Source organism: Macaca mulatta, chromosome 19 (assembly GCF_049350105.2).
Source record: "Macaca mulatta isolate MMU2019108-1 chromosome 19, T2T-MMU8v2.0, whole genome shotgun sequence".
In the NCBI taxonomy this organism is placed as follows: Eukaryota; Metazoa; Chordata; class Mammalia; order Primates; family Cercopithecidae; genus Macaca; species Macaca mulatta.
The window spans coordinates 20,426,602-20,569,463 of NC_133424.1; the positions used below are offsets into that span (position 1 = coordinate 20,426,602).

At 44.3% G+C, this 142,862-nt stretch overlaps 1 protein-coding gene, 4 long non-coding RNA genes and 1 pseudogene across 9 annotated transcripts; 4 read left to right on the top strand and 2 right to left on the bottom strand.

The window, feature by feature from the left end:
- The first annotated feature begins 37,073 nt into the window (after window positions 1-37,073).
- On the top strand, window positions 37,074-78,893 carry ZNF253 (zinc finger protein 253). Of its 4 annotated transcripts, none has more exons than XR_013409294.1 (6): window positions 37,074-37,221; window positions 57,360-57,486; window positions 57,987-58,076; window positions 73,996-75,215; window positions 77,126-77,611; window positions 77,961-78,893. XR_013409294.1 is itself a non-coding variant. In XM_015123417.3 (4 exons), exons 1-4 carry the CDS (start codon window positions 37,219-37,221, stop codon window positions 75,270-75,272), a joined length of 1,497 nt encoding a protein of 498 aa, XP_014978903.3. In that variant the 5' UTR covers window positions 37,074-37,218; the 3' UTR covers window positions 75,273-75,498. The 4 variants fall into 4 exon arrangements, 2 of the variants coding, with proteins under 2 accessions (XP_014978903.3, XP_077834683.1); XR_013409295.1 differs by having other exon boundaries at window positions 77,968-78,893; XM_015123417.3 differs by lacking the exons at window positions 77,126-77,611; window positions 77,961-78,893 and having other exon boundaries at window positions 73,996-75,498.
- Window positions 46,337-51,697, top strand: LOC144336888 (uncharacterized). The gene is made up of 3 exons (XR_013409310.1): window positions 46,337-47,373; window positions 47,699-48,811; window positions 49,124-51,697. It is a non-coding gene; the product is annotated as an uncharacterized LOC144336888 (long non-coding RNA).
- Window positions 65,295-67,617, top strand: LOC719895 (transcriptional repressor p66-alpha-like; annotated as a pseudogene). Its single transcript, XR_013409292.1, has 2 exons — window positions 65,295-67,091; window positions 67,167-67,617. The product of XR_013409292.1 is annotated as a transcriptional repressor p66-alpha-like (transcript).
- Window positions 68,637-73,995, top strand: LOC144336904 (uncharacterized). The gene is made up of 2 exons (XR_013409326.1): window positions 68,637-69,200; window positions 71,537-73,995. It is a non-coding gene; the product is annotated as an uncharacterized LOC144336904 (long non-coding RNA).
- LOC144336896 (uncharacterized) lies at window positions 75,354-77,215 on the bottom strand. Its single transcript, XR_013409318.1, has 2 exons — window positions 76,939-77,215; window positions 75,354-75,746 (listed from the first exon to the last, which is right to left on the bottom strand). It is a non-coding gene; the product is annotated as an uncharacterized LOC144336896 (long non-coding RNA).
- A 30,928-nt stretch (window positions 78,894-109,821) lies between the features above and the next one.
- On the bottom strand, window positions 109,822-121,926 carry LOC144336884 (uncharacterized). Its single transcript, XR_013409305.1, has 4 exons — window positions 120,981-121,926; window positions 118,112-118,153; window positions 110,652-111,026; window positions 109,822-110,331 (listed from the first exon to the last, which is right to left on the bottom strand). It is a non-coding gene; the product is annotated as an uncharacterized LOC144336884 (long non-coding RNA).
- Window positions 121,927-142,862: the final 20,936 nt, after the last annotated feature.

Below are 142,862 nucleotides of genomic sequence, written 5' to 3' on the forward strand. Positions count from 1 at the left end.
TCTACTGAAAAATACAAAAATTAGCCAGGTGTGGTGGTGCATGACTGTAGTGCCAGTTACTCGGGAGTCTGAGACATGAGAATCACTTGAACCCGGGAGGAGGAGTTGCAGTGAGTCGAGATCATGCCACTGCACTCTAGCCTGGGTAACAGAGCAAGACTCAGTCTAAAAAAACAAAAACAGGCCGGGCGCAGTGGCTCAAGCCTGTAATCCCAGCACTTTGGGAGGCCGAGACGGGCGGATCATGAGGTCAGGAGATCGAGACCATCCTGGGTAACACAGTGAAACCCCGTCTCTACTAAAAATACAAAAACAGCCGGGCGAGGTGGCAGGCGCCTGTAGTCCCAGCTACTCGGGAGGCTGAGGCAGGAGAATGGCGTGAACCCGGGAGGCGGAGCTTGCAGTGAGCTGAGATCCGGCCACTGCACTCCAGCCTGGGTGACAGAGCGAGACTCCGTCTCAAACAAAAACAAAAACAAAAACAAAAACAAAACAAAACAAAAAAATCATCCAAGGGTCAGCAGCCTCAAAGATAGAAACTAAACTCATGAAGATGAGAAAGAATCAACCAAAAAATGCTGAAAGGCCACAGTGCCTCTTCTCCTCCAAATGATCAAAATGTCTCTTCAGCAAGGTGCAGAACTGGGCAGAGGATGAGATGGATGAATTGACAGATGTAGGCTTCAGAAGATGGGAAAAAACGAACTCTGCTGAGCTAAAGGAACATGTTCTAACCCAATTCAAAGAAGCTAAGAACCTTGATAAAAGGTTAGAGGAACTGCTAACTAGAATAACCAGTTTGGAGAAGAATGTAAATGACCTGATGGAGCTGAAAAACACAGCACAAGAACTTCCTGAAGCATACAAAAGTATCAATAGCCGAATTGACCAAGCAGAAGAAAGGATATCAGAGTTTGAAGACTTTTTTATTATGGCGTCCTGTGTGGGAAATGCACAAGGGGAGAAGAAAAGACACACACACGATACCTTTAAGGGTAAACAAGCTTTATCCCACGTAAATGGCAATGCAGATATAATAAGCAAATTGATATCATAAGCAAATTGCAATGGGAGAAGGGAAAACAGATATGTATGTGTAAATATATATATATTTATATATATATATATCAGACACCACACTCACCAGACTATGGAGGATTAACGCCACGCTGGGAAGCAGCAGCCTGGGCTCTAGAGTCAGCCACCCATTCATGCACACACGAGCAGAGGAATCTTAAAGCTTTGGGGTCCAGGACCCTAGCTCTTTTTGTAATAAGTTGTTTGGCATGAAACCCAGTCATGAGGGCCCTTCACGACTGGGTTCAAGGAACACAAAAATGTCAACTTGTTTTTGCGATTGTCTATTAATATTTTTCAATAACTAACGTATAGAATACATCGAAATAGAGATTTCTCTGAAACAGCTCTGGATGAACACTTCAAGGGGCTCACACAACCTGTTCTGGGACTTTGTGGGGAAAAGAAAGAGAGATCAGCCTGTTACTGTGTCTATATAGAAAGAAGTAGACATAAGAGACTCCATTTTGTCCTGTATTTGAGATGCTGTTAATCTGTGACCCTACCCCAACCTTGTCCTTGCAAGAGACATGTGCTGCGGTGACTCAAGGTTTAATGGATTTTGGGCTGTGCAGGATGTGTCTTTGTTAAACAAGTGCCTGAAGGCAGCTTGCTGGTTAAAAGTCATCACCATTCTCTTAATTTCAACTACCCAGGGACACATACACGGCCAAAGGTCGCAGGGACCTCTGCCTAGGAAAGCTAGGTATTGTCTAAGGTTTCTCCCCATGTGATAGGCTGAAACAATGCTGCTAAAAGGTTTATGGAGATGTTTGCATATGCATCTCAAGGCACAGCATTTTCCTTTAAACTTATTCATGTCACAGAGGTTTTTGTTCATATGTCTTACTGCCGATTTCTTCCCTACAATGATCCTATTGTCCTGCCACTCCCTTATCTTTAAGATGGTAAAGATAATTATCAATAAATACTAAGGGAACTCAGAGACCGGTGCCGGCGTGGGTCCTCTGTAAGCTGAGTGCCGGTCCCCTGGGCCCCCACTTTTCTTTCTCTATACTTTGTCTCTGTGTCTTATTTCTTTTCTCAAGTCTCTCGTTCCACCTAACGAGAAACACCCACAGGTGTGGAGGGGCAGGCCACCCCTTCATCTGGTGCCCAACGTGGAAGCTTTTCTCTAAGGTGAAGGTACGCTGGAGCGTGGTCATTGAGGACAAGTCGACGAGAGACTCCCGAGTACGTCTACAGTCAGCCTTGCGGTAAGCATGTGCGCTTGGAAGAACCTAGGGTAACAATGGGACAAACTAAAAGTAAATATGCCTCTTATCGCAGCTTTATTAAAATTCTCTTAAAAAGAGGGGGAGTTAAAGTCTCTACCAAAAATCTAATTACGCTATTTCAAACAATAGAGCAGTTTTGTCCATGGTTTCCGGAACAGGGAACTTTAGATCTAAAAGACTGGGAAAAAATTGGCAAAGAATTAAAACAAGGAAGCAGGGAAGGTAAAATCATTCCGCTCACAGTATGGAATGATTGGGTCATTATTAAAGTAGCTTTAGAACCGTTGCAAACAGAAGAAGATAGCGTTCCAATTTCTGATATCCCTAAAAGCTGTGCAGTAGATTGTGAAAAAGAGGCAGGGATAGAACCCCGGAAAGGAAAGTTCACACTGTAAATGTGTATCAGAGCCGGTAATGGCTCGGTCAACGCAAAATGTTGACAATAATCAATTACAGGAGGTAGTATATGCTGAAACGTTAAAATTAGAAGGAAAAAATCCAGAATTAGCAGAGCCATCAGAGTCTAAACCACGATGGCCAACTGCTCTTCCAGCAGCTCAGATGCCTGTAACCTTACAACCTCAAATGCAGGTTAAACAAGTACAAACTCCAAAAGAAGATCAAATAGAAAAAGATAGAGTCTCTTTCATGGCAATGCCAATCCAAATGCAGTGTCCACAATATCAGCCGGTAGAAGATAAGACCCAGCCACCAGTAGCCTATCAATACTGGCCGCCAGCCAAACTGCAGTATCGGCTGCCCCCAGAAAATCTGTATGGACAGCCAAGAACATTTCCAGCACCACAGGGCAGGGTGCCATTGAAAGGACACAAAGATAGATGTGTACCCACCCCCCACCCGCTACACCCTCGTTCTGCTCTCTAATCTTTGCACATACCAGAGATTTCGTAAGTTCTGTGAGTACCTGGTTTTCTGCACGTACCAGAGATTTTGTTTTGCACATACCAGAGATTTTGTAAGTTCTGAGGCAAGGTCACAAGACGTGTTTAAGTAAGATAAACTCTTGCTGCCATAAACCTGCTCTCCCGCCTCAAAGTTTGAACCAAAATATCAGAAATGGCAGGAACCAATCATAGTTAGCCAAATCGCCTTGTTCAAACACTAGCCAATCATATATCTGATTTGTATAATAACTCTATGCCCACTTTTCTTAGACTATATAACATTGTTCAGAGCTGAGTGGGGGGGGCTCTCCTGCCCGTCTCATTTCACGAGCGAGGGAGAGTTCCAAGTTCGAACCTGTAATAAAGCTCCTTGCTGCATAGCTTTGACTCTGGACTCTGGTGGTCTTCTTCGGGGAATAAACGGTCTGGGCATAACAAATGGGGGCTCGTCTGGGATTTCCCCCAAGCCCACCAGACCCCCAAGTCAACGGATCTTAATCTGTAGGTAAGCCGGCTTTGTCACTGTCTCTGTCTTTGTCTCTGTCTGTCTCCCTGAAATTTCGCGAAATCCGTAATCTGTAATCTGTATTGGTCTGTTCTGTAAGTGGCACGGTCTTGGCGGACGCGCTAGAAGACAGCCACTCGGGACTGGTGGGAGACGTTCCCCAGTGCCCATCTGGGGGCCTCCATCCTTGGTTGCCCCGTCTGACTCAGGTTGGAAGTCCGACATGCGCTCGCGAATGCTCATCGTTATTACTGTCTGTCCGTTATTGTTAAGTGTTAAGTGTAAGCCCAAAACGAAACATAAAACCTTTTCTTCCCCTTCCAGGACCGGACCTGTCGGATACTCCCCTCTGCTTCACACTCATTTTCGTCCCCCCTTCTCTTTGTAGGAGCAGTCCAAAGATGGGCAACAACCAGAGCACGCCGCTCTCACTCCTTGTTATCAATTTTAAGGATGTGAAGGCTCGGGGGCATAACTTAAGCGTAGAACTAAAGAAGGGAAAGCTAGTTACTTTCTGCCATTCGGAGTGGCCCTCTTTCAGCATAGGGTGGCCCTCCGAAGGAACTTTCTGTCTCTCTATTATTACTAAGGTAAAAACTAAGATTTTCCTGCCAGGGCAGTCAGGACATCCTGATCAAATTCCTTATATTCTAGTGTGGCAGGATCTTGTGGAAAACCCACCACCCTGGATAACTCCATTCATCCCTGAGCCCTGCAAAGTCCTAGTAACACGACCTACAAGACAAAAGACTCCCTCTGCTCCCTCGGCCCCTGTGCTGCCGGACAGCCAGGACCCCCTAACGTTAGAACCCACATTTCCCCCACCATATCCGCACCTTATCCCGCAGGACCCAGTCCCCCAGGGTGGTGCTTCCGTAGAGGGAAACTGAGAAGCGGAAGCAGCCGAGAGTGAAAGTAACCTGGGGGGGCCGGCCGGCCGAACACGAGGCCGCGTACAGCGGGACCAAGCTTCCCGACTCCCTGACTCCACTGTAGCCCTGCCTCTCAGAGAAATAGGATCGCTCGATGATCCCGGGCTCTCCCGTCTCATGTATTGGCCTTTTTCCACCAGTGATTTATACAATTGGAAGTCCCAAAATGCTCGGTTCTCAGATAATCCCAAAGATCTAACCTCGTTGTTAGACAGTGTCATGTTTACTCACCAGCCGACCTGGGATGACTGTCAACAGCTCCTCCGAATCCTGTTCACAACGGAGGAGCAGGAAAGAATCCAAGTTGAGGCCAGAAAACTGGTTCCAGGAGATGACGGCCAGCCAACTGCAAATCCTGACCTCATTAATGCGGCTTTCCCTTTGACCCGGCCCAGATGGGACTACAACATGGCAGAAGGTAGGGGACGACTGCTCATTTATCACCAGACTCTAATGGCGGGTCTCCGGGCTGCAGCTCACAAGCCCACCAATTTGGCTAAAGTATATTCTGTGTTACAAGGTAAGACAGAAAGCCCCGCTGTGTATTTAGAGAGATTAATGGAAGCCTTCAGACAGTTTACCCCTATGGACCCGGAAGCACCAGAAAATCAGGCAGCGGTAGTAATGTCCTTTGTAAACCAGGCAACACCTGGTTTCTGATATTAAAAGAAAACTCCAGAAATTAGAAGGTTTAGAGGGAAAGCAGATTCAGGACCTCCTTCAGATGGCCCAGCGAGTTTATAATAATAGGGATACTCCAGAAGAAAAACAGTTCAAGGCAACCAAAGAAATGACCAAAGTCTTAGTAGCAGCTTTCCCCCAGGCAGGAAATGGCCAAAACAGAAAGCAGAAAAAGCAAGGCCCTAGGCAAGGATTAGAAAAAGATCAGTGTGCTTATTGCAAGGAACGTGGCCACTGGATTAAAGACTGCCCAAAGAAACGGAGACCAGCTAACCCTACCTCCGTACTCGTTACCCAGGACTCTGACTAGGGAGGACGGGGTTCGGACCCCCTCCCCGAACCCAGGGTAACTTTGCAAGTGGAGGGGTCCCCAGTTCGCTTTTTGGTCAATACTGGGGCGGAACGCTCAGTCCTAACCAAACCAATTGGAAAAATGTCTAAGAAAACATCCTGGGTGCACGGGGCCACAGGCATCAAAAAATACCCCTGGACAACCCAGAGGACTGTAGACTTAGGAACGGGAAAAGTCTCCCATTCCTTCCTAGTCATCCCAGAGAGCCCCTGCCCTCTACTAAGTAGGGACTTGCTGACAAAGATGGGGGCCCAAATCCACTTTGAGCCAGAAGGGCCCAAGATAACTGATTCCCAAAACAGGCCAATATCTATCCTGACTGTCACCTTAGAAGATGAGTACCGACTCCATCAAGAGCAAAAGCCCCCCGATCAGGGAATTGACTCTTGGCTCCAGCGTTTCCCTGAAGCGTAGGCAGAAACTGGGGGCTTGGGGCTAGCTAAACATCGACCTGCCATATTTGTGGAAGTTAAGCCAGGGACGGACCCGGTTCGGGTTCGGCAATATCCTATGCCCCTGGAGGCAAGAGAAGGAATTACGCCCCATATCCGCCGACTCCTAGACTAGGGAGTCCTACGGGCTTGCCACTCGTCCTGGAATACTCCACTGTTACCTGTTCGTAACCCCAACAGTACGGACTACAGGCCAGTACAGGATTTAAGAGAAGTTAATAAAAGGGTCATGGACATACATCCCACTGTGCCCAATCCGTACACCCTTCTGAGTGCCTTACATCCCAAAAAACAGTGGTATACCGTTCTTGATCTAAAAGACGCTTTCTTCAGCCTTCCTCTGGCTCCCAAAAGTCAAGAACTCTTTGCATTTCAATGGACGGATCCTGAGAGGGGCATCAACGGTCAGCTAACATGGACCAGACTGCCACAAGGGTTCAAGAACTCGCCAACCCTGTTCGATGAAGCCCTTCATGAAGATCTGGGTGAGTACCGGCGGCAACACCCTGAAATAACTCTTTTGCAATATGTTGATGATCTCTTAATAGCGGCCAGGTCCCCGGAAACTTGTGTTCGAGGGACTGAGGACCTCCTGAAGACTCTGGGGGAGCTAGGCTACCGAGCCTCAGCAACAAAGGCTCAGATCTGCAAGTCGGAGGTAACTTATCTGGGGTACCTATTAAAAGGGGGGCAACGCTGGCTAACTGAAGCCCAAAAGGAAACAGTCCTACGCATCCCTAGACCCCAGTCAACACGGCAAGTGAGAGAATTCCTGGGGTCGGCAGGGTTCTGTAGGTTATGGATACCCGGATTTGCTGAGTTAGCCAAGCCCCTATACCAGGCAACAAAGGAACGGCAGCCCTTCAGTTGGACGGAAGAGGCTGAGCTGGCCTTTCAGCAAATCAAAACTGCCTTGTTATCAGCCCCCGCGCTGGGGCTCCCTGATGTCTCCAAGCCCTTCCACTTATACGTGGATGAAAGTAAGGGTGTTGCAAAAGCCGTGTTAACACAGTACCTAGGCCCCTGGCAGAGGCCAGTTGCCTATTTGTCAAAAAAATTAGATTCAGTGGCTGCTGGCTGGCCACCCTGCCTCCGGATAATCGCGGCGACCGCCCTAATGGTCTGAGACGCTGATAAACTTATCATGGGGCAAGAGTTGCGCGTTATAACCCCGCATGCCATTGAAGGCGTCCTCCGGCAGCCGCCGGACCGATGGATGAGTAACGCCCGGCTCACCCACTATCAAGGACTGCTGTTAAACCCCCTCAGAATAACTTTTCTGCCCCCAACCTCTTTAAACCCTGCTTCACTGCTGCCAAATCCAGACTTGGACGCCCCGTCCCATGAGTGCACTGAGATACTGGCTCAGGTGCATGGGGTGCGGGAGGACCTGCAAGATCGTCCGCTCCCCGACACAGAACTCACCTGGTTCACTGATGGCAGCAGCTATGTCCACCAAGGCCAGCGGTATGCAGGAGCGGCTGTAACGTCAGAGACTGAGGTAATCTGGGCGGAACCCTTGCCTCCAGGGACATCGGCCCAAAGAGCCGAACTGATAGCCGTTACACAGACCCTCACCCTAGGGGCAGAGAAAAAACTAACAGTATACACGGATAGCCGCTATGCTTTCGCTACTGCGCACATACATGGGGCCATCTACAGAGAAAGGGGACTATTAACAGCCGAAGGCAAAGAAATAAAAAACAAGCAAGAGATCCTAGCTCTATTAACTGCTTTGTGGAAACCAAAGAAATTGGCTATCGTACATTGCCCTGGGCATCAGAAACCAACTACGCCAATTGCTCGAGGCAACTTCTTAGCCGACCAAACCGCAAGGAGCATAGCAAAAGCTCCCAGTCAGCTCCTCGCGCTCCAGCTCCCCGATCCTGGCCCGCGAAGTTTGCCATGTTTTCCCGACTATACCGAACAGGATCGCAAATGGATGAACACGCTTCCCCTAAAACAGGTTAAAAATGGGTGGTGGACTGATATAAATGACCAAATCATCCTACCAGAAAAATTAGGACGGCAGGTGTTGGAACACATCCACCGGACAACCCACCTGGGTGCCCGGCGAATGATGGACTTAATCAGGCACGCCAAGTTTAGAATCAGGCGCATAGCTGAACTGGCCAGCGATGTCACAACAAATTGCAAAGCCTGCCAACTAAACAACGCTTGCCCCCAAACCCAGACCACCGCAGGAATTAGGTGTAGAGGAACTAGGCCTGGTATCTATTGGGAAATAGACTTTACTGAGATAAAGCCTGGAAAATATGGGTATCAGTACTTACTTGTCTTTGTAGATACTTTTTCAGGATGGACAGAAGCATTCCCAACTAAGAGAGAAACTGCTCAGGTTGTAGCAAAGAAAATTTTGGAAGAAATCCTCCCCAGGTATGGCTTTCCCGTCCAAATAGGGTCAGACAACGGACCAGCCTTCGTTGCTAAGCCTTACAGAAAATTCACCAGGAAATTTGGCCCAGACTACGAGAACTGTACGAGGCAGGACCTCCGCCGACGCCTCATCCGTTCCAGCTGGGAGACTGGGTCCTAGTCAAGCGCCACCGGCAAGAAACTCTTCAACCCAGGTGGAAAGGACCACTGCAAGTACTCCTGACTACTCCCACCGCTCTCAAAGTAGAAGGCATAGCTTCGTGGATCCACTACACACACGTCAAACCAGTGGACCCAACATCCGACCTTCTCGAGCCGTCTGGAGCACCGGTTACATGGACTGTAGACAAAGCTAAGAACAATCCCTTAAAGCTAACCCTGTGCCGTCATCCCCATAGCCGTAACCATGTCTAGCTTACCTATGCTTTTATGCCTTATGCATCTGACTCTCCTCACTGCTGCGCCGTCTAATCCCTATGTCTGGAGGTTCTGGCTCTATGAGAACAAAACTCACCCCGGGGAAACCCCCCAAGCGGGTAAACTGCTAGCTAGCGCAGACTGCCCCCCCTCAGGGTGTAATACTATAGTTTACCTCAATTTCACTAGGTTCCAGATTGCCCAACCAGCAATACCCATGATCTGTTTTGAATATGATCAAACTGAATATAATTGTAAAAATTATTGGTGGCACCAGAGTGCAGGTTGCCCATATAGCTACTGTAAGACGCACTCTGTCCGATACTGGAGAGAACGACAAGGGTGGTATTTTTACAAAACTGAGTCTCCCGTCACTTACACTTGGATAATTAGAGACCCATGGGACTGTCGGTGGACAGCCCCACAACATGGGGGAGTATATTACTCATCAACTAGTACCTGGCCCAGTAGCCATTTATATCTGTGGAGAAGTCTAGTCCAGATTCAACCCTTAATCCACACACAAATCCACAACAAGAAACCAAGCTATCACAAGACTTGCAGCCCTTCTCCTGGCTAACTCTATTACGGGAAGGGCTAGCATTCGCCAACCTCACTGGTTTAGGCGACCTGTCCTCTTGCTTTATGTGTGCAACCCTAGGAAGACCACCATTAACGGCTGTTCCTCTATCCTCCCCTCCCACAAACTATACAGGTTTTAACTCATCGATAGTCACGATACCCGATGTAGCCCTGTACCGTGACCCATACCAAGAGAAATACCCCTATTGTTATTCGGCATTTAGCAACAGCCTCTGTAACCAATCGGCTACATACCCTAATAGTCCCATATATGCTCCCCCTGGTGTGTTCTTCTGGTGTAATATGACTCTGTTAAAAACTCTGTCCAAAAGCATCTCTGACGGACAGTTGTGTATCCCTGTTACCCTAGTTCCCCGACTGACACTCCTAACCCCGGCAGAGTTCATAGGCTGGGCAGGGACCGCCCCAACTAAAACTGTGCGACATAGACAAGCAGTTTTTCTACCACTAATTGCCGGAATATCCTTAACCACCTCTGTCGTCGCAGCGGGGTTAGCAGGAGGGGCCCTACAACACTCCATGATAGAAAACGACAAGCTGTTACAACAATTCTCTGTTGCTATGGAAGACTCCGCCTATTCCCTAGCCTCCCTTCAGCGGCAGCTCACCTCCCTAGCACAGGTCACCCTTCAAAACCGCAGAGCCTTAGACTTACTCACGGCTGAGAAAGGAGGTACCTGTATGTTCCTCAAAGAAGAATGCTGTTTCTATATAAATGAGTCAGGGTTAGTTGAGGAAAGAGTCCAACGCCTACACGAACTAAGCTTAGAAATGAAAAAGCAACAATTCACTACAGCCGCTAACAATTGGTGGAGCTCTTCAATGTTTTCCCTTCTGGCACCCCTTTTAGGCCCCCTAATGTCTTTACTACTTCTATTCACTATAGGCCCCTGTGTGGTAAATAAAATTTTACAATTTGTCAGAGAAAGGTTTGATACCATCCAACTAATGGTCCTCCATAGCCATCACCAGCCTCTCCTGCACCCAGAAAGTGAGGCTATATTATAAGACTCTGGAAATCCAAGATTGGACATCCAGTTACTTATGAGAAGGGAGAAATGAAAGGACACAAAGATAGATGTGTACCCGCCCCCCACCCGCTACACCCTTGTTCTGCTCTCTAATCTTTGCACATACCAGAGGTTTCGTAAGTTCTGTAAGTACATGTTTTTCTTTCTGAGGCCAGGTCACAAGGAATGTTTAAGTAAGATAGCCAGGTCACAAGATGTGTTTAAGCAAGATAGCCATAAACTGGTTGTGCAACCTGACGCAATATAATTAACTGCCTTTGTGTAAAACTACTCTTCCTCCTCAAGGGTTGTACTGAAATATCAGAAATGGCGGGAACCAATCATAGTTTGCCAAATCGCTTTGTTCAAACTCCAGCCAATCATACCTCTAATTTGTATAATGATTCTATGCCTACTTTCCTTAGACTATATAACATTGTTCGGAGCTGAGTGGGGGAGCTCTCCTGCCCGTCTCGTTTCACGAGCGAGGGAGAGTTCCAGGTTCGAACCTGTAATAAAGATCCTTGCTGCTTAGCTTTGACTCTGGACTCTGGTGGTCTTCTTCGGGGAATAAACGGTCTGGGCATAACAGTTTAGGACCAGATAATCAAGAAAGTACTGTTCAGCCAATGATTACTTCAATTCCTGTTAATCTATGGGGTTGAGATTTATTACAACAATGGGGTGCGGAAATCATTATGCCAGCTCCATTATACAGCCCCACGAGTCAAGAAATCATGACTAAGATGGGATATATACCAGGAAAGGGATTAGGAAAAAATGAAAATGGCATTAAAGTCCCAATTGAGACTGAGAAAAATCAAGAAAGAAAAGGAATAGGGTATCCTTTTTAGGGGTGGCCACTGTAGAGCCTCCTAAACCCATTCCATTAACTTGGAAAACAGAAAAACCGGTATGGGTAAATCAGTGGCTTCTACCGAAGCAAAAACTGGAGGCTTTACATTTATTAGCAAAGGAACAATTAAAAAAAGGACACATTGAGCCTTCATTCTCACCCTGGAATTCTCCTGTATTTGTAATTCAGAAAAAATCAGGCAAATGGCGTATGTTAATGGACTTAAGAGCCATAAATACTGTAATTCAACCCATGGGGCCTCTTCAACCCGGATTGCCCTCTCCGGCCATGATCCCAAAAGACTGGCCTTTAATTATAATTGATCTTAAGGATTGCTTTTTTTTTTACCATTCCTCTGGCAGAGCAAGATTGTGAAAAATTTGCCTTTACTATACCAGCCATAAATAATAAAGAACCAGCCACCAGGTTTCAGTGGAAAGTATTACCTCAGGGAATGCTTAATAGTCCAACTATTTGTCAAACTTTCGTAAGTCAAGTCCCTCAACCAGTTAGAGACAAATTTTCAGATTGTTATATCATTCACTATATTGATGATATTTTATGGGCTGCAGAAACAAGAGAAACATTAATTGACTGTTACACATTTCTGCAAGCAGAGGTTGCCAACGCAGGACTAACAATAGCATCTGATAAGATCCAAACCTCTGCTCCTTTTCATTATTTAGGGATGCAGATAGAAAATAGAAAAATTAAGCCACAAAAAAATAGAAATAAGAAAAGATACATTAAAAACATTAAATGACTTTCAAAAATTGCTAGGCGATATTAACTGGATTCGGCCAACTCTAGGCATTCCTACTTATGCCATGTCAAATTTGTTCTCTATCCTAAGAGGAGATCCACACTTAAATAGTAAAAGAATATTAACCCCAGAGGCAACAAAAGAAATTAAATTAGTGGAAGAAAAAATTCAGTCAGCGCAAATAAGTAGAATAGATCCTTTAGCCCCACTCCAACTTTTGATTTTTGCTACTGCACATTCTCCAACAGGCATCATTATTCAAAACACTGATCTTCTGGAGTGGTCATTCCTTCCTCACAGTACAATTAAGACTTTTACATTGTACTTGGATCAAATAGCTACATTAATTGGTCAGGCAAGATTACGAATAATAAAATTGTGTGGTAATGACCCAGACAAAATAGTTGTTCCTTTAACCAAGGAACAAGTTAGACAAGCCTTTATCAATTCTGGTGCATGGCAGATTGGTCTTGCTGATTTTGTGGGAATCATTGATAATCATTACCCAAAAACAAAAATCTTCCAGTTTTTAAAATTGACTACTTGGATTTTACCTAAAATTACCAGACATGAACCTTTAGAAAATGCTCTGACAGTATTTACTGATGGTTCCAGCAATGGAAAAGCGGCTTACACAGGATCAAAAGAGCGAGTAATCAAAACTCAATATCAATCAGCTCAAAGGGCAGAGTTGGTTGCGGTCATTACAGTGTTACAAGATTTTAATCAACCTGTTAATATTATATCAGATTCTGCATATGTAGTACAGACTACAAGGGATGTTGAGACAGCTCTAATTAAATATAGCATGAATGATCAGTTAAACCAGTTGTTCAATTTATTACAACAAACTGTAAGAAAAAGGAATTTCCCATTTTATATTACTCATATTAGAGCACACACACACTAATTTACCAGGACCTTTAACTATAGCAAATGAACGAGCTGACTTACTGGTATCCTCTGCATTCTTTTTTTTTTTTTTTTTTTTTTTTTGAGACGGAGTCTCGCTGTGTCACCCAGGCTGGAGTGCAGTGGCTGGATCTCAGCTCACTGCAAGCTCCGCCTCCCGGGTTCACGCCATTCTCCTGCCTCAGCCTCCCGAGTAGCTGGGACTACAGGCGCCTGCCACCTCGCCTGGCTAAGTTTTTGTATTTTTAGTAGAGACGGGGTTTCACTGTGTTACCCAGGATGGTCTCGATCTCCTGACCTCGTGATCCGCCCGTCTTGGCCTCCCAAAGTGCTGGGATTACAGGCTTGAGCCACCGCGCCTGGCCTATCCTCTGCATTCTTAAAAGCACAAGAACTTCATGCTTTGACTCATGTAAATGCAGCAGGGTTAAAAAACAAATTTGATGTCACATGGAAACAGGCAAAAGATATTGTACAACATTGCACCCAGCGTCAAGTATTACACCTGCCCACTCAAGAGGCAGGAGTTAATCCCAGAGGTCTGTGTCCTAATGCATTATGGCAAATGGATGTTACCCATGTACCTTCATTTGGAAAATTATCATATGTTCATGTAACAGTTGATACTTATTCACATTTCATATGGGCAACATGCCAGACAGGAGAAAGTACTTCCCATGTTAAAAAACATTTATTATCTTGTTTTGCTGTAATGGGAGTTCCAGAAAAAATTAAAACTGACAATGGACCAGGTTATTGTAGTAAAGCTTTCCAAAAATTCTTAAATCAGTGGAATATTACACATACAACAGGAATTCCTTATAATTCCCAAGGACAGGCCATAGTTGAAAGAACTAATAGAACACTCAAAACTCAGTTAGTTAAACAAAAAAAAGGGGGAGACATTAAGGAGTGTACCACTCCTCAGATGCAGCTTAATCTAGCACTCTATACTTTAAATTTTTTAAACATTTATAGAAATCAGACTACTACTTCTGCAGAACAACATCTTACTGGTAAAAAGAACAGTCCACATGAAGGAAAACTGATTTGGTGGAAAGACAACAAAAATAAGACATGGGAAATAGGGAAGGTGATAACCTGGGGAAGAGGTTTTGCTTGTGTTTCACCAGGAGAAAATCAGCTTCCTGTTTGGATACCCACTAGACATTTGAAGTTCTACAATGAACCCATCGGAGATGCAAAGAAAAGCACCTCCACGGAGACGGAAACACTGCAATCGAGCACCATTGACTCGCATGATGAACCAAGTGATGATATCAGAAGAACAGATGAAGTCACCACGCACCAAGAAGGCGGAGCTGCCGACCTGGGCACAGTTAAAGAAGCTGACACCGTTAGCTGGAAAAAACCTAGCTAGCACAAAGGTGACACAAACCCCAGAAAAAAATGCTGCTTACAGCTTTAATAATTGTATCAACGGTGGTAAGTCTCCCCATGCCTGCAGGAGCAGCTGCAGCTAATTATACCTACTGGGCCTATGTGCTTTTCCCGCCCTTAATTCGGGCAGTTACATGGATGGATAATCCTACTGAAGTATATGTTAATAATAGTGTGTGGGTACCTGGTCCCACAGATGATCGTTGCCCTGCCAAACCGGAGGAAGAAGGAATGATGATAAATATTTCCATTGGGTATCGTTATCCTCCTATTTGCCTAGGGAGAGCACCAGGATGTTTAATGCCTGCTATTCAAAATTGGTTGGTAGAAGTACCTACTGTCAGTCACACCAGTAGATTTACTTATCACATGGTAAGCGGAATGTCACTCAAACCACAGGTAAACTATTTACAAGACTTTTCTTATCAAAGATCATTAAAGCCGGGCGCGGTGGCTCAAGCCTGTAATCCCAGCACTTTGGGAGGCCGAGGCGGGCGGATCACAAGGTCAGGAGATCGAGACCACAGTGAAACCCCGTCTCTACTAAAAATACAAAAAAAAAATTAGCCGGGCGCGGTGGCGGGCGCCTGTAGTCCCAGCTACTCAGGAGGCTGAGGCAGGAGAATGGCGGGAACCCGGGAGGCGGAGCTTGCAGTGAGCCGAGATCGCGCCACTGCACTCCAGCCTGGGCAACAGCGTGAGACTCCGTCTCAAAAAAAAAAAAAAAAAAAAAGATCATTAAAATTTAGGCCAAAAGGGAAACCTTGCCCCAAGGAGATTTCCAAAGAATCAAAAGATTTAGTTTGGGAAGAATGTGTGGCCGATAGTGCGGTTATATTGCAAAACAATACATTCGGAACTGTTATAGATTGGGCACCTCGAGGTCAATTCTACCACAATTGCACAGGACAAACTCAATTCTGTCCCAGTGCACTAGTGAGTCCAACTGTTGATAGTGACTTAAGAGAAAATTTAGACAAACATAAGCACAAAAAATTACAGTCTTTCTACCCTTGGATATGGGGAGAAAAGGGAATCTCTACTCCAAGACCAAAAATGATAAGTCCTCTTTTTGGTCCTGAACATCCAGAATTATGGAGGCTTACTGTGGCTTCATACCGCCTTAGAATTTGGTCTGGAAATCAAACTATAGAAACAAGAGATTATAAGCCATTTTACTCTATCAACCTAAATTCCAGTCTAACAGTTCCTTTACAAAGTTGTGTAAAGCCCCCTTATATGTTAGTCATAGGAAATATAGATATTAAACCAGACTCCCAAACTATAACTTGTGAAAATTGCAGATTGTTTACTTGCATTGATTCGACTTTTGATTGGCAGCACCGTATTCTGCTGGTGAGAGCAAGAGAAGGCGTGTGGATCCCTGTGTCCATGGACCGACCATGGGAGGCCTCACCATCCATCCATATTTTGACTGAAGTATTAAAAGGCATTTTAAATAGATCCAAAAGATTCATTTTTACTTTAATTGCAGTGATTATGGGATTAATTGCAGTCACAGCTACAGCCACTGTGGCAGGAGTTGCATTGCACTCTTCTGTTCAGACAGTAAGCTTTGTTGACAATTGGCAAAAGAATTCCACAAGGTTGTGGAATTCACAATCTGGTATCGATCAAAAATTGGCAAATCAAATTAATGATCTTAAACAAACTGTCATTTGGATGGGAGATAGACTCATGAGCTTGGAACATTGTTTCCAGTTACAGTGTGACTGGAATACGTCAGATTTTTGTATTACACCCCAAGTTTATAATGAGTCTAAACATCACTGGGACAATGGTTAGACGCCATCTACAGGGAAGAGAAGATAATCTCACTTTAGACATTTCTAAATTAAAAGAACAAATTTTTGAAGCCTCCCAAAGTCACTTAAATATTGTGCCTGGAGCTGAGGCATTAGATCAAGTGGCAAAAAATCTTTATGGATTAAACCCCACGACTTGGATTAAGTCTATTGGGAACTCTACTGCAGTAAATTTTGGAATTATGTGTCTCTGTTTAATCGGCTTGTTTTTAGTGTGCCGGACCAGTCGAAGAATCCTGTGTCAAAATCGAGAGAACGAACAGCCTTCGTCGCCATGGCACATTTATATAGAGGAAAAGGGAGGGAAAACGTTGCGGGAAGTCAGGGACCTTGAACGCGGGGACTGGCTGAAGCCACGGCAGAAAAACATAAAATGTGAAGATTTCATGGACATTTATTAGTTCTCCAAAATTAATACTTTTGTAATTTCTTATGTCTGTCTTTAATCTCTTAATTCCATCAGCTTCTTTGTAAACTGAGGAGGATATATGTCACCTCAGGACCCTGTGATGATTGCCTTAACTGCACAAATTTTTTGTGGAGCATGTGTGTTTGAACAATATGAAATCTGGGCATCTTGAAGAAAGAATAAGATAACAGCAATGTTCAGGGAACAGGGAGGCAATCTTGAACTGGCCACCAGTGAGCCGGACGGAACAGAGCCATATTTCTTCTCTTTTCTTTTTTTTTTTTTTTTGAGACGGAGTCTCGCTCTGTCGCCCAGGCTGGAGTGCAGTGGCCAGATCTCACCTCACTGCAAGCTCCGCCTCCCGGGTTCCCGCCATTCTCCTGCCTCAGCCTCCCGAGTAGCTGGGACCACAGGCGCCGCCACCTCGCCCGGCTAATTTTTTGTGTTTTTAGTAGAGACGGGGTTTCGCCGTGTTAGCCAGGATGGTCTCGATCTCCTGACCTTGTGATCCGCCCGTCTCGGCCTCCCAAAGTGCTGGGATTACAGGCTTGAGCCACCACGCCCGGCCTCTTCTCTTTTCTTATGCAAATAGGAGAAATATCGCTGAATTCTTTTTCTCAGCAAGGAACATCCTTGAGAAAGAGAATGCGCTCTGAGGGTAGGCCTATAAACCACCCCCTTGGAGGCGTGCTGCCTTTTATGGTTGAAGCCGAAGGGATGAAATAAGCCCCGGCCTCCTGTAGCGCTCCCAGGCTTATTAGGACAAGGAAATTCCCACCTAATAAATTTTGGTCAGACAGGTTGTCTACTCTCAAACCCTGTTTTCTGACAAGATGTTATCAATGACTATGCATGCCCCAAAATTTTAATTTTAACACCATCCTGTGATCTCATCCTGCCTCCACTTGCTTTGTGATATTCTATTACTTTGTGAAGTATGTAATCTCGGTGTCATGATGACATTGGTGGTTTTGTTGAAAAGAAAAGGGGGAAATGTGGGGAAAAGAAAGAGAGATCAGCCTGTTACTGTGTCTATATAGAAAGAAGTAGACATAAGAGACTCCATTTTGTCCTGTATTTGAGATGCTGTTAATCTGTGACCCTACCCCCAACCTTGTCCTTGCAAGAGACATGTGCTGCGGTGACTCAAGGTTTAATGGATTCTGGGCTGTGCAGGATGTGTCTTTGTTAAACAAGTGCCTGAAGGCAGCTTGCTGGTTAAAAGTCATCATGATTCTCTTAATTTCAACTACCCAGGGACACGTACACGGCCAAAGGTCACAGGGACCTCTGCCTAGGAAAGCTAGATATTGTCCAAGGTTTCTCCCCATGTGATAGGCTGAAGTAATGCTAAGAGGTTTATGGAGATGTTTGCATATGCATCTCAAGGCACAGCATTTTCCTTTAAACTTATTCATGTCACAGAGGTTTTTGTTCATATGTCTTACTGCCGATTTCCTCCCTACAATGATCCTATTGTCCTGCCACTCCCTTATCTTTAAGATGGTAAAGATAATTATCAATAAATACTAAGGGAACTCTGTAAGCTGAGCGCCGGTCCCCTGGGCCCCCTCTTTTCTTTCTCTATACTTTGTCTCTGTGTCTCATTTCTTTTCTCAAGTCTCTCGATCCACCTAACGAGAAACACCCACAGGTGTGGAGGGGCAGGCCACCCCTTCATCTCGTTATTTACCCAATAGTCATTCAGGAGCAGGTTGTTCAGTTTCCATGTAGTTTTGTGGTTTTGAATGAATTTCTTTTTTTTTTTTTTTTTTTTTTGAGACGGAGTCTGGCTCTGTCACCCAGGCTGGAGTGCAGTGGCCGGATCTCAGCTCACTGCAAGCCCCGCCCCCTGGGTTCATGCCATTCTCCTGCCTCAGCCTCCCGAGTAGCTGGGAGTACAGGCGCCCGCCACCTCGCCCGGCTAATTTTTTTTTTGTATTTTAGTAGAGACGGGGTTTCACCGTGTTAGCCAGGATGGTCTCGACTCGATCTCCTGACCTCGTGATCCGCCCGTCTCGGCCTCCCAAAGTGCTGGGATTACAGGCTTGAGCCACCGCGCCCGGCCTGAATGAATTTCTTAATTTCTTAATCGTGATTTTTTTTTTTTTTTTTAGATGGAGTCTTTCTCTGTCACCCAGGCTGGAGTGCAGTGGTGCGATCTTGGCTCACTGCAAGCTCCACCTCCTGGGTTCATGCCATTCTCCTGCCTCAGCCTCCCAAGTAGCTGGGACTACAGGTGTCTGCCACCACGCCTGGCTAATTTTTTGTATTTTTTTAAGTAGAGACTCAGTTTCACCGTGTTAGCCAGGATGGTCTCGATCTCCTGACCTCATGATCCGCCCACCTCGGCCTCCCAAAGCATTGGGATTACAAGCTTGAGCCACCGCCCCTGCTTTCTTAATCCTGAATTCTAATTTAATTGCTCTGTGGTCTGAGAGACAGTTGTGATTTCTGTTCTTTTACATTTGCTGAGGAGTGCTTTACTTCCAGTTATGTGGTCAATTTTAGAATAAGTGTGATGTGGTGCTGAGGAGAATGTATATTCTGTTGATATGGGATGGAGAGTTCTGTAGATGTTTATTAGGTCCACTTGGTACAGAGTTGAGTTCCAGTCCTGGATATCCTTGTTAACCTTATGTCTCATTGATCTGTCTAATATTGACAGTGGGGTGTTAAAGTCTCCCATTATTATTGTGTGGGAGTCTAAGTCTCTTCATAGGTCTCGAAGGGCTTGCTTTATGAATCTGGATGTTCCTGTATTGGGTGCATATATATTTAGGATACTTAGCTCTTCTCGTTGAATTGATCCCTTTACCATTATGTAATGGCCTTCTTTGTCTCTTTTGATCTTTGTTGGTTTAAAGTCTGTTTTATCAGAGACTAGGATTGCAACCCCTGCTTTTGTTTGCTTTCCATTTGCTTGGTAGATCTTCCCCCATTCCTTTATTTTGAGCCTATGTGTGTCTCTGCATATGAGATGGGTCTCCTGAATACAGCACACTGATGGGTCTTGACTCGTTATCCAATTTGCCAGTCTGTGTCTTTCAATTGGAGCATTTAGCCCATTTACATTTAAAGTTAATATTGTTATGTGTGAATTTGATCCTGTCATTATCATGTTAGCTGGTTATTTTGTCCATTAATTGATGCAGTTCCTTCATAGCATTGATGATCTTCATGATTTGGCATGTGGTTTTTTTTTTGTTGTTGTTGTTGTTGTTTTGTTTGTTTGTTTGCAGTGACTGGTACTGGTTGTTCCTTTCCATGTTTAGTGCTTCCTTCATGAGCTTTTGTAAAGCAGGCCTGGTGGTGAAGAAATCTCTCAGCATTTGCTTGTCTGTAAAGGATTTTATTTCTCCTTCATTTATGAAGCTTAGTTTGACTGGATATTAAATTCTGGGTTGAAAATTCTTTTCTTTAAGGATGTTTAGTATTGGCCCCCAGTCTCTTCTGGCTTGTGAGGTTTCTGCTGAGAGATCTGCTGTTAGTCTGATGGGCTTCCCTTTGTGGGTAACCTGACCTTTCTCTCTGGCTGCCCTTAACATTTTTTCCTTCATTTTAACCTTGGTGAATCTGACAATTATATGTCTTGTGTTTGCTCTTCTCAAGGAGTATCTTTGTGGTGTTCTCTGTATTTCCTGAATTTGAACTGGCTTGCTTTGCTAGGTTGGGGATATTCTCCTGGATAATATCCTGAAGAGTGTTTTCCAACTTGGTTCCATTCTCCCCACCACTTCCAGGTGCACCAATCAAATGTAGATTTGGTCTTTTCACATAGTCCCATATTTCTTGCGGCTTTGTTCATTTCTTTTTACTCTTTTGTTTAAATTTGTCTTCTTGCTTTATTTCATTAATTTGATCTTCAATCACTGATATCCTTTCTTCCACTTGATTGAATTGGCTACTGAAGCTTGTGCATGTGTCATCAAGTTCTCGTGCCATGGTTTTGAGCTCCATCAGGTCATTTAAGGTCTTCTCTACGCTGTTTATTCTAGTCGTCTAACTTTTTTAAAGGTGTTTAGCTTCCTTGTGATGGGTTAGAACATGCTCCTTTAGCTCGAAGAAGTTTGTTATTACCGACCTTCTGAAGCCTACTTCTGTCAACTCATTAAAGTCATTCTCTGTCCAGCTTTGTTACATTGCTGGCGAGGAGCTGCAATCCTTTGGAGGAGAAGAGGTGCTCTGGCTTTTAGAATTTTCAGCTTTTCTACTCTGGTTTCTCCCCATCTTTGTGGTTTTATCTGCCTTTGGTCTTTGATGTTGGTGACCTACAGATGGGGTTTTGGTGTGGATGTCCTTTTTGTTGATGTTGATGCTCTTCTTTTCTGTTAGTTTTCCTTCTAACAGTCAGGTCCCTCAGCTGCAGGTCTGTTGGAGTTTTCTGGAGGTCCACTCCAGACCCTCTTTGCCTGGGTATCACCAGCAGATACTGCAGAACAGCAAATATTGCAGAACAGTAAATATTGCTGCCTGATCCTTCCTCAGGAAGCTTCATCCCAGAGGGGCACCCACCTGTATGAAGTGTCTGTCAGCCCCTACTGGGATGTGTTTCCTAGTTAGACTACACAGGGGTCAGGGATCCACTTGAGGAGGCAGTCTGTCCATTCTCAGAGCTCAAACACCATGCTAGGAGAACAACTGCTCTTTTCAGAGCTGTCAGACAGGGACATTTAAGTCTGCAGAAGTTTCTGCTACCTTTTGTTCAGGTATACACTGCCCACAGAGGTGGAGACTATCGAGGCAGTAGGCCTTGCTGAGCTGTGGTGGCCTCCTCCCAGTTTGAGTTTCTCGACTGCTTTGTTTACCTACTCAAGCCTCAGCAATGGCAGATGCCCCTCCCCCTATCAGGCTGCTGCCTTGCAGGTCAATCTCAGTCTGCTGCGCTAGCAGTGAGCAAGGCTCCGTGGGTGTGGGACCCACCAAGCCAGGCACGGGAGAGAATCTCCTGGTCTGCTGGTTGCTAAGACCATGGGAAAAGCACAGTATTTGGGTGGGAGTGTCCTGTTTTTCCAGGTACAGTCTATCATGGCTTCCCTTAGCTAGGAAAGGGAAATCCCCTGACTCCTTGCACTTCCTGGGTGAGGCGACAACCCATCCTGCTTTGGCTCACCATCTGTGGGCTGCACCCACTGTCCTACCAGTCCCAATGAGATGAACCAGGTACCTCGGTTGGAAATGCAGAAATCACTTGTCTTCCACATTGATCACACTGGGAGCTACAGACCAGAGCTGTTCCTATTCGGCTATCTTGGAATGTATCAGCATCTTCCTTTTATTTCTCATATTCCATGACAGCATTTTCTCTTCCCTGGCTCTGCTCTCATTTGGTAGAATGAGGTTGTGGGTTGCATCTGTGGTTTCTAACCCAGTGTGGCTGGGCTGCAGGATGGTAGTGGGGTCCCTGAGAAGTGCATGGCTTCATGTTAATATGATTTCCTCTGTTCTTGCAGAGAGCTATGTATGTCAGCCTTCATCATCCTGTCCTTGCTGGAGATAGGTCAACTCTGGAAATCAAATATTAGCACCCCCGCTTTTTCTTTTTCTGAGATGGAGTTTCCCTCTTGTCACCCAGGCTGGAGTGCAATGGCACCATATTGGCTCACTGCAACCTCCACCTCCCAGGTTCAAGTGATTCTCCTGCCTCAGCCTTTCCAGTATCTGGGATTCCAGGCATGCCCCACCATGCCCAGCTAATTTTTTTTTTTTTTTTGAGATAGAGTCTTGCTCAGTTGCCCAGGCTGGAGTGCGGTGGCGTGATCTCAGCTCACTGCAAGCTCCGCCTCCCAGGTTCATGCCATTCTCCTGCCTCAGCCTCCTGCTGGGGCTACAGGTGCCCGCCACTATGCCCAGCTAATTTTTTTGTATTTTTGGTAGAAATGGGGTTTCACCATGTTAGCCAGGATGGTCTCGATCTCCTGACCTCGTGATCTGCCCATCTCGGCCTCCCAAAGTGCTGGGATTCCAGGCGTGAGCCACCGTGCCTGGCCAGCTAATTTTTTTTTTTTTTTTTTTTTTTTTTTGAGATGGAGTCTTGCTCTGTCAACCAGGCTGGAGTGCAGTGGCGAGATCTCAGCTCACCTCAAGCTCTGCCTCCCGGGTTCACGCCATTCTCCTGCCTCAGCCTCCCGAGTAGCTGGGACTACAGGCGCCCGCCACCTCGCCCGGCTAGTTTTTTGTATTTTTTAGTAGAGACAGGGTTTCACCGGGTTACCCAGGATGGTCTCGATCTCCTGACCTCGTGATCCGCCCGTCTTGGCCTCCCAAAGTGCTGGGATTACAGGCTTGAGCCACCGCGCCCGGCCGATTTTTTTTTCTTTTGAGATGAAGTTTTGCTCTTGTTGCCCAGGCTGGAGTGCAATGGCTCGATCTTGGCTCGCCGCAATCTCCACCTCCAGGGTTCAAGTGATTCTCCAGCTTCAGCCTCCCGAGTAGCTGGAATTACAGGTGCCTGCCATCAGGCCCAGCTAATTTTTTTTGTATTTTTAGTAGAGATAGGGTTTCCACCATGTTGGCCAGGCTTGGTCCTGAACTCCCAACTTCAGGTGATAAATCTGCCTTGGTCTCCCAAAGTGCTGGGATTACAGGCCTGAGCCACCATGCCCAGCCTCGCAGTCTTTTTATACATATAGACATATATATAAGATAGGTGGTTAGATAAACATATACATGGAAAATGGGTAACATAAGTATGTCAATGTAGTTTCCCTTATTGTATATGTCCTGTGGAGAAGCCTCAGAATAAGTAGGTCGGAGGTCACTTTCCTTCCCAACTTCTGCAGCCCAGATGAGTTTAATGAGCCACTTAGACCATCTTAGATGGATATAAGTCAATTAGCTAAACTGGGAAAGTGAAGGCATCCAGGCAGGACCCAAATGGCAAATGTGAATCACATAGGCATACAGTGAGAAGGGAAGCAGGGCCCTGAAATGCTAATCTGGAACTACAGTCTTACATGGCTTTACCAAAAACATACTTCCCAGGCCATGCACCTAAACGTGAAGCTTTCTTGATATTTAAACATAACATTGTATGGTTGTGTTCCAATCTGAGATGGTATGGATCCATATAGGTGAGAGTAAGTTTATATCTGCATCCTCAGTGTAGGCTGGGAAATTTAAAATGTTTGTTGATTAATATCTTTTGTATACATAAATATCTACTTAGGCAAAGTCATATAATTCTATATGTATGCATTTATCTACCTATGTATATCTACATACAGATCTAGCTACCATTTTTTCCATATGCGTACAGAATAAAGATACAGGAGGTCAAAGGATATACAGGTATTTTTCTACTTACAGCAATGTAAAGAAAAACGTCAATAAATGCAAAAATCTTATTTGCCCTTTAAATTTTATCTATAAGAATACAAAAATGGAGGTATGCTCTGATCTGCATCTTGCTGCATTTAATGTTTTCAGAGAAAGAATTGGCTTTTATTGCTCACATCTGTTAGCAAAAATGCATTAAGGCCATGAGAGTCATTTATTGCCAAGTCAAAAATGGCCTTTTTTATTCTGGTGAACATGAAAACATGGATAAACTAGCCTCAGCTGGAAGGCCTTAACACAAATTTGCAAATGAGAAATAATTCTTTTTAAAGCTTCCCTCAATTTTAGAGCTCTTATTTTCAAACACGTGACATAGAAATAGAATCTTTTTTTCCTTTTTTTTTTTTTTTTTTTTTTTGAGACAGAGTTTCATTCTTGTTGCCCTGGCTGGAGTGCAACGGCATGATCTTGGCTCACTGGAAACTCTGCCTCCTGGGTTCAAGTGATTCTCCTGCCTCAGCCTCCTGAGTAGCTGGGATTACAGGCACATGCAACCATGCCCAGTTAATTTTGTATTTTTAGTAGAGTCAGGGTTTCTCCATATTGGTCAGGCTGGTCTGGAACTACTGACCTCAGGTGATCTGCCCACCTTGGCCTCACAAAGTGCTGGGATTACAGGCGTGAGCTAACATATCTGGCAGAAATAGAATCTTATCTTATTGTTTTGTTTGCTCAAGTAGTGACATTTTGGGTAAGAAAATTAAACACGAGGTATCTGACTTGAAGATAGACTGCTATACTGAAAGTGAATTTCTGGGTGTTTTCAGATGCTTTTTTCTGTAGATTTAGATACAGATATAAGATGTATAGATAAACATATACAGCCAGGTGTGGTGGCTCATGCCTGTAATTCCAGCATTTTGGTAGGTGGAGGCAGGTCAATCCCTTGAGGCCAGGAGTTCAAGACCAGTCACATCAACATGGCAAAACCCCGTGTCTACTAAAAATACAAACATTAGCTGGGCATGGTGGTGCACACCTGCAACCTCAGCTATTAGGAAGGCTGAGGCACAAGAATTGCTTGAACTTGGGAGGTGGAGGTTTCAGTGAACCATGATCATACCACTGCACTCTGGCCTGGGTGACAGAGTGAGACTGTCTCAAAAAACAAAAAGCAAAAAACAAAACTATATGCAAAGACACAAGAGCGAGACAGAGTCTCACTCTGTTGTCCAGGCTGGAGTGCAATGGTGCAATCTTGGCTCACTGCAACCTCCACCTCCCGGGTTCAAGCAATTCTCCTACCTCAGCCTCCCCAGTAGCTGGGATTATAGGCACCTGCCATCATGCCCAGCTAATTTTTGTGTTTTCATAGAGACAGGGTTTCACCATGTTCGCCAGGCTGGTCTCGAACTCCTTACCTCAGGTGATCCACCCACCTCGGCCTCCCAAAGTGCTAGGATTACAGGTGTGAGCCACCGCACCCAATCTAAAGTAGGGTCTTTATAGTAATGGGAAGAAAGTCTAGGTCTCTTTTTAGAAGACAGATTGTGATACTGAAAGCAAATATAGCAGTACATGGTGTCTGGCCACATTTCTTTTCTTTCCTTTTTTTTTTCTTTTTGAGATTCTCTGTAGCCAGGCTGGAGTGCAGTGGTGCAACATTGGCTCACTGCAACCTCTGCCTCCCGCATTCAAGCAATTCTCTAGCTTAGCCTCCCAAGTAGGTGGGATTACAGGTGCCTGCCACCACACCTGGCTAATTTTTTTTTTTTTTTTGTATTTTTAGTAGATGCAGGGTTTCACCATTTTGGCCAGGATGGTATTGATCTCCTGACCTTGTGATCCACCTGCCTCGGCCTCCCAAAGTGCTGGGATTACAGGTGTGAGCCACTGCACCTGGCCTAATTTTTGAATTTTTAGTAAAGATGGGGTTTCACCATCTTGGCCAGGCTGGTCTTGAACTCCTGACCTTGGTGATCCACCTGCCTCGGCCTTCCAAAGTGCTGGAATTACAGGCATGAGCCACCGCACCTGGCCAAATTGGGCATTTAATCCTAACTAGAATGTGATAAGCTGAGATCTACTGAGCTAAGAATTGCCTCTTAAACTTTAATGTGCAGAGAAATCATCTGGTAATTCAGGCCCCACTCTAATTTGATTCTACAGGTGTTTTTTTTTGTTTGTTTTGTTTTGAGACATAGTCTTTCTCTGTCACCCAGGCTGGAGTGCAGTGGTGCAATCTCAGTCCAACTTCTGCCTCCCAGTTTACAGGCATCCGCCTCCACACCCAGCTGGCTAATTTTTGTATTTTTAGTAGAGATGGGATTTCACAATATTGGTCAGGCTGATCTTGAACTCTTGACCTCAGGTGATCCGCCTGCCTCGGCTTCCCAAAGTGCTGGGATGACTGGCATGAGCCACTATACCCGGCTGATTCTGCAGGTTTGAAAGGGGTCCATTGTTTGGCTTCATTCACAGCTAATGCTGAGCTTGCTTGCCCTAGATCACTTATAGCAGCACTCACCTAGACAAAGCGCCACAGTACACAGTCTGAAAGGCCGAGGCGGGTGGATCACCTGGTCTAGAACTCCTGACCTCAAGTGTGATTCATCTGCCTTGGCCTCCCAAAGTGCTGGGATTACAGGCGTGAGCCACCACACAAGAGAAAAGCCTTGTATTGCCTTTCTCTGATTCTGTTTGAGGGTAATACTAGGTTCCTAAAATATACTGGGAAGTGTTCCTTCCTCTTATATTTTCTGAACAACATTGAGTAGAAATAGTGTTAATTCCTTTTTAAACACTGGAAAACTCAGTAAAACTATTTGGGTCTGAATTTACTTATTTATTTATTTTTAATTTAAAAATTATTATTACTTCAGTTTCTTTCTAGTGTAGGGCAATTCAAAAATACCAGTTTTTTAATTGAGTAATTGTGGTAGTCAGGAGTTTGAGACCAGCCTGGCCAACATGGAGAAACCCCGTCTCTACTGAAAATACAAAAATTAGCCGGGCATGGTGGCGGGAACGATAATCTCAGCTACTCGCCTGGCTGAGGCAGGAGAATCGCTTGAATCCGGGTGGCGGAGGTTGCAGTGAGCCGAGATCACTCCACTTCACTCCAGCCTGGGTGAAAGGGTGAAACTCCTTCTCAAAGTACAAAACAAAACCAAACCATGTGGCACCTATGCACGTGGCAAGATGAGGAAGTATAGGGAGACCACAGCACATTTCTAGGGCTCTTCTTTTGTTTTAAATAGTGCCTGTGGGGAAAGTCTGTGTGATCCAGTGCACACATCCCTTCCCTATCCCTCTGTTTTCATCCTACTCCTTTCTGTGCCCTCTTTAGGTGAAGGTGTCTGATTACCCTCGCCTACAAGTGTTGCTTGGGGATGTTGTAATGTAACCATATCCATCCTCTCAAAATGAGGATTAATAGAGAAGAGAGTCTTGGGACTTGTGTTCAGATGCACTGCTGTTTGGCGTGTGGCTGCTCTCATCAGTCCATAGCAGCTGTCTGAAAAGATTGGTCCTGATGTAGCCACAGCTGGTGTTCACAGGGCTGGGTGCTTCTTGTGGTTTGGTGTCTTTTGCTTAGATTTTGTGGCTCTGACTCTCTTCTGCTTATTCATTCCTGGCAGTATCTGCGGGGTTGCCTGGTTTGTTCCAGTTGTTTCCTGGAAGCTTGTTGTGTAACTGTATTTCCCAGGATCTTTGGGATTCTATTCTCACTAGACCAGTCATTGTCCACTGGCCCTGTCCTTATCTTGCTGGAGCCCCTATGTTCATCCTCTCCAGTGGAGCTGGGAAGAATTCTAGTTACTTAGAAATCTTCTAATTCTGATGCTGCTGGGTCATTTATGAAGCTGGAAATCTTGTCTTCAGGTTCATGGACGTTATTCTTTTTGCTTATTTTGATGTCTGATGCTATTTTATTAATAATGTGAACATGCAGTTGCAGGCACATTTAAATATTAGTGATTTTTTTTTTTTTTCAGACAGATCTCCTCCTGTCACCCAGGCTGGAGTACAGTGGTGTGATCTTGGCTCACTGCAACCTCCCCCTCCTGACTTCAAATGATTCTCCCACCTCAGCTGGGATTACAGGCACCCACCACCACACTTGGCAAAGTTTTGTATTTTTTTTTTTTTTTTTTTTGATACGGAGTATTGCTCTGTCACCCAAACTGGGCGATCTTGGCTCACTGGGCGATCTTGGCTCACTGCAACCCATGCCTGCTACGTTCAAGCAATTTTCCTGCCTCAGCCTCCCGAGTAACTGGGATTACAGGCATGCACCATCATAATCAGCTAATGTTTGTATTTTTGTAGAGATGGGGTTTTACCGTGTTGGCCAGGCTGGTCTGGAACTCCTGAACTCAGGTGATCCGCCCACCTCGGCCTCCCAAAGTGCTGGAATTACAGGCATGAGCCACCACACCTGGCAAATTTTTGCATTTTTCATAAAGATAGGTTTCCGCTATGTTGACCAGGCTGGTCTAGAACTGCTGACCCCAAGTGATTCATCTGCCTTGGCCTCCCAAAGTGCTGGGATTATAGGCATGATCCACTGCACAAGAGAAAGGCCTTGTATTGCCTTTCTCTGATCCTGTTTGAGGGTAATACTAGGTTCCTAAAATGTTTTGGGAAGTGTTCCTTCCTCTCATATTTTCTGAACAATATTGAGTAGAAATGGTGTTAATTCCTTTTTAAATACTGGAAAACTCAGTAAAACTATTCGGGTCTGAATTTATTTATTTATTTATTATTTTTTTTTTTTAATTTTTTTTTTTTTTGAGACGGAGTCTCGCTCTGTCCCCCAGGCTGGAGTGCAGTGGCCGGATCTCAGCTCACTGCAAGCTCCACCTCCCGGGTTCACGCCATTCTCCTGCCTCAGCCTCCCGAGTAGCTGGGACTACAGGTGCCTGCCACCGCTCCTGGCTAATTTTTGTATTTTTTTAGTAGAGACGGGGTTTCACGTTTTAGCCAGGATGGTCTCGATCTCCTGAACTCGTGATCCGCCCGACTCGGCCTCCCAAAGTGCTGGGATTACAGGCTTGAGCCACCGCGCCCGGCCTATTTATTTATTTTTAATTTAAAAATTATTATTTCAGGCTGGGCGTGGTGGCTCACGCCTATAATCCCAGCACTTTGGGAGACCGAGGCAGGTGGATCACGAGGTCAGCAGATCGAGACCATCCTGGCTAACACAGTGAAACCCCGTCTCTGCTAAAAATTCAAAAAATTAGCTGGGCGTGGTGGCAGGCGCCTGTGGTCCCAGCTGCTGGGGAGGCTGAGGCAGGAGAATGGCGTGAACCCGGGAGGCGGAGTTTGCAGGTAGATGAGATAGCGCCACTGCACTGCAGCCTGGGCAACAGAGCGAGACTCAGTCTCAAAGAAAAAAAAAATTATTATTTCAGTTTCTAGTGTAGGGCAATTCAAAAATATCAGTTTTTTAATTGGATAATTGTGGTAGTTTATGTTTTGAGGGATTAAATCACTTCATCTAAGCTGTTAAATTTTATGTGTATGGAGTTGTTCCTATTGAAGTTCCAACCCTCATTGGGACTGGGTGTGGAAATAGAGCTTTCTAAGAGGCAATTAAAGTTAAATAAGGTCATGAGAGTAAGGCCATAATCCAGTATGACTATCCTCATAAGAAGAGATAGAGGCTGGGCACTGTGGCTCACGCCTGTAATCCCAGCACTTTGGGAGGCCAAGGGAGGTGGATCACTTGAGGCCAGAAGTTTGAGACCAGCCTGGCCAACATGGTGAAAGCTTGCCTCTACTAAGAAAAAAAAAATTAGCTGGGGTTGGTGCTGCACACCTGTAATCCCACACCTGTACTCAGGTCACTGAGGCAAGAGAATCACTTGCACCTGGGAGGCGGAGGTTGCAGTGATCCAAGTTTGCACCACTGCACTCAAACCTGGGTGACAGAGCAAGACTGTCTCAAGAAGAAAAAAAGAGAAGGGACAAAGAGACATTAATTATAATATATTATTATATATAATAATGTATATTTATATAATTATATATTTAACACTGAAGATTATAAATGTAGTCTCAATTTAGAATAAATTAACAAAAGATTTGTTTTTGAAAAAAGCAAATGTATAAAATTAATGGGTAACAGATGCCATTAGCTGCTAAAAAATAGTATGACTAAATTCAGTAAATATCTAGCCATGCAAATAACAGCCCAATTAAATGAAGACCCGAATAGGTGCATGTGGAAAGCATTGCTGTGCAGTGTTTTCTCAGCATTTTCTTCTGCCTTTTTACAGAGATACCAATTTCCCCTGGGTGACTCAGGGTGCATACTGGGAACTGAGAATGCTGTGTTCTGAGTGATTACTGAAAACATGGTTAATAACTTCTTCCATATCATAATAAAATGTTAAAAATCTTACTCTGCCTCAGAAAAGCTTTCAGTAAAAGATTATCGGCCGGGCGCGGTGGCTCAAGCCTGTAATCCCAGCACTTTGGGAGGCCGAGACGGGCGGATCACGAGGTCAGGAGATCGAGACCATCCTGGCTAACACGGTGAAACCCCGTCTCTACTAAAAAATACAAAAAACTAGCCGGGCGCGGTGGCGGGCGCCTGTAGTCCCAACTACTCGGGAGGCTGAGGCAGGAGAATGGCGTGAACCCGGGAGGCGGAGCTTGCAGTGAGCTGAGATCCGGCCACTGCACTCCAGCCTGGGCGGCAGAGCGAGACTCCGTCTCAAAAAAAAAAAAAAAAAAAAAAAAAAAAAAAAAAAAAGATTATCTATAGTACTCAATTTGGGTTCATGGAAAATTTCAATATTCCAGAAAATGCAGGCACTTAAATGTCAATGAAATCCCATAAAACATATTTGAATAAGATAAAGTCTTCTTAGCTAATAATTTTATATTACCCATAAATTTAGAAAAAAATAGAAAACCGGCCAGGCGCGGTGGCTCAAGCCTGTAATCCCAGCACTTTGGGAGGCCGAGACGGGCGGATCACGAGGTCAGGAGATCGAGACCATCCTGGCTAACACGGTGAAACCCCGTCTCTACTAAAAAATACAAAAAACTAGCCGGGCGAGGTGGCGGGCGCCTGTAGTCCCAGCTACTCGGGAGGCTGAGGCAGGAGAATGGCGTAAACCTGGGAGGCGGAGCTTGCAGTGAGCTGAGATCCGGCCACTGCACCCCAGCCTGGGCGGCAGAGCAAGACTCCGTCTCAAAAAAAAAAAAAAAAAAAAAAAAAAAAAAAAAAAAAAAGAAAAAAATAGAAAACCAGGGCTTTAAGCCAAATAACAGCGTTGACACATGAGTAGCACCCAAACAAGTACTCTTCATGATCGATGTTAAAGTAGCAATAGCACCACGTGCTTTCCTGGGAGTTGCTGACCTGTTTTCCACTGATATAAAGTGGAGAAGCCATTAAAATAGCAAAGGAGAGTGATATAAATTAAATACTTATATGAAATAAAATCTTAAATAAAACATAGCATTTGATGTTGTACAACTATAGGTGAGACTATTAGTGTGATGTCATATTTTTACTTATATTGACAAAATGACAATTCGCAATATTCTTATTTAGAATAATTTTTTTTTAAATTTTATTTTAATTTTATTTATTTATTTATTTTTTTTGAGACGGAGTCTCACGCTGTTGCCCAGGCTGGAGTGCAGTGGCGCGATCTCGGCTCACTGCAAGCTCCGCCTCCTGGGTTCACGCCATTCTCCTGCCTCAGCCTCCTGAGTAGCTAGGACTACAGGCGCCCGGCACCGCGCCCGGCTAATTTTTTGTATTTTTAGTAGAGACGGGGTTTCACTGTGGTCTCGATCTCCTGACCTTGTGATCCGCCCGCCTCGGCCTCCCAAAGTGCTGGGATTACAGGCTTGAGCCACCGCGCCCGGCCTATTTTATTTTTTTTAAGACGGAGTCTCGCTCTGTCGCCCAGGCTGGGGTGCAGCGGCCGGATCTCAGCTCACTGCAAGCTCCACCTCCCGGGTTTATGCCATTCTCCTGCCTCAGCCTCCCGAGTAGCTGGGACTACAGGCGCCCACCACCTCGCCCGGCTAGTTTTTTGTATTTTTTAGTAGAGACGGGGTTTCACCGTGTTAGCCAGGATGGTCTCGATCTCCTGACCTCGTGATCCGCCCGTCTCGGCCTCCCAAAGTGCTGGGATTACAGGCTTGAGCCACCGCGCCCGGCCTAATTTTTTTTTTTTTTAGACAGAGTCTTGCTCTTGTTGCCCAGGCTGGTGAGCAGTGGCATGATCTCAGCTCACTGCAACCTCCGCCTCCTGGGTTCAAGTGATTCTCCTGCCTCAGCCTCCTGAGTAGCTGGGATTACAGGTGCCCACCACCACGCCTGGCTAATTTTTGTATTTTTAGTAAAGACGGGGTTTTGCCATGTTGGCCAGGCTAGCCTTGAACTCCTGACCTTGTGATCTACCCGCCCTGGCCTCCTAAAGTGCTGGGATTACAGGCGTGAGGCACCACACCCAGCCAGAATAAGATTTCTTTTCTGCTGTATATTTGCTACCCTTTGATCAAACATTATGGGAGCCCAATAGAAATCAACAAAATGAATATTTGACCACAAGCATTATTGATGCATATGCTTGTTTTTCTTAAAATCTATTAGTTTTTTATGAAAGATTTATACTTTTTTTCCAGTTTATTGTTTATTGCTGAGAAGTAGCTGTCCTTCCAGAAAACTGCTATCCTCAGCTGTACACATTGACTAATAGTCGATGGAAGTGAAGTGGATAAAAAGCAAATGTGTCCTCTCTGTATCTTTTTTCATCCATTGCCTGAAGAACAGGAGGATGCAGACAATGAAAGAAAATATAATCCCTGAAAGATCATGAAGAAGCTCTCTTAATCAGACAAAAAAACCTCATAGGGGATTCTTTTTTTCCATTATTGTACTCTCTGCTTCTATGAGTTTAAATTTTTTTTACACTTTACATAGAAATCAGATTATGTGGGCCAAATATGGTGGCTCACGCTTGTAATCCCAGCACTTTGAGAGACCGAGGTGGGTGGATCACTTGAGGTAAGGAGTTTGAGACCAGCCTGGCCAACATGGCTAAAACTTGTCTCCACTAAAAATATAAAAATTAGCGGGGTGTGGTGGCACGTGCCCATAATCCCAGGTACTGGGAAGGCTGAGGCAGGAGAATCACTTGAACTCTGGAGCGGAGGTTGCAGTGAGCCGAGATGATGCCACTGCACTCCAGCCTGGTCAACAAGAGCGAAACCCCATCTCAACAAAACAAAACAAAACAAAAAAGGATGATTTTTTAAATTTTTTTCTGTGCTGGGTTATTTTACTTAGCATAATATCTTTCAGGTTCATTAATGTTCTTGCAAATAACAAGACTTTCTTATTTTTAGGGGCTGAAAAGCAGTTCATTGTGTACATATACCACATCTTCTTTCTCCATTCACCTATTGATGGACACTGAGGTTGATTCCATACTTTAGCTATTGTGAGTAATCCACTTCCTTCCTTCTATTTGTGTTTTTTTTGTTTTGTTTTGTTTTTATTTTGTTTTGTTTGAGATGGAGTCTCATTCTGTCACCCAAGCTGGAGTATAGTGGCACTATCTTGGCTCACTGCAACCTTTGCCTCCCAGGTTCAAGAAATTCTCATGCCTCAGCCTCCCAAGTAGCCGAGATTACAGGTGTGTACCACCGCACCAGGCTAATTGTTGTATTTTTAGTAGAGGCAGGGTTTCACATGTTGGCCAGGCTGTCTTTCATTTGTTTGTATATTTCTTTCTTCCTTTCCTTCCTTATTTCTAGAAGAATTTTAATTTTGAAATACAAGTTATGACTGTTAAAATCCTTCATTTCTCTGTCTTTTTTTGAGATGGAGTCTTGCTCTGTAACCCAGGCTGGAGTGCAGTAATGTGATGTTGGCTCACTGCAACCTCCACCTCCTGCATCCCAGTTCAAGAAATCCTCCTGCCTCAGCTTCCCAAGTAGCTGGGATTACAGGCACATGCCACCATGCCCAGCTAATTTTTTAGTAGACGTGGGGTTTCACCATGTTGGCCAGGCTGGTCTTGAACTCCTGACCTCGTGATCTGCCTGCCTTGGACTCACAAAGTGCTGGGATTATAGGCATGAGCCTATAATGATTTTATTTTTTTTATTTTTATTTTTATTTTTTTTTGAGACGGAGTCTCGCTCTGTCGCCGGGGCTGGAGCGCAGTGGCCGGATCTCAGCTCACTGCAAGCTCCGCCTCCCGGGTTTACGCCATTCTCCTGCCTCAGCCTCCTGTGTAGCTGGGACTACAGGCGCCCGCCACCTCGCCCGGCTAGTTTTTTGTATTTTTTTAGTAGAGACGGGGTTTCACCGTGTTCGCCAGGATGGTCTCGATCTCCTGACCTCGTGATCCGCCCGTCTCGGCCTCCCAAAGTGCTGGGATTACAGGCTTGAGCCACCGCGCCCGGCCTATAATGTTTTTAAAAAAATTTGTAGTGGCCATTATAATGGGCATTAGGTTATTTGGTTTGTCATTGTGTTTTTTTTCTTTCTCCACAAATTAGTAATTTTGTGTGTCCTTTCAAATGCATTTTCCCATTTGTGTTTTTTTGATGAAAACTTTATCCATTTCTAAATTGAGTTGATTCAACTTTACTGTTTAAAGAGTTGTTTATATATTTTGAATATTAACTCCTTTAACATATAATATACAAATGTTTTCACCTATTTTCTAAGGGATGTTGTCACTCTTGAATTTTTTTTGATGTGCAGAAATTTTGAAGTCTCGTGTAGTTAAACTTTTATTTGTTGCTCATGCATTTAATGTCATATCTAAGAAAATAATGCCAAGACCGATGTCATGCCTTTTTCTTGTATTTTTCCTAAACAATGTGTTAGTTTTTTTTATGTCTTTGTATTTTATTTAAAATATGTTTTGTATCATTCAAGGAAATAATGCAACTTTATTTTATCGGTGTTGATACTGTAGCTTTTAACTGTTGGTTGTATTCACATCTTTGAACAATGAAATTTTTTACCCCTGAGCAAGAATATGATGAAGACTGTATTTTATATTCACATATTTTTGAATTTGCCAGTTTGACTTTTGCTTTTAATTCCTAGTTTTATTCAGTTTTTGTTAGAAAACACACAGCGTATAATTTTAGTCTTTTAAAATGATTTGTTGTTGTTTTGAGACAAGATCTTACCATCACCCAGGCTGGAGTGCAGTAGCATAATTTGGCTCACTGTAGCCTTGGCCTCCTGGGCTCAAGTGATCCTTTCACGTCAGTTTCCTGAGTAGCTAGAACTACAGACATGCACTACCATACAGCCTCCGCCTCCTGGGTTCAAGCGATTCTCCTGCCTCAGCCTCCGGAGTAGCTGGGACTACAGGTGTGCACCAGCACGTCCGGCTAATTTTTTGTATTTTTAGTAGAGATGGGGTTTCACCGTGCTGGCCAGGCTGGTCTTTAACTCCCGACCTCAAGTAGTCTGCCCACTTTGGCCTCCCAAAGTGCTGGGATTACAGGCGTAAGCCAACACACCTGTCCCTAAATGATTTCTTTCTATCTCCTATAACAGTTTGAAATTACTTAAATGTTGTTTCAAATTGAAAAATTAAGAAGAATATAGATATAAATAAAATATAAATAGTTTAAAAATTACAGGAGATTACAAATTAAAAATGTAAATCTCGAGAGGTCAGAAATGACAAATTTTGTTTATTTACAAGGTTTTATTTATTCATTTTTGGAGACTGCAGTCTCACTTCGTCTCCCAGGCTTGAGTGCAGTGGTGCCATCTCGGCTCACGGCAACCTCTGCCTCCCGGGTTCAAGCGATTCTCCTGCCTCAGCCTCCTGAGTAGCTGGGACCACAGGTGCATGCCACCACGCCCGGCTAATTTTTTGTATTTTTAGTAGAGACAGGGTTTGACGGTGTTAGCCAGGATGGTCTCGATCTCCTGACCCAGTGATCTGCCCGCCTCAGCCTCCCAAAGTACTGGGTTTACAGGCCTCAGTCACCGCACCCGGCTTTACAAGGTCTTATTAAAATTAGCTTTAGTATTGATAATACACTATTACCAAAGTAAAAGTTGATTTTCTCTTGAACAAACATTTCATGTATTATTAATATGACAGCAAAGTACTTCTATTCACCTTTTGAATACATTCAAAAAGAGAGAGAATACGAGATAGAATTTTCCCATGCTCTGGTATAGGATGCTCAGCTCAGGGAGGAAGCCCTGTTTGAAAAGGCTGCAGCTAGGCCGGGCTCGGTGGCTCACGCCTGTAATCCCAGCCCTTTGGGAGGCCGAGGCTGGCGGATCACCCGAGAACGGGAGCTCAAGACCAGCCCGACCAACATGGAGAAACCCCGTCTCTACCAAAAGTACAAAACATTAGACAGAGGTGGTGGCACATGCCTGTAATCCCAGCTACATGGGAGGCTGAGGAAGAATTGCTTGAACCCGGGAGGTGGAGGTTGCGGTGAGCCAACATCGTGCCATTGCACTCTAGCCTGGGCAATAAGAGCTAAACTCCGGCCGGGCGCGGTGGCTCAAGCCTGTAATCCCAGCACTTTGGGAGGCCGAGACGGGCGGATCACGAGGTCAGGAGATCGAGACCATCCTGGCTAACACCGTGAAACCCCGTCTCTACTAAAAATACAAAAAACTAGCCGGGCGAGGTGGCGGGCGCCTGTAGTCCCAGCTACTCCGGAGGCTGAGGCAGGAGAATGGCGTGAACCCGGGAGGCGGAGCTTGCAGTGAGCTGAGATCCGGCCACTGCACTCCAGCCCGGGCTACAGAGCAAGACTCCGTCTCAAAAAAAAAAAAAAAAAAAAAAAAAAAAAAAAGAGCTAAACTCCGTCTCAGGGGGGAAAAGAAAGAACGAAAGAAAGAAAAGGCTGCAGCCTAGGCTGCCACTCTTTCTTCACTCAGCCCAGTATGTGATCACATCTTCTGTCACTCAGCGACTGAGGGGGCGGGGCCTTAAGCATTATCCAATCAGGGACGCTGGGCTGGAAACCGTCCAATCAGGAACGCAGCTGGAACGAACAGAATGGTTTATGGGGGCCTTTGTTTCTCGCTGCAGCGGGAGCTCCAGGTTTATCTTGGGATGTGTGTCCTGTACTTATAGGACCCAGCCTCTGTGGCCGTGTAACCTGCAAGTATTGAGAGAGCCACAGCTAAACCCCGGGACCCCCTGGAAGCCTAGAAATGGTGAGTGCCGGGTCCAACCTCCGGAGAGAGGGGAGGGGCTGGTTGAAACCCGTGGGAAGTGGCTCTGGCGGGACTCTGCCTCCTCACAGTCAGCTCCACAATCTCCCGCCCGAGTTCTCCCTGCCCAGCTCGGCCTCAGTCTCCTTCAGCCATAAGATGGCGGCTGCGGTAACAGCCGGGGCCCTGTCTCTTCCCTGCACAGTGACTGCGTCCTGGCCTGGAGCCCTCTTTCAGCAGCTCTGCACCCGCAGCACCGCGTCTCTCCCAGATCGTGCAAGCACCACGGGAGGGTTGTCAGGGGAGAATCCTGACTCGGGGTGCGGGTTCATGAATGGGAAGAGTTTTGGTCCGTGGGGTTGTTAGAAACAAGCGCTCGGTGCCGCAAAACAAAACAAAACAAAAAACCACCCAGCACTTAGAAAATTTCACAAGAAGGCATATTTACTTCTGAAGAAGGGTGCTGCTCGCGTCTATCTTGATCGCAAGAGCACACTGAAGAAAGGAAGGTTTTTTTGTTTTTTGGTTTTCTTTTTTTTTTTTTTTTTTTTGAGACGGAGTCTCGCTCTGCCGCCCAGGCTGGAGTGCAGTGGCCGGATCTCAGCTCACTGCAAGCTCCGCCTCCCGGGTTCACACCATTCTCCTGCCTCAGCCTCCCGAGTAGCTGGGACTACAGGCGCCCGCCACCGCGCCCGGCTAGTTTTTTGTATTTTTAGTAGAGACGGGGTTTCACCGTGTTCGCCAGGATGGTCTCGATCTCCTGACCTCGTGATCCGCCCGTCTCGGCCTCCCAAAGTGCTGGGATTACAGGCTTGAGCCACCGCGCCCGGCCTGGTTTTCTTTTTTGAAACGGAGATTTGCTCTTGTTGCCCAGGCTGAAGTGCAATGGGGCGCAATCTCGGCTCACTGCAACCTCTGTCTCCCGGGTTCAAGTGAATCTCCTGCCTCAGCCTCCCGAGTTGCTGGAGTTACAGGCATGCGTCACCACGCCCGGCTGATTTTGTATTTTTAGTAGAGATGGGGTTTCACCATGTTGGTCAGGCTGGTTTTGAACTCCCGAACTCAGTTGATCCGCCCGCCTCGGCCTCCTAGTTAGAAAGGGGTTTTTAACCCTAACGCCGTTATTGTCTTTGTGTCTTTCCCCCGGTGGCCCGGGTCTGACCTCACAATCTAGGCTGACCTGATAGGCTACTTTCCAAATAAGGAAGGGGTGCGGGTCGCAGATTGGAACTGGCGGTTTGGGTTGCTTACAGAGCGGGTGTCTAGGTACAAGGAGGTACAAAAAAGTTGGTCCTAAGAACAAGGAACAAGAAAGGCCTTTGGAGAGGAGTCTATTATATCTGTCAGGGTTCACAGTTTCTCTTTTCTCCTATTAAAAATTGATGGGGCCGGGCGTGGTAGCTCACGCCTGTAATCACAGCACTTCAGGAGGTCGAGGCGGATGGATCGGCGGATGGATCACGTGAGGTCAGGAGTTGAAGACCAGCGTGGCCAAAATGGGGAAACCCCATCTCTACTAAAAGTACAAAAATTAGCTGGGTGTGATGGCGAATGTCTGTCGTCCCAGCTACTCGAAAGGCAGAGATGATGGAATCGCTTGAACCCGGGAGGCGGAGGTTGCAGTGAGCTCACATCACGCCACTGCACTCCAGCCTGGGCGACAGAGCAATTATGTCTGAAAAAAAAAAAAGTGTGAGAGTCACTGCAAAACTATGAAATAATTTAGTCAAAGAGTGATTCAAGAATTGTAGAGCACCCAGCTATAGTTTGTAGTTTGTGGTCCATGGAGGGGCTTGAAGAAAAGACATTTATAAAATGCTTGATGGCCGGGTGCATGGCTGGCCTTCCCAGCACTTTGGGAGGCTGAGGCGGGAGGATCACGAGGTCAGGAGTTCAAGACCAGCCTGACCAACATGGTGAAACCCTGTCTCTACTAAATATACAAAAATCAGCCGGTCTTGGTGACAACGCGCCTGTAATCCCAGCTACTGGCAAGGCTGAAGCAGGAGAATGGCTTGAACCTGGGAGGCGGAGGTTGCAGTGAGCCGAGATGGCGCCACTGCACTCCAGCCTGGGCAACAGAGACTCTGTCTCAGACAAAAAATAAAATAAAACAAAATGCATGATGAAGAAAACAAATTCAATAATTGCTTAGGTATAGTTACATAGTTCCTTAATTTGTACAATCAAGGTGGAAATTTCCTGGTTATGTAATCAGAGCTTAATTGGCAGTTTATAGTTGTTTAAGCCTGAAGTTTTTTCCCCTAATGTAGTAATTTACAAAAAAATGCACGTGAGTTTAGATTTTTGTTTTAGAAGTAGGAATCTGGGGACTAGAGCCTCCTCAGTCTAATTGCTTGCCACTTAGTTATTTTCACACCCCACAGGGGACTGATTGTCCCTGGCATTTTTCACATGTGTCCCAAGCAGGGCCTCAAGTGTACCCCATGTTCCTCAATCATTTTTTTAAAAAGCATTGCCTAACAATATTGAAAAGATTTTCTGTTAGTAAATATTTCCAATGTGAAGAGGGCACAGACTAATCCCCTGACACTGTATTGTAAAAAATATCTGTGCCTCTTTTTCTTTTATTTTTCCAGAGAACTTACCAGAATGTTTTTGGGTCAAGATTTCCCTTTTGAAGCCGGGCGCAGTGGCTCACGCCTGTAATCCCAGCACTTTGGGAGGCTGAGGTGGGCGGATCACGAGGTTAGAAGATGGAGACCACCTTGGATAACACAGTGTAATCTCGTCTCTAGTAAAAATACAAATACTTAACTGGGCGTGGTGGCACGCGCCTGTGGTCCCAGCTACTCAAGAGGCTAGAGTAGGAGAATCGCTTGAACCCGTGAGGTGGAGGAGGTTGCAGTGAGCCGAGATCGTGCCACTCCACTTAGGCTGTTTTAGTACTTTCTGGGGATAAACCAAGATACCCACCATGGCTATGTCTGCTAGAGTGTCTAGTGACTATTAGCTCTTTGGTCATTTTCTCCCATAGGACCACCTTAAGTATGGAGTGTAACCTCTCAAGGGAGCAGGTGGCAGCTTTGGGGCTGAAAGGCATCTCCCTGGATTCTCTTGGCGGGGACAGAAAAATAGTGAAAAAAAAAAATAGTGAAAAGTTCCTGAAAAAACACTCCAAAAGACAAAAAAATTGACCGCAGTGAGATGGTGTAAAAACTTACAAAGTAAAATGCACCTGGTGCACTCACTGGGGCATAGCGCAGTGTCTCCTGGGAGGGTGGTTATTCAGCATGTAACGGAGCAGGATGGGGTGGGTGATTGGATCTGTACCTTGAAAAGATTTCAATCCGTCCAATGAGGTACGCAGCTGGAGCGAACAGAATGCTGTCTGGAGGCCTTTGTTTCTCGCTGCAGCGGGAGCTCCAGGTTTATCTTCTGTGTTTTGTGTCCTTTGCTTATAGAGACCCAGCCTCTGTGGCCGTGTGACCTGCAAGTATTTTTTTTTTTTTTTTTTTTTGAGACGGAGTCTTGCTCTGTCACCCAGGCTGGAGTGCAGTGGCCGGATTTCAGCTCACTGCAAGCTCCTCCTCTCGGGTTCACGCCATTCTCCTGCCTCAGCCTCCGGAGTAGCTGGGACTACAGGTACCCGCCACTTCGCCCGGCTAGTTTTTTGTATTTTTTAGTAGAGACGGGGTTTCACGGTATTAGCCAGGATGGTCTCGATCTCCTGACCTCATGATCCGCCCGTCTCGGCCTCCCAAAGTGCTGGGATTACAGGCTTGAGCCACCGCGCCCGGCCGACCTGCAAGTATTGAGAGAGCCACAGCTAAACCTTATTTTGGCCTCACTATTTTTATTTTATTTTATTTTATTTTATTTATTTATTTTATTTTATTTTATTTTTATTTATTTATTTATTTTTTTTTTTGAGACAGTCTCACTGTGTTGCACAGGCTGGAATGCAGTGGCTTGATCCCAGCTCACTACAGCCTCCACCTCCTGGGTTCAGGTGATTCTCATGCCTCAGCCTCCCGAGTAGCTAGGACTACAGGTGCGCACCACTGCACCCGGCTAGTTTTTGTATTGTTAGTAGAGATGGACTAGACTGGTCTCCAACTTCTGGTCTTAAGTGATCTGCTGGCCTTGGCCTCCCAAAATGCTGGGATTACAGGTGTGAGCCACTGCACCCAGCTGACATCAGTTTTTAAGTGTAATTTGCATTTTATTATTAGGGCTTGGAAAGTAAGAAAATATTTATAAAGAACATAAAAGAGATGAGTTTCAAAAAATAAATATATTTTTTTTTTTTTTTTTTTTTGAGACGGAGTCTCGCTCTGCCGCCCAGGCTGGAGTGCAGTGGCCGGATCTCAGCTCACTGCAAGCTCCGCCTCCCGGGTTCACGCCATTCTCCTGCCTCAGCCTCCCCAGTAGTTGGGACTACAGGCGCCCGCCACTGCGCCCGGCTAGTTTTTTGTATTTTTTAGTAGAGACGGGGTTTCACCGTGTTAGCCAGGATGGTCTCGATCTCCTGACCTCGTGATCCGCCCGTCTTGGCCTCCCAAAGTGCTGGGATTACAGGCTTGAGCCACTGCGCCCGGCCTAAAAAATAAATATCTAATCACATATTCCATTTGTTAATAATTCTCATTTACCTTTTTATTTCTCAGAGTGAATTTGGGAATTTTCTCAGGTGTATATATATATATATATTTTTTTTTTTTTTTTTGAGACGGAGTCTTGCTCTGTCGCCCAGGCTGTAGTGCAGTGGCCGGATCTCAGCTCACTGCAAGCTCCGCCTCCCGGGTTCACGCCATTCTCCTGCCTCAGCCTCCCGAGGAGCTGGGACTACAGGCGCCCGCCACCTCGCCCGGCTAGTTTTTTGTATTTTTAGTAGAGACGGGGTTTCACCGTGTTAGCCAGGATGGTCTCGATCTCCTGACCTCGTGATCCGCCCGTCTCGGCCTCCCAAAGTGCTGGGATTACAGGCTTGAGCCACCGCGCCCGGCCCTCAGGTGTATTTTTTATGGCTGAGTGACTTCAAACAGAATTCCAAGCCTTAGCTTTAAGAATGCTAGCTACCAAGGAAAGAAATAGGGAAAATCTCTCTTCCATTTTGGCTGTAGACAATATATTTCCACAGGAAAATCTGGTAGATAATTGATGAGTTACATAGATTCATCAAAATATCAGTTTCTCCTTTTGCAGGGTAAATTTGTGACAGTGAATATCTCTGTTCTATATCCTGTTGTCTTGATTTCTGAGTTTAATGCTAAATTATATGTGATGAAATGTGGTACCTTTTTTTTTTTTTTTTTTTTTTTTAATGGACTCTTGCTCTGTCACCCACGATGGAGGGCAATGGTGCAATCTTGGCTCACTGCAACCTCTGCCTCCTGGGTTCAAGCCATTGTCCTGCCTTTGCCTCCCAAATAGCTGGTATTACAGGTGCATGCCCCCACACCTGGCTACTTTTTGTATTTTTAGTAGAGACGGGGTTTCACCATGTTGCCCAGACTGGTCTCGAGCTCCTGACCTCAGGTGATCTGTCTGAGTCAGCCTCCCAAAGTGCTGGGATTACAGGCGTAAGCCACCACGCCCGGCCGAAATGTGGTACCTTCTACAAGTGTTCCCATATGACTAATTTTTAATTACATTATTTTTTAATGGAAATAAAGAAGTAGATATATTTGCTTTTCTTATGAAAGTATAAAATGCAAGCACCTTAGGTGCAATGGCTCACGCCTATAATCCCAGCACTTTGGGGAGCTGAAGCGGCTGGATCAGTTGAGGTCAGGAGTTTGAGACCAGCCTGCCCAACATGGTGAAACCCCATCTCTACTAAAAATACAAAAATTAGCCCGTTTGGTGGCACATGCCAGCAGTCCCAGCTACTTGGGAGGCTGAGGCAGGAGAATCGCTTGAACTGGGGAGGTGGAGGTTGCAGTGAGCTGAGATCATGCCATAGCACTGCAGCCTGGGAGATAGAGCAAGACTCCATCTCAAAAAAAAAAAAAAAAAAAAAAAAAAAAAAGCACCTTAAAATTTCCTTCCTTTATGTAAACACTGTGAATGAGTAATTTCACTGGGTTTTTCAAACACTTAATTTTTGCAAGCCATTTTTCCAAGTGAATAACTCTGACATGGAAATTAAAGCTTGAACCTGGTGACTCCTAGGTTATAATTAGACTGCGACTGGCCTAATTATAAGATCTTTATGGCTTGCAAAAACCATATGGTATGCAGAAAAGGGCTTTCTTTCCTAGGGAGAAGCAAATAAGATTAGAAAGGAGGTGGGAGGGGAATGAGAGGGTGAAAAAGTCAAATTATAGAAAAGAGAAGGCCTTACCCTGAAATCAGCATGTTCTTAGGAGGGACATAAAATGCTTTTGTATGTTGACTCAGACTGAGGGTCAGGAGCCTAAACTTAAAGTTTGATATAAGAAATATTTTATTGGGCCGGGCGCGGTGGCTCAAGCCTGTAATCCCAGCACTTTGGGAGGCCGAGACAGGTGGATCACAAGGTCAGGAGATCGAGACCATCCTGGCTAACACAGTGAAACCCCGTCTCTACTAAAAAATACAAAAAACTAGCCGGGCGAGCTGGCGGGCGCCTGTGGTCCCAGCTACTCGGGAGGCTGAGGCAGGAGAATGGCGTGAACCCGGGAGGCGGAGCTTGCAGTGAGCTGAGATCAGGCCACTGCACTCCAGCCTGGGCGACAGAGCAAGACTCCGTCTCAAAAAAAAAAAAAAAAAAATATTTTATTTTAAGCTGGGTGCGGTGGCTCACGCCTGTAATCCCAACATTTTGAGAGGCCGAAGCAGGCAGATCACCCGAGGTCAGGAGCTCGAGACCAGCTTGGCCAACATGGTCAAAGTCTGTCTGCACTGAAAATACAAAAAGTATTGGGAGGATGAGGTGGGCGAATCACCTGAGGTTGGGAGTTCAAGACTAGCCTCACCAACATGGAGAAACTCTGTCTCTACTTAAAATCCAAAAAATTAGCCAGGCGTGGTAGGGCATGCCTGTAATCCCAGCTATGGGACGGTGAGGCAGGAGAATTGTTTGAACCTGGGAGGCAGAGGTTGCAGTGAGCCAAGTTCGTGTCATTGCACTTCAGCCTCGGCAACAAGAGCAAAACTCTGTCTCAAAAAAAACCCCAAAATAACAAAAATTAGCCTGGCATGGTGGTGGGCACCTGTAATCCTAGCTACTTAGGAGACTGAGGCAGGAGAATTGCTTGAACCCAGGAGGTGGAGGTTGCAGTAAGCCAAGATTGCACCACTGCACTCCAGCCTGGGCAACAGAGCGAGACTCTGGCTAAAATGAAAAAAAAAAAAGAAAAAGATTTTATTTTAACCACTGAAGACAAATTCAGCTGATTTTTTTTTAATGGGAAAAAGGAGAAAATGTGCAGAGTGTGTGTCTGGCTGTGTGATAGGAAAGAAAGACAGCACCATCTAAGTCATAATGGGAAGGGTGTTTCTTTCCATAAACTGTTCCTGGAGTACACAAAACTTGGAGAATTTTATTAATCATAAATGTTTTTCAGTATTATCTATGTGTTTTATCTTTCCCCATCTCTTTTCTTTGTTCTATGCATTTCTTCCATTTGGCTTTTCCTGGTCTGTATCTTATAGATGAAGCCAGTAAACATAACCACAGTGTTTTGCTGAGTTCTGTGAGTAGCTCTACCAAATTACTGAACTTCAGGGAGGTTATGGGAGTTCCCAGTTTTTAAATAGTAGCTCAGAAGCATAAATGGGCCCATGGGGTTTGTGACTGGCATCTGCAGTGAGGACAATGTTGTGGGACCCAGCCCTGAATCAGGGTCTGTGCTGACTCTGGGTGGTGTCAGAATTCAAATGTTAGACAATTGTTGTTGTTGGAGAATTGTTTGATGTTCAGCAAACTACAGATTTGGTGCCAGAAAAAATGTATCACTGAGGCCTGGCCTGGAATAAAACTCTGGGTGTCTGGGAAAGGGAGCCTCTGTACACAGGCTATCACACTGCCCATTGTCCTGTGATTCTAATTCTTCTCCCAGGGTGACAAAGACTGCAAACTTAGAGGAAAGGAGCTCTGATGACAGACCCACTTTTCCTGCAGCTGCCACCACAGGATTCCCACCCACTCACAAACACACACACTAGACATTGACGTGTCCACACTCCTCCCAGGACTAGGCACCACCCTCAGGAACTTCCCCACGGCATTTTTGATCCTGGTGTTTCTTACCAAGAACCCACAGTGTCTACAATTCTCCTGGTATTTCCCCACCCCCAGACACTGAATCTGCAGCAGCAACCGTTTTTCTCCACCAACCTAGGATTTGGACCACCTATTCATAATCTCATCTGTCTGTATGCACACAGAAATAAATCAGAGTACAGCCCCACCTGGGTCACTATCTGTAGCAAAGATCAGTCCTTTCACCTACATTGCACTGTCTCCCCCCCAGAGATTTTCTTTTTCTTTTAGCTTTTATTTTTGGTTCAGGATACACATGTGGGTTTGTTATACAGCAAAAATTATGTCATGGGGGTTTGGTGTGCAGATTATTTTGTCACTCAGATACTAAGCATAGCATCAAAGAGGTATGTTCTCTGATCCTCTTGGTCCTCCCACTGTCCACCCTCAACTAGGCCTTAGTGTCTGTTGTTCCCTTTTTTGTGTTTGTGTATTCATATTATTTAGCTCTTACTTGTAAATAATATGCATTTGGTTTTCTGTTTCTGCATTAGTTTTCTGAAATAATGGTCTGCAGCTTTATTGATGTTATTGCAAAGGACATGATCATTTATTTTTTAATGGCCACAGACTATTCCATGATGTTTATGTACCATATTTTGTTTTTACTAAATATTTTATTTTATTTTATTTTATTTTAATTTTTGGAGACAGGGTGTCACTGATTGCCCAGGCTAGAGTGCTGTCATGTGATATGGCCCTATTTAGCCTGAACCTCCCAGGCTCAAGCAATTCTTTCCTACCTCATCCTTTCAAGTAGCTGGATCTACACGCCTGCATTACCACGCCTGGCCAATTTTTCTCTTTGTATTTTCTGTGGAGAGGGGATTTTGCCATGTTGCCCAGGTTGGTCTTAAACTTCTAAGATCAGGCAAGCCACCTGTCTCATCCTCCCAAAGTGCTGGGATTACAGGCATGAGCCACCACATCTGACCAAAGCATATTTTCTTTATCCAGTCTCCCATTGATAGGGCCTGTCCATGTCTTTGCTATTGTGAATAGTGCTGCAATGAACATACATATGAATGTATCTTTATACTACAGTAATTTATATTTCTTTGGGTATATACCCAGTTACGAAGTAGAGTATAAGCATTCCCTTTTCTCTGCAACCTTGCCAGCATCTGTTATTTTTTGACTTTTTAAAAATAGCCATTCTGACTGGTGTGAGGTGGTATCTCATTGTGGTTTCTCTTTTAATTTCTCTAATCATTAGTGATGAGCATTTTTTTCCCATATGCTTGCTAGCCACATGTATATGTTCTTTTGAAAAGCATCTGTTCATGTTTTTTTTTGGCCTACTTTTTAATGAGTTTTTTTTTTTCTTGTAAACTTGTCTAAGTTCTTAATAAATTCTGGATATTAGATCTCTGTCAGAGGCAAAGTTTGCAGATTTTTTTTTTTTATTCTGTAGGTTGTCTGTTTACTCTGTTGATAGTTTCCTTTGCTGTGAAGAAGCTCTTTAGTTTAAATAGGTCCCGTTTGTCAATTTTTGCTTTCGGTACAATTGCTTTCGGTAGCTTCATTATGAAGTTTTTGCCAGTTTCTATGTCTAGACTGGTATTTCCTAGGTTATCTTGCAAGGTTTCTTACAATTTCAAGTTTTTCATTTAAGTCTTTAATTTATCTTGAGTTGATTTTTGTATATGGTGTAATGAAGGGGTCCAGTTTCAGTCTTCTACATAGTGCTAGAGAGTTATTCCAGCACCATTTATTAAATGGAGAAATCCTCCCACATTTCTCTTGTTAGCTTTGGCAAAAATCTGATGATGGTAGGAGGGTGGCATTATTTCTGGGCTCTCTAGTCTGTTGCACTGGTCTTGTGCACTCATGGATTTTTTAGAACATCTTTCTCTCTTCTGCTTTTTCCCCCATAAACATTTTTTCAAGTACATACAGTGTGCAAAATTCTGATGTCCAAGAGTTCAAAAACTCTTTAAAAAGTTCCAAAAAGGGCCGGGCGCGGTGGCTCAAGCCTGTAATCCCAGTACTTTGGGAGGCCGAGACGGGCGGATCACGAGGTCAGGAGATCGAGACCATCCTGGCTAACACGGTGAAACCCCGTCTCTACTACAAAATACAAAAAAAAAAACTAGCCGGGCGAGGTGGCGGGCGCCTGTAGTCCCAGCTACTCGGGAGGCTGAGGCAGGAGAATGGCGTGAACCCGGGAGGCGGAGCTTGCAGTGAGCTGAGATCCGGCCACTGCACTCCAGCCTGGGCGACAGAGCGAGACTCCGTCTCAAAAAAAAAAAAAAAAAAAAAAAAAAGTTCCAAAAAGGGGGTTGGGGGGCTAGGGAAGGGACAGCATTAGGAGAAATACCTAGTGTAAATGATGGGTTGATGGGTGCAGCAAATCTCCATGGCGCATATATACCCATGTAATAAACCTGTACGTTATGCACATGTACCCCAGAAATTAAAGTATAATAAATAATAAAGAGCTTCAAAAATATTTTGATATTCTTTCTTTTCTTAAGGAATTTAGGTTATATATAGATTTTTCTCTGCTTTTTTGAAATATATGTAAATCATATTAACATTTAAATAAACCTTTAGTCATTTTTTCAGGTCCAGATTATCTTTATGTAGTACTTCAGAATTATTGCTTTGTTTTTGTTTCTGAAGTTTATGTTTTTCATTTTTAGTCCTTTAAATTAGACACAGATTTATTTAGATAAAAGTCCATTTTAAGAGAACACAGAAGCTTAGCACAAAGATAGGATTAAATTTAGCAATACAGAATGATAAAGACTAAAAGATACTAAGTTTCTTTGACAGAAACCTGATTATCCAAGGTAATTATCTGATATTTGCAGGCTGAAGTACTTATACTGCACAAGCAAGAACAGTTCAGTGCATAAACTAAACAGTGGAGTCTGTAGTTGTATCTTGCTTTCTATTTATTACTTCAGAACAATTAGCATAGTTATGTATAGGGTTTGTAGGCAATATACATTACACTTTTTTTGTTTGTTTGTTTGTTTTTTGAGGCGGAGTTTTACTCTTGTTGTCCAGGATGGAGTGCAATGGTGTGATCTTGGCTCAGGCAAACTGCCTCCCAGGTCCAAGCAATTTTCCTGTCTCAGCCTCCCAAGTGGCTGGGATTACAGGGATGCGCCACCAGGCCCAGCTCATTTTGTATACAGACGTGAGCCACTATGCCTGGCCTTTTTTTTTTTTTTTTTTTTTTTAAAAACAGAGTCTCACTCTGTTGCCCAGGCTGGAGTGCAGTGGTGTAATCTCGGCTCACTGCAATCACTGCCTTCTGGGTTCAAGTAATTCTCTTGCCTCAGCCTCCTGAGTGACTGGGGTTACAGGCGTGCACCACTATGCCCAGCTACTTTTCTGTATTTTTAGTAGAGGCAGGATTTCGCCATGTTGGTCAGACTGGTCTCAAACTCCTGACCTCAGGTGATCCACCCACCTCAGCCTCCCAAAGTGCTGGTATTGCTGGCGTGACCCAAAAACAGTATTTTCTACAATAGTATGAATATAAAGCCACAATGCTTACTTTGAATGGTTCACTTAAATGGTTATTTTAATATTGTTATTTATACTTTTGAAATATAAAGTGTTTTAACTGAAGTATAGTTGCAGTTTTTAAAAATGCTACATAACTTGACAGGTGCAATGGCTCACGCCTGTAATTCCAACACTTTGAGATGAGAGGCTGAGGCAGGTTAATTACCTGAGGTCAGGAGTTCGACACCAGCCTGGCCAACATGGTGTAACCCCATCTCTACTAAAAATAAAAAAATTAGCTGGGTATGGTGGCATGCGCCTGTAATCCCAGCTACTCGGCAGGCCGAGGCAGGAGAATCACTCATTCCTGGGAGGTGGAGGTTGCAGTGAGCTGGGATCGCACCATTTCACTCCAGCCTGGGTAACGGAATGAGACTGTGTCTCCAAAAACAAAACAAAACAAAAAAGCTACATATATTATGTCTAGTTCATTAAAATTATTCATACTTAGATATTTATATCTAATATCCACAGAAAATTTACTACCAAATTGTTAAGAGTAGATAACAGTCTGATATGTTTATTACTTTACAGGAATAATTATGAGTAAACACAATTTTCTTATCTTTTATTTCACTAAATTGGAATGCTGCTATTACAGGAAAAATAAAGACAGGTGATATGGCCACCAAAAACCATAATAGCTCTTCAGTTAGCTATGTTGCAAGTTGCAATATATTCCACTATATGAACACAGTCAGATTCTATTTCTTTATCTTTAAGTGTTGTTTGAAGTTGTCAGATGTATTTCAATGTAGAACCCCCATTCAATGGCTAGGAGATGAGAGAGCAGCAGAGATGGAAAAAAACTTAATAAAATTATTCTGAAACTCTGCCCCCTTTCTTCATAATGCTTATGTTTCTCATGCTGGGAGTACCTGTGCACTTTGGGTGTTTATAGAGAAATTGCTTTTAGGGGAACATTTTCTGGCTCATTTGATCAATCTTAACCTGAGCTTTTTTTTTTAAAGATCTTTTTAACATTTTTCTCTCAAAATAATCTTGCTCAGATGGAGATCTGTTTTTCTCTCCAATACTTTGGGTGTCTGTTTCAGAAGCCCTATTAGCATCCCATGGTGTCTGAATTAGGTGGGCTGTCACAGTGAGAACTTTTGGAGCTATTTCTATCTGGGCTCATGCTGGAAATTCAGCAGTATTTTCTTCATGTCACCATTACAAGTAGAAACTGTGGCTGAAACACTGCTCACATTCTCATGATTGTGAAGGTGCAATTCTACCCACGCGGCCTGCAGGCTCTCCTCCTGCAGCTCAGGCCTCACTCTGTGATGTGACACTAGAGTTCTGGTTTGGCAAATGGGGTTCACATAAACTGTGAACTGTGCTCTGATCTGTGTCTCAGTGGCAGCTGGTAGAGGTCAAGAGAGGACACTAGCAACCAGGAGAATGCAAGCAGGAGTGTCGTAGCCCAGTGCCAGGGAGCACTGAGCCACTACTCTAAAATGTAAATAGCCAAAAAGATAGAATGCTAGCAGAGTGAAATCCTGCCTTCAGCAGGCACCTGGCTTCAAGCTGCTAAATACATCCTGTTGTGAAGATGGGAAAAGTTTATTTGTCATTGAATATAAGCAATTAGCATACACAGATGACCTCTTCAATCTCCAGGTGAATTTCCAGCACTATGTATGACATGGTGCTGGAAATTCTACTTGTGGACTAATTGTGGTGATCATCTTTCTGTCTTTGCAGCCTCTTAAGCAGATTGACAATGATGCATGTCACATTCACATTTAAATGTGTAATAAAAATGTTTTCTTTCTTTTGTCTTATTGTGAAGATTTTCTGGGGCTAGATAAAATTTTTCTTTTAATTATTGTTTGCAAACACTGTCTAGAATTACCAGACATGATACAAACACATAAAGTGCCAACCAGAATTTACTCTAGAGGGGACTTTCCCTCTCAGGCTTCCAGTCAACTCACAGTTGTGCAGCAAAGTGCATGCTGTCCCCCAAATAGGCAGAAAAAATTGTGTCTCTTCCTATTTGGCATCTATAGTCCTCTACAGTCACTTCAAGAGAGGCTAGACTACATTTCTATGAACTCTACTGGGCTGTGATCAATTGTTTTCTCTCTCTCAGAATGACTCTTGTATCTTCAGACCTGAAACTGATTCAGAGACCATGGAGCTCACAGACCAAATCAGAGTAACATGTGTGCATTGAGTAGACATGTAGACATGAGAATGTCCACTTTCCCCTTTCTCTTCTTGCTAAAATGCTTACAGATGTGCAGGTAACACCTGCTGCTACTGCAGCCATTCAGGTCCTACATCTGCAGCTCCACATTTTGAATCCAAGTTTTCGAGATTTGGGAAATAAAAAACTTTTATCTGACAAATGCAAGTTCTTTTGGTTATCAAACTCAGATGTTAAAAAGAAAGTGCGGTTATGTCTTTCTCCCCCTTTGAACTATGTATTCATCTCTTGAAACTGTTCACTATTGTCACAAGTAGCTATAAATTAAGCTAACAGTGCCACGTTGGACACTATATCCCATAGCTTAAACCATAATGACATATAGGTAAATATATATAATCAGTGTTATTTCTGTAAATAAATAAAAATTTCTGACAACTTTGTATCACCCCACTGTGTCCCTGTTTTCTTGTCTTTACCAATCCTCTTGTAACTGCTACTAATCAAAGTGTAGATTCCAGGCAACTTGAATCTTTGCTCCCAGGTTATAATCCTTAAGCTCGATGCAAATAAACTGTCTACTTATATTCATGTTGTATCAGCTTTTTTTTCTTTGATGGAGACTTATCATTTAGAATGTGCTAGAGCAGCCTCTATGAGGAGATCTCTCCTTTGATTGTACTCCACTTGCTGTAATACCAGAAGATGCAGAGCCAGGTGGATCCTACCCAGAATCTGCAGATAAGGTCTGGCCTCTCCCTGGGATTTACAAAAAAAGGGCCGGACTTTTGATTGAGAATATACAGAAAACAAACAAAAGACATTTTCTGCATTGTGAGATGTCAACCTAGACAGCTTACAGCCTCCATTTGGGAGTGTGGCTCTGTGAGATTTTTCACATCTTGTTCATTGACCTGCTACAGTTATGTGAGAGGCCCCAGGAGGAAATGATGGCAGAATCTTTAAGTGTAAATAAGCATCTTAGGAGTGAGAGATCAAGGCCACAAAGTATCCAGAGCCATGACCGCAACTACATTTACCTGTAAAATGTGATACTGGAGCAGAGTATTTTTGTTCTTTCTCTTACCCAAGAGCTAGCAAATCAGAATGGGTGATCCAGGTTCTGGAGCTCCACCAGTGCAGTTCTATTTTTTATTTAGAGTCAGTCTGAGTCTCTCCAGCCTGGCTTATCATTGGGCCATCAATCCAGGGTCACTGGGAGTTCTCTCACAATGATCTAGGTGTCTTTGAGGTATTTGAGGATGTCCAGAGCAGAATTGTGTCAGGCTGAGAAGTGTGGTTAATTGTGCTTCTGTCTCAGTGTAAGATAAATGAGTCATCCTGTGTTTGTTCATCCCCTCATACAAGAGGTGTCTTTGGTTGGTACCCAGATGAGAGTTTCTCCAGTTTCCGGTGCTTGAATGGTAAACAAGGATGAGATCTGGAGACCTAAATAGATAACGTACTTCCTTACATTTCATATAACCGTAAAAAAAGGAATGAAGCAGTCATGGTTCCTACAATCCAGAAACTTTTAGTGTAGCTTAGCCACTGGATAAATAATGGCATTATGCATCATATGGTTGGTACAATAAATAGATATGTCCAAAATCTTGGGCTTCATTTAGGCCACTTTTTTTATATTGCTGTGACTTCTGATGTTTACACCTGTAAGGATATTCATGAACAGAAGAATTGTTATTATAATTAATTTTTGTTTTTTGAGATGGAGTCTTGCTCTGTTGCCCAGGATGGAGTGGAATGGTGCGAGCTCAGCTAACTGAAAGTTCTGCCTCCCGGGTTCAAGCGATATTCCTGCCTCAGCCTCTAGAGTGTCTGGGATTAACAGGTGCCCACCACTACACCCGGCTAGTTTTTTGTATTTTTAGTAGAGACAGGGTTTCAACATGATGGCCAGGCTGGTCTTTAACTCCTAACCTGAGGGGGTCTGCCCGCCTTGGCCTCCCAAAGTGCTGGGATTACAGGTGTGAGCCACCGTGCCCAGCCACATATTTATTTTCGAATAAAATTACCCTAGAAAGGCCTGATGAAGTGCCTCACACCTGTAATTTTAGCACTTTGGGAGGCTGAAGCAGGCGGATCACAAGGTCAGGCATTCCAAACCAGCCTGGCCATTACAGTGAAACTCTGTCTCTACTAAAAATACAAAAATTAGCTAGGCATGGTGGCACGCACCTGTAGTTTCAGCTACTCGGGAGGATGAGTCAAAAGAATAGCTTGAACCCGGGAGGCGGAGGTTGCAGTGAGCTGAGATCATGCCAGGGCACTCCAGCCTGGGCGACAGAGCAAGATTCTGTCTCCAAAAAAAGAAAATAAAAATTACCCTAGAAAACTTCGGGAATTTGTTTAAATTCCATAGTAGTATATAGTATAAAGTTGACAGGGCGGTGGCTAGAAAAAATAAAAATTATAGAAACTCTGGGATTCAAGTTTCTTTTAGATAAGGTTAGAAAAAACAAAACTGGAAGTACCCTAGTGGCATAGAGAACTGAATTCCACATAGGGTTCTTACCCGATCCCAGACCTGTTAAGATTCACCCTTTTTAGAGGCCTTATTTAGGTCTGACTCTACGCTGGAGTCTTGCCTCGCAGAAATGATTAGAAGAGATCAGAGTTTTGGCTGTTGAATCCTGCTGCCTTTCTAGAGCTGGTGCTTAGAATTTACTGAAACTCAAAAGCAGATAAATCAGAAAAACGAAGTATGTATTAGAGGGTGTTAATTTTTAAATTTTCTATGAATCCAGTACTCACAGAGACATTCTATTTAGCAACTTGTTTTTTATTTCTGAAGATCCAGTAGTTGCTCCACAAGTGACAAAAAAAGAAGTAAATATAAACAGAATAAAATTTTCTCTAAACTACATTAAACTCTTTCTATAGCTTGAAATCTGTCTATATTTAGCTTTTTTTTTTTTTTGAGACAGAGAGTGCAGTGGCCGGATCTCAGCTCACTGCAAGCTCCGCCTCCCGGGTTCACGCCATTCTCCTGCCTCAGCCTCCCGAGTAGTTGGGACTACAGGCGCCCGCCACCGCGCCCAGCTAGTTTTTTGTATTTTTTAGTAGAGACGGGGTTTCACCGTGTTAGCGATCTCCTGACCTCGTGATCTGCCCATCTCGGCCTCCTAAAGTGCTAGGATTACAGGCTTGAGCCACCGCGCCCGGCCTATATTTAGCATTTATTCCATACAATTTTTTTAAAAAGTTGGTGACAGAGAAACAGAAGAAGAAATAAAAATGCTGGGCCCTTTATCTAAATCTTGGAAATTATTAAACCCTTAGTACCAGCTCCCAGGGTGTTATGAGAATTAAATCACATAATTTGTTATGCCCAGTACAGTGCTCTGTATCATACTCTCGAGCACATAGTACCTGCTTAATAAACATTGCATTAGTACATGTGTACATGTTCTTTTTTAAATACAGATTTATTCAGACATTGCTGCTTTCTGTTTCTTCTGTAAACTTTAAAGAGCCAGCAAAGAATATAAAACTTTAGGATGGAGACGGGTTGTCTTTATTTCTACCAGAAGTATTTGGTTGTGACAAGAATGCTGAGTGTAAGGGACCCTGTGCTGTGCCTGCTTCTCTAACTAATGCTAATAATGAGCCAAGGGGAAGCAACATCAGCATTGACAGGAAACTTGTTTAAAACATCCTTCATGGACCCTTTTCAAACTTGCAGAATCACATTCCACAAAGTGGGGTCAAAATTACCAAGTGATTTATAAGCTCATTAAAACTTTAGAGGCAATGCTCTCATTCATAAGAGTTAAGTTCCACCTTTGCACTAAAGGGTGGTCACAGGGCCTGTTCTGTTTGGGTTTAGTAGGGAGCGGTCAGTGTGGTGCATATTTCCATTACTGTAGCAGAAATTGCTGGTGCCTCTGGCAGGGGAGGGCACCTGAGGACAGGAAAGGAGAAACTTATATTTTTATCTTCATGAAGCAGCTCATTGTTCCTGAATCTCTTCTGTTTTAAAGGACAGAAATGGGTGGACTTTTTCTGTCTTTTTTTTTTTTTTTTTCCTGCCATTTGATGTCATGCTACCAGGTAAACACGTGGTGCTGACACTTTTAAGGACATACTCTCAAGATACAGGTATAATTTGTCCAGAGAATCTCATCTGAGAAGGAATTCCAGAGAAGCAGGAGAAAGAAAAAAAGTGGCTTTTCTGTCTCAGATCAAGACCTGTATTCACTCTGCCTCCTCGAATGCTATGCATTTAGTATTTACAAACATTTATTTCTCTACTTTTGGTTTTTTTTCCTAATGAGTTTGGTTTAAATACTTCTTAAAATTCTTATGATAGTCAAGGGTCTCTGTAAAATATTTCTTTTCTATAGCTTAGAGCCTCCTCTACATTTGCTACATCATAGCTTCTTATATGCCATGCAGGATTCTCAGCAATAATTTATGATCTGCAATATTAAAAGTGCTCCCTTTGTGGCTGTTGAACATGGAAAGATGTGGATACTCAAGATTTCTATTGGGGGAAACTGTGGTCCCTAGTAAAGATGGAAAACGTAATGTTGAGGCTCCATCTATGTGTTCCATTAGCTCTATGCCGAACAGGATTAAGGAAAAGCTTATTTAAATGGGATGGCAGTTATTAACCAGAAAGTTCTGGGGAAAAAAATTAAGATACCTGCTCTCTAGGGTGCTAAATGAAGCCTACTTAAAATTTCTAGTAAAAATTATAGAACATAGGAGTTATCTGTATTTTGAAGTTAGCATAAAACATGTTTCTTTATGGTTAAAATCAGAATTTTTTTTTTTTTTGAGACGGAGTCTTGCTCTGTCGCCCAGGCTGGAGTGCAGTGGCCTGATCTCAGCTCACTGTAAGCTCCGCCTCCCGGCTTTACGCCATTCTCCTGCCTCAGCCTCCCGAGTAGCTGGGACTACAGGCGCCCGCCACCTCGCCCGGCTAGTTTTTTGTATTTTTTAGTAGAGACGGGGTTTCACTGTGTTAGCCAGAATGGTCTCGATCTCCTGACCTCGTGATCCACCCGCCTCGGCCTCCCAAAGTGCTGGGATTACAGGCTTGAGCCACCGCGCCCGGCCTAAATTCAGAATTTTATTTACTTTCTTTCTTTTTTTTTTTTTTTGAGACGGAGCCTCGCTCTGTAGCCCAGGCTGGAGTGCAGTGGCCGGATCTCAGCTCACTGCAAGCTCCGCTTCCCGGGTTCACGCCATTCTCCGGCCTCAGCCTCCCAAGTAGCTGGGACTACAGGCGCTGCCACCTCGCCCAGCTATTTTTTGTATTTCTTAGTAAAGACGGGGTTTCACCGTGTTAGCCAGGATGGTCTCGATCTCCTGACCTCGTGATCCGCCCGTCTCGGCCTCCCAAAGTGCTGGGATTACAGGCTTGAGCCACCGCGCCGGGCCAGAATTTTATTTACTTTCTTTGGGAGGAATATTTCAGCCGTGATGCTGTGATGTGCATTAGTACATCATAAAAATTTGTCCTAGTGCAGTTAATGGTTAATGATTCACTTGGTGACATGGCTCTCTGATAGATTTTTTTACAATAGAGTTAATTATTTTTCTCTTCATTATTAAGTATTTTTTTTTATGCAGCTGATGTGCATAAAGCATCACATTTAATCTGGCAGCTGTCCTTTTTTCTCTTTTTTGCTACATACTTTTCTTTGGAAAATGAAGGTTCTTATCTTTGTTTACAGGCCAGAAAAACTGGGAAAAACACAGGCTCTTCCATTTATTGGATGTTTGACAAAATACCGTTCTTGGGCCAAAAACATTTGCATTAGAGATGAGCTCTTTAGAAATTCAAAAAGTCAGACTTTATGCCAGATCTTCTGGAATTTAAAAAAAAACCCCTGCACAACAGTTTTCAGCTTATTGTGTAGATTAAAATTTGAGAGGTACCTTCTAACCGAAGATGTCTTTTGCATCTGAAAAATATTCACAACTCATTCCATATGATGCAAATATAGCACTCAAAAATGTACATGTTCATGGCCTTAATTTTATACTCTATTATCTAGAAAAATATCATATATAAACTGATATTGTGGATCTTGTGCTGCTCTTTTTTCTCAGAGTTAGAGAATACATTAGAGAATATTTTTGTGTTTAAAAATATTTTATTGGATAATTTTAGGCAGTCCTATGAGTCAGAACCAGTTCTCTTTACTCTCTAATTTCACCTTAAGTCAAATTAAAAATTCCACTCATGGCTATTTAGTAAATATGTGTGTGTGTGTTTTTCAGGGACCATTGCAATTTAGAGATGTGGCCATAGAATTCTCTCTGGAGGAGTGGCATTGCCTGGACACTGCACAGCGGAATTTATATAGGGATGTGATGTTAGAGAACTACAGAAACCTGGTCTTCCTTGGTGAGGATAACTTGAGTACATAATTCATAATATACCCTAAAGATTTTATTTCTCTTTTTTGTAGAATGTTTTTTAGTCATTTATTCTTTGCATAAAAGAGTTTCAGATCCCCTTTTTCCAGAAAATCTTCTGAATTTGTTTATTTAGAAAATGATTTCTTCAACATGTTTAATCTTAATCCAAACTTTCCACATTCCTGAGTTGAGCTGTATTCTTCACTCCAAATTAGTGGTAATTCCAGAAATTCAGTGGCATAAAATATTGTTGCCCCACCTAAAAATCTAATTGCCACCACCAATTTTTGATTCAGTGGTACCAGATAGTAAAATTAAGAAACCTATAAATTGAAAGTATTTTCTAAATATTTAGAAATTCCTGTTATAAATATTATTTTGGTATTAATTTACTAGAATGTTTTGTGACATCTCTGCTGAGCACATTACTAGCTTGTAATTGGAGTATATGAGCAAGATTCATGTTATTTATTTTTAATAAAACAGGTATTGTTGTCTCTAAGCCAGACCTGGTTACCTGTCTGGAGCAAGGAAAAAAACCTATGGAGAGACATGAGATGATTGCCAAACCCCCAGGTAGGTGTGAGTGAAAATGAATACAACAGATGACACAGATAAGACGTCCCAATGTTAAAGAGAAAGCCAGTCTTTAAAATGTGATTCGGGAAGCTGTGTTCCAAAGGAAATAGTTCCTGGGCAGCTGTATTTTAATTTGGCTCCCACAAAAGGGCATCTTCTGTCTTATGCTTTTAAATTCTCTAAGAATTCTACTTCTCCTTTGGTGAGCTTCCTTCAAGTTCACAGTGAGAGCCAAAGTCCTCTTCATGGCATGTAAGAGACTGCGCAGGCAGCTTATGCCTGTACTCCCAGAACATTGGGAGGCGAAGGCAGGTGGATCAGATGAGGTCAGAAGTTTGCGCTTAGCCTGACCAACATGGTGATACTCCATCTCTGCTAAAAATACAAAAATTAGCTAGGCGTGGTGGCGGGTGCCTGTAATCCCAGCTACTTGGGAGGCTGAGTCAGGAGAATCACTTGAACCTGGGAGGTGGAGGTTGCAGTGAGCTGAGATCATGCCATTCCTCTCCAGCCTGGGCAACAGAGCAAGACTCCATCTCACCAAAAAATAAAATAAAGAAGAAGAAAGAGACTTCACAATCTGGCTGCTTTTCCATTGTTTTGGGGACACACAAATATCTGCATAATATTGAGAAACTAAAACTTTTTTTTAAGTCCTCTTTTTACATCAGGTCTGAAATGTGTGAGAGTAGTAGTTTCTGTTGCATTTTTTTTTGTTTATTTTTCTGCACAGTCCATTCTGTTTTTATTACTATAAAGTCTTCAAATATAGTTTGAAATTATAAGTATGATATTCTTCTGCTTTTTTCCTTTTCCTCAAGATTGCTTTGGCTATTCAAAGTTTATTTTAGTTTCATGTAAATTTTACAATTGAATTTTCCATTACTGTGAAAAAAATACTACTGCAATTTTGATAGGAAATGTATTGAATCTATAGATCACTTTGGCTAATATGGCACTTTATTATAATTTGTTCTTTCAATCCAAAGACATAAAATTTTTAAAAATTTATTTTGATCTTCCCTTTTTTCATTGATTTTTTTTAATTGTAAAGGTTTTTTACATCCTTGGTTAATTTTTTTCTCAGAAATGTATTATTTAATGCTATAGTAAATAAGATTTTTTCTCTATTTTATCAGATAGTTTAAGTGTATGAAACTGTAGCTGGGCGCAGTTTAAGTGTATTGAACCATAGACGGGGGCGGTCTCCCAAAGTACTAGATCACACCTGTAATCCCAGCACTTTGGGAGACTGAAGCGCGCTGATCACCTGAGGTCGGGAGTTTGAGACCAGCCTGACCAACATAGAGAAACCCTGTCTGTATTAAAAATAAAACAATTAACCGGGCATGGTGGTGCATGCCTATAATCCCAGCAACTCATGAGGCTGAGACAGGAGAATCGCTTGAACCTAGAAGGCTGAGGTTGCAGTGAGCTGAGATCACACCATTGCACTTCAGGCTGGACAAAAGAGCTAGACTCCTTCTCCAAAAAAAAAAAAAAAGGTGTTCGAAACCATACATATACTTGTATGTTAATTTTATATTTTGCTAATTTACTGACTGTATTTATTAGATAGGGTTTAATGTACCATTTATGATTTTTTAAATATATGATTGTATGATGTACAAACAGCAACTTTTTGCTTTTTTTTTTTTCAATTTCAATGGTTTTTTTTTTTTAATTTCTTTGACTAATTCTTCTGCTACATACTTCCAGTGCTACATTAAAATAGAAGCATTGGCCAGGCTCCCTGGCTCACACCTGTAATCCAGGCACGTTGAGAGGCCAAGGCAGGTGGATCACCTGAGGTCAGGAGTTCGAGACAAGCCTGACCAATATGATGAAACCCCGTGTCTACTAAAAATACAAAAATTAGCCGAGTGTGGTGACATGCACCTGTAACCCCAGCTCCTTGGGAGGCTAAGACAGGAGAATCACTTGAATCTGGGAGGCAGAGGTTGCAGTGAGCTGGAACCATTGCATTCCAGCCTGGGCAACAAGAGCGAAACTCCATCTCAATTAAAAAAAAAAAAAAAAAGAAGCATCGACAATGGGCACAATATAGTTTTGTATTGGTATGTAAATTTGATGGAGCAAACACCTCTTCAAGTTTTCATAAACTGATTTTAGAAGGTAAAGATCTTCTTTTGGGCCGGGCGCGGTGGCTCAAGCCTGTAATCCCAGCACTTTGGGAGGCCGAGACGGGCGGATCACGAGGTCAGGAGATCGAGACCATCCTGGTTAACACGGTGAAACCCCGTCTCTACTAAAAAATACAAAAAACTAGCCGGGCGAGGTGGCGGATGCCTGTAGTCCCAGCTACTCGGGAGGCGGAGGCAGGAGAATGGCGTGAACCTGGGAGGCGGAGCTTGCAGTGAGCTGAGATCCGGCCACTGCACTCCAGCCTGGGTGACAGCGCGAGACTCCGTCTCAAAAAAAAAAAAAAAAAAAAAAAAAAGATCTTCTTTTATTGGGCCCTTAGGGTGATGAGATACACTGTGAATTTTTAGTGAAAAGGGGTTGTAGCTTGGTCACAAGACTGCTGGGTCTGCACTAGGGCCCACCTTTAGTTGGCTTGGTACAGGGGCTTGGGTAGTTGTGATTCCCATTTTATTTTTGGACAGACTGAATATCCTTTCAGGTTCAAGCAATTCTCATGTCTCAGCTTTGCAAGGAGCTGGGATTACAGGAGTGAGTCACTGTGCCTGGCCTTAGTGTAGGTTTCTTAACATCAGTTTATTGTGTCTTGGTTTTACTTTTATATTATAATTTTAGAAAATTTGCAATTCTGTTTGTACATTTAAGTCAAGTTGAGGTTTAATTAAGAGATAAATTGCTGGGCCCGGTGGCTCACGCCTGTAATCCCAACACTTTGAGAGGCTGAGGCAGGTGGATCATGAGGTCAGGAGTTTGAGACTGGCCTGGCCAACATAGTGAAACCCTATCTCTACTAAAAATACAAAAAAATTAGCCAGGTGTGGTGGTGGGTGCCTGTAATCCCAGCTACTTGGGAGGCTGAGGCAGGAGAATCACTTGAACTCAGGAGGCAGAGGTTGCAGTGAGCTGAGATCACACCATTGCACTCCAGCCTGGGCAACAGTGCGAGACTCTGTCTCAAAATAAATAAATAAATAAATAAATAAATAAAATAAATTATGCATGTTTATTACAATCAGATTACATATGTATGCGTGTTTATCTATAAATATGACACCAATTTTAGTTGTGGCTTCTCTTATATTCTTTCTTAGCTGATTTTCGATGGTAGTTTTAAGTGAGCAGTCATTGAGATAGTTTTATTTTTTCCATGTGTTTAATGATGAATATAAGGCTGGGCGCGGTGGCTCAAGCCTGTAATCCCAGCACTTTGGGAGGCCGAGACGGGTGGATCACGAGGTCAGGAGATCGAGACCATCCTGGCTAACACGGTGAAACCCTGTCTCTACTAAAAAATACAAAAAACTAGCCGGGCGAGGTGGCGGGCGCCTGTAGTCCCAACTACTCGGGAGGCTGAGGCAGGAGAATGGCATGAACCCGGGAGGCGGAGCTTGCAGTGATCTGAGATCCGGCCACTGCACTCCAGCCTGGGCGGCAGAGCGAGACTCCGTCTCAAAAAAAAAAAAAAAAAAGATGAATATATACTTCCTTTTGTGAGAAAAACACTTTTGTGATTTGAAGGTAATTTTCAACAGGATTTATAATTCTGTATTTGTTTCAGTTTTTCTTTACAAAATTGTTTTAAAAACACATAACATAAAATTTACTGTCTTAAATCTATTGAAGTGTACATTTCAGGGCCAGGCGTGGTTGTGGCTCTCATCTGTAATCTCAGGATTTTGTGATGCCAAGGCAGGAGGATCCTTGGAGCCCAAAAGTTTGAGAGCAGCCTGGGGAACATATGGAGACCCCTCTCTATAAAAAAAATTAATAATAGCCAAGCATGGTGGTATGCAGCCGTGGTCCCGGGTACTTGGGAGATTGAGAGGGAGTCAAATTTGTGCCACTACACTGCAGAGTAAGATCCTGTCTCAAAAAAAGTGTTGTTCATTTCAGGCATGTTAAGTATATTCACATTGTTATGCAAAAGACTTCTAGAAACTTTACATCTTATAAAACTAAAACTTAATTCCATTAAGTAACAGCTGCTCATTTTACCCTCTCCCCAGCCCTTGACAGACAAACCTTCAACTTTCTGTTTTTATGATTTTTGACTACTTATGCTACCTCATATAGCTGGGCGCAGTGGCTTATGCCTGTAATCCTGGCACTTTGGGAGGCCGAAGCAGTCGGATCACCTGAGATCAGGAGTTTGAGACCAGCCTGACCAACATGGAGAAACCCTGTCTTACCAAAAATACAAAAATATTAGCCGGGCATATGGCACATGCCTATAATCCCAGCTCCTTGGGAGGCTGAGACAGGAGAATCACTGGAACCTGGGAGGTGGAGGTTGTGGTGAGCCGAGATTGTGCCATTGCACTCCAGTCTGGTCAACAAGAGTGAAACTCCATCTCAAAAAAAAAAAAAAAAAAAAACCAACATAAAAATACCTCATATAAGTGGAATCATAATTTTGTTACTGGTTTAATTCAGGTGACATATTTTCAATGTTCATCTTAAAATGTGACAAGATTGTTCTTTTTAAAGTGGAATAATATTCCATCATATGTATATGTTACATTTTTTGGTATGTTTATAAATCGAGAGACATCTGGGTTGCTTCAGCCTTTTGACTTTTGTGCATCCTGGTACAATAAACATGGATTTTCGAATGTGTCTTCCAGGTCCTGTGTTACACATTTTGTTTCTTTTGTTGTTTGTTATTTTTATTTTTATTTTTTTGAGATGGAGTCTCATGCTGTCACCCAGGCTGGAGTGTAGTCATGTGATCTCGGCTCACTGCAACCTCTGCCTTTTGAGTTCAAGCAATTCTCCTACCTCAGCCTCCCAAGTTCCTGGGATTACGTGCACGTGACATCACCCATCTAGTTTTTGCATTTTTAGTAGACACAGTGTTTCACTATGTTGGCCAGGCTGATTTTGAACTTCTGACCTCATTTGATCTGCCCACCTAGGTCTCCCAATGTGCTATGATTACAGGCTTGAGCCACTGTGCCTGGCTTGTGTTACGTATTTTGGATATAGATTTATAAATGAGGAACATTTATAACATTTTAAAATAATGGCTGCAAAGTTATTTTCCACCAGCAGTCAATGTGGGTTTCATTTTTATTGCATCATCAACAGATTTGGTGTATTTAAAAAAAATTAGGCCAGGCGTGGTGGCTCAAGCCTGTAATCCCAGCACTTTGGGAGGCTGAGACGTGCAGATCACGAGGTCAGGAGATCAAGACCATCCTGGCTAACATGGTGAAACCCTGTCTCTACTAAAAAAATAAAAAAAACTAGCTGGGCGAGGTAGCGGATGCCTGTAGTCCCGCTACTCTGGAGGCTGAGGCAGGAGAATGGCACAAACCCAGGAGGCGGAGCTTGCAGTGAGCTGAGATCTGGCCACTGCACCCCAGCCTGGGCGACAGAGCAAGACTCCGTCTCAAAAAAAAAAAAAAAAAAATTATAGTGGCCATTCTAATGGGTGTGAGGTGATTTTGTATGTTATCATGTTTCTTTTTTTCATTTCTCTACAAATTAGTAATTTTGTGTGTCATTTCAAGTGCATTTTTCCATTTGTGTATTTTTTTGAGAAAAGTTTTGTTTCTCCATTTCTAAATCAAGTTATTCAACTTTACTGTTTAAAGAGTCTTTTTATATATATATATATATATATATATATTTTTTTTTTTTTTTTTTTTTTTTTTTTTGAGACGGAGTCTCGCTCTGCCGCCCAGGCTGGAGTGCAATGGCACGATCTCGGCTCACTGCAAGCTCCGCCTCCCAGGTTTACACCATTCTCCTGCCTCAGCCTCCCGATTTATATATTTTGAATACTAACTCCTCTAACAAGTAATATGCAAATATTTTCAGCCACTTTCTAAGGAACGTTGTCACTCTTGAAATCTTTTCTTTCAGAAATTTTGAAGTATAGTGTAAACTTTTCTGTTCTTTTATTTGTTGCTCATACATTTAATGTTGTATCTAAGAAAATGGTGCCAAGACCAATGTCATGTCTTTTTTTTTTTTTTTTTTTTTTTTTTGAGACGGAGTCTCGCTCTGTCGCCCAGGCTGGAGTGCAGTGGCCGGATCTCAGCTCACTGCAAGCTCCGCCTCCCGGGTTCACGCCATTCTCCTGCCTCAGCCTCCCGAGTAGCTGGGACTACAGGCGCCCACCACCTCGCCCGGCTAGTTTTTTGTATTTTTAGTAGAGACGGGGTTTCACCATATTAGCCAGGATGGTCTCGATCTCCTGACCTCGTGATCCGCCCGTCTCGGCCTCCCAAAGTGCTGGGATTACAGGCTTGAGCCACCGCACCCGGCCTTGTCATGTCTTTTTTTGTGTGTTTTTTCTTTTCTTTTTTTTTGAGACAGAGTCTCGCTCTGTCCCCCTGGCTGGAGTGCAGTGGCTCGATCTCGGCTCACCGCAAGCTCCGCCTCCCGAGTTCACGCCATTCTCCTGCCTCAGCCTCCCGAGTAAGCTGGGACTACAGGCGCCCGCCACTTCGCCCGGCTAATTTTTTTCTATTTTTAGTAGAGACAGGGTTTCACCGTGTGAACCAGGATGGTCTCGATTTCCTGACCTCATGATTCGCCCACCTCGGCCTCCCAAAGTGCTGGGATTACAGGCGTGAGCCAGGGCGCCCGGCTTTTTTTTAAGTATTTTTTCTAAAAGATTTGTTAGTTCATTTTGTCTAAGTATTTTATTTAAAAAATATTTTTGTATCATTCAAGGAAATAATCCAACTTTATTTTATCAGTGTTGATACTGTAGCTTTTAACCATTGGTTGTATTGACAAATTTGAACAATGAAATTTTTTGACCCCTGAGCAAGAATATGTTTAAGAGTGTGTTTTATATTCACATCTTTTTGAATTTGCCATCTGACTTTTTCTTCTAATTCCTAGTTTCGTTCAGTTTTTGTTAGAAAGCACAGTGTGAGGCCCCGCCCAGCTGGGCGCAGGCGGGTGGCATCGCCTGTAAGAGCTCCCGGGTGTTTTGGGGACTGTGGGCCGAGCGCACTGACCTGGTGCGCATGTCCCGGGCGGTGACGCCGGCGCCCGGCTCCATGTGTGCGGCCCCGGGGCGCATTATCTGGCCGGTGTTGCTGGCGGGCCAGCAGACAGGCTGAGTGAGCACAGATGAGCGAGCTTGGCGGACCTGGGCGGCCCCACAGGCGGAACAAGCACGCGTGGCCCAGCGCCCCCGGCTCCAACACTGCCCGGCCCCGCGGGCGACCCCGGACCCGCAGCCCCACTAACCCGCGCGCTGCCCAGGGCCTGGCCGACCCACGGCCCGGTTGGTCAGCACGTCGTCTGAAGTAGGTAGCCTTTTGACGTCACTGTGGCCATGACCAACTGGTAGGACCAGCACCCCATACCGCGAAGCCAGTTCAGAATGACCCAAGAAGCATGCCAAAAACGGAGTCAGAAACGAGCGCTTGAACTGGACCCAACAGAGGACGATGTGGAGAGCAAGAAAATAAAAATGGAGAGAAGATTGTTGGCTTCAGATTTAAACACTGACAGAGACATAAGGGTGACACCTGAGCCGGGAGCGGGTCCAGCCCAAGGATTGCTGAGGGCAACAGGGGCCACGACGGTGGCCATGGGCAGAGGCGAAGGTCTGGTGGGCGATGGACCCGTGGACATGCCCTCCTCACACAGTGACATGAAATCTGAGAGAAGACCCCCCTTACCCGATGTGATTGTACTCTCCCACAACGAGCAGCCCTCCAGCCCGAGAGAGAACGGGCTGATCACGGTGGCCTTGAAGGAGACTAGCACCGAGGCTCTCATGAAAAGCAACCCGAAATAACGAGAAAGGATGTTCAAGCAGCTGAAAGAAGAGTTGAGGTTAGAAGAAGCAAAACTCGTTTTGTTGAAAAAGTTGCGGACGAGTCAAATAGGAAAGGAAGCCACCGCCCAGAAGCCCGCAGGTTGTGTCTGGAGCGCCGTGACCACCCCTCCGCTGCTTGTTCGGGGCACCCAGAACATTCCTGCTGGCAAGCCGTCACTCCAGATCTCTTCAGCTTGGATGCCTGTCAGTGTCATACCCCCGCCCCTGGTCCGAGGTGGGCAGCAGGCGTCCTTGAAGCTGGGGCCGCAGGCGAACTCGCAGGTCATCATACCCCCGCTCGTCAGGGGGGCCCAGCAAATCCATAGCATTATGCAACATTCCAGCACAGGCCCACCTCCCCTCCTGGCCCCCCAGGCATCGGTGCCCAGTGTGCAGATTCAGGGACAGAGGATCGTCCAGCAGGGCCTTATCCGCGTTGCCAGTGTTCCCAACACCAGCCTGCTCGTCAACATCCCACAGCACACCCCAGCATCACTGAAGGGGACGACAGCTTCCTACGCTCAGGCCAACTCCACCCCCACTAGCGTGGCCTCTGTGGTCACCTCCGCCGAGTCTCCAGCAAGCCGACAGGCGGCCGCCAAGCTGGCGCTGCGCAAACGGCTGGAGAAGACGCTACTCGAGATCCCCCAACCCGAGCCCCCAGCCCCGGAGATGAACTTTCTGCCCAGCGCCCCCAACAGTGAGTTCATCTACCTGGTCAGCCTGGAGGAGGTGGTGCAGAACCTACTGGAGACACAAGCGGGCAGGATGTTGGCCGCCACTGTGCTGTCCCAGGAGCCCTACATGTGTGCACACTGCAAGATGGACTTCACGTGCCACTGGCGGGAGGAGAAGAGCGGCGCCATCATGTGTGAGAACTGCATGACGACCAACCAGAAGAAGGCGCTCAAGGTGGAGCACACCAGCTGGCTGAAGGCCGCCTTCGTGAAGGCGCTGCAGCAGGAGCAGGAGATTGAGCAGCAGCTCCTGCAGCAGGGCGCAGCCTCTGCTGCACAAGCCAAGGCCGAGGCCGCGCCGCCCCACATCCCACACTGAAGCAGGTCATAAAACTCTGGCGTAGGTTGGCCTTCCGCTCAGGAGAGGCCTGCGACTAGAGTAACGGGGCTGTGCTACAGGCCTTTAGCCTGCTGTCCCAGGGTTCGGCCATGACGCCCCGAGGTGTCCTGCACACGTTCAGTCAGTCACCCAAACTGCAGAACTCAGCCTTGGCCACAGCCCTGGTCAGCAGGACCGGCAGACATTCCGAATGAACCTGTCAAGGGCAGCAGCACCTCCAACTGGAAGAAGACGCTCCTCAGCACAGGCGGGACCCTTGCGTTTGTCAGCCCAAGCCTGGCGGTGCACAAGAGCTCCTCGGCCGTGGACCGCCAGCGAGAGTACCTCCTGGACATGATCCCACCCCGCTCCATCCCCCAGTCAGCCACGTGGAAATAGTGTGAGCCAGGCCCCGTGGAAGACGGGCTCCCTCCTTCCCCACCTGGCCCCCAGTCTAGAAGGACCCACTGTACCACCCTCCGCTGGCTCGGGAAGACACCGTGCCCGTCCCAAGAGCAAGCACCGGCCGTGCTGCAGAGGCGAGACCTCAATTCTTGGCTGCAAAGTTTCATCAGGGCTGGGGGGCTGGTGTCGCCTCATAGGCGGACAAGGATCATCGCTGGGGAACCTTTCCCGTGGGCTTTCTTCCTTTCTCTCTTTGCCTTTAGTTTGCCCGACACCAGCAGAAAAGTGGACCTTGGGGGTTGGTTCTGCTCCCGGCCCCCTTGTTCGGCCCCTGCCGGCACACGGGCGGCTCACCCTGGACACTGTGATGCGCATGGGCAAGGCCAGCGCCCGGGGCTTCTGAACCGAGCGGGGCATTTCGTTTTGTTTTTGCTTTTCCCCGTCTTAGGCTCCCGATCTTTGACTGCCTTCCCATGGCGATCTGTAAGTTGAAAGATTTTTTTTTTTTTTAAATCACCTCATAATGATGGAGTTAAAAGTAAACCATGCAGACCCTGGGGTCTTTGTTGTGCGCTGCGCCGTCCCGCTGGCCTTGTGCCCTGGAGGGTGGGCGGCTTATGGTGCCATACCCCCTGGCAGGGATGGCCAGTCAGCCCCAGTGACTGACGGACAGATGCAGGATGACAGAGGCAACCCTCGCTCCGGCTGAACGCCTCCACTGCTGCTTGTTCTGGAGACCCCCGCCCCCGGACCTCCCAGACTTAGAAGAACAAACTGAGGAACAGACCCAGCCAGAGAAGCAGGGATTCCAGAAGCTGCCCGTGAAGGCCAGAAGCTGCCCATGAAGGGAGGAGGAGAGGATCCGGTCGGCAGCGGCCCCGAGCAGGAAGCTGGAGTGGGGACTGTTGCGGGGTTTTTCTGTTGTGGTTTATTTTATTAAATTCTTTCCTTTTTTCTATTCATTTCGATGGACGCAATCTTAAGCCACCCTGGCCTTGTTCCTAGCAGGTGAACGTGCACAGGTGTGTGGAGGTCGGGAGACGCCGTCCAGGTGTGCGGCCAGCCGCTGCGCACAGACTTCAGGTTTTCCGTTTGGGTCTAGTTTAGAACCTGTCCTTAAACCTCGGGGTTGCTGTCAGGATTTGCTTTCAGATTTTTTTTTTTTTTTTTTTTGTAACTCCCTTTAGAGTCTACAAAAATGTTTTAAAAGGATCAGGTCTGGTCTGCTTTTAGTTTCATTTTTGCTTCTTTCCTGTCCCACTCTTTAAAAATTGGTTCTATGAGAGGAAAGGCAGAAGCCGTTCTGTGTTTCCTGCACGCTGGGCCGGCTTCATGACAGTGCAAGGGCGTCCCGGTGCCCACTTACATGCGTGTGTCTCCGTGAGGACTGGGTTCCACCGGCCCCAGTCGAGCTTCAGCCCTAGTTTTCCTGCTCATGCAATTAGGGATTTAAATTAAAAATTTTTTTTTTTTGGTAGGGCAGCCGCCTTCAAACACAACTGCTACAACGTTCTTATAAAGGCTCATTTAATCACCCACCCCCCAAAAAAGAAAACAGTGTATAATTTTAGTCTTTTTAAATTGTTTTGTTATTGTTGTTTTGAGACAAGATCTTACCGTCACCCAGGCTGGAATGCAATAGCATAATTTTGGCTCACTGTAGCCTCAGCCTGCTGGGCTCAAGTGATCCTTTCACGACAGTTTCCTGAGTAGCTAGGACTACAGACATGCACTACCACGTCTGGCTAATTGTTTGCTTGTTTGTAGTGTTAGGATCTCACTATGTTGCCCAGGCTGGTCTCAAACTTTTGGCCCCAAGGGATCCTCTTACCTCAGCCTCCCAAAATGAACCTGGGTCCTTCACCTCACACTTGCTCTGTCTCTTACCATATAATATGTCCAGTTACTCTTTACCTTCCACCATGATTTTAAGCTTCCTGAAATCCTCACCAGAAGCAGATGCTGGCACACACTTCTTATACAGTCTGACAAACTTTGAGCCAAATAAAACTTTTTTCTTTATAAATGATGCACTCAAGTATTCTTCTATGTGCAAAATAATTAATATAGTATATAATGTTATCTAAGTTTTCTCTTTCTTATTTTTTATCTGAATTTTATATTTATTATTGCAAACTGGGTCTTGATGTCTGCAATTATTGTGTTGCCATGTATGTCTCGCTTCACTTTTTTTTTTTTTTGAGATAGAGTCTCGCTCTGTCATCCAGGCTGGAGTGCAGTGGCCAGATCTCAGTTCACTGCAAGCTCTGCCTCCCGGGTCTAGGCCATTCTCCTGCCTCAGCCTCCCAAGTAGCTGGGACTACAGGCGCCTGCCACCTCGCTCGGCTAGTTTTTTGTATTTTTTTTTTTTAGTAGAGACGGGGTTTCATCGTGTTAGCCAGGCTGGTCTCAATCTCCTGACCTCGTGATCCACCTGTCTCGGCCTCCCAAAGTGCTGGGATTACAGGCTTGAGCCACCACGCCCGGCCTCTTGCTTCACTTTTGTCAATAGTTGCTTTATATATTTTGGAGCCCTGATGTTATATACACACATATATATAGATAGATAAATATTACAGTTATAGATTCCTGCTAAATCAACTCACTTTACTATAATATCAGTGTATGTCACTTAAGGCATATTATGTCTAATATAATTATGACCACATCACTCAATTGTGGTTACTATTCTCATGGAATATACATTTTTTTTCATTCTTTTATTTTCAGCCTATTTGACTCAAGGCTAAAATGAGTCTCTTGTAGGCAGCATACGGAATGCTTTTTAAAAAACCACTCAGGCATTCTATTTTTTATATATATATAATTTTATTTATGTATTTATTTTCTTTTGTGACAGATTTTCACTCTTGTTGCTCAGGCTGAAGTGCAATGGTGTGATCTCAGCTCACTGCAACCTATGCTTCCCAAGTTCAAGCAATTTTCCTGTCTCAGCCTTCTGAGTAGCTGGGATTAAAGGCACCTGCTACCACACCCGGCTAATTTTTTTGTATTTTTAGTAGTGACGGGGTTTCACCGTGATGGCCAGGCTGGTCTTGAATGCCTGACCTCAGGTGATCTATATATTGTTTAATGTCCTTTGTCTTTTTGAAGTTTTGACTTAAAGTACATTTTATAAAATATGAGTTTTTGACTTAAGATGTAGCTTGTGTAATATTATTTTGACCTCTTCTGCTGTCATTTGGTTAATATTTACATGAAATTTCTACTTCCGCCGGGCGCGGTGGCTCAAGCCTGTAATCCCAGCACTTTGGGAGGCCGAGGCGGGCGGATCACAAGGTCAGGAGATCGAGACCACAGTGAAACCCCGTCTCCACTAAAAATACAAAAAATTAGCCGGGCGCAGTGGCGGGCGCCTGTAGTCCTAGCTACTCAGGAGGCTGAGGCAGGAGAATGGCGTGAACCGAGGAGGCGGAGCTTGCAGTGAGCCGAGATCGCCCCACTGCACTCCAGCCTGGGCAACAGCGTGAGACTCCGTCTCAAAAAAAAAAAAAAAAAAAAGAAATTTCTACTTCCATCTTGCCACTTTCAGTCTTTGTCATTAGATCTTCGGTGACTCTTGTAGAAAAGTAAGTTGGATCTTGATTTTTAATTTTTTTTTTTTTTTTTTTAGACGAAGTTTCGCTCTGTCACTCAGGCTGCAGTGCAGTTGTTCAAGTGATTCTCTTGCCTCAGCCTCCTGAGTAGCTGGGATTACAGGCATGCACCACCACTCCTGGCTAATTTTTGTATTTTCAGTAGAGATGGGGTTTCACCACGTTGGTCAGGCTGATAAAATTTTTTAATAAACCTTCTTATTGAAAGTATGTTTCTTGACTGGAAAGATAATTTGTGTGTGTGTGTGTGTGTATATATATATATATATAGTTTTCTGAAAGAGAAAACCTTGCTAATATTATTTATTTATTTATTTTGAGACGGAGTCTCGCTCTGTCACTCAGGCTGGAGTGAAATGGCACAATCTTGGCTCACTGCAACCTCTGCCTCCAGGGTTCAAGTAATTCTCCTGTCTCAGCCTCCTGAGTAGCTGGGATTACAGGCACCCACCACCACGCCTGGCTAATTTTTGGTATTTTTAGTAGAGATGGAGTTATGCCATCTTGGCCAGGCTGGTCTTGAACTCCTGACCTCCAGTGAATCACCCACCTTGGCCTTGCGGGGATGTGCTGGGATTACAGATGTGAGCGACTGCGCCTAGCCAATGTTATTTTATTAATTGTTTTATTTGATTCTTTTATCTTTGTTTTTCTCTTTCTATCTTGTGTGGTTTTTTTTTTTAATTTTTGTATTGATATGCTTTCAATTATCTTTCTTATTTTCTTTTGTGTATCTAGACAGATATTTTCTTAGTGGTATCTAGGGGATTACATAAAACCTCTAACAGATCCAATTTATTTATTTATTTTCTGAGACAGAGTCTCAGTCTGTTGCTCAGGCTGGAGTGCAGTGGCATGATCCTGGTTCACTGCAATCTCCCCCTCCCAGGTTCAAGTGACTCTCTTGCCTCAGCCTCCCAGTAGCTGGGATTACAGGTGTATGCTGCCGCACTTGGCTGATTTTTGTATTTTTAGTAGAGACAGGCTTTAACTCTGTTGACCAGGCTGATCTTGAACTCCTGACCCCAAATGATTCACCCACTCCAGCCTCCCAAAAGTGCTGGGATTACAGGCCTGAGCCACTGTTCCTGTCCTTTTTTTTTTTTTTGGATACAGTCTTGCTCTGTTGCCCAGCCTGGCCAGCAGTGGTACAGTCTTCACTCACTACAACCTTCCTGTCTTGGGTTCAAGTAATTCTTGTGTGTCAGTTTCTCAAGTAGCTGGGAATACAGGCACATGCCACCGCACCCAGCTAATTTCTGTATTTTTAGTAGTTACAGGGTTTCATCATGTTGGCTAGGCTGGTCTCAAACTCCTGACCTCATGTGATTTTCCCACCTTGGCTTCCCAGTGTGTTAGAATCACAGGAATGAGCCTCAAAGCCTGGCCCGTTCAATTTATTCTGAATTTTAAAAATTACTTTATACACTTTTTATAGTTGCTTTTGAAAATTGTATAACTTTTTTGATGGGCCGTGTTGCCCGAATATTTTGTATACATTGTAATCTTTGATTGAGATTCAGATATTAACAAAAAGCTAACTGTTCCAATCTTTATAATATAGGTTTGTCCTTGTGTCGTCTGAAATCAATTGTCTTGGCTAGAGATTCTGGGAATTTCTCAAACATGTTTTTAGGATGCGTCTTATCTAAAATGTTGTGTTTATTGTTTAGTTAAATCGGCTTATTCATATTTCTTCTTAATAATCAGTAATCACTTGTTACAGCCATTCCCTGTTTGGGTTACTGAAGTTTCTCTGCTTCTGTAACATTTTCCTTTAGACTCAGCAGACTCAAACTGTCATTCTAACGCATATCAGTATTTCTTTCAGCATTTTATGTTATGGGAGACATTATCTGGTGTCTAAAAAGGTTCATAGAAACCAGAAATAAAGATGTATGTGCCAATATTTTTCTTATTTTAAAAAAAGAAACCAGGAGTTGGCAATTTACATTTGTGTGTGTGTGTGAGAGACAAGAGTCTTACTCTCTTACCTTGGCTGGAGTGCAGGGGCATAATCTTAGCTCACTACAATCTCTGCCTCCACAGCTGAAGCAATTCTCCTGCTTCAGCCTTCAGGTGCTAGGATTACAGGTACTTGTTACCATGCCTGGCTAATTTTCTGTATTTTTAGTTGAGATGGGGTTTCACCATGTTGGTCAGGCTGATCTCAATCTCCTGACCTCAGGTGATCCACCTGCCTTGCCTTACCAAAGGTCTGGGGTTACAGGCATGAGCCATCTTGCCTGGCCAACAATTTACTTTGTTTTTTTTGAGGTGGAGTCTCACTGTATTGCCAGGCTGGAGTGCAGTGGTGCAATCTTGGCTCACTGCAATCTTTGCCTCCCTGGTTGAAGCCATTCTCTCCCACAGCCTACCGAGTAGCTGGGATTCAAGGTGCCTGCTGCCATGCCCGCTAATTTTTTTGTATTTTTAGTAAAGACAAGGTTTCACCATCTTGACCATGCTGGTTTTGAACTCCTGACCTCATGATCCACCCACCTTAGCCTCCCAAAGTGCTGTGATTACAGGCGTGAGTCACCATGCCCAACCAGCAATTTACTTTTAAAAGCACAATGTTATACTGGGCAGCAGGAAGAGCTGTGTTGGGTGTAACTAACAGAGCTTTCTTTTTCTTCTATGTGGCTATTTGCATTCTGCTCACCTGGGGCCCTTCACACACTTAACTCATTTATAAATTTTTTACAATTTTATTTTTGTCAGCATGTTTTTATTACATTTATATGTCCAGGAAGAAGTTAGAGTTGGTGGTATTTTGCTATGTCATCTTGCTTATGTAGTTTGTATAATTTTATAGGTTAGATTTGTAAAGTATATTTATCTGAGTCTAGCAATTGAAGTAATGTGTTTTTGTTGTTTCTTTTAGTTATGAGTTCTCATTTTGCCCAAGACTTTTGGCCAGAGAAGAGCATACAAGATTCTTTCCAAAAAGTGATACTGAAAAGATATGAAAAATGCAGACATGACAATTTACAGTTTAAAAAAGGCTGTAAAAGCATGGGTGAGCATAAGGTGCACAAAAGAGGTTATAATGGACTTAACCAATGTTTGACAACTACCCAGAAAAAAATATTTCAATGTGATAAATATGGAAAAGTCTTTCCTAAGTTTTCAAATTCAAACACATATAAGATAAGACATACTGGAATAAATCTTTTCAAATGTATAATATGTGGCAAAGCTTTTAACCGGTCCTCAACCCTTACTACACATGAGAAAATTCATACTGGAGAGAAACCCTACAGATGTGAAGAATGTGGCAAAGCTTTTAACCAATCTGCAAACCTTACTACACATAAGAGAATTCACACTGGAGAGAAACCCTACAAATGTGAAGAATGTGGCAAAGCCTTTAAGCAGTCCTCAAACCTTACTACACATAAGAAAATCCATAGTGGAGAGAAACCCTACAAATGTGAAGAATGTGGCAAAGCCTTCAACCGATCCACAGACCTTACTACACATAAGATAGTTCATACTGGAGAGAAACCTTACAAATGTGAAGAATGTGGCAAAGCCTTTAAGCACCCCTCACATGTTACTACACACAAGAAAATTCATACTAGAGGGAAACCCTACAAATGTGAAGAATGTGGCAAATCCTTTAAGCACTGCTCTAACCTTACTATACATAAGAGAATTCATACAGGAGAGAAACCCTACAAATGTGAAGATTGTGGCAAAGCCTTTCACCTATCCTCACACCTTACTACACATAAGATACATCATACTGGAGAGAAACCCTACAGATGTAGAGAATGTGGCAAAGCCTTTAACCATTCCACAACCCTTTTTTCACATGAGAAAATTCATACTGGAGAGAAACCCTACAAATGCGATGAATGTGGGAAAACTTTTACTTGGCCCTCAATCCTCTCTAAACATAAAAGAACTCATACTGGAGAGAAACCCTACAAATGTGAAGAATGTGGCAAATCCTTTACTGCATCCTCAACTCTAACTACACATAAAAGAATTCATACTGGAGAGAAACCTTACAAATGTGAAGAATGTGGCAAAGCTTTTAATTGGTCCTCAGACCTTAATAAACATAAGAAAATTCATATTGAACGAAAACCCTACATAGTGAAGAATGTGACAAATCTTTTAAATGTTCCTCCACTTTTAATTAGCATACAATAATTTATACTGGAGGGAAACCCTATGAATGTGTTGAATGTGGGAAAGCCTTTAACCAGTCCTCGACTCTGACTAAATATGAAAGTTTATATCGAACATAAACCCTACAAATATAAAGAATGTGACAAAGCTTTTTAAGGAAGTTCTCAACCCTTATTACACATAATTCATACCAAACAGAAACCCTACAAGTGTGAAGAATGTGGCAAAGCCTATAACAATTTCTCAATTCCTTGTTTTTTTTTTTTGAGATGGAGTTTCACTCTTGTCACCGAGGCTGGAGTGCAATGGCATGATCTCGGCTCACTGCAACTTTTGCCTCCTGGGTTTAAGCCATTCTTCTGCCTCAGCCTCACAAGTAGCTGGGATTACAGGTGCCCAACACCACGCCTGGCTAATTTTTTATATTTTTGGTAGAGATGGGGTTTCACAATGTTGGCCAGGCTGCTCTCGAACTCCTGACCTCAGGTAATCCACCTGCCTTGGCCTTCCAAAGTGCTGGGGTTACAGGCGTGAGTCACCATGCCTGGCTACAAGTTCTTAATTCTTAAGAGACATGGTGATAATTCATGCTGAAGAGGAACTCTACAAACCTGAAAGATGCGACAGTGCTTTTACCAACACCTCCAAATTCCCTATACGTAAAAATAAATTATACTAGTGTGAGACCCTAGAAATGTATAAAACATGACAAAGCGTTTATATGGTTGTCAACACATGATTGTAGGTAATATAATTCATATATCCAAAACTGTAAGTGTGAAGAATGTGGCAAAATATTTTATTAGTGCTTATACCATATTTCACAGGAAAGCTCTCATCCTTGAGAAAAATTGTACAAAGGATATGGAAAAACCGTTAATGCCTACTCACATCTTACTCAACAGAAGAAGGTTCATAGTTAATAAAGCATTAAGTGCAATTACTGTCAAAAAATGTTTCAGAAAATAGAAGCCTTTAAAGTGAACAAGAATATTTATTCTGAAGACAGCCATTACGAATATAAAGGGGGTAGTAGTGCCTTTACTTGTGTCACAGATCTTATTGCCCACATTTTGTACTAGAGGAAAACCCTGAAGCAGTTGCTCAAGCTTTGTTTGAGGGAATCAAGGAAATTTATATTGAGAATAGTCCTGCAAATGTAATGAATTTAGAAAGACTTTTTTTTTCCCAAAACTACAGCTTAGAAAACACCAGAGGGTTTATACTAAAATATATTTTTGCAGATGCAGCAAATATGAAAAACTAATTCAAAATTGATTCTATGTAAATATCAGAGAATTTTCCATAGAATAATTAAGGTTCTGACAGTTCAGACATTACACTAAATCAGAATTTTGAGTATAAAAACGAATCCACAGCTGCAGCTGTTAGATAAATTATTTCTACATAACTTTTTAAAAAGTGGATTTTTGAAGCACTGTAATTACATTGAACGTATACTTGTTTCCTTGAAAAAATTTTTTGAAAAGTAAATAATGATGTAATAAAGCTTTCACATTGCTTTATGCTGTGATTTTATTCCTATTGTATTCACATGTGAAAGCATATGATCAATTGATGCTGCATTAGAGATATTGTTTTTTATTAGTTGGGCATTATGTATGATATTTTCTATAAAAGAATAAGGACGGCCGGGCGCAGTGGCTCACGTCTGTAATCCCAGCACTTTGGGAGGCTGAGGCGGGTGGATCACAAGGTCAGGAGATCGAGACCATCCTGGCTAAAACGGTGAAACCCCGTCTCTACTAAAAATACAAAAAATTAGCCGGGCGCGGAGGCGGGCGCCTGTGGTCCCAGCTACTCGGGAGGCTGAGGCAGGAGAATGGCGTCGGCCCGGGAGGCGGAGCTTGCAGTGAGCCGAGATCGCGCCACTGCACTCCAGCCTGGGCGACAGATCGAGACTCCGTCTCAAAAAAAAAAAAAAAAAAAAAAAAAAAAGAAAGGGACATTAAAATGTAAGATGCATGATGAAAACATATATGGAGAGGCTTTTTGTAGTTAAGTAATGTATAAGGTGGGGGTTCATGTTCTCATTTGTATGATTCTAGCCTATTACTTAATGTTGATGCTTTGAATGTCTTTTGAATGGCCTAACCTACGTTAACATGTATGCAGAACATCTGAAAACTTTTTTTCCAAAAATCATAATGAATTAATTAATAAATAAAGATAAAAAATAAGGTGGGGTTTCAGAGTAATGCTTTTCTACATTATGTGAGAGAAAGAAATTATTAATTATAGTTAAAATTATTAAAATATGGCCAGGTGTATTTATTAGTTTAGACAGGTTTTAATATAATGTTTATGGTTTTTTAAATATAAAGTTTTATGGACTGGGCGTAGTGGCTCATGCCTGTAATCCTAGCACTTTGGGAGGCTGAGGCAGGTGAATCACTTGAGGTCAGGAGATCGAGACCAGCCTGACCAACATGGAGAAACCCCATCTCTACTAAAAATACAAAAATTAGCTGGGCATGGTGGCACATGCCTGTAATCCCAGTTATTTAGGAGCCTGAGGAAGAATTGCTTGAACCTGGGAGTTCTTGGATTACAGGTGTGCGCCACCATGCCTGGCTAATTTTCGTATTTTTAGTAGAGATGAGTTTCACCATGTTGGCCAGGATGGTCACGTACTCCTGACCTCAGGTGATCTGCCCACCTTGGCCTCCCAAACTGCTGGGATTACAGGCATGAGCCGCTAAACCCTCCCTATTTTTTTCTTATTGAAATTTATTATTAGTATTTGTGGGTATATAGTATGTGTATATATTTATGCCTTATATGGCATATTTTGATTCAGGCATACAATATGTAGAAATTTCATTAGGGTAAATAAGATATCCATCACCTCTAGCGTTTATCATTTATATTACAAACAGTGTAATTATACACTTTTAGTGCATAATTTAGTGAAGCAGGTGGAATGCCTGAGGTCAACAGCTGAACATCAGCCTGGCAAACATGGTGAAACCCCATCTCTACTAAAAATACAAAAATTAACTGGACATGGTCGTGCACGCTTGGAGGCTGAGGCAGGAGAATCGCTTGAACCCCGGAGGGAAGGTTGCAGTGAGCTGAGATCACGCCACTGCACTCTAGCCTGGGTGACAGAGACTCCATCTCAAAAAAAGAGAAAGAAATATAAAAAAATTCTTACATTTCTGAGTTCTGAAAAATTAGTAAATATTTGTTATATAGTTTTCTTTGAACATGTGGTCTCTCTGCCTGCAAACATACAGACTTTTAGTGTTAATTTACATAGAGTTAACTATACACAAATTACTCTGAAGATAAACCTTAGGTGGAAGAAAATTATGACATCTGTTTGCTTATTGCTTATCAGAAAAGCAATTATTCAAACAAAAATTATTTTAATAGCATGACTAATAGAAAACTAAACATCTCAAAAATGCTGAAAGCAAATCTATACTTTGTCTTGAATTTATTAATGTAAAATTTTATGGCTTATGGTTTGGATTCTTCCCAGAAAATGCCTATTAAAGCACAGACAACTTTGTCTCCAGAAATAGCACTCTTGAGTACAACAATAAAAGCCCTTTTCAAATGGAAAAAAAAAAATCATTTTTAACGTTTATATTAATAAAAACAACTAAAATTGAATAATTGGATATGTTTTTATTGTTCTATGTGTGTGTGAATGTGTAAAACGGTACAAAAAATAATTTAAGCCAGGAAAAAGATGTTAGTTAATATTTGTAATGAATAAAACTGGAAAGTAGTTAATTATTATTTTTTAGTCTGTTACTTGGGATTATTTTATTATTATTATACTTTAAATTCTAGGGTACATGTGCACAAAGAGTAGGTTTGATACATAAGTATACATGTGCTATGTTGGTTTGCTGCACGCATCAACTCATTTACATTAGGTATTTCTCCTAATGCTATCACTCCCTCAGCCCCCCACCCCCCGACAGGCCCCAGTGTGTGATGTTCCCCACCCTGTGTCCAAGTGCCAAGTGTTCAGTTCCCACCTATGAATGAGAACATGCAGTGTTTGGTTTTCTGTCCTTGTGATAGTTTGCTGAGAATGATGGTTTCCAGCTTCATCCATGTCCATGCAGAAGACATGAACTCATCCTTTTTTATGGTTGCATAGTATTCCATGGTGTGTATGTGCCACATTTTCTTAATCCAGTCTATCATTGATGGACATTTGGGTTGGTTCCAAGTCTCTGCTATTGTGAATAGTGCCACAATAAACATAGTGTGCATGTGTCTTTATAGTAGCATGATTTATTTTAATTAGATGTCATTTGTCTATTTTGGCTTTTGTTGCTATTGCTTTTGGTGTTTTAGTCATGAAGTCCTTTCCCATGCCTGTGTCCTGAATGGTATTGCGTAGGTTTTCTTCTAGGATTTTTATGGTTTTAGGTCTAACACTTAAGTCTTTAATCCATCTTGAGTTAATTTTTGTATAAGGTGTAAGGAAGGGGTCCAATTTTAGCTTTCTACATAGGGCTAGCCAGTTTTCCCAGCACTATTTATTAAATAGGGAATCCTTTCCCTATTTCTTGTTTTTGTCAAGTTTGTCAAAGATCAGATGGTTGTAGATGTGTTATTTCTGAGGACTCTGTTCTGTTCCATTGGTCTACATATCTGTTTTGGTACCAGTACCCTGCTTTTTTGGTTACTGTAGCCTTGTAGTATAGTTTGAAGTCAGGTAGTGTAATGCCTCTAGCTTTGTTCTTTCTGCTTAGGATTGTCTTGGCCATACGAGCTCTTTTTTAGTTCCCTATGAACTTTAAATTAGTTTTTTCCAATTCTGTGAAGAAAGCCATTGGTAGCTTCATGGGGATGGCGTTGAATCTATAAATTACCTTGCGCAGTATGGCCATTTTCACGATATTCTTCCTATACATGAGCATGGAATGTTCTTCCATTTATTTGTGTCCTCTTTTATTTCGTTGAGCAGTGGTTTGTAGTTCTCCTTGAAGGGTCCTTCACATCCTTTGTAAGTTGGATTTCTAGGTATTTTATTCTCTTTGTACCAATTGTGAATGGGAGTTCACTCAAGATTTGGCTCTCTGTCTGTTATTGGTGTATAGGAATGCTTGTGATTTTTGCACATTGATTTTGTATCCTGAGACTTTGCTGAAGTTGGTTATCAGCTTAAGGAGATTTTGGGCTGAGATGATGGGGTTTTCTAAGTATACGATCATGTCATCTGCAAACAGGGACAATTTGACTTCCTCTTTTCCTGATTGAATACCCTTTATTTCTTTCTCTTACCTGATTACCCTGGCCAGAACTTCCAACACTATGTTGAATAGGAGTGGTGAGAGAGGGCATCCTTGTCTTGTGCCGGTTTTCAAAGTGAATGCTTCTAGTTTTTGCCCATTCAATATGATATTGCTGTGGGATTGTCATAAATAGCTCTTATTATTTTCAGATACATTCCGTCAATCCCTAGTTTATTTAGAGTTTTTAGCAAGAAGGGCTGTTGAATTTTGTTGAAGGTCTTTTCAGCATCTATTGACATAATCATGTGGTTTTTGTTGTTGGTTCTGTTTATGTTTATGTGATGGATTACGTTTATTGATTTGCATATGTTGAACCAGCCTTACATCCCAGGGATGAATCCGACTTGATCACGGTGGATGAGCTTTTTGACGTGCTGCTGGATTCGGTTTTTTTTAATCCAAAAAAATTGAGGATTTTTGCATTGATGTTCATCAGGGATATTGGTCTAAAATTCTCTCTCTCTCTCTCTTTTTTTTTTTTTTTTGTAGTGTCTCTGCCAGGCTTTGGTATCAGGATGATGGTGGCCTCATAAAATGAGTTAGGGAGGATTCCCTGTTTTTCTATTGATTGGAATAGTTTCTGAAGGAATGGTACCAGCTCCTCTTTGTACCTCTGGTAGAATTCAGCTGTGAATCTGTCTGGTCCTGGACTTTTTTGGTTGGTAGGCTATTAGTTATTGCCTTGGCCAAGCGCGGTGGCTCATGCCTGTAATCCGAGCACTTTGGGAGGTCAAGGCAGGCAGATAATGAGCTCAGGAGATTGAGACCATCCTGGCTAATATGGTGAAACCCCATCTCTACTAAAAATACAAGAAATTAGCTGGGCGTGGTGGCATGCACCTGTAATCCCAGCTACTCGGGAGGCTGAGGCAGGAGAATCACTTGAACCTGGGAGGCAGAGGTTGTTGTGATAATACCCTGGATTCCCAGTCTGTTGCACACCTGCTGTGTAATACATTCCTATTGAGTGTAAAAAAAAAGTGTGACTGTGGTGGGAAATCACTCACAAAATTAGGTCACTCATGAGTTGACTTTGTGTTTATCAAAATAGAGATTATCCTGATTGTGCCAAACTTAATTAGAGGTGCTTTTAAGAGAAAGAGACACATAGAAAAATACCTCTGCTGGCCTGAAAGTCTAAGTGATTTCTAGGCGGAACATACTGTAAGCTGCTTATAGTGGCCACATGGCAGGAAACATGTTTGTGTATTGTCATCATTCCTGCCTCCTGCACATTGCTTCCAGTAGGGAGAATAAGCGGATCCTATGGCAGAGGGAAAAAAGAGAATCTCATTTATGCAAGAAATAATCACCTCTCATCTGGTATAGCTTAAGAGAAACAGGAGACCACAACAGGGCCACATTAATGGGAGGAAAAGGGTAACCTGGGTAAAAGTGCTCACTGGTATTACAGAACAACATTTAGCAAGCTGTAGTGAATGATCAGCCTCTGGGATACCGATAGTCTACCAACAAGGCTGAACTCATTCTAATTCAATCAGCATGTCTGCACCATTCTGGTGACCCAGGTTTACACTATTCATTACAGAAATACCATGAAGACCAGTGGGTAATGTCCTAGAATTGAACTGATTTCCAAAGGCATACCTAATTTTTTTTCACATTTGAAAAACCTTAAAAAGAATAAATTTATAAATAACTTCTAATTATAGAGGATTCTACTATACTGTAATAAACTATAAACATCTTAATATGAATATTTCTTGAATACATAGTTATGTAGGCAGTTTCTTTTAGATTAACATGAAAAAATTAACAGAGAAAACATTTGAAATGAAATAAAATTAATCAAAACCACATCTTTTCAATGGCTTGGCATAATTACCATGCTTTTAGAAATGGCCAGATGATTAACAAAAGAAACAAAGACAAGATTTGGGTTTTGCTCACTTGACCTTTTGAAATCTAAAATCCTGGCTAAAGTATTCAAAGGGAGTATTTTCCAGGGGGCTTCCCAGGGTTTCCAAGGCAATGAAAGAAAAATTTTGACAGGCAGAAACATGCATGCTATACAAACACATTGCTCTTCTCCGATTTGTCTTAACAGTGAAAAATTGAAGATTGTAAATTTAGTCTTAATTTAGAGTAAAATTAACAAAAGATTTGTTTTTCAAAAAAGCAAATGCATAAAATTAATGGGTAACAGATGCCATTAGTTGCTAAAATATAGTACGACTAAATTTATAAAGTTCCTAGCCATGCAAATAACAGCCCAATTAATTGAAGACCCTAATAGGTGCATGTGGAAAGCATTGCTGTGCAGTGTGGTGCACCTCCACTCAGCATTTTCTTCTGCCTCTTCACAGAGATACCAGTTTCCCCTAAGTGGACTCAGGGTGCATAGTGGGGACAGAAAATGCTGTGTTCAGAGTGATTACTGAAAACATTAATACACTTCTTCCATATGATAATGTCATAAATCTTACTCTGCCTTGGAAAAGCTTTTAGAAAAAGATTATCTAGAGTACTCAATTTGGGTTCATGGAAAATTTCAGTATTCCAGATAATTCAGACACTTAAATGTCAATGAAATCTCATAAAACATATTTGAATAAGATAAAGCATGCTTAGCTAAGAATTTTATATTACAGTAAACTTAGAAAAACACAGAGAACCACTACTTCAAGCCAAATAAGAGTGTTTGACACGTGAGAAACACCCAAACAAGTGCTCTTCATGATCACTCTTAAAGTAGTAATAGCACCACGTGCTTTCCTGGGACCTGCTGGCCTGTTTTCCACTGATACAAAGTGGAGAAGGCATTGAAATGGCAAAGGAGGGTAATATAAATTGAATACTTATAGGAAATACAATTTTAAATAAAAAATAGCATTTGATGTTGTACAACTATAGGTGAGACTATTAGTGTGAGGTCATATTTTTACTTATATTGACAAAATACCCATTCACAATATTACTTAAAATAATACTCCTTTTCTGCTGTATATTTGCTAGCTTTTGATCAAATATTATAGGAGCTCAATACAAATCAACAAAATAAATCTTTATTTTACCACAAGCATTATTGATGCATATGCTTATACTTGTTTTTTTTTTTTCAGTGTGTTATTTATCGCTGTGAAGTGGCTGTCCTGCCAGAAAACTGCTATTCTTAGCCGTACTTACATTGACTAATAGTGAGGAGAAGTGAAGTGGATAAAAGGCAAATGTGTCTCCTCTGTATCTTTTTTCATCCATTGGCTGAAGAACAGGAGGATGCAGAAGATGAAAGAAAATAGAATTCCTGAATGATTATGAAGAATGTCTCTTAACCAGACAAAAAACCCAGAGGGGATTTTTTTTTCCATGATTGTACTCTCTGCTTCTATGAGTTTAATTTTTTTTTACACTTTACATAGAAACAGGATTATGTGGCCAGGCTCAGTGGCTCACATCTGTAATCCCAGCTCTTTATTATGGTTGAAATAAAAATTATACAAAAATATTAATAAAATATGGCTGGGAGTGGTGGCTCAGGCCTGTAATCCCAGCACTTTGGGAGGCCGAGGTGGGTGGATCACAAGGTCAGGAGATCAAGACCATCCTGGCTAACATGGTGAAACCCCATCTCCACTAAAAATACACAAAAATTAGCCACGCATGGTGGCAGGCGCCTGTAGTCCCAGTGACTGGGAGGCTGAGGCAAAAGAATGGTGGAGACCCGGGAGGCGCAGCTTGCAGTGAGCCCAGATTGCGCCACTGCACTCCAGCCTGGGTGACAGAGCGAGACTCCATCTCAAAAAAGAAAAGAAAAGAAAAAAAAAAACTAGTGGTAGTGGGGGTCCACCATTGCTGAGGCTTGAGTAGGCGATTTTTTCCTCCAGTGTAAACAAAGCCGTTGGAAACTTCCAACTGGGCGGCTTCCACCACAGTTCAGCAAGGCCGCTGTGGCCAGACTGCCAGATTTCTCCTCTCTGGGCCTGGCATCGCTGAATAAAAAGGGAGCAGCCCCAGTAAGGGACTTTATATAGATAAAACCCCATCTCCCTGGAATGGAGCACCTTCAGCCGACTTCAACGTCCCTGCCTGACAGATCTGAAGAGTACAGCAGACCTCCCAGCTCAGAGTTCGAGCTCTGCTATGAGTCCGACTGCCTCCTCAAGTGGGTCTCTGACCCACATGTATCCTTACTGGGAGAAACCTCCCAATAGGGGCCGACAGACACCTCATACAGGAGAGCTCTGGCTGGCATCTGGCAGGTGCCCCTCTGGGACTAAGCTTCCAGAGGAAAGAACAGGCTGCAAAATTTGCTCTTCTGCAGGCTCCGCTGGTGATACCCGGGCAAACAAGGTCTGGAGTTGACCTCCAGCGAATTCTAGCAGACCTGCAGCAGACCGGCCTGTTAGAAGGAAAACTAACAAACAGAAAAGAATAGCACTTCCACTCAGAGACCCCATCCGAAGGTCACCAACATCAAAGACCAAAGGTAGATAAATCCACAAAGATGGGGAGAAACAAGCGGAAAAAGGCTAAAAATTCCAAAAACCACAGCATCTTTTCTCCTCCAAAGGATCACAATTCCTTTTCAGCAAGGGAACAAAACTGGATGGAGAATGAGTTTGATGAATTGACAGAAGTAGGCTTCATAAGGTGGGTAATAACAAACTCCTCTGACCTGAAGAAGCATATTCTAACCCAATGCAAGGAAGCTAAGAACCTTGAAAAAAAGCTAGACAAATTCCTTACTAGAATAACAAATTTAGAGAAGAACATAAATGACCTAATGGAGCTGAAAAACACAGCACAAGAACTTTGTGAAGTATATACAAGTATCAATAGCCGAATTGATCAAGCAGAAGAAAGGATATCAGGGATTGAAGATAAACTTAATGAAATAAAGCAAGAAAAGATTAGAGAAAAAAGAATAGAAAGGAATGAATAAGGCCTCCAAGAAATATGGGACTATGTCAAAAGGCCATATCTATGTTTGACTGGTACCTGAAAGTAATGGAGACAATGGAGGTAAGTTGGAAAACACTCTTCAGGAGACTATCCAGGAGAACTTCCCAAACCTAGCAAGACAGGCCAACATTGAAATTCAGGAAATACAGAGAACACCACAAAGATACTCCTCAAGAAGAGCAACCCCAAGACACATAATCATCAGATTCGCCAAGGTTGAAATGAAGGAAACATTGTTAAGGGCAGCCAGAGAGAAAGAGGGAAGCCCAACAGACTAACAGTGGATCTCTCTGTAGAAACCTTACGAGCTAGAAGAGAATGGGGTCCAATATTCAAGATTCTTAAAGAATTTTCAACCCAGAATTTTGTATCCAGTAAAACTAAGTTTCATAAGGAAGGAGAAATAAAATACTTTACAGACAAGCAAATTCTGAGAGATTTTGTCACCACCAGGCCTGCCTTAAAAGAGATCCTGAAGGAAGCACTAAACATGGAAAGGAACAACTGGTACCAGCCACTGCAAAAACATACCAAATTGTAAAGAATATCAACACTATGAAGAAACTGCGTCAACTAATGGGCAAAATAACCAGCTAGCATCATAATGACAGGATCAAATTTACACATAACAATATTAACCGGCCGGGCGCGGTGGCTCAAGCCTGTAATCCCAGCACTTTGGGAGGCCGAGACGGGCGGATCACGAGGTCAGGAGATCGAGACCATCCTGGCTAACACCGTGAAACCCCGTCTCTATTAAAAATACAAAAAAAAAACTAGCCGGGCGAGGTGGCGGGCGCCTGTAGTCCCAGCTACTCCGGAGGCTGAGGCAGGAGAATGGCCTAAACCCGGGAGGCGGAGCTTGCAGTGAGCTGAGATCCGGCCACTGCACTCCAGCCCGGGCTACAGAGCAAGACTCCGTCTCAAAAAAAAAAAAAACAAAAACAATATTAACCTTAAAGGTAAATGGGCTAAATACCCCAATTAAAAGACACAGACTGACAAATTAGATAGTCAAGACCCATCAGTGTGCTGTATTAAGGAGATTCTTTTCACATGCAAAAACACACATAGGCTCAAAATAAAGGGATAGAGGAATACTTACCAAGCAAATGGAAAGTGAAAAAAAAAAAAAAAGCAGGAGTGCACCCTAATCTCTGATAAAACAGACTTTAAACCAACAAAGATTAAAAGAGACAAAGAAGGGCATTACATAATGGTAACGGGATTGAGGCATCAAGAAGAGCTAATAATCCTAAATATATATGGACCCAATACAGGAGCACCCAGATTCATAAAGCAAGTTCTTAGAGACCTACAAAGAGACTTAGGCTCCTACACAATAACAGTGGGAGACTTTAACACCCCACTGTCAATATTACACAGAACAATGAAACAGAAAATTAACAAGGATATTCAGGATTTGAACTCAGCTCTGGATCAAGTGGATCTAAAAGACATCTACAGAACTCTCCACCCTAAATCAACAGAATATACATTCTTCTCAGCACCACATCACACTTATTCTAAAATTGACCACATAATTGGAAGTAAAACACTGCTCAGCAAATGGGAAAGAATAGAAATCATAACAGTCTCTCAGGTCACAGTGCAATCAAATTAGAGCTCAAGATTAAGAAGCTCATTCAAAACCGCACAACTACATGGAAACTGAACAACCTGCCCCTGGACGACTACTGGGTACATAATGAAATGAAGGCAGAAATAAAGATGTTCTTTGAAACCAATGAGAACAAAGACGCAACGTACCAGAATCTCTGGGGCACATTTAAAGCAGTGTGTAGAGGAAAATGTACAGCACTAAATATCCACAAGAGAAAGCAGGAAAGATCTAAAATCACAACCCAACATCAAAATTAAAAGAACTAGAGAAGCAAGAGGAAACAAATTCAAAAGCTAGCAGAAGACAAGAAATAACTAAGATCAGAGCAGAACTGAAGGAGATAGAGACACGAAAACTCTTCAAAAAATCAGTGAATCCAGGAGCTGGTTTTTTTGAAAAGATAAACGAAATAGATAGACTGCTAGCCAGATTAATACAGAAGAAAAGAGAGAAGAATGAAATAGACACAATAAAAAATGATAAAGGGGATATCACCACTGATTCCACAGAAATACAAACCACCATCAGAGAATACTATAAACACCTCTATGCAAATAAACTAGAAAATCTAGAAGAAATGGATAAATTCCTGGACACATACACTCTCCCAAGACTCAACCAAGAAGAAGTCAAATCCCTGAATAGACCAATAACAAGTTCAGAAATTGAGGCAGTAATTAATAGCCTACCAACCAAAAAAAGTCCAGGACCAGACAGATTCACAGTCGAATTTTACCAGAGGTAAAAAGAGGAGTTGGTACCATTTCTCATTAAAATATTCCAAACAATAGAAAAAGAGGGAATCCTCCCTAACTCATTTTATGAGGCCGGCATCATCCTGATACCAAAACCTGGCAGAGACACAACAAAAAAACCCACAAAATTTCAGGCCAATATCCCTGATGAACATCGCAAAAATCCTCAATAAAATACTGGCAAAGCGAATCCAGCAGCACATCAAAAAGTTTATCCAGCAAGATCAAGTCGGCTTGATCCCTCAGATGCAAGGCTGGTTCAACATATACAAATCAATAAATGTAATTCATCACATAAGCAGAACCAATGACAAAAACCACATGATATTCTCAACAGATGCAGAAAAGGCCTTTGACAAAATTCAACACCCTTTCCTGCTAAAAGCTCTCAATAAACTATGTATCGATGGAATGTATCTCAAAATAATAATAGCTATTTATGACAAATGCACAGCCAATATCATACTGAATAAACAAAAACTGGAAGCATTCCCTTTGAAAACCGGCACAAGACAAGGATGCCCTCTCTCACCACTCCTATTCAACATAGTATTGGAAGTTCTGACCAGGACAATCAGGCAAGAGAAAGAAATAAAGGGTATTCAATTAGGAAAAGAGGAAGTCAAATTGTCTCTATTTCATGACTGTATATTTAGAAAACCCCATCGTCTCAGCCCAAAATCTCCTTAAGCTGATAAGCAACTTCAGCGAAGTCTCAAGATACAAAATCAATGTGCAAAAATCACAAGCATTCCTATATACCAATAACAACAAAGACAGCCAAATCATGAGTGAACTCCCATTCACAACTGCTACAAAGGGAATAAAATACCTAGGAATACACCTTACAAGGGATGTGAAGGACCTCTTCAAGAAGAACTACAAACCACTGCTCAAGAAAATATGACAGGACACAAACAGTTGAAAAACATTCCATGCTCATGGACAGGAAGAATCAATATGAAAATGGCCATACCACCCAAAGTAATTTATAGATTTAATGCTATCACCATCAAGTTACCAATGACTTTCTTCACAGAACTGGAAAAACTACTTTAAACTTCCTATGGAACCAGGAAAGAGCCCGCATAGCCAAGACAATCCTAATCAAAAAGAACAAAGCTGGAGGCATCATGCTACCTGACTTCAAACTATACTAAAAGTCTACAGTAATCAAAACAGCATGGTACTGGTACCAAAACAGATATATAGACCAATGGAACAGAACAGAGGCCTCAGAAATAACACCACACAACTACAACCATCTGATCTTTGACAAACCTGACACAAACAACCAATGTGGAAAGGACTCCCTATTTAATAAATGGCGTTGGGAAAACTGGCTAGCCATATACAGAAAACTGAAACTGGACCCCTTCCTTACACTTTATACAAAAATTAACTCGGCCCGGCGCGGTGGCTCAAGCCTGTAATCCCAGCACTTTGGGAGGCCAAGACGGGCGGATCACGAGGTCAGGAGATCGAGACCATCCTGGCTAACACAGTGAAACCCCGTCTCTACTGAAAAATACAAAAAACTAGCCGGGCGAGGTGGCGGGCGCCTGTAGTCCCAGCTACTCAGGAGGCTGAGGCAGGAGAATGGCGTAAATCCGGGAGGCGGAGCTTGCAGTGAGCCGAGATCCGGCCACTGCACTCCAGCCTGGGCGACAGAGCGAGACTCCGCCTCAAAAAAAAAGAAAAAAAAAAATTAACTCAAGATGGATTAAAGACTTAAATGTAAGACCTAAGACCATAAAAACCCTAGAAGAAAACCTAGGCAATACCATTCAGGACATAGGCATGTGCAAAGACTTCATGTCTAAAACACCAAAAGCAACACAACAAAAGCCAAAATTGACAAATGGGATCTAATTAAACTAAAGAGCTTCTGCAGAGCAAAAGAAAGTATCATCAGAGTGAACAGGAAACCTACAGAATAGGAGAAAATTTTTGCATTTATTCTTCTGACAAAGGGTTAATATCCAGAATCTACAAAGAACTTAAACAAATTTACAAGGAAAAAACGAACAACCCCATCAAAAAGTGGGCAAAGAATATGAACAGACACTTCTCAAAAGAAGACATTTATGTGGCCAACAAACACATGAAAAAATGCTCATCATCACTGGTCATTAGAGAAAATGCAAATCAAAACCACAATGAGTTACCATCTCACACCAGTGAGAATGGCAGTCATTAAAAAATCAGGAAACAGATGCTGGAGAGGATGTGGAGAAATAGGAATGCTTTTACACTGTTGGTGGGTGCGTAAATTAGTTCAACCATTGTGAAAGACAGTGTGACAATTCCTCAAGGATCTAGAACTAGAAATACCATTTGACCCAGTAATCCCATTACTGGATATATACCCAAAGGATTATAAATCATTTGACTATAAAGACACATGCACACTTTTTTTTTTGATATGGAGTCTCGCTCTGATGCCCAGGCTGGAGTGCAGTGGCATGGTCTCAGCTCACTGCAAACTCCACATCCCAGGTTCATGCCATTCTCCTTCCTCAGCCTCCCAGTAGCTGGCACTACAGGTGCCCACCACCATGCCCAGCTAATTTTTGTATTTTTAGTAGAGATGGAGTTTAACCATGTTAGCCAAGATGGTCTTGATCTCCTGACTTCGTGATCCACCTGCCTTGGCCTCCCAAAGTGCTGGGATTACAGGCATGAGCCACCGCACCCAGCCCATGCACACATATTTTTATTGCAGCACTATTCACAATATCAAAGACTTAGAACCAACCCAAATGTCCATCAATGATAGACTGGATAAAGAAAATGTGGCATACATACACTGTGGAATACCATGCAGCCATAAAAAAGGATGAGTTCATGTCCTTTGCAGAGACATGGATGAAGCTGGAAACCATCATTCTCAGCAAACCAACACAAGAACAGAAAACCAAACACCACATGTTCTCACTCATAAATGGGAGTTGTACAATGAGAACACACGGACACAGGGTGGGGAACATCACACACTGGGGCCTGTCGAGGGGTGGGGGACTAGGGAAGGGATAGCATTAGGAGAAATACCTAATGTAGATGACAGGTTGATGGGTGCAGCAAACCACTATGGCACGTGTATAACTGTAACAGAACTGCATATTCTGCACATGTACCCCAGAACTTAAAGCATAATAATAAAAAAAAAGTTGAAAAAAAAAAGATGGGGGTAATTAAAGGAAGATAAGGTAGATAGATTAAGTTTTTCTTAGCTTTAATATGGTAGGGCTTCACCTGGAACAATGGCCCATGATTTTGAACATGATGATGCTTTTTTGACTTGGGTGTGACGTGTCCATCCTTTTTCTGCTGTGCAAACGGCAGTCTCGGTGGGTAGCAGCATGAGGTAGGGGCCTTCCTAGGCTGTCTCAAGTTTTCATTTTTTCTATCATTTGATGAGGACGTGGTCTCCAGGCTGATGTTGGTGTGCTGGACACTCTAGGGGTGGTGCCTGTGCTAAAAGACTTTTAGTTCTGAGAAAAGGGAACGTGGAAGATCCTGCTATAGGGTCCTACAGGGCCTGTGGGTTTTTCTTTTCATGTGCGGAGACAAGAGATCTTGTAAATAAAGACACAAGACAAAGATAGAAGAAAAGACAGCTGGACCCCGGGGGACCACGACCACCAAGTCGCGGAGACGAGTAGTGGCCCCGAATGCCTGACTGCCCTGTTATTTATTGGATACAAGGCAAGGGGACAGGGTAAGGAGTGTGAGCCATCTCCAGTGATAGGTAAGGTCACGCGAGTCATGTGCACACCGGACAGGGGGCCCTTCCCTGTATGGTAGCCGTGGTGGAGAGAGAGAACAGCTTACGTCATTATTTCTTCCCTGCATTTCAAAGACTTTAGTGCTTTCACTAATTCTGCTACTGCTATCTAGAAGGCGGAGCCAGGTGTGCAGGGCGGAACATGAAAGCAGACCAGGAGCATGACCGCTGAAGCACAGCATCACAGGGAGATGGTTAGGTCTCCGGATGGTTGCGGGCGGGCCTGACTGATGTCAGGCCTTCCACAAGAGGCAGTGGCGCAGACTCTTCTCTAACTCCCTGGGGCGGGGAGAAGGGAGACTCCCTCTCCCCGTAGGCTAAGTAATGGGTGCCTTCCCAGGCACCGGCGTTACCGCTAGACCAAGGAGCCCTCTAGTGGCCCTGTCCGGGCATGACAGAGCGCTCACACTCTTCTTCCTAGGTTACAATAGTAGAACAAAGATTATTATAATATTGGAATAAAGAGTAATGCTATAAACTAATGATTAGTAATATTCATGTATAATCATATCTATATTCTATGTCTAACATAACTATTCTTATTTTAAGTATTTTCTTTATTATACTGGAACAGCTTGTGCCTTCGGTCTCTTGCCTCCGCACCTGGGTGGCTTGCCGTCCACACTCGCTTAGCGCCACCCGGGAGACATGGCGTCCTTGCACCCTCTCAGGGTTTCAGACTCACTGTGGCCCTCACCATTCCTGTGCATCCCCGCCTTGGGAATGAGGGGCTCTGGAACTGGCCCAGTTGTCCCTGGAGGTTGCTCCTGCCTGAGCCCCCACCATCTGGCCCCTGGCCTCTGGCTAGTTTGCGCTGTCCATTGGTTGCCCAGCGCCCTCCCCAGCACAGGAAGTGTCTGTCCACAGCTAGGTCCCCCTGCCGCCTCATGCCGCGGCCTCTCTAGGAGCCGCTGGAGGTGGAAATTTGTTGGCATTAACTTTGGGCTGGCCTGGGTTCCTTGATGCAGTTGGAACAAGATTTCTTTTATAAGGGATTTGGATAACATTTCTCATTGCTTTAGTATTATTCATTTTTCCTTCTGAATTTTCTTTACCACCTTTCTTATCCTTTTCCTAAAAGTATATTTTAATTTCCTTACATACCTTGCATATAAACTGTTCCTTTAATAGTTTTATATTCAGGAGGGCTAATTACTTTTAAATTATACAATATTTCCTGTATACATTCTTGTTAAATAATTTTTTTATGACTTTCACAGACAATCTTTGACATGCCTCAACTTTCTGACTTCCTTTTACAGTATTTCTCTCCCTGGTCTCACCCTCTGTTTCTTTCTCTGATCTCTGTCTCTTCCAGTCTCTCACTCTTTCTCCCTCTCCGTTTCTCTCTCTCATTTGCACTTTGTCTTTCTCTCTCTGTCATCCCCTCTTGCTTCTCTCCCCACCTAGTCTCTTGGGCTGGGTGGGATCCAGGTGGCTGCAGTCCAGGCCCTGGGGCGCCGCCGGCCAAGAGACTCAGCAGATGCCCGCAGCAAGTTGCACGAGTCATGGAACTTCTCCTCCTCTGCTCTCTTCCCAGCGCCAGTCCCTGCGCTCTTCTTCTATGCAGAGCCAGGCTGGGGAGAGCAATCCACACGCCCCCCCACCCCCCCCTCCCGGGCAACTGGCTGCCTGGCTGGGTGGCACAGGCTACTGGCCCTGACGCCCTCACACTCTTCTGCTCAGCTCCAACTTACAGGTGTCCATGGCCTGCCGTCCTCCGAGGGTGGCAAGACACGCCCGAGTGGCATGGAAGGTTTGGAGCTTGGCGGCCGGTGGCCTGAGTGGCTCTGGCTGCATGGCCACGTTCGAGGAGAGCGTTCCAGCCGCCACTCTGCTGGGTGCCAGCGATCTGCAACAATGTGGAGCTGTGCTTGCTGCTCTCTCTTTCTCTCTGACTTTTCTCAGTTTCTCTTTCCTCTCTGCTGGTCTTTCCCTGCCTCTGCCAGCCACCTACACTGCTGTTCTCCCCTCTCCTTCTCCTGCCCCTAGGGAGCGGCCAGTAGGAGTGGAGCTTAGCTTCTTTCTTCCGCTGAGAAGAGGGGAAAGGGAAGTTCTGACTATTTTTCCTACTGCCAGAGGAGTGTGTGAGGTTCAGTCTCCCCCTAATGGGAATTTTTCACCTTTTTGTAACCTCTAAGACATCCCGACTAAGGAATACTTCATCACTCCCAGTGGCTTTTCTTCCCTTACTCCCAACTAAGGAATGCCTTACTGCCCCTGTGGCTCCTCTTTCCTTGGTATGTCCTAACCAAGGAATGCTTCACCGCCCCGCTGCTTTTCTTTTCTTAGTCCTGACCACCAAGGAAATACTTTACCGGCTCCTCTGGCATTTCCTTCCTTGGTTCATGCATGAGGTTGCCTGGTCCATGTGGTATATGAGGGTCTTTACTCCAGGTCACTGGCTGGTTTCTTCCTGCATTGCTGAGAGTCGGGTTTATTTGTCACACTGAGTAGATCTTGATTCCTTACCCCCGAGGCTCCTGCAAGGAGGCAGTGGGGTGCCTCCTCATGAGAGAGGACTGGAGACCCCCCGGAGGAGAATGGCTCTCCATATGGGCCACCATTTTGTTATAAGTAAAATGTTTAAGGCCGGGCGCGGTGGCTCAAGCCTGTAATCCCAGCACTTTGGGAGGCCGAGATGGGCGGATCACGAGGTCAGGAGATCGAGACCATCCTGGCTAACACGGTGAAAGCCCGTCTCTACTAAAAAATACAAAAAACTAGCCGGGTGAGGTGGCGGGCGCCTGTAGTCCCGGCTACTCGGGAGGCTGAGGCAGGAGAATGGCGTAAAAACCCGGGAGGCAGAGCTTGCAGTGAGCTGAGATCCGGCCACTGCACTCCAGCCTGGACGACACAGCGAGACTCCGTCTCAAAAAAAAAAAAAAAAAAAAAAAAAAGTAAAATGTTTATTCAGAAATAGAATGCTTGTTCCTCAGTACCACAAGGAAAAATCAGGATTCAGACAAAAGCTTTCTAAGCAAGGCAAATTTACATTCTGCACAAGGCTGCTCCTTGCAGATGGGATAGTGGCAAGAGCACAGCTGAATAAAGGAGGAAAGTAATTTTTATCCCTTAAGCAGCTTGTCCCTGCTACTTGTCTCCATTGCCTGGAGCCAGACCTCACAATTTAAACTGAACCTGATTGGCTAACAACTTAAAACTTTTCTAAATAGGTAAAAGCAATGGAGAACAAAGGAAAAGAGGAAGTTCCTTATGAAAAGACTTAGAAAAGTAATAATATTCCCAAATAAGGAAGGGGCATAGCCTGTGAGCTGGGACATGACTGTAAGCACATGCAGCACAGATATCCTGATTAAAGTACAAGGATATAGGGTGTACTACGTGCCTGTGAGCATGTGTAGCACAAATATGTTGGTCTCGAACTGCTGACCTCACGTGATCCACCCACCTCTGCCTTCCAAAGTGTTGGGAATTACAGGCGTGAGCCACCACACCTGGCCAGGCACTTTACTCTGTAGATTTAGAAACATATAAGACATGTATATACAGAAACATATACAAACACAAAGGCTTATACACATGTCTAATTAATGTCCATTTGTGAGTATGTATTGAAAAAAAGGCCCCAAAGAAAAGTATGTAAGAGGTCATTACCTTACTCATTCGCCTCAAGACACAGAAATTCAATGAACTCAGCCCATGTGATTCTAGTCAGCCAGTTAGCTCAGCCCAAGTGATTCCAATCAGCCAATTAAATTAGCCCAAGTGATACCAATTAGGCAATTATATCACCATAGGTGAATCGAATTACCCAACTAGATTAGCCCAAGGTGATTCCAATCAGCCAATTTTCTTAGCCTAGGTACATTTAATCAGCCAATTATCTAAGTAGTGACTACAGATTTAACAAAGCAGGCCCAAACTAGTGGATGTGAAGAGCACATACATACATCGAGAAGGAATGCAGGATGCTGAAATGCACACCTGAACAGCATGTATAATGTGGCTTTGCTGTCAGCTCATTTCTGAGGCCTATGCTACTGAAGGTGAAGGTTATTTTGTTTATACAAACAATATTGTACAAATATGTTTCATTCTGAAATGCTATTGAGTAAAAGAGATTGGAAGTAATTACATACCTGCATAATGTGTATATGCCAAGTGATTGAAAATGGTCTTTTGGGGAATATTTCTTGTATACATATTTACATAGACATACTCATCCTGTATGTAAGTTTAAAAAAATCTATTTACCTGGCCAGGTGCAGTGGCTCATGCCTGTAATCCCAGCAATTTGGGAGGCCAAGGTGGGTGGATCACCTGAGGCGGGGAGTTCAAGACCAGCCTGACCAATATGGAGAAACCCTGTCTCTACTGAAAATATGAAAATTAGTCAGGTATGGTTGCACAGACCTGTGATCCCAGTTACTTGGGAGGCTGAGGCAGGAGAAGTGCTTGAACCCAGGAGGCGGAGGTTACACTGACCCAAACTGTACCATTGCACTCCAGCCTGGGCAACAAGAGTGAAACTCCATCTCAAAAAAAAACAAAAAAAAAAAATTATATTTACCTATGTGTGTATATATACACCAATATATCAATATTTTTATTTATATTTATAGAGAATAAAGATGTAGAATGAATATGGAAGTATTGATAAATACTGGTACTAACAGTAATATAGAAAGAAACTTTCATACGTGTATAAACTTAATTGCCTTATAAACTATATCCAGAATAGTACACAAATAGAGGTATGCTCTGACATCCACTCTGCTGCATTTAACATAAAAGAAGAAAGCACTGGACTTTGTTGTTGATTTCTGTAAGATGTCAATGCACTAAGGCCATGGGAGTCATGAACTGTCATGTCAAGGTTGACCCCTACTCTATGTTGTATATATGGCCAGAGATAAAGCAGCCCAAGTCCAAAGGCACACACCTACATTTGACAATGCTTATTCTTCTTCATTAGAACTTCCATCAGGACAAGGGTCCTTGTTTTTGTCTTTGTGGCTAAAGAAGGGGCCTTTTTTTTTTTTTTTTTTTTTTTTTTTTTTTTTTTTGAGATGGAGTCTTGCTCTGTTGCCCAGGCTGGAGTGCAATGGCATGATCTTGGCTCACTGCAACCTCCACCTCCAAGGCTCAAGCAATTCTCCCACCTCAGCCTCCCCAGTAGCTGGGATTACAGGCATGCACCACCATGCATAAATTTTCTTTGGCCCCTATTTTTATTAATTTCTCCTTTTCAGCAGAAGAAAAGATAGGAACTGCAGTTGGGGGAGGAAGGCAAGGGGTTAAGAGAAAAACAGGCATTTGAGAAGAAACAGCAGCCTGTTTGGCTATTTGATCTGCAAGGTTATTCCCTGAGCTTTCAAAGGAGGTCTTTTTTTGGTGTCCTGGAACATGGACAATAGCGATTTCTTCTGGCAGCTGGAGATTATCTAATACTTTGATGATTATACCTTTGTGGACCAGGTCTTGGCCTTTACTATTAATAAGACCTTGTTCAGTCTGAAATTTTCCTAAAGGTATGAGCTACTCCAAAGGCATATTTGGAATCAGCATAAATTGTCCCTTCTGGATTTTGCAAGTGCTTTACAGCTTGATTTAGTGCAAACAATTCACATGTTTGAGCGGACCAATTATTAGGCAATCTTCCCGACTCTATCTCTGCGAGAGCTTCACCATCAATTACTGAATGTCCGTTATGCCTTTTTCCTTCAATCACTCGAGAAGAGCCATCTAGGATTAGGTCTTGTCCCGTTTTGAAAGGGGCCTTAAATCAGGCCTGACTTGTGTGTGAGAATTAATTAGATCTAAACACTTATGTTCTGGCCCTTTTTGATTTGGGTTCCCTGTTGGGAAACCTGCTGGGTTAAGTGAATTGTCAGTGGTTAATGTTAAGTCATCTCTTTTTAATAAGATAGCTAGATACTTAAAAATTCTTGAGTCGGTGAGCCATCTCCCTGCTTTTTGGTTCTAGATAGTTGTAACTTGATGGGGTGTGCTCACAATTAAGTTTCCTCCAAAGGTTACTTCCTACTTTCTTCAGTTAACATGGTGGTAGCTGCAATGTATTGAACACATTCGGGCCATCCAAAGGTTAGTGGATCTAAAACTTTTGATAGGAAGGCTACAGGTTGCCGATGCCCCCAGTGTTCCTGGGTAAGTGCTCCTAGAGCTACCCCCTCGTTCACATTAACGACAAAGTGAAATGCTTTCTCTAGGGAAAGTAAGGCTAGAACAGGGCAAGTTACAAGTTGATGTTTAAGTTCTTCAACCTGGTGTATTTCTTCAGAATTCTGCAGAAGGTTAGGCTTTTCTTGGGTAAGCTTTAGGTAGAAAGGCTTTATCCTTAGGGTGTATAAGTCAATTCATAAGCAACAATACCCAACTAATCCTAGAAATTTTCTTAGGCAAAGGCAATGACACGATTCCTTCAACTTGTTCAGGCCCTATCCTTCATTTGCCTTTACTTATTAAGTATCCCAAGTACTTCACTTCTGGATCTACAAATTGAAGCTTTCCCTTTGAAACTCATAACCCTCCTCCTTGCAAACAGTTAAGGACATGGATGGAAAAATCAGTCACTTGTTCTACAGCCTCACCAGTCGTAAGAAGATCATTTACATAATAGAGCAAACATATGTGTTTGGGGGTAGAAATCCATTCTAGAACCTGTTCTAAAATTTGGCCAAAGAGGTTAGGGGAATCTGTGAACTCTTGGGACAAAACTGTCCATGGGTACTATTGCTTCCATCCAGAACGAGGATCTTCCCATTCAAAAGCAATTATGTCCTGGCTGTTTTCAGCCAAGGGGCATGCCCAGAAGGTATCTTTTAAGTCTATTACTGTAAACCATTGATGGTCACATGGGATTTTGCTGAGGATGGTGCAACGATTAGGACAATGGGATGAGTAGTTTGGACTATTTGGCTGATAGCTCTGAGGTCAGGTACTAGTTGATATGACCCATCTGATTTCTTTACAGGCAGTATTGGGGTGTTATAAGGGGACAAACAGGGTTCAAAGAGCCCGTCCTGAATGAGACCTTCAATTATGGGCTTCAAGCCTATTCTGCCTGCTAGGGGAATGGGATAGTGCTTTCTTCTTACTATTTTCCTAGGGGTTTTAAACTTTATGTGTATCGAAGGGACTTGAAGTCTTCCCCAATTTCTTTCTCTTGACCAGACATCAGGATGAATGTATTTTTCATCCACGGTGATAAGTAGGTTTAATGAGGTGAGGAATCCCTCTGTGCCAACATGTAAGCCTATAACTAGTTTAGCATTAAGTCCCTTCCTAATTGATTAATTCCTGACTCAGGTAAGGGATTAATAAAAATATGAGTTGTTCGGTTTTCGTATCTGACTTCTGCTTCCTCTGGGATTTTGGCTTTAAATCCTTCTCCCTTTACCCCTGAAACAGAAAGTTCTTCCAAGGAGCAGGTGATATCAGATGGAGGGAAACAAACAGAGGAGCGGGCTGCTTCTGAATCTACTAAAAAGGTTATGAGCTCATATTTTTGCCCTACCTCTAAATTTACCAAGAGCTTTTGGTGGGATTCGAGAGAAAAAAAGTCATAGCCCCTGACCCCCCATTCTTCCTCAAAAGTCATGAGTGGAATAACTTCTTTCCTTCTCCCAGTCGGAACATTCCCTCTTGAAGTGACCTTCTCTACCACATTTAAAACACTCATCCTGTCCTTCCTCTTTTCCTACTCTAGGATTCTTTGGTTTTGCTTCCCTACGCCCTTTATAGGGTGTGACAGATGAAGGCTTGGATCCTTCACAGGTTTTGGCCCCCTGGAAGCTTTGTTTAGAAGTGTGTGGGTTTGGAGCCCCCTGCTGGAAGGTGGATAACATCATTTTTGCCTTCTGGTTTTGCTTCTCTTCATCCCTCCTCACATATACTCTCTGAGCTTCTCTGAGAAGATCACTCATAGGATGGTCTTTCCAATTCTCTATCTTTTGTAATATTTTTGAGATATCTGGCCAACCATTGGTGACAAAATGAAGCTTTAGCATTTTGCGCCCTAGTGGGTCTTCTAAATCTAAGTCTGCATATGTTCTCTTTACTCGTTCAGTCTATCTACGAATTCCATAGGCCCTTCATCCTTCCCTTGTTGAATGTTGAATGCTCGGGAAAGATTGCATTTTTTGGGGGGGTACTGACTCCCGAATTTATTATCATTTCCCTGAGGTCTTGCATATTTTCCCAGTGAGCTGCATTGTTATTATCCCACTGGGGGTCTTGGGTGGGGAATTTTTGGTCCACAGCTGGAACGTTTTGACCAAGAGGATGTTCATGTTCCCAGACTACCATAGCAGCCCTATGGATCATGCTCCTTTCTTCCCCTGAAAAGAGGATGTCCAGGATGGACATTAACTCAGCCCAAGTGTACAACTGAGGTCCTAACAATTTGCCAATTTGATCTGCCACTCCTTAAGTGTCATCTAACAGTGGCTTGAGTTCTTGTTTTAAATTTTGAACTTCTGAGCTAGTTGAGGGAGCATTCACGAAGCCAATGGCCCCCTTCCTTGGGATACCTCCCTTAAGGGGAAGAGAGTTGGGGCTGACTCCTTAGAGGCAAGAGGAAACGGGAAATTCTGAATATCCTTTTTACATTGTTCTACCTCACATCGGAGTCCTTTTAGGGAATGGTACTTAGACTGGTAAGGAGCAGGCTCATGGGATGACAATTCCCAAGAATCAGGCTTGTAAGGAGGAGGGGATTTGGAGCCGGGTCTGGGGCAGCTTTGAGGAAGAATAGGGGGGTCAGGGGCTTTGTCTTTTTTCTCTCAAATCCCATCAAGAGCTCTTGGTAAATTTAGAGGATTCAGAAGCAGCCCACTCCTCTGTTTGTTTCCCTCCATCTGATATCACCTGCTCCTTGGAAGAACTTTCTGTTTCAGGGGTAAAGGGAGCCCCAGGAGGTCCCTGAGGAGAGGGATTGGGGGGTACTGAGCAGAGGAAGATGGTCTAGGGGATCCCATGCATTGGAGTCTTTAGGCATTGGAACTAGCTTTCAGAGGTGCTAGATCAGGGTTTCCCCCGGTTGTCTTTAAAGGACAAAGGAGGACAGGTCCTTGTCTCCAATAAAGAGTATAGTCCAGCTCTTCTTGAGTGACCGGACTTTTTTTTTTTTTTTTTTTTTTTTTTTTTTTTTTTTTTTGAGACGGAGTCTCGCTCTGTCGCCCAGGCTGGAGTGCAGTGGCCTGATCTCAGCTCACTGCAAGCTCCGCCTCCTGGGTTCACGCCATTCTCCTGCCTCAGCCTCCCGAGTAGCTGGGACTACAGGCGCCCGCCACCTCGCCCGGCTAGTTTTTTGTAGTTTTAGTAGAGACGGGGTTTCACTGTGTTCACCAGGATGGTCTCGATCTCCTGACCTCATGATCCACCCGTCTCGGCCTCCCAAAGTGCTGGGATTACAGGCTTGAGCCACCGCGCCCGGCCCGGACTTTTATCATTCACATATTGAATTAAAAGCCAACACATCACATCCTCATTTGACCCAAACTTTGGCCAGAAGACTAAGGTTTGAGGATGGGTTCTTGGGTCCAAATAAAACAGCAACATTTTATCATTTGTTTCTTTTCCCTATGTCCTTTTTTTTTTTTTTTTTTTTTTTTTTGAGACGGAGTCTCGCTCTGTCGCCCAGGCTGGAGTGCAGTGGCCGGATCTCAGCTCACTGCAAGCTCCGCCTCCCGGGTTCACGCCATTCTCCTGCCTCAGCCTCCCGAGTAGCTGGGACTACAGGCGCCCGCCACCTCGCCCGGCTAGTTTTTTGTATTTTTTTAGTAGAGACGGGGTTTCACCGTGTTAGCCAGGATGGTCTCGATCTCCCGACCTCGTGATCCGCCCGTCTCGGCCTCCCAAAGTGCTGGGATTACAGGCTTGAGCCACCACGCCCAGCCTTCCCTATGTCCTTTAATTATCTTTCCAATACTTTAACATGAAACTTTAGGGGACTATCAAGGGGAATATCATTGCTGTTAGTTTTATCCTTTTTACTACCTATCCTACTTGGGGTATTTCCCATTTTGGGTACTGGTCAGGCTCAATCTGTCGTACTAGAGATTTCTTGCCTTTCTTACCTTGGAAGTCTGGGGTGAGGCTGAACTCATTATATTAGAGATTTCTTGCCTTCCCTCTCCTGAAAGGCTTAACCCCACCTATTGGAGGTCTCTTCCACTCTTCTCATTTTGCTTCCTTCTGTCTGGCCACTTCCCCAGAGGGGATTTAGGTACATCCAGCATTGGTGGCTTCAGTATAAGCTCCCGACCTGGACACCCTTACAGGAGGGCCGCCATAAGCCATATGAGGTGACCATGGAACTGCAGATTGGACTCCCTCACTCCGCATTCAATGTCCTTGAATCTCATTCATGCACTTTCAACCTCCAAGATATCCTGACCACCAAGGAAATACTTTATAACGCCTGTGAAGTTTCTTACCTTGGTCTGTGCACAGAGTTACCTGGTCACCGTGGTGTGTAACGATCCTTCCGCCCACATTGCTGACAGTCCATGTTTATTTATCACTCCAGGGGAAGTCCCAGTACCCCTGCCTCTGAGGCCACGGCAACAAAGCAGTGGGACACATCTCATCAGAGATGGTTGGGGACCTCTCCCCAGAGGAGAAAGTGAATCCCAGATGAGCCCCCAAGATCGTTGGAAATAAATGCTTGGTGCCACAAAGAAGAATAAGCACTCTGGCAGAAAGCTTTCTCAGCAAGGCAATTTACTTCTGCAGAAGGGTGCCACTTGCACCTGGTGCGGTCGCAAGAGCACACCAAGCAAGGTAGGGCAGGAGTTTTTATCCCTAACACAGCAGATCCTGTGGCTGTGTCCTCTCCCCATTAGCTGGAGTCCTACTGCACAATCTAACTGACCTGATTGTCTGCTTAAAATTGAATAGGGCTAATTATGCAGGAAGGGAGAGGCTGTCCGTTACAGTACAAGGCATGTTGCCCAGGGTGGAGTGAAGTGGCATGATCTTGGCTCACTGCAACCTCCATCCCTCAGGTTCAAGCGATTCTCCTGCCTCAGCCTTCCAAGTAGCTGGGATCATAGCTCCCGCCACCTAATTTTTGAATTTTTAGTAGAGATGGGGTTTCACCATGTTGGCCAGGCTACACTCAAACTCCTGACCTCAGGTGATCCACCCACCTCGGCCTCCCAAAGTGCTGGGATTACAGGCGTTGAGTCACAGTGACCAGCCAAGGTCACATTTTTTTTTTCTTTTCTTTTCTTTACACAGGTGCTGATGAACTCAGGTGTAATTAACCCTAAGGGGTAAATTATTCACTAACTACAGTCATAGGGTCCAATTTTTATCAACAAGTTTTCAGCTCTTTGATATTGTCTTACATTCAGAAGTCACAAATGAAACATACTGGAATGTGTGATGTGAACAATGTCTTGGAGATTAACATCCAGGTTTTTACATATTACATATAACAGCATGAAAGCTGGTGCCCTACGGAAGCAAAAGAAACTGTCCCTAAGAACATAGAATTTTAGGGACATCAATTATTAAGAGGTTACATGGAAGCAGAAGTGCTCCTAGATGTTTACATTATCTAGATAGAAAAATTCAAGCTGAGCCCCAGTGAGTTAAGGAACATCCCCGACTGCTGTGAGTGATGGGCTTTCCATCAAAAGCACAGATGTGAAACCTGACAGGTTTTTTTTTTTTTTTTTTTTTTTTTTTTTTTTTTTTTTTTTTTTTTTTTTTTGAGATAGAGGCTCTGTCACCCAGGCTGGAGTGCGGTGGTGCGATCTCGCCTCACTGCAAGCTCTGCCTACCTGGTTCAGCCATTCTCCTGCCTCAGCCTCCCGAGTACCTGGGAGGCGCCCACCACCATGCCCGGCTAATTTTTTGTATTTTTGGTAGAGATGGGTTTTCACCGTGTTAGCCAGGATTGTCTCGATCTCCTGACCTCGTGATCCGCCTGCCTCGGCCTCCCAGAGTGCTGGGATTACAGGCGTGAGCCACCACGCCCAGCAACCTGACCAGTTTCAAATGACCCCCCGGCGCCCCACATCACAAAAGTTGCTCCCACAAATCTGGAATGCTGTCTGTTCCTAAGGGATCAGGTCCCACCTGTGTCTCTGAGACACTGACTTGAGATGAGGCCAATTAGTTCAAGCGTAAATGGCCTAAATCATCATCAGCTTCAGGTTGTGTTTTGCAGCTTGTCCACTTAAGAGGGTTGATAAAAAATGGCTCACAAGACACATGCCTGAGAAATGCGGTTTCCTCCTTTGCTCTTAGCAGATCCTGGGCAACCCAGTAATTAACCTTCTTGATTTCTCAACTTTCACATTTGCGAAAAGGACGCCAGTGCCCGTGGCATTTCCCGGAAGACGCAGCCCTTGTGACCCCCTACAAAGTTCTGAATTTCTGCGCAGGTGGGCCATCTGGCAGATTTCTCTCAAAAGCAGCTGAGCTTGGGCTCTGGCTAGAGAAGGCAGAGGGCTGAGGCACAACGGACATTGTCTCAGACATCAGGACAGTTTCCATAGCAGTTTAGGAAAGAAGGCAGCTCCCTGGGCTGGAGACGATGCAATGCTCTGGAAAGAGACTTGGGTGCAGGTGAGAGAGGAAACCCAGCTGCACCGGGCCAATGAGGGGAGGCCGAACCGCCCGATTTGGACAAAGGTAAAGTATACTTCCTAGCCTAATGCCCTCCTCAATGCCCAGCCCAGACCTACTCTTCACGACCCTAGCTGCAGTCACTCTCCCTGGCAAGGGGGCAGCATGGAATTGGTTGCCAGCAATACTTTGGACACCAGTAAGTCCACGGCGCTCTGCCCCTACCTCCAGGACTACGCACCGGCCCGATGCATACTGGGATTGTAGTTCTGAAGCAACCTACCCACTGGCTAAGAACGGTGAAGACACTACAACTCCCAGCATAGGAGGCGCTGCGCGCACCGCCCTGCCGCTTTCTGTGGGCTGCGAACCGCTCCCGAGCCTGGTACAGTCTGGGATTGTAGTCCTGTAGCCTTGTAGCCAAAGGGCTGGGAGTTGCTATGAGACTACATCTCCCAGAAAGCTCAGCGAGGCGCGGCCCGCTCTGTCCCTTCCTCCAGTGAGGCGCGCAGTCCCTGATCCCTGTGCACGCTGGGATTGTAGTCCTGCAGCCCTGCGATCACTGGCCGGCATTGATTAAGAAATTTCAGCTCCCGGCCTCGCTCCTCCATACCTTCAGAGCACTTCCGCCATGAGGAGGAGGAGCCTGGCTGTTCTTTAACCTCTCCTACTTGATGGGAGTGAACGTAGCCAAGGCAGCCTGTCTCACCAAGTAATTGTGATACCGCATCCCCCAGCGTGCTGGCTTCCTGACTTCCAAAATGCCGGAAGTTTGATTTCTCACAGAACTTCAAGGGTCCGGGATCGTTTCCCAGCCTGCTCAGAGTTGCCATGGTTCTCACCCTCTGGGAAGTTGGAACTCTCAGTGACACCATGTGTTCCTTGAAACTAATCTATGTTACCTTTTAGGCTTTTGAGACCATTTGAACTCTGACTTTGTGGCATTTATTACAAAATCTACTAAAATGGGGCAACTGTCTGATTTTACCTCGTTTTCCACACATGCTGGTTAGGCCATCTGTTAATTAGACATGGTTTTCTCCAAAAGGGGATTATCTCTTCCTGATTGCCTCCAAGAGAAGGATGAAATAGTTGGGGACTCTAAGGATCCATTTCCCAAATTTGGGATTCCACACTGATCATTCCTGGGAAAAATGTGACATTCTTTTCCATAACCACAATCTTAGGCCAGCCTGAGTGCCATCCTAGCCCGATGGGACTTATGGAACTCCAACTTAGTTCTGGTTAAGTTTTATGTAAATATGCTTGTCTGTGTTTCACCTGGCTCTACTACATAAAATGTCTAGGAGAAAGTAGGAGGTGACAAGAATACAGGTGAAATTACAGGTGTTGGAATGGGACACACTGATTCTGTGGAGGTAGAGGGAGAACAACAACCTGAAACCCAAGGAATGCACAACTTAAACCTCAGAAGCTGTGGGGAATGGAGGGGCATTAATTACTTTTTGTCTTTCTGAATTACTCCTCATGCAACCCAGAAAAGAGTATGGGAATCCTCTTGGGCCAGGACAGGAGTAGTATTTGTTAGACCAGAAAGTAAGGCAGAGGCTGTGAATTCATCTCCTCCTTTTGACTCCCCACATTACCCTTAAGAATCCTTTGAGACTGTTCTCTCTCTCTGTGATGTAGGTGTGGAATTCTAGGGGGCAGCGTGCACTCTCAATGCCCAGCTGTCTGAGACCACAGTTCCTTCAGGTGATGGATGATATGGTTTGGCTGTGTCCCCACCCACATCTCATCTTGAATTGTAGCTCCCATAACTCCCATGTGTTGTGAGAGGGACCTGGTGGGAGGTAATCGAAGCACAGGGGGGTGCGTCTTTCCCAAGCTGTTCTCGTGATAGTGAATATGTATCACGAGATCTGACGGTTTTACAGAGGGCAGTTCGCCTGCACATGCTCTCTTGCCTGCCACAATGTAAGATGTGACTTTGCCTCTCCTTGCCTTCCTCCATGATGTTGAACCGACTGCGGAACTCCAGCCATGTGGAACTGTGAGTCAATTAAACTTCCTTTCTTTGTAAATTACCCAGTCTTGGGTATCTCTTTATTAGTAGCATGAGAACAGACTAGTACTATGGAGAACCATTGTTTTTTTCAGAGGAGACTCAGTCCCACATGGGTAAGCTGAAGCTGGAAGCTAGGCAGCATTGATTACATTTTCTCCTTTTTCTGTAAACTGGGGCTCCTCCTTCCATTTTCCTACCACTTAGACATGAAGCTGTATTAGTCGATATGTGTGTGAAGTAGAGACACAGGTAAAGGAATCTTAGACAGCCCCTAGCATAGCTTGACTCTTGCCTATTGTCTTCCCACTTTATGAAATCTATTATGTTGGCACAGAGAGATACCTTAAGATGGGGTCTCTCAGGAGCAATTAGAGCAGCGTACTTCTAGAGAAGCTGATAGGACCGGGCAGGTGTGCCAGTAAGGATCAAAGCTTTTGTCCACATTTTTGAGTCGGTCTGTGTGTGGCAGATGACTTTGGGAAAAATCCCAGATCCCTGGAAGGAACCATTAAGAGAGGATTCATGTAGATCAGAACACTTGCGCGCGTGTTCATCAGTGTTTAAGTCGGATTCTCAGGGTTAAGTCTGTGGTAGGGCTGCAGGGCAATGCTTCCCTGTGAAAGATTCTGATCAGGTGTAAAATATGTGGCTCTGGCACAGGGAGGCATCTTTATCTGACAGAACATCATACTTCTGTGGATGTGAGATTCTTTGCCCTTCCTTAGCCGGGTACCACTGACTGTTTGAGAATCATGCATACATAGGCCTTTTTGTTTTGAATTTCTTAAATATTGGAACAGGAAAAAACATTTTTATCCATTTTCAAATTGAATAATAGCATGAGCAACTTCAGGGAAAATGTCACAGGAGGAAACTCTGGGGCCTTGCGTATCCCCAGAAATCTCCAAAATCCTGATACAACCTGTAGAATTCACCTTATCAACACTGATTTATTTGTTCATACAGATTTATCTTTTTTTTTTGAGACGGAGTCTTGCTCTGTCGCCCGGGCTGGAGTGCAGTGACCGGATCTCAGCTCACTGCAAGCTCCGCCTCCCGGATTTACGTCGTTCTCCTGCCTCAACCTCCTGAGTAGCTGGGACTACAGGCGCCCGCCACCTCACCCAGCTAGTTTTTTGTACTTTTTAGTAGAGACGGGGTTTCACCGTGTTCGCCAGGATGGTCTCGATCTCCTGACCTCGTGATCCGCCCATCTTGGCCTTCCAAAGTGCTGGGATTACAGGCTTGAGCCACCGCGCCCGGCCTAGATTTATCTTTCATTGGACCTTTATTTTGTTCTATGTCATGAAGAACATGAAGAATAAGTCATTTCTTTCCTTTGAGATAGGAACATCAATTTTTCACACGTCAAGTATTAATGATGTCACCCTCCACATAGTTTTTCCTGCTTATTAAATTTTTGCTGTGGTTTAAATATTTGTGTCCGCCTCCAAATTCATATGTGGATAGTATTAGGGATGTGACCTTTGGGGAAGTGACTAAGCCAAGAGAGCGCCATCTTCCTGAATGGAATAAGTGAGGTCAAAGGGAGTGTCCTTGTCTCTTTTGCCATGTGAGGACACACCAAGAAGGTATCATCTATGAGGAACTGGGCTGTCACCAAACTCCAAATTTGTTGGTGCCTTAATCTGGCACTTTCCAGCCTCCCAAACTGTGAGCAATAAATTTCTGTTGTTTTTACATTACCCAGCCTAAGGTATTTTGTTATGGCAGCCTGGATGGACTAAGACAGTTTCTTAGGCACTTTAGTCTATTTCTGAATTTTTAGTTCCAATGATCTATTAGCTTTTTAAATCAATCATGATTTTTTTCCATGGCTGGTCAATATTATCTGTGTTTTGTTGTTGTTGTTGTTGTTTTTTCCAGAGTTTTCTTGGCTCTTCTTGTCTTTTCATCTATATGCTGTTTTATTTATTTATTTATTTATTTACTTTTGAGATGGAGTCTTGCTCTGTCTCCCAGGCTGGAGTGCAGTGGTGTGATCTCGGCTTGTGCAACCTCTGCCTCAGAGGTCCAAGCAATTTTCCTGCCTCAGCCTCCCGAGTAGCTGGGATTACAGGTATCCACCATCATGCCTGGCTAATTTATGTCTTTTCGTAGAGACAGGGTTTCACCATATTGGCCAGGCTGATTTTGAACTCCTGATCTCAGGTGACCCACCCGCCTCAGCCTCCCAAAGTGCTGGGATTACAGGTGTGAGCCACTGCACCCGACCTATATGCTATTTTATAGTAAAATGTCTACCTCCAATATCTAATGATATCTATATTAGAACAAAATTAAATTTATAAATTACCTAAGGACAATTGACATTGATAGTATATTGAGTTTTTCTGCCTAAGAACATGTAAGTTTTCTATTTGCTTATATCTACATTCATATATTGTATGAACATTCTGTCTTTTCTGATATTCTGTAAACCTTTTTGTAATATGGATTCCTAGTTTACTTTATTCTGCTAAAAAGTCATCTGAGACACAATAAAATTGTGAAGAGTTTGAGTAAGAGCAATTGATTGATTATAGGACACCAGTCTGAAAGAGGTTTAGTGTTTCACTGACAGTGTAAGAGGCAACTATTTATTGGAAAAATGTAGCAACAAAATAAATTATTTGATTAGTGGTAGTTAGAAACTTGTTTCTTCTTGGTTTTTTGTTTCTTTACCTTGTTGAAAAGTTCCTAATTATATAAGGTTGTTGGCTACTTCTGACTGGTTGACATTCATTTCTGTTTTTCTTTAAAATAGGCAGCTACAAGAAATAATGCAAGTTAAGTTTGCTAGGCTTCCTGGGATAGAAGCCATGGCTGGTCATCTGATCTTATTGTGTTAATTTCTTTAGGTGAACACTAGGGAGATGTCATCAGTCATGGTAGTGTTTATTTCTTTTTTTACCAACTCCTATGTCTCTACATCAGACGTGGTGTTGTTTAGACATAAATGAAGTGAACAAACACAGAAAATCACTACCTGTGTGAAAGCACTACCATGTGTTATACACACTGCATAATTAGTGTTCCAGTTGGAATGAGTTGGTGGCTTCAGGATAGTAAAATTATTCAGATGAAAACATGGCATTGATTCTGCATGTCTGGAGAGGGCATCTGTACCCAGGCTACACAACTGACTCTAAATTTAGAGGAAGTGTGCTGCTTTCATTTTCTAATATCTTCAGGTTTCATTTACGTCCATCCCCACTTATGTATGCATCAGAGCCCTTCACCTTTTTACCTGAGTCACGGTTGCAGCTTTCTCACTGTTCTCCCCACCCCATGTTATTTTACACACTACTTTGTAAGCGCTCATGAGAAGTTTGGAGTGCTTATTGTGGTAAAAAAAAAAAAACTTTTTAACTTAAAATTTATAGTCATTTACAAGTTGTAAATGCAGTCTTTGGTTTTGATTTATTTGATTTTTTTTTTTTTTTTTTTTGAGACGGAGTTTCGCTCTTGTTGCCCAGTTTGGAGTGCAATGGTGCGACCTCGGCTCACTGCAACCTCTGTCTCCTGGGTTCAAGTGATTATACTGCCCCAGTTTCCCAAGTAGCTGGGATTACAGGTGCCCACCACCACACCTGGCTAATTTTTTTTTTTTTTTTGTAGTTTTAGTGGAGACGGGTTTTCACCATGTTACCATGTTGGCCAGGCTGGTCTCGAACTCTTGACCTCAGGCGAGCCACCGCACCGGGCCTAAATGCAGTCTTTGGATTACTTAACTGAAGTAAGCTGGATTCATTCTCTACAGGCCACAGGATTTAATCAGTCAGTCAGTATTGTTCACCTTTGTAAAAGAAAAATGTTACTCTATTCTATCACAGAGTGTGTACAATATACAATTAGGTAGAACAGGTAAATCATTAATAGCATTGTGCCATATATTGTAAGCACCATATAAAGAAACACAATAGAATTTGGAAATCTCTTAAGAGAAAATATACCGTAGAAATAAATTCTTAAGAAGTGTCAATAGTAGTTGATGAATGTTTAATTGAACTTTTTATGAAATACTTATAGCACAACTTACGTTTCCATGCAGAATCTTCTGTTTATGAGTGTGTGTGTTAAGTGTTGAACAATAGTATAATAACTACTCTGGATTTTTTTTTTTTTTTTTTTTTTTTTTTTTTTTTTTGAGACGGAGTCTTGCTCTGTCACCCAGGCTGGAGTGCAGTGGCCGGATCTCAGCTCACTGCAAGCTCCGCCTCCCGGGTTCACGCCATTCTCCTGACTCAGCCTCCCGAGTAGCTGGGACTACAGGTGCCCGCCACCGCGCCCGGCTAGTTTTTTGTATTTTTAGTAGAGAGGGGGTTTCACCATGTTAGCCAGGATGGTCTCGATCTCCTGACCTCGTGATCCGCCCGTCTCGGCCTCCCAAAGTGCTGGGATTACAGGCTTGAGCCACCGCGCCCGGCCTGGATTTTTTTAAAAGGGTAAGAACCAGGAGAGCAGGCCATGAGGATATCACCAGTTAATATTGAGTGGACATCCTGATGATATTTACTGTGTTTAACTCTGCAGATAGAATTGAGGCCCTGTGATTATCTGCTTTCTTCAATGAATTATGCCAAGCAGCTACAAAAGGGACTTCACAAGTTAAGTACTTAACATACATGTAATTAATGAATGAAGCCTAACCACAGCCTTCCAAAATGTCTAAGTGGGCCTGAGGCCCATCTTTCAGCACCCAGGGACCTCTGTTATGTCTGTGTGAAGGACAAAGTCCAGCTAAAAGAATTGCCTTGGGAGGCCGAGGCGGGCAAATCGCGAGGTCAGGAAATCAAGACCATCTTGGTCAACATGGTAAAACCCCATCTCTACTAAAATACAAACAAAAATTTAGCTGGGGTTGGTAGCACATGCCTGTAGTCCCAGCTACTTGGGAGCCCGAGGCAGGGGAATCGCTTGAACCTGGGAGGCAGAGGTTGCAGTGAGCCAAGATCACGCCACTGCACTCCAGCCTGGGCAACAGAGTGAGACTCCACCTCAAAAAAAAAAAAATACTAACTATAATAATAACTCTTCTGTTCATGAGATGGTGACATTAGAGTTCTCAACACAAGGAAAGTGGCCCTAAATCCCCTGCACACCTCTCTTTTTTATACTGACCCCATGATGTAAAATTCTGCCATTTATTCATTTGCCACAGACAAACTTCCTCTACAAAGGCAAAAAGAGCACCGCTTCAGATTGTGACTGTATTTGGACATAGGGTCATTAAAGAGGTAATTAAGGTTGTGAGTTCACTGGCATGGGACCTAATTAAATATAACAGGTTCTTATAAGAGGAGGTAGTAAAGACAGAAGCACAAGAGAAGATTCTGTTAACACAGTTAGAAGACAGCCATCTACAAGCCAAAGAGAGAGCCTTGGAGAAGTTATTCCACCGACATCTGTTAGATTTCTAATTTCCAGAACTGCAAGAAACAACTTGCTGTTTTTAAGGCCCTTCATTCTGTGATGCTGTGTTATGGCAGTCCTAGCAAACTATTACAGCCTATTAGTACACACACACAATATTCCCTGCAGTATGACTGACATGGAAAGAGGATGGTATACCATGCTGCATCAGCATTGAAAGACTAAACCACTGTGGGGAAGAGCCTCCCTTGTGGCATATTATGAAGACATGTGCGTGCACACCTCCTTCCCTGATGGGATACGGGCATGAGTTCTTGAGATGACACATTGCAGGAACATGCATAAAGCAGTCTCACACCCTTTTTTTTTTGTTTGTTTATACAACACATTCCTCTATTTTTGCATAAAAACTTCCCTAGTAATGTTGGCTTTTAAGTTTTGGAGAAGGTCTGTAGGACTGAAGCTGCATGCCACAGGAGATGCCTGGGGTGGGGAGTTAAAACAATACAAACTATAGCAACATGCAAAAATGCTCATGGCCTAATGTAAAGTGAAAACAAGATGAAAGCCTTTTCTCTAATATTTCTACAAGTGTGTGAACAGAGACTTCCCACCTAACCAAGTTGCCACTGGGACGAATGAAGGCCAGACTGTATTGAAACAGGACTGTGGGTCACTCCTGGGAAGGCCCTAGGACAGAGATCAGAGAGTTTCCATATTTCAATCTGGGACCTGGGCCTGTCCTGGTGGTCTCAGGTTCCGATCTCTAGAGACCCCTAGATGCCTGCTGTCGCCACAGCCCAGTGCTGACTAAGGTTGGTGGTGTAGAGCACCCGGTCTTTTTCCAAAGAGATGGAGGAGTTACACTCATCAAACAGCTCCTCATTAATCTGAATGCGGGCCGGGCGCAGTGGCTCAAGCCTGTAATCCCAGCACTTTGGGAGGCCGAGACGGGCGGATCACGAGGTCAGGAGATCGAGACCATCCTGGCTAACACGGTGAAACCCCGTCTCTACTAAAAAATACAAAAAATTAGCCGGGCGAGGTGGCGGGCGCCTGTAGTCCCAGCTACTCGGGAGGCTGAGGCAGGAGAATGGCGTGAACCGGAAGGCGGAGCTTGCAGTGAGCCGAGATCCGGCCACTGCACTCCAGCCTGGGCGGAGAGAGCGAGACTCCGTTTCACAAAAAAAAAAAAAAAAGACCTTGAGGAAGAGGCACCTAACTAAACTGTGTCCAGTTTCTGGTCCCCACAAATTGTGAGATAGTATTTGTTGTTGAAATGTGCTAAGTTTCAGGGCAATGTTGTAAGAAAGAAGCAGATAACTAGTCTCATCTTCCAGGCCCCAAGATTCTCCATCCTTCTTCTCTCTCTCAGGCTCTCTGCAGCCACAGTGGTCCCTTTCTAACTTCTGCCCAACTCACACCTGTGAGTCTCTTTACTAACGGTGGCTTCTCCTGACACATTCTTATGCAGGGCTGGCTCCCTATTGTCATTGTGATCATGGCATAAATGTCATCTCAGGGAGGCATTTGGGTCACTCCATGTAATGATTTCCCAGCTCTTCTGTCAACATTCTACTTTATATCAGTTGCTTTTTTTTTTTTTTTTTTTGAGACGGAGTCTTGCTGTGTCACCCAGGCTGGAGTGCAATGGCCAGATCTCGGCTCACTGCAAGCTCCGCCTCCCGGGTTCACGCCATTCTCCTGCCTCAGCCTCCCGAGTAGCTGGGACTACAGGCACCCGCCACCTCGCCCGGCTAGTTTTTTTTTTTTGTATTTTTTATTAGAGACGGGGTTTCACCGTGTTAGCCAGGATGGTCTCGATCTCCTGACCTCGCGATCCGCCCGTCTCGGCCTCCCAAAGTGCTGGGATTACAGGCTTGAGCCACCGTGCCCGGCCAATCCCAGCACTTTGAAAGACCAAGGCAGGTGGATTGCCTGAGCTTAGAACTTTGAGACCAGCCTGGGCAACATGGCAAAATCCTGTCTCCACGGAAAATACAAAAAGAAAAAATGGCCAGGCATGGTAATGCATATGTGTAGTCCCAGCTACTTGGGAAAATGAGGTAGGAGAATTGCTTGAGCCTGGGAGGTTGAGGCTAAAGTAAAGCAGTATCATGCTATGGCACTCTAGCCAGGGCAATAAACCTGTTTCCAAAAATAAAATTAAATAGAAGATTTAGTAAAAACAAAATATGATACATAAATATCATGGAACACTCTGCAGCCATTATAAAAAACAATCGTGTCCTTCATAATAACCTCGATGAAGCTGGAGACCATTATGCTTAGAAAATTAATGCAGAGGCCAGGTGTAGTGGCTCACATCTGTAATCCCAGCACTTTGGGAGGCTGAGGCAGGCAGATCACTTGAGGTTGGGAGTTTGAGACCAGCCTGACCAACATGGAGAAACCCCATCCCTACAAAAGTAGCCAGACATGGTGGCGTCTGCCTGTAATCCCAGCTACTTGGGATGCTGAGGCAGGAGAATTGCTTGAACCCAGGAAACGAAGGTTGAGGTGAGCCGAGATTGTACAGCTTGGGCAACAAGGGCAAAACTCCTTCACAAAAACAAAACAAAATGAACAATAAACAAACAAAATCTAATGCAGAAACAGAAAACCAAATGCATGTTATTATTTATAAGTAAGAGCTAAATAACAAGAACACATGAACACAAAGAGGACAACAACAGACACTGAGGTGTAGTTGGGAGTGGGGGGGTGGAAGGACTAAGGATCAGAAAACATACCTGTTTGGTGCTATGGGTAGTACCTCAGGGACAAAATAATCTACACATCAAACCTTCATGACATAATTTTAACTGTATAACAAACCCACCTGTGTACTCCGAAACAAAAATAAAATCTAAAAACAAAAAAAATCTCTGGGTGGAAGAGAGTGCAATGTAGGTGAAAGCACTGATTTTTGCTACAGATAGTGGCCCAGGTGGGGCTGTACTCTGATTTATTTCTGTGTGAATGCAGGCAGATGAGGTTATGAACAGGTGGTCCAGACCCAAAGTTGGTGGAAAAAACAGGTTGCTACTGCAGATTCAGTGTCTGGGGGTGGGGATACACCAGGAGGCTTGTAGACACTTGTGGCTTTTTGGCAAGAAACACGTGGATCAGAAATGCCGTGGTGAAGTTCCTCAAGGTGGTGCCTAGTCCTGGGAGGAGTGTGGAAACATCAATGTCTAGTGTGTGTGTTTGGGAGTGGGTGGGAATCTTGTGGTTGCAGCTGCAAGAAAAGGGGCTGTGTCATCAGGGCTCTTTCCTCTAAGTTTTCAGTCCTCTGTCACCCTGTGAGAAGACCTGGAATCACAGGACAATAGGCAGTGTGACAGCCTGTGTACATTAGAGCAGAGCCTCCCATTCCCAAACACCCAGAGTTTTATTCCAGGCCAGGCCTCCATGATATTTTTTTTCTGGCACCAAATTTGTAGAGTTTGCTGAACATCACACAATTCTCCAACAACAACTCATTGTCTAATATTTGAATTCTGACACCACCCAGAGTCAGCACAGACCCTGATTCAGGGCTCAGTCCCACAACATTGTCCTCACTGCAGATGTTAGTCACAAACCCCATGGGCCCATCTATGCTTCTGAGCTACTGTTTGAAAACTGGGGACTCCCATAACCTCCCTGAAGTTCAATAATTTGGTAGAGATACAGAACTCAGCAAAACACTGTAGCTACATTTACCGGTTTCATATATAAGATGCAGCCCAGAAAAAGCCAAAGGGAAGAAATGCATAGAACCAAAAAAGAGATGGGAAAGATGAAATACATAGATAATCCTAGAAGATATTTGTAATTATTAAAATTCTCTATTTTTTGTGTGCTCAAGGAACAGTTTATGAAAACAAAACAAAACACCCTTCCCATTGTGTCTTAGATGGTGTTTTCTTTCTTTCCTTTTTTTTTTTTTTTTTTTTTTTTGAGACAGTTTCACTCTTGTTGCCCAGGCTAGAGTGCAATGGCGTGATCTCAGCTCACTGTAACCTCCATCTCCTGGGTTCAAGTGATTCTCCTGCCTCAGCCTCCTGAGTAGTTGGGATTACAGGCATGTGCCACCATGCTTGGCTAATTTTGTATTTTAGTAGAGACAGGGTTTCTCCATGTTGGTCAGGCTGGTCATGAACTCCTGACCTCAGGTGCTTCACCTGACTCAACCTCCCCAACTGCTTGGATTACAGGCATGAGCCACCACACCTGGCCATATGGTGATTTCTTTTCTTACCTATCACACGGCCAGACACACACTCTGAACATTTTCTCCTTTTTCTCATTAAAAAAAATCAGCTGAATTTGTCTTCAGTGATCAAAATAAAATCTTTCTTAAAGATCCTTTTTTTTTTTGAGCCAGAGTCTCGCTCTGTCACCCAGGCTGGAGTGCAGTGGCACAATCTCAGCTGACTGCAACCTCTGCTTTCTGGGTTCAAGCAATTCTACTGCCTCAACCTCCAGAGTAGCTGGGATTATAGGAACTGGCAACAACGCCTGGATAGTTTTTGCATTTTAAGTAGAGACAAGGTTTCACCATGTGGGCCAGGCTGGTCTCAAACTCCTGATGTCAGGTGATCCACCTCCATCTTCTTCCCAAAGTGCTGAGGTTACAGCCATGAGCTACCACACCTGGCCTAAAAGGAAATATTTCTCAATCAAACTTTACTTATATTTATCTTTCTCCTTCAGGCTCCAGACCTTTGAGCTACCCTCAGTCTGAGTCAACATACAACTCCACTTTATGTCCTTTTAAGAACATGCTGATTTCAGTGTAAAACATTCTCTGGGCTGGGCATGGTGGTGCATGCCTGTAATCCCAGTACTTTGGGATGCTGAGGCAGGCAGATCATGAATTCAGGAGTTCCAGACCAGACTGACCAACATGGTTAAACCCCGTCTCTACTAAAAACACAAAAATTAGCTGGGTGTGGTGGTATGTGCCTATAATCCCAGCTACTCAGGAGGCTGAGGCAGGAGAATCACTTGAACCCAGGAGGTAGAGGTTGCAGTGAGCCAAGATTGCACCACTGTACTCCAGCCTGGGGAACAGAAGGAGACTCTGTCTCAAAAAGCAACAACAATAACAACAACAAAAGAAACAAACAAAAAAAACCAAACACATTCTCTGGTCTAAAATCTGACTTTTTCACCCTCCATTTACCATTCTTCTCCCACCTCCTTTCTAATCTTGTTTGCTCCTTCCTAGGAAAGAAATTCCTTTTCTGCCTATATCTTTGCAAGCCAGAAAGATCTTACAGTTAGTTGGTACTTCCTCCTGTTGCAATACATTTTTGGAATTCCTTTTGTTTTTTACATAAATCTAACATTTTTATTTTACAAAGTCTAGAAAGTGCCTCAAAACAATGACAACTTCATCATCAATAAGACCCTCCCGGTTTCCTTTCGTCTTAACCTTAACTGCATCTGCCTGTGGGGCCCCAAGTTTCCAGGGCTTTGTAGCTTCTCTCAGAATAAGGGCTCCTTCTATGGCTGGGGTGAGCAGGCTGAGAAATCTGCAGGGGAGGCTTTCCAAACAAAACTAACTGGGCCTTAGGCTGGGTGCGGTGGGTCATGCCTGTAATCCCAGCACTTTGGGAGGCCGAGGCGGGTGGATCACGAGGTCAGGTGTTTGAGACCAGCCTGGCCAACATAGTGAAAACCCATCTCTACTAAAAATACAAAAAATTAGCCAGGCATGGTGGTGGACGCCTATAATCCTGGCTACTCAGGAGGCTAAGGCAGGAGAATCGCAGTGAGCCGAGATTGCACCACTGCACTCCAGTCCGGGAGACAGTGCGAGACTCCATCTCAAACAAACAAACAAAAAAACCTAAATGTGTCTTTAATAACCTCCTGTTGCAGGTTTAATATTACCCTTAGCTTGGATTCACTAGGTTCAAGCTTTAATTTCCATGTCAGAGTTATTCCCTTAGTTTCTGAAACTAAATGTTTGAAAAATTAAGTAAAATTACTTAAACACAGCATTTACATAAGGGAAAGAAATTTTAAGGTGCTTACTTTATTTTTTTTTATTTTTTTGAGACAAAGTCTTGTGCTATTGCCCAGGCTGGAGTGCAATGGCACGATCTAGGCTCACTGCAACCTCTGCATTCTGGGTTCAAGCCATTCTCCTGCCTCAGCCTCCCAAGTACCTGGGACTACAGGCATGCACCACCACACCTGGCTAATTTTTGTATTTTTACTAGGGATGGGGGTCTCACCATATTGGGCAGGCTGGTCTCAAACTCCTGACCTCAAGTGATCGATCCCCCTTGGCCTCCCAAAGTGCTGGGATTACAGGTATGAGCCGCTGCACCTGGCTAAGGTGCTTGCATTTTATACCTCCATAAGAAAAGCAAATATAGCTACTTCTTTCAGATAATATATGTATTACTTTATTATTTCTATTAAAAACAATGTAAAAAATCAGTCATATGGGAACACTTCTAGAAGCACCCCGTTTCATCACATATAATTTAGTATTAAGCTCAGAAATCAAGACAACAGAATATAGAACCGAGATATTCACTGTCAAAAATTTGCCCTGCAAAAAGAGGAATTGATGTTTTGACGAATCTATGTAACTCATCAATTATCTAACACATTTTTCTGTGGAAATATATTCATTGTCTATAGCCAGAATGAAAGAGGTTTTCCCCATTTTTTTCCTTGGTAGTTAGCATTCTTTGTTTTTTTTTTTTTTAAATGACAGAGTCTAGCTCTGTCATCCTGGCTAGAGTGCAGTGGCATGTTCTTGGCTAACTGCAACCTTCACCTCCTGGGTTCAACCGATTCTCCTGTCTCAGCCTCCTGAGTAGCTGGGACTATAGGCACGTGCCACCACGCATAGCTAATTTTTGTATTTTTGGTAGAGACGGGGTTTCACTATGTTGGTTAGGATGGTCTTGATGTCCTGACCTTGTGATTCACCCACCTTGGCCTCCCAAAGTGCTAGAATTACAGGCGTGAGCCACTGCACCTGGCTGTAGCTAGCATTCTTAAAGCTAAGGCTTGGAATTCTGTTTGAAATCATTCAGTCATAAAAAACACACTTGAGAAAATTCCTAAATTCATTCCGGGAAAGAAAAAGGTAAATGGGAATTATTAACAAATGGAATATATGACTAAACACTAATTTTTTGAAACACATCTCTTTTATGTCCTTTGTAAATATTTTCTTTTTTTTTTTTTTTTTTTTTTTTTGAGACGGAGTCTCGCTCTGTAGCCCAGGCTGGAGTGCAGTGGCCGGATCTCAGCTCACTGCAAGCTCCGCCTCCCGGGTTCATGCCATTCTCCGGCCTCAGCCTCCCGAGTAGCTGGGACTACAGGCGCCCGCCACCTCGCCCGGCTAGTTTTTTGTATTTCTTAGTAGAGACGGGGTTTCACCGTGTTAGCCAGGATGGTCTCGATCTCCTGACCTCGTGATCCACCCGTCTCGGCCTCCCAAAGTGCTGGGATTACAGGCTTGAGCCACCGCGCCCGGCCAACTGTAAATATTTTCTTACCTTTCAAGCCCTACTAATAAAATGTAGATTATAGTAAAAAAAACTGATGCAGGTGGGTGCAGTGGCTCATGCCTATAATCCCAGCATTTTGTGAGGCCAGAACAGGTGGATCACTTAAGACCAGAAGTTTGGAACCAGCCCGGTCCATCTCTACTAAACATACAAAAACTAGCCTGGTGCAGTGGTGCGCACTTGTAGTCGTAGCTACTTGGGAGGCTGAGGCATGAGAATCACTTGAACCCAAGAGGCACAGGTTGCAGTGAGTTGAGATTGAGCCACTGCATTCCAGCCTGTGCAACAGAGTGAGACTGTCTCAAAAACAAACAAACAGAAACCGAAACAAAAAACCAAAACAAAAACAAACCAAAAAACAAAAAAAACCCTGAGGTCAAAATAAGTGAACCAATCTTTTCGAGGTACAGATCCAATTATCCACCCCACCCTGTTCACTTACATGCTCAAAAACCACCCTCCCAGGAGACACTGCACTATGCCCCCATGAATGTTCCAGGTGCATTTTATGCCATCTTACTGGGGTCAGATTTTTGTCTTTTGGAGTTTTTTTTGTTTTTGTTTTTGTTTTTTTACAAATTTTTCATGATTTTTCTTTCACTATTTTTCTGCCACACCCAAGAGAATCCAAGGGGCATAAATTATTTGGTTTTCCCTCAATACCAGCATCTGATTGGCTGACCAGCAATGTGTCTCCAAGAAATGGAAGCTAGGTTGGGTGAAGACAATCTTCACGTCTCAAGGGGTTAGTTTTTCCAAAAACAAACAAACAAAAAAATGCACCAGGAGATGCCTTTCAGCCCCAAGGCTGCCACCTGCTCCCTTGCGAGGCTACACTCCATACCTCAGGTAGTCCTATGGGAGAAAATGACCAAGGGCTAATAGTCACTAGACACTCTAGCAGACATAGCCATGGTGGGTATCTTGGTTTATCCCCAGAAAGTACTAAAACCCAGGACCAGAAAAAAACAGAAAGTTGCCTGAGGACACATCACCCTATAAAGTTTCCGAAGAGTAATCTTGACCCGAAAACATTCCGTTAAGTTCTCTGGCAATATAAAGGAAAAAGAGGCACAGATATTTTTTACAATGCAGTGTCAGGGGGGTATTCCTTGCTTTCTTCTCATAAGAACTATTTACAAACAAAAAACAAATTTTTCATTAGTATTATGAAACGCTTTAAACAAATTATTAATTGAGGAACATGGGGTACACTTGAGGCCCTGCTTGGGACACATGTGAAAAATGCCAGGGATAATCAGGCCCCTATGGGGTGTGAAAATAATTAAGGGGCAGGCAATTAGACTGAGGAGGCTCTAGTCCCCGGATTCCTACTTCCAAAAAAAAAAAAAAAAAAAAAAAATCTAAACTCAAGTGCATTTTTTGGTAAATTACTACATTAGGGGAAACAAAATTCAGGCTTAAAGAGCTATAAACTGCCAATTAAGCTCTGAATACATAACCAGGAAATTTCCACCTTGATTGCACAAATTAAGAAACTACGCAACTAAGCCCCAACCATGGACCACAAACTACAAAGCTGGGTGCTCCACAATTCTTTTTTTTTTTTTTTTTTTTTTTGAGACGGAGTCTCGCTGTGTCGCCCAGGCTGGAGTGCAGTGGCCGGATCTCAGCTCACTGCAAGCTCTGTCTCCCGGGTTTTTACGCCATTCTCCTGCCTCAGCCTCCCGAGTAGCCGGGACTACAGGCGCCCGCCACCTCGCCCGGCTAGTTTTTTGTATTTTTTAGTAGAGACGGGGTTTCACCGTGTTAGCCAGGATGGTCTCGAACTCCTGCCCTCGTGATCCGCCCGTCTAGGCCTCCCAAAGTGCTGGGATTACAGGCTTGAGCCACCGTGCCCGGCCGGGTGCTCCACAATTCTTGAATCACTCTTTGATTAAATTATTTGATATTTTGGCAGTGACTCACATAATTTTTTTTGAAACAGGGTCTTGCTCTGTCGCCCAGGCTGGAGGGCAGTGGCGTGATCTCAGCTCAGTGCAACCTCCGCCTCCCAGATTCAAGACATTCTCTCACCTTTGCCTCCCGAGTAACCGGGGTACAGACATTCACCATCACACCCAGTTAATTTTTGTATTTTTAGTGGAGCTGTATTTTGGCCAGGCTGGTCTTGAACTCCTGACCTAAAGTGATCCACCAGCCTCCGCCTCCCAAAGGGTTGGGACTACAAGCGTGAGCCACCGCGCCCGGCCCCATAAATTCTTAATTGGTCAAAAGGAAACTGTGAACCCCACGACCAAAGCTCTCCCCATGCATGAATCCGCACTCCGAATCAGGATTCTTCCCTGACAACCCTCCCCTTGGTCCCTGCACAATCTGGGAGAGACGTGGCGCTGCCGGTGCAGAGCTGCCCGGAGAGGGCTCCAGGCCAGGGCACAGTCACCACGCAGGGAAGAGACAGGACGCCCGGGGCCCCGGCTGTCAGCGCAGCCGCTATCTTATGGCTGAAGGGGACTGAGGCCGAGCTGGGCAAGGAGAACTCCGGGCGCCGATTGTGGAGCTGACTGCAGGGAGACCTGAGGGCCCGCTACAGCCACCTTCCACTGGTTTCAACCAGCACCCCCCACCCCCCGCCCACCTCCCGAGATGTCGGACCGGACACATTCACCATTTCTACGTTTCCAGGGGGTCCCGGAGTCTTAGCTGTGGATCTTTCAATACGTTCAGGTCACAGGACCACATAAGCTGGCCCTGTAGGAGCAGAGGACACAGAGCAGTGAAGACAAGTCCTTGAGCTCCAGCTGCAGGGAGAGACAAAGGCCCCGCCAAATCCGAAGCCGTTCTGTTCGCTCCAGCTGCGTGCCTGATTGGACGGTTTCCAGCCCGATGTCCCCGATTGGATAATGCTGAAGGCCCCGCCCCCGCAGGCCCTGAGTGACAGAAGATGAGATCAGATGCTGGGCTGAATGAGAAAAGAACAGCCTAACCTGCAGACTTTTCAGGCAGGGCTTCCTCCCTGAGCTAAGCCAGTCCCATCCCAGAGCATGGGAATATTTTTTTACTCTCTGTTTTTGAATGTATTCAAAAGGTGAACAGAAGTATTTTGCTGTCATATTAATAATACCTACAATTTTTATTCAAGAGAAAATCAACTTTTACTTTGGTAATAGTGTATTATCTATACTAAAGCTAATTTTAATGTAACTTTATAAATAAACCAAATTTGTCATTTTTGACCACTCCAGATTTACATATATATTTTGTAATCTCTTGTATTTTTTTAACTTTTTATATTTTATTTGTATTTACATTCTTTTTAGTTTTTCAGTTTGAAACAACCTTTCAGTAATTTCAAACTGCTATAGGAGATAGAAAGAAATCATTTAGGGCCAGGCACTGTGACTCACGCCTGTAATCCCAGCACTTTGGGAGGCCAAGGTGGGAGGATCGCTTGAGGTCAGCAGTTCAAGACCCGCCTGGCTAACATGGTGAAATCCCATCTCTACTAAAAATACAAAAAATTAGCTGGGCGTGCTGGTGCACACCTGTAGTCCCAGCTACTCTGGAGGCCGAGGCAGGAGAATCGCTTGAACCCAGGAGGCAGAGGTTGTGTAACAGCTCAAGGGGCTCGCGTTGCCCTTTGCCTAGACAGAGCCAATTCATCAGGACAGGAGAATTTGTGGAGGAAAAGTTAAATATTAAATTTGAACTCAATTGAACGTGGACACAAACAATGGTCACCAAGTCCTAGAACAGGTTGTGTGAGCCCCTTGAGACGATCATCCAACTCTGTTATGGAGAAATCTCTATTTCAATCTATTTTTATACTTTAGTTATTGAAAAATGATAGACAATTGCAAAAAAACCAAGTTGACCTTATTGTGTTCCTTGGGCCCAGTCGCCAAGGACCTTTGTGACTGGGCCTTATGGTAAACAACTCATTACAACAAGAGCTAGTGTCCCAAACACGCGGAAGCTTCATGAGACCTCTCCTCATCTGTGTCCGGACGGGTGGCTGAATCTGGAGCGAAAGCTGTTGCTTCTCAGTCTGGTCGTGAATCCTCCATAGTTTGGTGAGTGTAAGATCTGACTCTGGAGCCCAGGCTGTTGCTTCTCACTCTGGTGGTGAATCCTCCATAGTCTGGTGTGGAGGAAAAGTTAAATATTAAATTTGAACTCAATTGAATGTGGACACAAATAGTGGTCACCAAGTCCTGGAACAGGTTGTGTGAGCCCCTTGAGGCATTTTTCCAGAGCTGTTTTGGAGAAATCGCTATTTCAATCTATTCCTATACATTAGTTGTTTAAAACAATAGACAATCACAAAAACAAGTTGATTTTTTTGTTGTTGTTTCTTGAGACCAGTTGTGAAGGGCTCTGGTGACTGGGCCTCATGCCAAACAGCTTATTACAAAAGAGCTTGGGTACTAGACTGCGCTGAAGCTTCATGAGACCTTTCCTGGCCCACTCTGGAGCCCAGGCTGTTGCTTCCCAGTCTGGTGGTGAACCCTCCATAGTCTGGTGAGTGTAAATATATATATATCTCTTTTTTCTTCTCCTCTTCCCATTGCAACTTGCTTGTTATATCAATCTGCTTCTTATATTGATTTGCTTATTATATCATTTATTTATTATATCTGCATTGCCATTTACATGGGATAAAGCTTGTTTACTCTTAAATGTATTGTGTGTGTCTTTTCTTCTCCCCTCACACATTTCCCATACAGCTCATTTTTGGCATCACAAACAGGATTCGAAAACAAAAGTGTGGCCGGGAGCGGTGGCTCAAGCCTGTAATCCCAGCACTTTGGGAGGCCGAGATGGGCGGATCACGAGGTCAGGAGATCGAGACCATCCTGGCTAACACAGTGAAACCCCGTCTCTACTAAAAAAAATACAAAAAAAAAAAAAAAAAACTAGCCAGGCGAGGTGGCGGGCGCCTGTAGTCCCAGCTACTCGGGAGGCTGAGGCAGGAGAATGGCGTAAAGCCGGGAGGCGGAGCTTGCAGTGAGCTGAGATCCGGCCACTGCACTCCAGCCTGGGCGACAGAGCAAGACTCTGTCTCAAAAAAAAAAAAAAAAGAAAACAAAAGTGTGTCGCTTTTTTGTCCACAAGGATGGGGCTGAAAGCTCAGAGACTTTCCATATCCTGGGATGGGAACTCCCCCAGTTTTCCCTTTGGTGGTTGAATGGTCCAGGGGAACTGGCCTTTGTGAGAATTGGGAATCTAAATTAGCGCAATTTAAACCTTTGACTGTGTGTGAAGTGCTGCAGGGGATTCCAGTCACCAAAGGACACGCTGAGGGGTTCTCCCAAAGTGGATAGTGTTTGCTTACTGCTTATAAGTTAATGTATCAAGAGAGGGGCTGGTTGCTACAAAAGAAATGTAAGCTGGAAAAGGAAAATGCTACTCTGACTTCCAGACTGACCTGGGCCCAATGCCAGGCCTATGTCTTGACTGATAGGGCTCAAAGCTATCAGTGTATTGCTGAAAAAACAGCTGTCCGAATGGCTGGTCAGGGTAAAAGTGAAGAATTAGTCAGCTGGGGCTTGGAGCAGGTAAAAGCCCAGGTCCTATTTCAAGGATGGGAAATTAACCTAGTAAAATTCAAGGAACTGCACAAACTGTAAAACTCCTTGACATCCTATGGAATGCAGGGAAATAGTCCATTTTACCAAAGGCTAAGGCTAAAATACTAGAATTTGCAACCCCTACCACTAAAAAGGAGGCCCAGAAATTTATTGAATTGTTTGGATTCTGGAGACATCATATTCCCCATTTGGGTAACATTTTACAACCTCTGCATGCAGTCACTAGAAAATGCTATGACTTTCATTGGGGAGAGACAGACAGCATGGCTTCTGAACAAGCTAAACAAGCAGTGCAACCATCCCTAGATCTATGGTCCATACAGGATGGGCCAGGAGAACTGCAAGTAACTGTCCTAGATCAACATGCTAATTGGAGACTTAGGCAGAAGCAAGATGGGAAGAGGGTACCTCTCGGGTTTTGGACCCAGAAACTGGCAGAGGCCAGCAAAGCTTATAATCCTTTCTGGAAGCAATTGTTAGCTTGCTGTTGGCTTTGCCAGAAACAGAACACCTCTGCTTCAACCTGTGGGGAAAAGAAAGAAAGATCAGACTGTTCCTGTGTCTATATAGAAAGAAGTAGACATAAGAGACTCCATCTTGTTCTGTATTTGAGATGCTGTTAATCTGTGACCCTACCCCCAACCTTGTCCTTGCAAGAGACATGTGCTGCGGTGACTCAAGGCTTAATGGATTTTGGGCTGTGCAGGGTGTGCTTTGTTAAACAAGTGCCTGAAGGCAGTTTGCTGGTTAAAGGCCATCACCATTCTCTTAATCTCAAGTACCCAGGGACACATACATGGCCAAAGCTCGCAGGGACCTCTGCCTAGGAAAGCTAGGTATTGTCCAAGGTTTCTCCCCATGTGATAGTCTGAAATATGGCCTCGAGGGAAGAGAAAGAGCTGATCATCCCCCAGCCCAACACCCGTGAAGGGTCTGTGCTGAGGAGGACTAGTACAAGAGGAAAGAAGGCCTTTTGACGGATGTTGGCAGTTAAGATAGAGAAAAGCATCTGTCTCCTGCCCGTCCCTGGGCAATGGAACATCTCGGTGTAAAACCCGATTGTATGCTCTGTTTACTGAGATAGGAGAAAACCGCTTACGGCATAAGGTGGGACTTGCTGGCGCAATGCTGCTAAAAGGTGTATGGAGATGTTTGCATATGCATCTCAAGGCACAGCATTTTCCTTTGAACTTATTCATGTCACAGAGATCTTTATCCATATGTCTTACTGCTAATTTTCTCCCTACAATGATCCTATTGTCCTGCCATTCCCTCATCTTTAAGATGGTAAAGATAATTATCAATAAATACTAAGGGAACTCAGAGACTGGTGCCGGCGTGGGTCCTCTGTATGCTGAGCGCCGGTCCCCTGGACCCACTTTTTCTTTCTCTATACTTTGTCTCTGTGTCTCATTTCTTTTCTCAAGTCTCTCATTCCACCTAATGAGAAACACGCACAGGTGTGGAGGGGCAGGCCACCCCTTCACAACCATAATGTCTTTTTGAGGCCTGAAATTCCTATTATGACTTGGGTTATGAGTTCCCCCAAAACTCACCTGATAGGGCGTGCCCAATGAAGTAGCATCATAGAATGGAAATGGTACATACAAGACCAGGCTAAGCCGAAACCAAATGGGGTATCATTTGTGTTTTGAGAGAGTCTCACTCTGTCACCCAGGCTGGAGTGCAGTGGCTTGATCTTGGCTCACTGCAACCTCTGCCTCCCAGGTTCAAGCGATTTTCCTGCCTCATCTTCCAGAGTGGCTGGGATTGCAGGTGAGCACCACCACGTCTGGCTAATTTTTGTATTTTTAGTAGAGATGGGGTTTCACTATGTTGGTCCGGCTGGTCTCGAACTCCTGTCCTCGTGATCCACGCTCCTCAGCCCCCAAAGTGCTGGAATTACAGCGTGAGCCACCGCGCCCGATAGGGGTATTATTTTTATATGAGGATGTACAAAACCTGCCAGCTCAGGAAACCACTGAGCAAGTCCTGCAGATAGGAAAGAAAACCTCCCACATCTAATGGGGCAAATCCTTTAAAGAACTAAGCCCAGAGGATCAGAAACATGCTTGGTTTACCGATGCATCCACCAATGGGACCTGATGCTGGAAGGCCGTGGCTTATAATCCTGTTAAAAACATCAGCATTTCTGATGAAGGAAGGGGTGGGAGTGTTGGAACCGAACTGTCGATTCCCTCCTGGGCAGGGGTCACCGCGAAGGATCACCGACACGAGATTCACAGCAGAGAGTTATTTATTACTAGCGCGCTAGGGTCCTAAGCTCTAAGTTGGCCCTGGGACCCCGACTGCTTGTTATAGGCTGTTTATATAGGCAAACATAAGTTCAAACACAGCTTATGGTGCGAAATTCAAACAAAGCTTAAGGCGCAAAATGATTGGGTCTAGCTATGGCCTGAGCAAGATGTCTTATGCTAATTGGTTAGAGCAGGACCTTATGAGGTTTTTTCCTGGAGTTGTTGATTCCGGGAACTTCGAGGCAGGGTGGGACCCCCGGAATTGGCAGGGTGGGACCCCATGAGGTTGTTTCCTGGAATTGGCAGGGTGGGACCCTATTAGGGTGGGTCCCTATCGAGGCAGGGTGGGACCCTATCCAGAGCCACCTGGTGTTAATTTTTTCTATATGAGGCCTAGTTTCTAAGTTTTATGAGGCCTAGTTTCATTCCCTCCTCTTTTTGTGTCAGAGGCTCAATCTTGAGCCTCTTCTTCAGTCCTGAGGGTCTGGTATTGTTGGGTCAGAACCATAGCATGTACTATGTTTAATCTATTTCTAATAAGGGTGAGTAAGCGGTTGAGTATGCATGGCCCGAAAGTCAGGATGAGCGTGAGCAGGATGAGGGGTCCTAAGATGGTGGAGATTAGGGTGCTAAGCCAAGGGGATTGGTTGTACCAATTTTCAAAGCAATTTTGCTGAGATTCTCTCTCTTTTTTTCTCTTGTCTAATCTTCCTCTTAGTTTTGCCATAGAATCTTTAACTACTCCTGAATGATCTGCATAAAAACAACATTGCTCTTTCAGGGCTGCACAGAGCCCACCCTCTTTCAGAAAGACAATTTCTAGTCCTCGTCAGTTTTGTAATACAACTTCAGACAGAGAAGTCAAGGACTCTTCAAGTTTTGTGATAGATTGTTCTATGGCTTTAAGGTCTTCATCTATGGCTACTCTAAGTTGTTGCAGATGATGGTTACCATGCACTAGGGCTGCTGTCCCGGTCTTAACTCTAGCCGCTACCCCAATTCCTAACATGACGGCGAGGGTGAGGGAGATAGGTTCTCTCTTTGGTCTAGTATGAGTTTTTTGCTCATACCGGAGATTAAAGGAGTCTCTAGAGTGATAGTATACTCGGGGAACAACTTGTACCAACACGCAATAGTGGGTGCCACTGCTAAAAACGGCTGTGGATACACAGGGGGTGAGCCTAGTGTTGCAAGCCCACCAGTCCGTCTCGGAGGGGACCAAATAGTGATTGGAGCTGGGTACTGTCAAGGTTACATTACAAAGATGCTGATGACTAGGGGGCACTTGGCCTATGCAGGCTCCCAACCCAGAAACTTCAGCCAGGGTTAGTTTTCTTTGTTGTTCCTATGCGCATCCAGTAGGATTGGCGGAATTAATGAAATTATTAGTGGAGGCAATGCCTTCATAGTAAGGGGGGCCTGTTGCCAGACATAGCCAGCAAGAGGAGGTAAATTCTGGCTTTGTCTGGTTTAAAGCGAAATAGGAGCCCTTTATGAGATTTAGGAGCCTGTCACCTATTCCCAGGTCAAGGGGCCCGCGGGTGACGTTTTGGGCTGAGGGTGTGTATTTAGAGGAGGTGGAGATTAAAGGCGGGGAAGTGCTTTTAGGAGCTCTTGGTTGGGGCTCTCTTGGTGCAGGAACCAGGGGCTTCCTTGTTTCTGATAAAACTTGGTTTGGTCCTACTGCGACAGGGGCTGTGATAGGGTTGACTATTAATTTGATTTGGATAGGGATTCCATACAGTGGCTTTTGGTATAAATATAGGCCCCATATTAACCCGGATATCCAACGGTTATCAGATTTTGCTGCATCTTCAAACTTGATGCGGACCAGATTGCAAGTTTTTGAATATCGGGTTCTGGTGCAGTGCTGGACAAAGGACATGGTTATGTACCAGGGTTTCATGGCCTATTTCCATTCTCCATTATTAGTAGTTATACAGGACAAACTAGCGCAAAACAGGGCATCTATTTCTCCACAAGTTTTTCTCATTTCTCCTGTCCTGAATCCGGGACAGGCATAGAACCCGTTCCGGCTTACGGACACCTTTCTAGCCTGTTTTCTCCATTCTCCCCCTTCCATGTCATCTATCTTTGCTATTTTGTCTAGGTTGAAATAGAGGTCAGGGAACCAAGTCCCCATAGGAGCAATTTTTGAGGTTTTATCTAAGACCTCATGAGTACTAAAATCAATTACCTGCCAGGTCAGGTTATATGGCCGGTGGGGGTTATTACTGCCAGCAACGCAGGGAAGGAGGGCTAGTAATAAGCAAGGGGCTAGATACGAGAGAGTCTTATCTTGAGTGGGTCCTCGGAGCGTCGGAGTCTCCATGTCTTAGGTGGTGTTGGTCCGGGCGTCTCTGGAGCAGCCTTGGCGTGGGATGCGTGGATCCAAGTGGAGATTCCGTCAACCTTTATGGCTGTGGGCGTGGTCAGGAGAACAATGTAGGGTCCTTTCCACCGAGGCTCTAGTCCTTGAGTGCGATGCCGTCTAACGTAGACAGAGTCTCCCACCTGGAAAGGGTGACTGGTCTGTGGATGTCCTGGTTGGTACAGTTCTGCCAAGGTGGCCCAGATTTGGGCCTGTACTGCTTGGAGTCCTTTTAGCCGGGCCTGTAGATCAGTCTTAGGATCGGAGGGGGAGAAGGAATTAAGCAAGGCTGACAAAGGGGGAGGTCCTCCGTAGAGGATTTCATATGGAGTGAGCCTAAAACGGTTAGGCGTATTTCGGGCCCTTAACAGAGCTAAGGATAGGAGGCGTCTCCAATCTTTTAAACCAGTCTCTAAGGTCAATTTAGTAAGGGTCTCTTTTATTGTTCTATTCATACTTTCTACCTGTCCTGAGCTCTGGGGTCTATAGGCACAATGTAATTTCCAATTAATCCTCAATATCCTGGCGAGCCCCTGACTTACCTGAGAAACGAAGGCCGGCCCGTTATCTGACCTAATTACCTTGGGAAGTCCGAATCTAGGAAAGATTTCTTCCAAAATTTTCTTGGCTACTATGTGTGCCGTTTTTTGCCGGGTGGGGTAGGCTTCTACCCATCCTGAAAAGGTATTTACAAACACCAGTAAGTACTTATATCCAGCATAGTGAGGTTTTACTTCAGTGAAGTCTATTTCCTAATAGACTCCTGGGCGGTTACCATGAGTTCGTTTCCTTTCTGGCACTCGGGTAGCCCCAGCGTTTACCTGCTGACAGACCTTACAGGCAGATGTCACTTGTTCTACGAGGGTACTTGCCTTTGGGATTAGAAAGTCAGTTTTTTCAATCAATAATTTTAGCTTTCGATTACTTAAGTGTGTCCAGGCATGCATTTGCTGGATCATTGCCAGGGCCTCCTTTTGGGGAAGGACTATTTTTCCTCCTTTTTCCCAGTTTTTAGTGTCTTTGTTTTCTATAGCCCCTATGGCCTTTGCTTCTTCCTGGTCTTCTGGGGTATAAGTATGTTCAATAGTTATGTGGCTGGTTTCGTCAGGTTCTGTGGCTAGGGTCAGTACTTCCGCCATGGCGGCTTGCCTGGCCACTTGGTCAGCCTGTCTGTTTCCTACTGCGACTGGATCCTGTCCTTTCTGATGCCCGGGGCAGTGAATTATAGCCACTTCTTGAGGAAGAAAAAGGGCTTTTAATAAGGCAATTATTTCAACTTTGTTCTTGATTTCCTTTCCTTCTGAGGTTAGGAGACCTCTTCTTTCATAGATACTTCCATGAGTATGAGCCGTTGCAAAGGCATACCGGCTATCAGTATAAATGTTAGCTTTCTTTCCCTTGGACAGCTCTAGGGCCTTGGTTAGTGCTATTAACTCAGCCTTCTGTGCAGACGTGCCAGGAGGTAGTGATTGTGCCTAAATGGTGTTGTGGCCATCTACTACCGCCGCTCCCGCCCTCCGGGTACCTGAGTCAAAGTAACTGCTGCCGTCTGTGTACCAGGTGTGATCCGTGTCTGGGAGTTCTTGGTCTTTAAGGTCTTCCCGTGTTCCATGGGTCTCAGCCAGTACTTGCCGACAATCGTGTGGGCTTGGTTGGTCTTCTGGTACCGGCAGCAGTGTAGCAGGGTTTAGGGTGACCGTAGGGCCAAACTGGACGCGGTCCGTGTCCAGTAGGAGGGCCTGGTAGTGGGTTAGGTGTGCGTTGGTTATCCACCGGTCCGGGGGCTGCTGCACTATGGCCTCTAGAGCATGTGGGGTAATAACAGTCAGTGGCTGCCCAAGGGTTAACTTAGCAGAGTCCTTGACCAGCATAGCGGTGGCTGCCATGATACGAAGACACGGGGGCCAGCCGGCCGCCACAGGGTCCAGCTTTTTAGACAGGTATGCTACCGGTCTTTTCCAAGGCCTTAATTTTTGGGTCAAGACCCCTTTGGCAATCCCTTGCCTCTCGTCCAGGAAGAGGGTAAAGGGCTTTGAGGTGTCCGGTAACCTAAGGGCCGGGGCAGACAAGAGTGCTTGTTTTAGTGCCTCAAAAGCCAATTGATGCTCTGTCTGCCAGGTGAAAGGGGTGCTCTCCTTGGTGAGTGCATAAAGGGGGGTGGCCAGTTCAGCAAAACCGGGTATCCACAAGTGACAGAACCTAGCAGTTCCCAAGAATTCATGTACCTCCCTGGGATTTCGTGGTGGTGGAAGGCGAGCCACTGTCTTTATGCGCCCAGGGGTGAGCCACCTTTTCCCTTCACTCAGGATATACCCCAGATATGTTACCTTGGTCTGACAGAGCTGTGCCTTCTTGGCGGATGCCCGGTATCCTTTTTCACCTAGTGCCTGGAGTAGATGCCTGGTACCTTGTATACAGATTTCCTTTGTAGGAGCAGCCAAGAGGAGGTCATCCACATACTGGAGTAGAGTCACTTCTGGATTTTGGGTCCGGAAGTCGGTCAGGTCTCGATGAAGAGCCTCATCGAAGAGAGTGGGAGAGTTCTTGAATCCTTGGGGAAGCCGGGTCCAGGTCAATTGGCCCGAAATTCCTTTCTCAGGATCTTTCCACTCAAAGGAAAAGAGTTCTTGGCTTTGGGGGGCCAGAGGTAAACAGAAGAAAGCATCTTTTAAATCTAATACTGTATACCAGTTATAGCCTGGTTTTAAGGTGCTGAGTAAGTTGTAAGGATTGGGGACCGTGGGATGGATGTCCATGGTTCTTTTGTTAATTTCTCTCAAGTCTTGGACAGGCCTGTAATCCTGAGTACCAGGCTTTTTTACTGGCAGAAGAGGAGTGTTCCAGGGCGAGCGACAAGGTAGCAACACTCCAAGTTCTAGAAATTTGTTAATGTGCTGCCGAATTCCTATATGAGCCTCTCGGCTCATGGGATATTGCTTGATAGACACGGGCACCGCCGTGGGCTTTAAATCAATTATGATTGGGGCTTGATACTTAGCTAGCCCGAGTCCTCCCGTTTCCGCCCAAGCTTGGGGAAAGTCTTGCAACCAAACATCAGGGAGGCTAGTGATGACCGGAGCGTCGAAAAGCCGATGCTTATCTTGCAGAGACACAGTTAAAATTTGGATGGGCTGACCGTCCCGATCTAATACTTGGGCCCCAGTCTCGGAGAAGTGGATTTGGGCTCCAAGCTTGGTCAGAAGATCTCGTCCTAGGAGGGGGTAGGGGTATTCAGGTACCACCAAGAAGGAATGTGTCACCATTCCTTGTCCAAGATTAACTGTCCGGTGGTTAGTCCACTTGTGCAATTTTCCCCCTGTTGCCCCCTGGACCTAGGATGTGCGGGAAGACAGGGGCCCGTCTGCCTTTGTCAAAACTGAATGTTGGGCCCCTGTGTCCACCAAGAAGGTGGTGGGATGCCCCCCTACAGAGAGAGTTAGCCGGGGCTCGGGGGGGGCTCCAGAGCCTTGACACCCCTATTCGCTATCTTCACCTAGGGTGAGGACAGCGGCAGGTTTCTTTTGGTCTTTAGGACGCTTGGGGCAATCTTTGATCCAATGTCCCCGTTCTTTGCAGTAGGCACACTGGTCTTTTTCCACTTTGGCCGCCTCCGCTTCTCTCCCTCTCTCCCTGGTCCTTTCTCTCTCACAACTGCCGCCAGGATTTTTGTTAAATGCTTATCCCTCACTCGGTCCCTATGATCCTCTCGCTCCATCTGTTCCTTCGCTAACCTGGCTTCCTTTTTCTCAGGGGTTTCTCTCTTATTATACACTTTTTCTGCCTCCGTAACCAATTCCTGTAATCCATAGGTTTGGATTCCATCTAGCCTTTGGAGTTTTCCTTTGATATCTAATGCAGCTTGGTCTATGAATGCCATAGCTACGGTAGCCTTATGTTCTAGGGCCTCTGGATTGAATGGGGTATACATTCGGAACCTTTCCAGAAGCCTTTCCATGAAGGCTGCCGGGCTTTCGTCCCTTTCCTGAGTTATGGTCCTTACCTTGGCCAAATTTGTGGGGCGCTTTCCTGCCCCTTTGAGACCCGCCAACAGAGCCTGGTGATAGATTCGGAGACTCTCCCTACCTGGTGCCATTTCATAGTCCTAGTCTGGGTGGGTGAGGGGAAATCCCTCATCTATTTCATTGGGAAGTTGGGTTGGGAGGCCTCCTGGTCCTGGCACATTTTTCCGGGCCTCCAGGAGGACTCGCTGCCTTTCTTCAGTGGTTAGGAGGACCTGCAAGAGTTGCTGTCAATCATCCTAAGTGGGCTGGTGAGTGAGGAGAATGGATTCTATCAATGAGGTTAGGGCCTGGGGGTCTTGGGAAAAGGAAGGGTTATGGGTTTTCCAGTTGTAGAGGTCAGAGGCAGAGAAGGGCCAGTACTGGACCGTGTGATTGACAGTACGGAGGGGAAAAAGGGAGGATTGCCAAGTGGAAGGGCCATCTGGGTCCTCAGTCTGCCACAAGCAGAGACGTGGAGGTGTTGGCGGCGGCGTCCGAGGGGTGAGCTTGGGCGGGGCTGGAGAAGGAGACGGGGTGGAGGGAGGGGCCGAGGGAGAAGTTGGAGAAAGGGTAGGGGCCGAGGGAGAAGTTGGAGAAAGGGTAGGGGCCGAGGGAGAAGTTGGAGAAAGGGTAGGGGCCGAGGCAGTAGAGGAAAGAGCTGGGGACAAGACAGGGGGCAAGGGTGAAGCGTAAGGTGGAGGTCCCAGAAGGGGGTTCTGAGGTGGAGGAGGCAGGGGGTCAAGAAGGAGGAGATCCCTCTGGGGTTCATCTGGGAGGACTGGCTTAGGCGGGTCTGGATTCCGATTCTTTGGGGCTTCTAAGGCAAGGAGGGTAGATTGGGATGGGGAAGGGGAATGGAGGAAGGGTTTCACCCAAGAGGGAGGATTTCGGACCAGATCCTCCCAAATAATTATGTAGGCCACTTGGTCCTGGTGTCCGAGTGGCCCAGGATCCATCACTTTTGCTTTAACCTGCAAGATAATTGAGAGGTTAAATGTTCCGCCCCGGGGCCACTCCCCATGGAGGGTTGGCCACTCGGACGAGCAGAATGTTTTCCATCGTCCTTTACGGACTTCTACAGAGAGGTGGTGGGCTCGAGCCCGGACGTCAGGGAAGTGAGTCAGGGTTAGAGACAAAGGAGTCGTCAACGTCTGTCCCATTTCGTCCACGTATAACAAAGACAAAACGAAAGTAACAAAAATAAAGACCAGACAAGTAAGGAGAAGCCGCGCGGCCAGAGAGTGGCGCCACAAGATCACAAAATATTCAGACGGCAGGGGCGACCTGCCTACAGATTTGAGGAGGCTGACTGAGTCGTCAGCCTTCTCCCAGACTACCGCCAGGGCGTCCCCCGGGGCGTAAGTGGGAAGGTGCCGGACACGTCTGTCCCCCTTCCCCACTTAATTCAGAAGGAGTACTCCCCAGAGTTCAGAGTTAGCCGGCAAGACAGACAGAACAAAACGAAAGTACCTGGTGGGTCCGTTCAGTCAGCAGTCCATGGCCCGGGCCAGATGGGTCTCCGCCGGATGGGTCGGGGGTCCTCGGACGACCCCACTTCCCGGCCAATGCACCAAATGTTGGAACCGAACTGTCGATTCCCTCCTGGGCAGGGGTCGCCGCGAAGGATCACCGACACGAGATTCACAGCAGAGAGTTATTTATTACTAGCGCGCTAGGGTCCTAAGCTCTAAGTTGGCCCTGGGACCCCGACTGCTTGTTACAGGCTGTTTATATAGGCAAACATAAGTTCAAACACAGCTTATGGCGCGAAATTCAAACAAAGCTTAAGGCGCAAAATGATTGGGTCTAGCTATGGCCTGAGCAAGGTGTCTTATGCTAATTGGTTAGAGCAGGACCTTATGAGGTTTTTTCCTGGAGTTGTTGATTCCGGGAACTTCGAGGCAGGGTGGGACCCCCGGAATTGGCAGGGTGGGACCCTATGAGGTTGTTTCCTGGAATTGGCAGGGTGGGACCCTATCAGGGTGGGTCCCTATCGAGGCAGGGTGGAACCCTATCCAGAGCCATCTGGTGTTAATTTTTTCTATATGAGGCCTAGTTTCTAAGTTTTATGAGGCCTAGTTTCAGGAGCAGCCAGTTAGCTGAACTAGTAGCCGTTCCTCGGAGCTATTCAGGAGGAGGCCAGAGGGATTTGTCACTTGTATACCAACTTTTGGTCAGTAGCAAATGGTCATACTAGCTGGATGCCCCAATGGTAATGAAATGAATGGTTAATTAGGAATAAAGAAGTTTGGAGAAAACAATACTGGGAAGACAGCTGAATCCTGGCACACACTATTATTACAGCTGTTTTCCATGTTGATGCAAATGTGTCTCTGCTTTCTCTTGACAGGCTATTTAAACAGCAGGAAGATCAACAGGCCAACATTTCCACCATAACTGCAAACTTGAATGTGGATTAATGGATTACAACTTGTTCAAGCCTTGGAATGAGAGGCATCATAATGTATGGTGGTATAACTGATAGCAATTACAGGCAAGATAGAAAGGTCATTTTATATAATACCACTCCAGATTCTTTTGCTATAAAACCACAGATGCAGGTTGTTCGATTGTTAGTGGCACCTTGTCAACAGTTAACCCCTGAGGAAATCTCCGCCCCAACAGAGGCTACATACAGAACTGGGAGATGAGATCCACTGGTACAGGTAGCTTAAATCCTGGAGCCAAAATATGGGTACAGCGTTCATTAGATCCCATTCCTAAGGCTGGTGACCTTGTAGCTATGGGGGCGGAAAATAAAGGCATAGTACCATTTCCTAAAGATGAAAAACAATATCGTGTTCTCCTCTGCTTTTGTCATTACAGGGAGTAACCTATCTACTAATTATCAGCACCTGGGTCTTTGTATCTGAGGCCAAGAAAAAATTCATTAGCTGGGTAGCCATCGCTGCAACAGAAGCCAAATGCTGTCAATGTTGGCTATATGTTGAGTTGCCGGAGACCACTTGGAATGGGCTACCTTGGAGAATCATCCCTGACAACATTTCTGCAAGGCTATGTCGTTACCAGTGGGGCCACAACAACAACACTTGCAATCCAACCTGGACTTCCTTTGACCACACTAAGCAATCCATGTTTGCCAAGTCAGAAAAAGATGAACTCTACCCTCATGTTGCATCAAAAGCCTTGGTATTCTGCCCAATATGCCTGGAATGGAATATATTGAGAACCTACTGTGCTGGTGGCCAGATTTGATATAGCATCCCCTTTGTCTGGAGGCCTTAAATGGAGTTTTTCCAGACAATTGTCAACACACACTCCAAATCGACAACATCGCACCCAATGAAACACAATCTCTTTCTTACTTTAATAACACATTAGTACACTATGATTACAGTAGCTCCATTGCTGTCCCCTGAGGGGGCTCTTGGTATGCAGATCCTATGGGTGATGGTACCTGTCCCTGCATTGAATGGGGGGATGCACTTGGGGGTGGCCATTAATTCCATTCACCATCGGGGATAATATTCCCCTCCCCAGTAATCTAGATGCTTACAAACATCACTAGTTATGAATGTGCTGGCCTCCCTGGTGGTGGTATTTTATAACAGTATTTTCCCTTGCTGCTGGTACAATCCTGCTTCAGCAACAAATTAAAACATTAACCTTACATACAGAAAAGTCTTTTAATAATAGTAGCACTGAACTTACGTTTTTATCAGATGAATTTGCTCAGCTGCATACTTTTGTGTTGCAAAATCAAATGGCATTAGAGATGCTTACCGCAGCCCAAGGAGGGTTTGCGCCTTGCTGCATACTAAATGTGGTGTGTATATTCCTGGTAATTCTCACAATGTTACACTCCTTGCAAAGCCATGCCAAATTTGGTTTTTATTCATTGTGCTTTTAATTCTCCTGTGCTTACCCTGTATCTGCAATCTCTTTCAACTTTGCCTTCCCCATATATCTGTAAGAGTATTTTCCTACAGTTGAGTATCCAAATGTGGTCAAATGTGGAGGAAAAGTTACATGTTAAATTTGAAATCAGTTGAACATGGACACAAACAATGGCCACCAAGTCCCAGCACAGGTTGTGTGAGCCCCTTGAGACAATCATTCAGCACTGTTTCAGAGAAACCTCTATTTCAATCTATTCCTATACATTAGTTATTAAAAAAAATAGACAACCACACAAAAACAGCTTGACCTTTTTGTGTTGCTTGAGCCCAGTCGCGAAGGGCCCTCATGACCGGGCCTCATGCCAAACAACTTGTTACAAAAAGAGCTAGGGTCCCAGACCGCGCCAAAGCTTCAGGAAACCTCTCCTCATCTGTGCACGGATGGGTGGCTGACTCTGAAGCCCAGGCTGTGGCTTCCTGGTGTAGTGGTGAAGCCTCCATAGTCTGATGAGTGTAATGTCTGACTCTGGAGCTCAGGCTGTTGCTCCCCCATCTGGTGATGAATCCTCCATAGTCTGGTGAATGTAAACATATTTATCTCTTTTCCCTTCTCCCCTTCCCATTGCAATTTGCTTATTATATCAATTTGCTTACTATATCTGCATTGCCATTTACGTGGAATAAAATTTGTTTACCCTTAAAGGTATTGTGTAGGTGTCTTTTCTTCTCCCCTCATGCATTTCCTGCACAGAACACAGAATATTTCTCAGAGGTTTTGTTTGTTCCTGTTTATTCTTTTTTCTTTAATCTTGTCTGCATGCTTTATTTCACCAGGGTGGCTATTAAACTCTGATATCCTTTCTTCTGCTTTATCAATTCTGCTATTGATACTTTTGTATGCTTCATGAAGTTCTCGTTCTGTGCTTTTCAGCTCCATCGGTCATTTATGTCCCTCTCTAAACTGGTTATTCTAGTTAGCAGTTCCTCTAACGTTTTATCAAGGTTCTTAGCTTCTTTGCATTGGGTTAGAACATGTTCCTTTAGCTCAGTAGTTTGTTATTTCCCATCTTCTGAAGCCTGCTTCTGTCAATTCATCCATCTCATCCTCTGCCCAGTTCTGTACTTTGCTGAAGAGACAGTTTGATCATTTGGAGGAGAAGAGGCACTTTGGCCTTTCAGCGTTTTTTTTGTTGATTCTTTCTCATCTTCGTGAGTTTGTCTAGTTTCAATATTTGAGGCTGCTGACCCTTGAATTGTTTTTTTTTTTTGTTTGTTTGAGACGGAGTCTCGCTCTGTCGCCCAGGCTGGAGTGCAGTGGCTGGATCTCAGCTCACTGCAAGCTCCGCTTCCCGGGTTTATGCCATTCTCCTGCCTCAGCCTCCCGAGTAGCTGGGACTACAGGCACCCGCCACCTCGCCCGGCTAGTTTTTTGTATTTTTAGTAGAGACGGGGTTTCACCATGTTAGCCAGGATGGTCTCGATCTCCTGACCTTGTGATCCGCCCATCTCGGCCTCCCAAAGTGCTGGGATTACAGGCTTGAGCCACCAAGCCCGGCCTGAATTGTTTTTTTTTAAACAGAGTCTTGCTCTGTCACCCAGGCTGGAGGGCAGTGGCATGATCCCGGCTTACTGCAACTTCCTCCTCCTAGGTTCAAGTGATTCTCATGTCTCAGACATGTCTCGTGTAGCTGGGACTACAGCCGTGCAACACCACACCTGGCTAATTTTTTTGTTTGCTTGTTTGTTTTGAGATGGAGTTCCACTATAGTTGCCCTGGCTGGAGTGCAATGGTGCGATCTTGGCTCACTGCAACCTCTGCCTCCTGGATTCAAGCGGTTGTCCCGCCTCAGCCTCCCAAGTAGCTGGGATTATAGGCATGTCCCACCACACCTGGCAAATTTTGTATTTTTAGTAGAGACGGGGTTTCCCCATGATGATTAGGCTGGTCTTGAACTCCTGACCTCAGGTGATCTGCCTGCCTTGGCCTCCCAAAGTGCAGGGATTACAGGCGTGAGCCACCAAACCTGGCCTAATTTTTGTATTTTTTAGTACAAATGGGGTTTTTCCATGTTGGTCAGACTGGTCTCCTGACATCGTGATCCACCTACCTTGGCCTCCCAACATATTAGGATTACAGGTGGGAGCCACTAGGCCTGGACTTGGATGGGGTTTTTGTGGGTACTTTTTTTTGTTTGTTTTTGATGCTTTTGCTGTTGCTTACTGTTTGTTTTTCTTTCAATGGTCGGATCTCCATTCTATAGGGCTGCTGCAGTTTGCTAGGGATTCACTTCAGGCCCCATTTATCTGGTTCACTCCCATGCCTGGAGATACCACTCAAGGAGGTTGGAGAACAGCAAAGAAGAGGGTCTGCTCCTTCCTCTGGGATTCCTGACCTCAAGAGGCAGCAATCTGATGCCAGTAGGATCGCTCCTGTTTCTCTGAAACAGCGCTGGATGAATGTCTCAAGGGGCTCACACAACCTGTTCCAGGACTTGGCTACCATAGTTTGTGTTTACATTCCATTAGTTCAAATTTAATTTTTAACTTTGCCTCCACACCAGACTATGGAGGATTCAGCAACAGACTGGGAAGCAACAGGCCTGCCTTCAGAGTCGGAAACTGTACTCCTCAGACTATGGAGGATTCACCACCCAACCGGGAAGCAACACCTTGGGTTCCAGAGTTGGCCACCCATCCGTGCACAGACGTGGAGATGTCTTATGAAGCTTCAGTGCTGTCTGGGACCCTAACTCTTTTTGTAATGAGTTGTTTGGCATGAGGCCTAGTCATGGGGTCCCTTCGTGACTGGACTCAAGGAACACAAAATGGTCAACTTGTTTTTTTGCAATTGTCTATTGTTTTTCAATAACTAATATGTATGAATAGACTGAAATGGAGATTTCTCCATATCAGCACTGGATAAATGCCTCAAGGGGCTCACATAACCTGTTCCAAGACTTGGTGACCATTGTTTGTGTCCACGTTCAATTGAGTTCAAATTTAATATGTAACTTTTCCTCCACAAATTACCCTGGCTTGATGAATCGGCTCTGTCTAGGCAAAGGGCAAGGTGAACCCCTTGGGCCGTTACACACCCTCCGCCTGCTGGGTTCAAGTGATTCTCCTGCCTCAGCATCTAGAGTAGCTGGGACTACAGGTGTGCACCAGCACGCCCGGCTAATTTTTTGTATTTTTAGTAGAGATGGGGTTTCACCATGTTAGCCAGGCTGGTCTTGAACTCCTGACCTCAAGTGATCCTCCCACCTTGGCCTCCCAAATTGCTGGGATTACAGATATGAGCCACCGTGCCTGGCCCTAAATGATTTCTTTCTATCTCCTATAACAGTTTGAAATTACTTAAGGGTTGTTTGAAAAACTAAAAATAATGTAAATACAAATAAAATACAAAAAGTTAAAAAAATACAAGAGATTACAAAATATATATGTAAATCTGCAGTGGTAAAAAATGACAATTTGAGTTTATTTATATGGTTTTATTAAAATTAGCTTTAGTATTGATAATACACTATTACCAAAGTAAAAGTTGATTTTCTCTTGAACAAAAATTTTATGTATTGTAAAATACAATAAAATTTCTTTTAAAAGGTTTAGCCTGTTAACTTCCTTGTTCTTTGTTCTCAGATTCAAATTTCTTGTTCTCCATGCTTCCTTGCCCCTAGTTACTGTAACAATCTTTCTTCCCATCAGTTCTAATCAATAACTCACATCTGTTTTCTTGGTTACTCACTCTGCACCCATTCCACCTTTTAAAACCGCAGGCCCCACTAATGTGACTCATACATCTCCCTTCCCTTCATTTGTAAAAATATTCACAAATAGCCAATCGGGTCAGTTTAGATTGTGTGGTCTGACCCCAGCCCATGGGGGAGTGACACAGAGGTAGAGACTTTGTGCTAAAAATAAAAAACTTGGCTGGGCACGGTGGCTCATGCCTGTAATCCCACCACTTTGGGAGGCCAAGGTGGGCAGATCATGAGGTGAGGAGTTCGAAACCAGCCTGAACAACATGGTGAAACCCCATCTCTACTAAAAATACAAAAATTAGTTGGTCATGGTGGCATGAACCTGTAATCTCAGCTACTCAGGAGGCTAAGGCAGGAGAATAGCTTGAACTCGGGAGGTGGAGGTTGCAGTGAGCTGAGATTGTGCCACTGCACTCCAGCCTGGGCAACACAGAGAGACTTCGTCTCAAAATAAATAAATAAATAAAAGACCTTTTCTCTCCTTTGTTCTGGGTGCTCTTGCGATCGTGATTGACACAAACAATACCCTCTTGCCTTAATGAATAATCTTTTGCCTGAGTGCTGGTTTCACTTTGTGACATCAAACATTTTACTTCCAACAATTCTAGGGGCTCATCTGGGATTCCCATTCTTCTCCAGAGAAGGGTCTTCCATCAACTCCTGGGGGAGACACATCCCACTGCCTTGTTGTGGTGGCCCCAGAGGCTAGAGATCGAGACCCATTCATTGTGATGTATAAATCTGGACTCTCAGCAACACAGAAAGAAAAAGGCTCACAACACCCTGGAGACCAGGTAACTCTGTGCACGAGTCAAGGTAAAAAATTTCACATGGGTGACAAAGTATCTCCTTGGTGGTTGGGATTCTGGAGGTTGAGAGCCTGCGTAAATGATCACAAGCACTACTGCTTGCGGTGCTGCTTGTTGGAATGATACTGAGCACTACTGCTGTGCAGAGTGAGTGGGTCCTATCTGTAGTTCCATGGTCACCTCATACTGCTTGTGGCAGATCCTGCCATGGGACTTATACTGGCATGCCAATGCTAAGAGAGACCTAAATTCCCATGAGAAAAGCAGCCAGAGTGGACGAAGTGAAAGAAAGATGCAAGGAGCCTCCAGCAGGCGGGACTAAAATACAGGCAAGAAATCTCTAGTATAAGTGATTAAGCCTTAGCAAGCGTCCAGGGAAAGAATAGGCAAGAAATCTCTATTATGAGGGATTGAGCCTTAACAAGCCTCCAGGGAAAGAACAGGTAAGAAATCTTTAGTATGAGAGATTGACCCTAACCAGGACCCAATATGGGAAATACCCCAAACAAAACAGGGGGTAGAAAAGATAAATATAATAACAATAATAATCCCTTTGATATCCCCCAGGTCTCTTAAAATATTGGAAAAATAATGAAAGGACTAAACATAAGACAAAACAACAAATTATAAAATATTGCTGGTTGGGTGCAGTGACTCACACCTGTAATCCCAGCACTTTTCGAGGCTGAGGTAGTCAGATAGCCTGAGCTCAGGAGTTTGCGACCAGCCTGGATAACAGAGTGAAACCCAGTCTCTACTAAAATACAATAAAAATTAGCCAGGCATGGCAGCATGCGCCTGTAGTCTCAGCTACTTGGGAGGCTGAGGCAGGAGAATTGCTTGAACTCAGGAGGCAGAGCTTGCAGTGAGCTGAGATAGTACCACCACACGCCAGCCTGGGCAACAGAGCAAGACTTCATCTCAAACAAACAAACAAACAAACAAACAAAAATTGCATTTTATTTGGACTCAAGAACCCATCCTCAAACCCTCAATCTTCTGGCCAAAGTTTGGGTCAAATGAAGATGTGATGTGTCAGCTTCTAATTCAATAGGCATGATCTTGGCTCACCGCAATCTCCACCTCACAGGTGCAAGTGATTCCCCTGCCTCAGCCTCCTG

What these genes read in the sequence shown, in the direction of transcription:
- ZNF253 (XM_015123417.3), top strand. An exon ending in CAGAAACCTGGTCTTCCTTG is followed by an intron (nt 57,487 to 57,986) that starts GTGAGGATAACT and finishes TTAATAAAACAG; the next exon opens with GTATTGTTGTCTCTAAGCCA. An exon ending in GATGATTGCCAAACCCCCAG is followed by an intron (nt 58,077 to 73,995) that starts GTAGGTGTGAGT and finishes TGTTTCTTTTAG; the next exon opens with TTATGAGTTCTCATTTTGCC.